Raw genomic sequence first — 144,179 nt, forward strand, 5'->3', positions numbered from 1 at the left:
AGATTACTGTGTGGTGAAGTATGGACTGGCTGTTATGCATACCTGTATATCTGTTTTCCCTTAAAAATTTTGATTTATTTGGGCGGTTGTAAATGATATGTTGCTTTGTGTCCTTGCTAACTAGGAGTACTTTATTAATTTAAAAATTACAACAAGGAACAATGTTTTTCAAGACTAGTGACAATGTTATCAACTCCAGATTTAATGACAATACAATTTTTCACTCATCAAAGTAATTGTTGGAGTAAAACAAAATTCCTGCACAAATTCTACATCAGCATGGAAATCCCAAAGACTTTGCATGTGCAGTTCTGTCTGCATCTAACAGGGCTTATTTTCAAGTATTAGTTGTAAGATGTTTGCACTCATGCATGCACACACCCATAGAGAGAAACCATCCTTTGTTATTGGTGAGGAACAGAAGTCTGTTGATATATCTAATCCTAGGAGTTCAGATACAAATCTGGGATCGACGAAAACTGTCCAGATTTAATGACTCTGCAAATATGAGGTGGGAAAGTCTCAATTACAGACTTTTTCAAACAGCTTCAGCATTTTGATGTGAGAAGTTTGAAGAATGGAGTGTATGTTCTTGTGTGTTCAGTGGTGGTTCTTTGGTTTCATAATAGGGTTTTTTTGACAGTTTAGCATATTCAGAGCTTCTAGTGCACCATGATTTTTTTTTTATTTTTTTTTTTTAATGGAACTAATCTCCTTTACACAAGTACCCATATTTGGGTATATTTTTGTACACACATAACTTATGTGTAGATATGTATTCTGATTTTTTTTTCCCAATAAATGCTATTACAGCTAGAGGTACTGAACACTGTATCAAAACTAAGCAGCCCCTGATAGCTGAGTAACTGAGTAGAAGGATTCCTGTCTACTTGTAATCACTGAAAGTAGGGAAAGGTCTATGTTGTGAAACATTTGGCACCCATAAAAGCCTTGATTATGAAGTCCTTGAACAGCACTTTCAAGCTAAAAGCATGAACACACACAAAACACAAAATTCACATTAAAAAAAAAAAAAAAGAAATCAATGCTTAGAGGTTTATTCCAGTGTACAGAAGTAAGATAAACCCATCTTGTGTTTCTTCTGTTTTTTGAAAAGTGTACATGATTAAAGGATGGGCAGGGCAAAGAGTAAGTATGCCTGCTGCCGTTAAAAGTGAAGGTCTGTCTTAAGCAATCTTTTCCTGCTCTTTTTTTTTTTTTTTTCTCTTTGCACTTCTAAGGGACACAACAGTGGATACCACCCAGTAGAATGAACAGTGGTACATCTGCCCTTGCGCTTTTCTCCCTATTGCATTTGGAAACAAAGTCTCATTTTTCTAAAGTTGTTTTGGATGGACAATGTTTCAGTATTGTTCATCTAGATAAATATATAAATAAAATGGAAATATTTAAAAAATATTCTTATTTTTATTGCCTACTGTAGAATAGTGATTGGGAAGACACTTCACCCATATGATGGATCTTATATTTTAACTTAAATTTCTTTGCCATCCAGAGATACAAAAAACTTAGAGGAAAGCCACTACCTCCTTGCTTCATATCAGATGACATTTAAATGCCTTCATGTTTAAAGCTCTTCCATGTTCTTATCACTTTGTGTCTGAGCACTTTGTATCGTACACAAGGTGCATGACGTTATTACAAGATCAAAAGTTACTTGGTGAAATGCCTTCGTTGAGAGACACTTTGCTGGGTGGACTAGCAAGAGGAGAAAGGAATAGCTTTGAAGAATGGTCATCACAAGGATTTTTGGCACTTCCCACGTGGAGCTGATAGCTTGCAGTCCGTCACTGCACTTTGAGCTTGTTATATTAAGTCTGAGTCTTCAGTTTACAGAGGGAATCTGTGAATGTTTGCAGCAGGACTTACTGCTACCTGGTGTTCTGCATTTTCTACATAAACAAGCTTTTTACTGTCATTTAGAAGACAAAACATTGATGGAGTAAAACAAATTTGCTAGCACCAGGGTTACTGAGGACTTCATGCCCTTTGACTGCAGCCAGAAAAGCTCCCCCCAGGAGAGGCAAGGCTGCTCTCCTAGGCTTGGCAGAGACATGCCTGCTCTGCTGGGCACTTCCCGCTTGTATTAGCATAGCCCAGCCTATATCGCACACACACCCACTAATACCTCATTTTGCCACTGGACTGAGGCCAAAACACAAGCATTACAGGGAATATAAAGCAGGAGGTTACTGGAAAGAATCACAAACTAATGTGAGACTAGACTAAATTTTTTGCAAAGAGCAGAAAATATGATCTTTGCTAGAAAAGATTCTTGAATTTCATGTAGTTGTTTATACAATTGAATTGTTTAATAAGTGTTTTTATTGAGTATAGTTAGAAAGCAGCTGCAGAAATCTTAAGTGCTTCTGTTATTTTTTTTTTTCTCTGTAGTTTTGGAACTGCAAAATCTCAGAAGAAAACTGTAGACTGACACAGATCAGGGTGATTCCTCAACTGTGCGCTCTTGTGGAAGAGGAACTGCTTTTGGGGGAGTGGGAATCATGACAGGAGCAAAAAGGAAAAGAAGTGCAGTCTGGAGGAAGATCCAGGCTGTTCGCTTTGAAGATATCAAAGTCTGGTGTATGAGAAGGCTGCCCATCTTGAAATGGGTGCCCGTCTACAATTGGAAGGAAAATTTGATTCCCGATACAGTTTCTGGGATGATGCTAGCCATCCAACAGGTGACTCAAGGTACAGTTAACTCATTTCAGATTCGTACTTTGAAATCTGGTCATGCTGAAATGGTCTGGTCTTTTTATTATTTTTTTTTTTCTTTCTTGTTTAATATTACCATAAATCTTTGGTTAAAACAAAGACATGCTTATATAGCTAATGTGGATTTAATCTAATAAAAATATAAGGAACAAATATATAGTCTTATGCATATATAGTGGATGTACAAATGTGGATAGAAATGCCTTGTGTTATTGTGCTAATTTCTATGAGCTGGAACTTTACTATATATCCCATGCCTTTGACATTTTTTCAAAGACTTAATATAGACGATAAGAAAGAAGTAACTCTATTCACACAGCTTATGGTTATATACAATGTTTTATCAGTTAAATGACCACCTTTTTCCCTATTTCATATGGAAAACAGAATATATCTATAATTGCATTGTAAGAGATGCTGTTCCAGAAGAAACATCGGCATTACAGTATTACCTATGGAAGCCCAGAGCACAGCAGGAGAAATTAACAACTTTCTGTGCATAAAGGGTGCTCCTGCCAGAGACATTACCCACGGGGAGGATCTGCCTGCATCTGCAGCTTGTGTACTTCAGCTTCTGTGTTGATTTAATGCTGTATTACATTACGTTTCTTTTCAAGCAGTGATACAAAGTAGGCGTGGAGCTAGACTCCGTTTAAAAAAAAAAAAAAGAAAAAGGAAAAAGTTCCAAAAACAAAAGCCTGCACAATGACCTGCAGAAACCTAAAGTCCCAGTAATCCGGGTTTGTAAAGTGATTGCTGCTGGGAAATAAATGTTTTTGTCGGGTTTTATGTGTCTTTGATAATGTCACCTTCTTTTGGCAATATTTTATATTTGTCTCTGGCAAGTCACAGCATCTTATCTGCCTCAGATGGACTTTAACACCTTCCCTTATATGAACTATATGTATTATTTCTTAACAATTTCCCATATTAGCTATGCTTAGCTATCATTCATGTTGTTAAATTATAAGCACTCCTTTAATCGGATTATGTTGGAGCTGGAAACAACCGATTTGTGTAAGTATTTATGCTTTTAAAGTAATTAGGAACATCTGCATTGGCATGATTTAACTTTTAAGAACCTTAATACCATAACACTGCAAAGTATCTAATTTCACTGGTATGTGCATATACAACAATTGTAATTAAAATACTGCTAATAACAGTATGTTGAAATTCATCAAAAGTATTAAGTTAAACAGCAGTTCTGCACTGCTGGTAGTTTTAGCCAGGATTTTCTTGTTTAAGTCTTGTACCAAGAAGTAATTTAAGTTAGTAATTTAAGAAGATCCAGTGAAGACAGAAAATACTTGTTTTGTTTTTCTATATTATTTTTAAGTACTCTAGAAATAATTTTATTCTTATTTTATGTTGTTTAAAAAAATACATTGGAACTCTTCCCTCCTGCTGACCTGTTTTTCCTTTCTCTCTCCTCACTGCTTCTCAAGATTTCATAATGATTTTAGAGGATGGAAAAGGAGGAGAGTTAAATACCAAAGAATTTTATAATGTTTGTGGTAAACAACTTGAACACAACATATTTATTTAGACCCTGCTTGCATTACCTCTTTTTCTAGTGTTGTAAGCCTTCCAGTTACCAGGACTATCCTTTAATGCTTTCACAGAGAGAGTTATGCAAGAAAATAAAGGTCCCATTTGCTATATAGCATGAAAGGAAAAGACCCCATATTTTGAGGTCTTATTGTGTCTGTTTCCTTCCACCCACAAAATAAACCAAGAAGTTTTATAATTAAATGAAAGACAGAAATTCTAACAGTGACAGGAAAAAATTAGTAACCAGTGATAACTGACATGCAGAGCACAGCGTCATTTGGTGTTGCAGCAACATGTTTAAGTAAATTCAATTATATGGAAATAAACTTGAGTTATGGAAGTATATGGAAAAATCTGAAGTTGTATTTATGTGCAACAGTTTTCTGAGTGATGAAACCTGCATACTCCAGGGTGGAGAGCAATCCAGTAGTTTGAGAATAATTAAGAAAGACCTTCCAACTAAGCTGTGTTTCTCACAGTTTCCTATTGTGGGATTTCTTATTGATCTGGCATTGGCTATGTTCAGATTATCCAGGTTGGCAGCTACTCTGATCTGGTGCAACGTGTCCATGTTCCAACTTCTAATCCAAATTTTAGATGATGTAGCTGACTTCCCTTTGTAAAGGAAGGAAGGAAAGAGGAAAGTCATTGTCCTTAGTGTGTTATAGTGAATGCAACAAAGATAATGCTCATAACTGCTCCTCACATAATTTTCAGAAATTGTTTCTGGAGAATTCCTATGCAATAACATAGGTTTTCATGTCTGCCTTATAAGTGAGAAAAACAAAAGAGCAAATTAATAGAAATAACAGCAATTAACATACGCAGATAAAGTTTGCTGCCAAAAAGTCTTTTATAAAGGTATAGGATAGTTCAGAATAGCTGTTCTTACGCCATCTTTTATTTTGGATAAAGTTCTAAAGGGTTACTACCATTCATCTTCTGATTTTCAGGATTAAAATTATTAGTTTCTAAATGTGACTTAAGCTTTCAAACTCCTGTAATATACCTTCAAGTCAGCTACTTGAACATTGAACCACTTGAGCTCATATATCAGTTTAGGTTTAAATGTCTTCCCTCATGACACACATAAACTAGAAACTATGTCCTGTGGTGACAGCGTCTAGGAATGGTGTACAAGAAAGGCATGTTACCTGAGTATTTAATTGTCTTTACTTCCATGTACAGTGTGGAAGAAATGGATCTTTAGAAGGTAAGGTGTTACCTTGCCTAACACTGAACTAGCATAAAACCATATGCCTCTGTGCCTAAGGTGTTATCCTTACTCTCTCACAATGTTATCCAATAAAGAATATAATAATTATGAAAGAATCCATAAGAAATTATGTAATTTCTGCAGAGAGTGAATCTTCTCATGCTACTTTTCAGATATTTGAAACCTGTTTAAAACATGCCCAAGTCATATTTGACCATTCAGAGGGAATCCATTGATCAATAGCATTCAGTTCAATTAATGGATCCAGTATTGAGATGGGGGAGAGGAGACCAAGGAGTGTAGGAAGATGGGAAGGAAAGGCATGGGGTTATCATGATGTGGCGCTTGGCATTTGTGATGAAAGAGTCATTGTTGAAACCAAGCACTCATTCTCCAGGTGTTCCTATAGTTGTTTCATTGTCTGTTAAAAATGCCAAATTAATCTTAATTCGTAAGTTCCAAAATTCACTGCTGAACTCTGCTGTCCTACATACCTATTGAGACAATACTTGTATGGTCTCTGCGTATGTCCTCTAATTTTAGAGTCCTTTAGCTAATTCCACAGAAGATAGAGAAAGAAGTGTTAAAGATAGTTAAGTTTCTACAAATTTTATGAAAATGGACGTTGGGAACAGATCCTACAAGATCTAAAAAGTGGTAAGAGAAACTCATATCTTGTTAGGCATTAGATAATCTGTGTAGAAAAAACCCAACCAAACAAAAAACCAAACACCAAGACCCCACCCCAAAAACTGCCAACCAACCAACCAACCAACAAAACCAACAAAACAAACCCCACACCAGTTGCTGGAGCTTACACTGTCTCAGACCGCAAAGTCACTCAGCCACGAGTCAAAAACAGTAAAAGAAATTAGGCTTCATTAGTTCCAGCTATCATTTCATATTAGTTCTAACTATCATTTAATAATACAGAGCTCAAGACCTTATTTTTCAGATATAGAATCCTTATTTTTACTCTGATACCTAAGGTTGAAAAATAAGCTTTGAATCTAAAATGAACTTTGTTATCCAATTTGCTATATACTTTCACAGACAGTTAAGAAATTTGAACTTTCATGTTTTGGTAATCACTACATAATTTGTCTGTGTTTCTCAAAAATCTGTTATTGATAGACTAGAGCAAGATGTCTTTAAATTAACAAATAAGTCCTTAATTTGCTTCTTGGACTACCACTTCATTGTTCTCTTCCCTTTCCCTTTAAAACTTATTAATACCCCATCAATGGTCATCATATAAAGATTTTTCTTTCAATTTCATTCTGTGTTCCTCACCCATACACACAAATTCAATTGCTAGATCCATGTTGATGTCTCATAAGTGCCTCATGAGGTTTTTTTTTCTCTCCAAATTGAAATTTTGCTAATGAAACAAAGGTTCTGCAGTGTAGGTATCTAATTCTCAGCAAGCCATTCTTGCGTTCCTTACTAGTCAATGGAGATCTAGTTGATAAGAGTTAGTGAAATTTATGATGTTCAATCTGCTTGTGGGAGGTCGTGAATGACTGCCTCTACATCACTTTTCTTCTCTCAATCACTTATTAGACTGTCTTTATCTTGACCCACAAGTTTTCTCACTTTTGCTTTTCTGATTCTTTCCCCCATCCTTTGAGGAGGAGTGAGTGAGTGGCTGGATGAGTGCTTAGCTGCTGGCCAGGATCACAACCCACCACAGGTGTGAGTCATCTGACTAAATCTAATCGTATACTTTACTAAGGTTGATTGATTACATTGCTAAGATTTCCACGGAGTGTAACAGGGGACTGGCTCAGGTGTAGACGCAGATGATATAGACATCAAAATTTAGGTGAGATGTGTCTCAGCCATTATATCGTGGCATTGTGGGTAATAAACTCTTCATGTTCAACATGGTTAAAGGGAGGTCTTACTGTTTTCTTTCCTGTAACTCATTCTTTGACCTGTCACAATAATACCAGAATTCTTTTTTGTGGCTTTTTCATGTGACCTGGACACCACCTACTTGTACAAGAAGTGTGCTTTGATTAAGCTGTGTCTGAATTTTTCTCAGTTTCCTTGCATGATATTAAGATGCATTATGATGCAGTCTTTCCATGTAGCTAAATCTCATAAAGCTGTCATCGTGCTTTTGCTGTAGCCTTCTGAATGTGTGCTATAGTCCCTTCATATCTCATCAGAATGCAGCTGCTTAGCTCATTTTCACAGTCTGTGGTAACTTTTTATTGCACTAAGCAAATTATTCATCTTTACTTTCAAGACCTTTCATAGGTGATCTTTCCTGGCATCATTTATTCATTACCAAACTGTTGATCCATCTCTCATTTTGCTAGCCTTCTTCATCCAATCTTGTCTTTTCAAACAAATAGCTTTGTGCCTTCTCTCAGGATTTAAATTATGTTGGTTGGTACATCACATCTCAGTATTTGCTTTTGGATTGTTACTTAGAATGTGTGTGTTTGTTTTGTTTGTTTGTTTTGGTGGGCTTTTTATGGGCACAACTATGTATACTATTCACAAAGAATGGCATCTAGAAACCATGTAGGTAATGCTGCAACCTATCAGTAAGCTCCTCTGACTGTCATGTACTGTAAAAAAGTAAGTCTGAGTTTGTCTAAAAAATTCTATACAAATATACCCTTTGTTGTGCAGCTGAGTTCATCACCAGAGAAATTATCCCCAATTCTGTGAATATGTGTATTAGTGTACATAATTTATTTACGTACATCAGTTCTCTGTGTAGTTAGGGGACACAAATGTATCTGAAGTATTTTGGTTAGGACAGGACACTATATAATGTGAAAATTAAGTGCTCTGCTTAACACCTGAAGTTGCCTTACTCTTTCTGGATGTAAATTCCTAATGAAGGTACCTAACTTCATACAATGTCAACCCTTCCCCCTAAGCTGCTTCTGAGAGCTCGCTTGAGGTTTTGATAATTATAACCCTCTTCTGCAAGCTGTTAATGACCAGAGAGACTCCTGCTTAGACAAATACATGACTTAATTTTGTCATTCACTGGGTGATGAGAATACTTGCACCATGCACTTTTTGTTATAGCATCTTGGAGCTCTTTACACTGTCCAGTAACAGAAAAATATATGGGGAGGGAAATTAGAAACACAAAAGTCCTTTTTGTTGAAACACAGAAATGACTCATCCAGTGCTGTATTGACAGTTTAAGGTGCAAAGTTTAAGTTTCAGTGGTTCAATATTAATAGAATAATATGAATGTCCAACATCACAACTGAGTTAGACCCTTCCAAAAAAAACCCAAAACCACAAATGTTTTTTCAGCCTTAGAAAACAAGAAAATGAAAGAATGACATGGTACTTTCTGCTTAAGTATTTGGTATAAACTGAAGCCTCAGTACAAAATTTGTACTTTGTCTTAGTTTTCCTGAAGGATGATAACTTTGCCCATGTGGGAAATGGTCAAGCACATGGATGTGTAACCAAGATTAAACATAGAAAACAAAACACACTCAAATCAAGGGCTGAGATGGGTAATCATCAGGATTTTGAAAGAATAGGTAAGTGATATTGCAGATCCGGTAACAAGTATCTTTGATGATTCTGTCAAATTTGGAATGATATTCTATGACTGGATCATAGCGAGTACAGTATTGTATCCAAGTTACAAGTCTGCATTGCTGATGAGGGACTGGACCAGATGCAAGCAATGGAGGTATATTTCCCTTTAATAATAATAAAATAATATTTGCATGTATAGTCATAAAGGATGACAGAGTGATTGATTCTGCAAGGCTCTAGGACAGCTAGTGGGTTTTGCTTCAGATTTATATACACATTCTAAAGACAACTCTGCTGATGCTCTCAGGTAGGGGTAGTTTTAATGCTCTGCTGGAAAATAATTAGCCTATTTGAAAAGAATTCATTGTTAGGTGGGTTAGGAGCTGCAAAGAAGCTGATGACTACAGGTAGTGCTGACTGTTGATCCATTGTCTGAAATATAGTGTGTAATTTTGTTTGCCTCTGTTCATGGAAGATGATTTCAAACTTCAATAGAAGAAAAGGCTAGGAGAAGGATCAGGAAAACAAAGATTATATTTGTGAGAAGACTTAAATGGATTGGACAGGTTAATTAAAACCTGATGTTTTTTCTTATCAGGAAAGGCATTTAAAGTAAAAGTTACAGCACATGAACAAATGAGTATAAAGTAGCATGAATATCTTTAGACTTAAAATTGGAAGTAGTTCTAAAAATACTCCATTGAAACACTGGGATAAGAAGATGTATCTCATCACATAATTCCATTCATAGATGTACTAAATCACATATTTGCCTGTCATAAGAGGGAACAGAACACAGGTCACAAGGGAGTTCCTTCACAAGTTTATGTTTCCTTTCAATATCTCCTGCTGCTCAAAAAACTGGGAAGTTTTGAACTGAGGTGTATCTATTAATAAGTTAAGACAAATGTGTGGGTTTTTTTCAAAGTAAAATACTGTCACTGTATTTCTGGATTCAATCTTTATCTTGCTAAGTTCCTGATATTTGGCTGGATTCATAAACATTATGCTATTTGTTTTGACATATACATGTGTCCATGTGCTATACTGCATATAGTCAAAAGTTGCCCATGTGGAAGCATGAGGATGTAAGATTTGGCCTTTGAAATTTGTCATATTTGGGACTATGACACTGTTTGTGATATTTTTTTAAAATACATTTTTTTATAGTCAGCTAGCACATGGATATACTTTATGTAGCATTTATATGTAGTATTATACATTTGCTGCCTTTCGTATGACCTATCATGAATTAGAAATGCTTTGGCTTGAGCGGGTTTTGGTGGGCTGTTTTTTTGGGGGGTGGAGGGCCCTTGAGATATATTTCCTCTACAAGTGAAATATGTAGATGGCATCTGATGAAATCAGTATTGTTATTCCTGCCAACTTATTTTTTCATTCTGCGAGCCCAGTAATAACTCCCTGAGGACTGATGTGTTTTGTATGTTTTAATTAAAGTTAATTTAATCTCAAACTGGATTTATTGCTGAACAACTAATTCCTTAACACTGGCTGGAGACCTTGCCATTAAAAAAATGAACTATACTGCCTTCATGCATTCCAGAACTGGTGCCCAGTGTTTTGGAAGGCATCATGCCAAAAACTTATATATGTATTTTTTTTTAGCTTTTCATGGAGGAACCCCAGCTGTGTCATCTCAAGGGCGATGGTTGCTGGGGCTTTTTTTCAGGCTCTGACCATAAATGTAGACATAAATATACTCTGAGCAGACTAACTGGAGCTAATAATTTTATTAAGGGGTAGAGCTGTCTTGTAAATATACATCTGGCATGCAAATAGCATGTGTAGATGAAATTGAATAAGCATATTTAGAAACAGAGCCAGAAAAATCTCCCAGAGAATGCATCGGAGAATCCATGTAGTTCATAAATGATTTTGGAAGAGATTGTCCAGCTGAACTCTGTTATAGTTCTCCCATATAAAGAATAACAATGTAAGCTGATCATGAAATGTAACATGTTAGTAAGTAAATGTAGGGCAATGTTTCATATTTGTACAGCTTTGCAGCAGAGGAGAAAGGCACTGATGCTGCTGTGCATGCAATATTTCATTTCTAATGTCTATTAAAATTCTTCCAAGTTACACATGTGCTAATACAGACCTGTCTGACAGACTGCTAGAAATGTGAATTCAGCTTCTGAACAACCTCAGAATCCTTTGGAGCTTAATGTCCAGGTATACTTGTCTTAGTATGACCAGATAAGCTGCGCAAATGTGCGATCCTGGGCCTGGGGGGTGCCTGAGCACCATGGACAGAGACTGACAAACCCAGGAAATGTTGATTCCCTGAAGGAAGAAGAAATGACTTCACCTAGAATATTCCAGATCAGAGAGATCAGGAAAAACCTTAGTGCTCAGATCCCTGGCCACCAATTTGTCAAAATGGATGCCCTTTTCATAGATTTCAAAAAGTCCAGTTCATCTTGATTCAGGCCTGTCATCAGTCATTTATGGTCTTTGTTTCTCCACAGTGTTGGTGCTTCTCAAAAGACTACCTCATAGTTACCTGCTTGCCATTTGCTGTTTATTCTTGCTGAGATGCAGAGGAATTTTCCTATAATCTACTTTCAAAATGCCTCTTTAATTTTATTTTGGAGATGGCTAGATGCTTCAGGTATTATGGCTGACCAGTGTATAATACTTTATAGAATTATAAAATTTCTGTGGTGTTCAGATATAGTGTCAAATCCATTCTAAAGAGCTCTAAATATTTAATCTCTGATTATCTGTCAAAAGTCATAGCTTTTTTCCATGATCTCCATTAAAAGAAAAGAAAATACGACATTTGTATTTTCGGTCTCATTTGGGTGTGTTCAAGCTTTTTTATGTACAGAATATCAAGCTATTGAATAGAGAATTCATAAACAGATTCACAGAATCATCTAGGTTGGAAAAGACCTTGAAGATCATCTAGTCCAACCATTAACCTAACATTAACAGTTCCCAACTACACCATATCCCTAAGCGCTATGTCAACGCAACTCTTGAATGCCTCCAGGGATGGGGACTCCACCACCTCCCTGGGAAGCCCATTCCAATGCCTAACAACCCGTTCTGTAAAGAAATGCTTCCTAATATCCAGTCTAAACCTTCCCTGGCACCACTTGAGGCCATTACCTCTTGTCCTATCGCTTGTTACTTGGTTAAAGAGACTCATCCCCAGCTCTCTGCAACCTCCTTTCAGGTAGCTGTAGAGGGTGATGAGGTCTCCCCTCAGCCTCCTCTTCTCCAGACTAAACAACCCCAGTTCCCTCAGCTGCTCCTCATATGACATGTGCTCCAGACCCTGCACCAGCTTCATTGCCCTTCTTTGGACACACTCAAGTAATTCAATGTCTTTTTTGTAGTGAGGGGCCCAAAACTGAACACAGTAATTGAGGTGCGGCCTCACCAGTGCTGAGTACAGGGGTAAGATCACTTCCCTGTCCCTGCTGGCCACGCTATTTCTGATACAAGCCAGGATGCCATTGGCCTTCATGGCCACCTGGGCACACTGCTGGCTCATGTTCAGCCAGCTGTCAATCAACACCCCCAGGTCCCTCTCTGACTGGCAGCTCTCCAGCCACTCCTCCCCAAGCCTGTAGCGCTGCTGGGGGTTGTTGTGGCTGAAGTGCAGCACCTGGCATTTGGCCTTATTGAAACTCCTACAGTTGGCCTTAGCCCATCACTCCAGCCTGTCCAGATCTCTCTGCAGAGCCTCCCTGCCCTCGAGCAGATCAACACTCCCACCCAACTTGGTGTCATCTGCAAACTTACTAAGGGTGCACTTGATTCCCTCGTCTAGGTCATGAATAAAGAGGTTAAAGAGGAGTGGCCCCAAAACCGAGCCCTGGGGGACACCACTCATGACCGGCTGCCAACTGGATTTAACTCTGTTCACCACAACTCTTTGGGCCCAGCCATCCAGCCAGTTTTTTACTCAGCAAAGCGTGTGCCCATCCAAGCCATGAGCAGCCAGTTTCACCAGGAAACGAGTCATGAAGTCAGCTTGTTTCTTTTACTGTAATACTTGCATATCCTTTCTATTGAACATCAAAATGCAGTCAGTATCTGGAGATCTGCAAAGTGGCAGTATAGAACAGTGTCTTCTTGAATATACATTTGATGTAGCTGTCAGATGGTACACTGGGAGAGTTGCATTTCAGATACTGTGAAATACTGTGGATTCAGGTACTCTGACTAATAGAGTTGAGATGCTTAATTCTCACCAGACTGAAGGAGACAGTTGCATGGGAAGGAACTGCACTGAAGCATCCTTCAAAAAAGAGAGAGTGGTTGCTAAGTCAACATTGTGTGGTTTCTGAAAGATTTATGATACTTTTTTCTGAATCTGTCCTCCCATCTTTCTTTTACATTCTTCATTTGCCTCAGGCTTTGAATGACAGAAGAACTAAGGAATGATTTTAAGCTCTTGGTACTTTGTCTTAACTGACAGAAGGTACAATCCAAATGTGTAGCCCCAGCAAATGGTGCCATTAGGAAACAGAGATCTTGCAAGCATGAGGTGTATGTGTGCACTATTGAGAGAACCAGTACTGAGCTTTCTAGTTTTTGGAGGTAAATGACATTATTTCTAAAGGATCATTTTGTGTTGATAGCTTTTAACAAGCCAGTGTCAAAGAATCTTCCAGAATTGTAGATTTGCATAGGAAAATTGTTCAGAAATATAATACTGGAAATGTTTTCTGTGGTTTTGTTTTTTTCTGGAGTTAGCTATCCTGGAGTTACAAATTAAAGCCTGCGATATGAATCATTGGGTGTCTGATTTGTTGGTTCTCCAAGAAGGATTGATAGGAGACTCATTAAATATGTGTTAATTCTACATTTTAGGGCATCTACAGGAAATACCTTTCTTACTACATAATTCAGCTTTGTGAACAAAGGGAGAAATATTTTTTTTCTGAAACGTCAGAGAGTGACCACAACTGCAGATAGCATTTTGAGTGGTATAAGATGTATTAGTGTCATTTTGGGTACCTTAAACTTGGGGCCTGACCATTTAATATAGTCACATATAAGAATAAAAGGTTACAATAACAAAAAGTTATTTGAATATATACACTACCAGAAAAGCTTTTACATTTATACCTTTTCACAGTGAATATTACATGATACAGATTTTGAAACTCCTCAAATTAATTATAGATTTACTACTTTTCCTGCTTCTTCATTTAATTTTCTGGTTTGCATATCATATTTCCAAACAACATGGTATAGCTTTCTGTGGAACGGCTGGAAAATAACGGACATATTATGAGCGATCCAAACCGAGGGGCCTCACTGTAACAGCAAGCTGCAGCTGTGTTCAAGGACAAAAACAGAGATGGCCTGAGAAACTACATTCATTCCCAAGAGATAAAGATGTTGTAATGTCGAAAACAGGGGGTCTACCTGGGGGGAGAGCAGCGCGTGGACACCACACCGGGACCAATCATAGGGGGCAAAAGGGTGCGTGAACAAGTAGCTTTAGCCTATTAGCAATAAGATAGCGGCACGTGAAGCTTGAGATAGAGTATAAATTACTGTGTAACCTTTAATAAAGTGGCATCAACTTGATCAAATTGGTCGTCTAAGTTGTGTCCGAGACTTCCGCATCGGCAGCTTTCCTCAGAACATATGTATGTATTATGAACATATTTCCAGATGCAGAAAATTGTTAACTAGTTGACTATACTCTGATGAGTCATAGCTATTTCTATGGAAAAATATTTTTTTCATTGCTGTAGTTTTGGCACTAGTCTAATTAGCAGAAACTATCAAATTAAACTGGGACCCTTCTGCTGTGGTAGGACATGGCCTTGTTTCTATTTGTACCAAGCTTGCTATTTTGTAGTTATCTTGCATTTGACATTTACCAACAGTAGTGCAACATCTCTTGCTTTTCAGCATGGTGTGCCGGAGGACTGTTATGCATCTGGTGCTAGTCAGAGAGCATGGTTTTCAATGTTATCTTATGATAAGGAGGTAGTTAAAGCAAAGAACCACAATATTAATGTACTGTATCTGAACTTACTGTTCATTCTTTGTTTGCATTTCTTTCCATGGAATTTATATTCTTATTTGAAAACCTTAATGTCACTGCCATGGAGGCTTCTCCATATTAGCAGTGAAGATTATGTGGGATCCTTATTTTATGATCTATTTCTTTTGAGTGTTATTACTGTTTGGAAGGAAAAAATTAAAATAATGTTTCCTACCATTTGACTAGTTCTACAGCATATGGAATGCATTGTTGTTTAATATGAAAATTAATGAAATGAGCTGAAATATACTACTGATTATATCTTTAAAAGTATTTAAACCTTTAGAACATTATGTGCCTAATCAGAAAACCTGAAGTCTTTACTAATTCTGTTTTGTAATGCCTATCTGCTCTTGCACACAATTGACATGCTTCAGTAATGGTAGCAAAAAGTTAACAAACAGAGCTAGAACTGTTTGTTAGACTGGTAATTTTATCTCTGTCCTGACTGCCATGACTTCACTGTGAAAAAAACGAGACAAGGCTTCTAGAAATTTAGTACAAAAAGATTGTGAATAGTCTACGCATGAAAGGAAGAAAACAAGGGCTGGATTTATCTGCCTGTAAACAAGAGATACTTCTCAGCAACAAGTCTGTAAGTAAAGCAAAATTCCTGTTGGATGCTGGGGGTTTGCTGGGCAGGGTAACCCTTTTTCCACAGTTTTACAGGACTCATGCCAGATTTCTGTTGGCCAGTTCTTATGACCATAAGGGTTCATTCAGGTTGTGCTTTGTTCCTCTCAGCCTGGCTCAAAGAGCTGAACTGAGATGTTGACACATTTTCTGTGTGTGTGATCTAGGGCTGGGTTGAGCTTCTTGTCCTCTACCCACAACATGTACAGTTTATGCTGGATCAAACACAGTCTGTCCATAATTGTCAAATGTTTCAGATTCAGAAGGTCTTAGGAAACATAAAAACAAACTAAACACATGTAGAGAAGCGAGAATAGGCTTTTATAGGCAGATGGTGACAGAATATTTTGTGGTAGCTGAACCCTTGTTTTCCTTGTAAATATTGAGAGGAAAGAACAATGTATACTGTTCTTAATCCTGGATTAATTGGAAATATTGAATAGTAAAAGAGCTAGTAGTCCCTCTTCTGGAAATATTTTAGCTTAGCCTGCGGTGTGTTACTGTACCCTTCAGTTTTGTTTTGTACAATTTCTAAGCTAACCTCCTCTTGAACTGAATGATAAAGTTACTTAGGGTGAAAATCTGTTAAAAGTGAACTGTGTAGATTTTATAATGAAAACTTCAAGGTCCAAAGTTAATGCAATTGAAGCACAAACCTAAAAATGATATGAACATAATCTGTTTTCTGCAAAATGAACTTGATATTTTAAAGCATATCTTTCAAAACTGTTAACCTTCCTAGCAAAGAGGGAATTTTTGTGCTTCCCTTGTAGTAACTGATGGAGTCCAAACATTTGAAAAAAAAAAAAAATACAAGGAGAAGAGCATGCAAAGGAACTCACTGAGGTGAGTTCACTATGCATTGTGTAGCTGTTCTGCAGTGTGTGAACAGGAATTTTTGGAAATAGGAATGTTTCCAGATGAAAATGTACTATATTTGTAATTCTCTGCTTCAGTGTTAGAGAATTCCTTTTATTTAGTGAGTATGTTAAACATAGAGAATTTTGCAGATCACCTTAACTAGAATTTATAGATCTCTTCCCAATAGTGCTTGTAAAGTACATACCTGGCTCAGCATTCAGTACCAAATCTTGTGTATTTCCCTTATGCTTGTCCACACAGAAAGATAATTTGATTTCAATTATGTTATAATTAAAGTGTGGCTGAAGTTATACAGATTTTGCTGGTTCCTTTACTTTTTGAAGAGTAAAATAAATTAGCCTTGCATAATGTTTTTTTGCAAGACTGGAATATCTGTCTGAGTAGTACCCTACTAGCGAATTTATGACACAATTATTGTTTGGTTTTGGTTTTGTTCATAAAAAGGTTATAATGAAAGAGCTGTTCAATGTTGAACAAGCCTTAAAAATTTCATTCTCCTTTTTCTCTATTTTTTTCCCCATGCTCACTTTTGTCTGGATAGGGTCATGCAGTTCTCTTCTGTGCTGCTTTTATTCTTCTTGAGCACACCCTTCTGTGTTGCTCTTTGGTCAGAATCTTCTTTTGCATCTATTGATCATGTGAACATGGATGTAGAACTATAATTTCAAAGATATTTCTGGTTCATGATAGTGGTGTGCTAAGAGAAAAGCAGAAATGATGATCAGTAGATATGCTAATTAAAAGGCAAAAGAGCAATGAAGTCCATTTCTGTTTAAAAGAAGGCATCAAAGTTTTAAGACAGACATGTTTTAAAGTATCTTCTCTACTCTCCAAGTCATAACTGATAGTGCTACTTTGCTGAGCTCAGTGTGGATGAAGGTGATCCATGTAAGGTCCATATCAGGAAAATCTTCACTGTGATATTTTTCTAAGAACAGGTGAACTGCTAGGCCTTGTCTGTTTCACAGGGAACTTGACACTTTTGGTCTTTTGGCATTTTATTGTCTCCCCCCACCAAGTGCTCTTTGGTACAGACTCAGATGCAAATTCAAGAAGCAAGCTCTTGAATCAAAATGCTCAGAATTGCTACTGAAAGCCTATAAGCAAAGATACTCTTTGGCACCCTCCATATTAAAAACCCCGTACACCAGTGTTTCAGGTAACAAATGCTTTCTGGAGCAGTCAGGAAAGTTTGGTGAGAACAATTAATCCTACACATTTAAGTTTCTTTGGAGATTTCAAATGTATACAGAGGGAACTCAGTTTCATAGATCTGAATCACCTCTGTCACAGACCATGAATGGTCATCCTCCCAGTACACACACATATACACTAGCTTAGACTAGACACTCAGATTGAAGGTGGACTTCAGAAAGGCACCTTGTATGTGACACAAGCCAATCCTGTCTTCCCTGCTGCATGACAAGAAATTCACCAAGATTTATGGAGCAACTCTGCCAGACAATTTCGCCTACTCTTAGTTTCTAGGAGTGAAAATGAGAAATGACAGTAGAGGCTGTTGGTCTGAAGCATAGTCTGGGCAGTCTCTCTGCTGACTTGCAAGAAGTCAATGCAGACTTGCTTGCCATCTTAGGTATCTGAAGTTGAACAGCAACTAAAGCTGCTGCTTTGCAGGAATGTCTCTGTTAAAAGATGATTTCTTGACATATTCTGAGACTTTCAAAGAAAAAGATGAATGCTGTCCTCTATAGCTAAGCAATGAAAGTAACTAGTAAGTCTGTAAAGTTAAATCCTAACCAATTCAGTTCATTCTCCATCTCAACATGAAAGTCAAATACTTTCTGTTTCTGACAGCTTTATGTAACCAAAAAAATGTTAATATCTAAAGGATAAAAAAACCCTAGGCACCTAAAGACAATGAACTCTGAAATATTTTTTTGTTTAAGAAATTAGAAGAAAACAGACTGAAGGGGCTCAATCCAAACCAAAATTATAGGTTTTGAACTGTTTGTAAGAAATAACCATCTGACCGCCTGGAGCCCTGGCAGTCTCAAACCCATGTTTGTGAGGGTGGGGGTGAAACAATGCTGCCTCCTCCTGTGAGGATGGTCTATTAAAAAAAAGTTTGGGACCACTAATGGAGACAACCTGGAAACATGGTAGCTGATGCCATAGGTTGTATCTGTGCCCTGTTTGTTTCTGCTGGTGACCAAGACTCAGAAGAAAGTGTGAGGACTTTGATAACAGACAATAGATGAAAAACCTTACACAATTCTTCCTGATCCTCATTTTACAGTAGTTGGCTTATGCTCTAAGTTTTTGTAAATGAAGGTGGGTTTTTTCTTGTTCTTAATAAAATTGTAGATATTTTCTCATTAAAAAAAATTTAATACAGAACAGGTTTATCTTCATATAGTGAAGTAATTCCATTTAACTTTCTATAGGGCTGGCCTTTGCGGTTCTGTCTTCAGTCCATCCAGTTTTTGGTTTATATGGCTCTTTCTTCCCTGTCATTATATATGCCATATTTGGAATGGGACATCATGTTGTGACAGGTAAGTGTCTATTTGCTAAAAAAATTTTCAGAAAAAAGGAATGGGAAACTGAACTTTTTGTTATAAGATCAATGGAAGGAAAATTATCTAAGACTAAACAGAAATAAGATGTTTTTGTGCTTCTTTTTACAACTATTTTTGCCAGTTTAAGTACTTTAAAGAGCCTCATTAAGAATATATTGGAGTTACTCCTGCCATTATAATTTAATATTGCATTGACACTTCCTTTGTAACTGTAGTTTACTAAGGGCTTTTGTATTTTAACTCTACTTTAGAAATCTGCTTCAGGCTATGATTTTAACAAAGAGCTCAGCCAACAAGATATATGCAAACAGGAATGAAAAAGGCTCAGCTGCTTCTTAAACTGTAGAAAACACACATTACTTCTCACCTCTCTAAAACACAAACCTTGCATGTCTCAGAAAAAAACTTCCTGTGCCTATTACCTGCTATTGTATTAAAGATAGAGATTCTCCAAATGAGTTCAATACAACTCCTGTCCACTTGCAGAGTAATTAGGTAGGCAGCAAAAGGTGCTCCCTGGCTACTATGCTAGTAGTTATGAATTACATGTTTACCCTCAGCAGAGCCAACAGCAGCTGCAAGAGTTGAATGACTTTGATCTCCTAATAGGTTGGTGATGCTCTGTTTCTGACCCCAAAGAACAAAAGTTATAGATGGTTGCCACCATATCCTAGGTTGCATCAAGAGAAGTGTGGCCAGCAGGTTGAGGGAAGTGATTCTCCCCCACTACTCCGCTCTTGTGAGACCCCACCTGCAGTACTGTGTCCAGCTCTGGGGTCCCCAACATAAGAAGGACATGGACCTGTTGGAGCAAGTCCAGAGGAGGCCACAAAGATGATCAGGGGCTGGAGCACCTCCCTTATGAGGACAGGCTGAGAGAGTTGGGGTTGTTCAGCCTGGAAAAGAGAAGGCTCTGGGGAGACCTTACAGTGGCCTTCTAGTACCTAAAGGGGGCTGCAGGAAAGATGGGGAGGGACTCTTTAAAAGGGAGTGTAGTGATAGGATGAAAGGTAACAGTTTTAAGCTAAAAGAAGGTAGATTTAGATTAGCTATAAGGAAGAAATTCTTTACTGTGAGGGTAGTGAGACACTGGAACAGGTTGCCCAGAGAAGCTGTGGCTGCCCCCTCCCTGGCAGTGTTCAAGGCCAGGTTGGACGGGGCTTTGAGCAACCTGGTCTAGTGGAAGGTGTCCCTGCCCATGGCATGGGGGTTGGAACTAGATGATCTTTAAGGTCCCTTCCAACCCAAACCATTCTATGATTCTATGATTCTATGATGGGAATTGGAAATAATACTCATGAGATTGAACCACAGATTCTTTGGTGTGCAGTAGTGGACACTTGGTGGCCTCTGAAGTTTGTGGGAAGGATGAGACAGACCCAGTAGTCAAGCACAGTAGGACTGGGTAAAGGGGAACAGCTTCTGTGGTTGTCAGAAGATTTCAGCAGGGAGGAGGTACATTTTCCTTGTGGAGTAGAAAAACTGAAAGGAGGAAAGATGGTTCTGGGTAATCACACATAGAATGAACGCTGCAGAATCCGATTGCTTGAGTGTATGCACTGACAAATGTTTTAGTAAGAAGTTAGCCACATATTTTAATCACCTTTTTTGTTCATAAATACTTAAATTATTAAAAATTGCTGAATGGCTATAACTTGTCTTACAGCAAAGGGAAAGCTGAAAGTTTTTTCTCCCTAAAGGCACGGAAAGTGTCTGGGCCGGTTGATGCCTGAAAGGGATCTGTGGATGCTGTTAGTAACTTGATGCTGTAATGAGTGATGACATGTACTCAGCTCATGTAAGAAAGAGAAGCATTCAAAAAAAAGTGAAAATTTAGAATTTTGAAAATAATTTTGACACTTAGGTAGAGATAGATTAGTATATTTTTGAACTTTTTTTCATTGACTATATTAAAACATGAAACGATATTAAAAATTAATAATTTAGCAGTGGTTTGTCATCAGCTTGTTAGTATAAGAATATTAGGAAGACAAGAATCTATCACATGATCCTATGTAGGAAAGTAAGTAAATAAGTATCTGTCTGACATAAAATCTAGTAATGAAAACAGATGATAAAACGGGTAAGTACAAGAAGCTAAGGCTGATGTTTTATCCTTGGGAGGGAATACTGTTCAGAGAATGATTTGCTGGGAGTCCCACCACTCTGTGGCTGCAGATTCCTGCACAGTCCCTGGTGTGGAAACCTGTTCCTTTCACAGGTGTCTGTTCCAGAATTTAATCTTAAGAAAAAAAGGAAGCAAAACAGTTCTCTTGCAGACATGAAGATTTTTGAAATAAATGTGTGTGACATATGCTGTTGATCCTTTCAGTAGAAATGTCTTATGCATTCATCCCACCAGCCTCGGTTAAGGCATTATGGTGTGCAGGCTGAACTGGAGCTATACCGCCTGCCTCAGATTGCCAAATGCTCCATAATTCCTCACGTACATTGCCAACAATCTCTTCTCCTACTAGCATTTTCTGTAAGATCAGTGTGGCTCTCCATATTTATACAGGCTATCGATGTGCCCTTTGTTAGTGAAGTCAGTTATGTTAATATGAAATGGAAAAGTATCAATGGTCCAGTTCTGTCAACTTTTACTCACTTGAAATGTCTCTTCTGTGACACAGCTGATCTACTTTAAAAGATTACTCACCTGAGAGACTAACACCTATATCTTTTACTTGACTGTTTTTGGTATGATTGATCTCGGAGCATCCTCTGAGACAGCTTCTTATGTCTTAATACCACATATAGATCTTTGATTTCAGACAGAATTTTATGTAAACTCTTTTTTTAGGAAAAAAGAGAAAACAGGTTTAAAAGAAAAAATAACAATCTGAAAAGCAAAATACCTAAAACTATCCTGAATGCTGCCTGAAAAAAATGTATTATAGGGCCAGATCAAATGTTTATCATGATTCAAGAAAGAAAATGTGATCCAAGAAAAGCCTTCATGGCTCAACAAGAAAACTAAGGGGACCGTCATAGGGAAGAGTTTGGCACTTGAAAAAAGGAAAGCTTGATTAAACGAGGTGAGCAGGAAAGCTATTAAATGTGGTAGGTCAAACATATGCAGGAAGTTTAGAAGGCTAAAAAAGGGGATTTGAAGAGTGCCATGGAGAGGATGACCAAACTGATAGTTAAAGTTTTTTAAATACATCAAAATCAAGAAGCCGGGAAAGAAACTGGTGGGACACCTTTCTGACAAAGGTGTAACAGGGATATTCTGTGACAAGGCCACAGGACTGTCAAGTTACCAGTGTAATTTCATCTGTCAGAAGGGCTCTGTAGGGAATCCTGGGAACTGCAGACCTGTCTTGCACTTCTATTATTATAGATTATAATAAAAAATAAGATCACTAAAAGATATGTATAATCAGAGTCTGTTGGAGAGGAGTTAATGTGATTACTGTAAAGGAAAATCCTACCTCAGTAACCTCCTAGAGTACTGTATGAGTGTCAGTAAGCACATGGAAAAAGGAAATACTTTGAATATAAGATATCGGAATGGTCGAACAGCTACTGATAAGGTTCCACACCAAAGGTTGCTAAAGAAACTAAGTTGCCCTTGTGATAGAAAAAAAAGTTCTTTTATTAATTATTAGCAGGTTAATGGATAAGAAACAAAAGATAGGACTTATTGGTCATTTTTCAGGGTGGAGGTGTCCCTAGTAGGTTCCCGAGGAATTCATGCTTGGAGGTTTACTCTATGAAGGCCAAGGTGAAAGTAGAACTGTATTTACCAGGTTCTGCAACAGTAGAAATTAAGGAGAGCTCAATGAAACTGGTGAGAGATCACTTTAAAAGACTTTTAAAATATAGATTAAAGAAAATACTACAGCAGATGGTGAACTTCTGGAACCTGGTCCCAGAAGACATTGTGGAGGCAGAAATACAAGCAGGTTCAAACAGGGATTCAACAAATTCATGAATGCTAGTCCATAAACAAGATCTAAATGGGCTAGATAAGGATGTACTTCCCTAAAATGACAACTATGGGTGCTGGGGGATTATGAGGGAAATGGCCTGCAGAAAATGGCCAGGCTTCTGTGCTTTCCCTGGGTAACACCTCCAATTGTCACAGCTGGAAAGAGAGTACTGGGCAAGATGCACTATTGGTCTGACATAGTAGGGCATTTCTTATGCTCTTAGAGCTCTGCATGACATGTTTGTGCTTTTCAATATTGAATTATCATCCTTATTTATCTATATGTCATTAAACTTGCTTTATCTCTCAGCAAATAAAAGTTTCTCTCATAATCTGCCTCCATTTATTAGAGTGCAGACTGCTGAGATTTTGAACTTATACATCTGCTGACTATAATGGGCTAGGTACTATGTGTACAGTGTGAATTAATTGCCCTAGAAATTTGAATGGTAAACATTTGAGATACTCAGAGAAAAAGCTGTTTCATCACACCCAGAGAGAGTTAAAAGGACTTCTGATAACTAATCATTGTGAACTGTTGTGTTTGAACCTCTTTTGTTAATATGTCTAAATGAATATGCTCACAAAAAAAATTATCTCTAATTCACATATGCAAATTGTATTTTACATAAAGAAATGTACGTTACACAAAAAGATTACCTTAAAAATTGTTCTTAACATGACAGGAATGCACAAAATGACACTTTCACTCATAATGGTCAAGTTTTGAAAAAGATACCATGAGTACAGACAGTTACAGAGTTATTGGTGACTAATGTCTGGCTTTTTTTATAGGAACTTTTGCTTTAACTTCCTTAATATCTGCCAACGCAGTTGAACGTCTTGTTCCTTCAGTCAGGACTAATTTCACTACAAACAATAATTCAGGAGTTTTGGGCCTATCGGAGTTTGAAATGCAGAGGATTGGAGTTGCAGCAGCAGTTTCATTTCTAGGAGGAATCATTCAAGTAAGTAGCAAATACATATTCTGTATGCTACTGATGCATTGCATTTGTGACAGCCATGACTCTTGTGATAATTTTTTTTTCACTTCTCTGAGAAAAACTGACCATGGGTCTGGTCCGATGTTCATGAATGATGAAATTAATGTGTTTTAAGAATTTGTTTCTCCTTTGTAGTGATGTAGTAATTGCCTGTATACATGCTCCTAGGGTGTTGCGATATGAAGTAAAACCACATTTAGTCAGCTCTAGTATAATATTCAGTTGCTGCTGGTGCTCCCTTTTCTTCTCCTTCAGAAACAAAACATGAATCAGCTCCTGGTAAGCACTGACCTATTCCTGAGCTTTTCTATTGCTCTTGGCTTGAAGAGAAATACTATACACTATTCAATAACTAAAAACAGTAGGAAAAAATCTTTAAATTCTCTTTAGAGTTCACACACCCATCATTAAAGCAAAATAAAGTAAATAAACCAGATGTCTTCAAATGGTTCTCCAAAGCTTATTCAAATGATCAGTGGTCTTTTAATTTTTTCTTTTTTCCTATTCTGACCACAAGTGCCGAGTTCCTTTATCTATTGCCAGTTGCTTAGCTCTTCAAAGAAGCCTCCCCTCTTTTCTTGTAAATATTAAATGGAAGAAATGTTCCAGCACTTGACTTTGCAACGCCTCCCAGGTACCTGGCCACCTGAAAGAAACATGAACCCCTGCACTTGGTGCTTTGGATCCCTCTACCATGCAGAGGATGAGCTAAGAATCCCAGAATGAGATCTTCAGTGCCCTGCAAGCTTGACAGAAACTGGAGCATATGCTTATGTTAGTCAGTAGGATATATCAAGAAGCATGGTAATTTCTGTTGCATTTTTTTCATTCTTTGATTGGTTACAGAATTATGACTTGGGATAGTAGCATGAGAGAAACCCTAGAGACAGCATACGGAGTAGAGCTGATGCTGATTGTACCTGGCTGCTACATGTACCTGTTGCACCAATGTGTGCAACATAACACTGCATCACGTGCAGGATGCTTGTTAACAGCGGAGTCCTCTTAGCATGCACAGAGCTCTTCACGTGGGAGCGCTGTGCGCACAGCCTATCTCTTACGTCGTCCCCAGAGAGGCTTGAGTGTTAAAGGCTAAAATGCCTCAAGCAGGAAGTTGATGCCTGCATTTGATCTAACTTCAAAATCCAATGCAGAAATTTCTTGCTTAGCTGCTGCAGAATCCCATTAGGTGTGTAAATCCTCTGGACCTCTTACTCTTTCATTCTGAGAAGTTCTGCTTTTTCATATGCCTTCAGCTGCACCAGCTGATTTATCTCAGCCTATGTCCTGTTTAAGCTTGATTGGAATGAGAAGAACTAGAAAATCCTCTGCCTGCATCTTCAAAGCAGGTCTGATAGGGAACTGTGCCATGTGCATGGCCTTTTCTCCCAGGTCAGTAATGTCACTTGCATTAGAGTCATATTAATACAGCAGGTACTTGTAGTGCTGCCACTAGTCCTTTATGCAAGTTTAATGGTTAGAGACCAGATTAAAATACTTATTTCCTAGAGGAGTGCCTTGAAGGTACTGATTCACCATATTCAAGTGAAAGTCTGGATCAAGGCTGTGTTGTTAAGTGTAGGAATCCATGTTTCTCATCATTATTCCAGTTTTCTGGCTAACAGTTGCTGCAATACCCAGATAAGGTGACAGGGCACATCTTGCTGGTAATGGAGAGCTAAATCGGTGACCTGGTTCTACTTATCAGACTAAACTAAAAATTAATGAATAGCCTGGAATAGATGAGGTACTCTGGGACAAGAAGTACAATATGATGTATTTTGGGGCCAGTTTTCTGTTGAAGACATCCTGAAATACAAAGTAGAATTGACAGTGTAGTTGTGACAGTACTTCTCTGGGAAAGGAGCAGACCTCTGTTATGGTGTCTGCCCATAAAACTGTTTCTTTCTGCTAAAAAAAAATAAAATGCAGCGCTCGAACTAGCCACTAATTACACAAAAACAACTGATGCTATGACTATTCCATATCTTGGGCAGCTTCCACAGGAGGGATGAAATGTCCCTCTCCAAAACAGCTGGTTCCTTCTTAGAAAGAGAAGGTAAAGACCTGAACCTCCTTGGCCAGAAAAACGATTTGTTAATATTTTTCCAGTAGCCTGGCTAAGTACTCTAATTAGCAAGTAATGTTAAAGAAAAAAAAAGGAAAAAACATGTTAAATAGTGAGTTACAGAGGGAAGGCAAAGGGAAGAGGTATGTTTCTGAGGCGAACTGCTGTTGGCTGCTTTGTGTTTTGTGAAGACCATAAGTGTGCATTTGTGTGTGAGGCAAGCTCTGAGCAGGCTCTGTGAATCTCAGTGCCATCAAGACATGAAATAAGTTGGAATTGGTTTCTGATCACCAGGAGCTTATGCCATTTGAAATTTTGGGCTTAGCTGCCTAAATTTTTCCAGTAATTTCAGTTTTCTGAGTGTTCATAAAAGAAGGAAGATATTTAGTTATCTTAAGAGGCATCCTGATGAAAATAACGTATTAAACCAAAAAATAAGTAAACATAAAAACTGTAATTACCAAAAGCATTTAATATAATGCATTCAAAGAGACTATTTCATTTTTTAAAGCAGAATAGAAAATATAATGCAGATTTTTTTGTTTATGTAAGTGCTACTCTATAAACAGGGCATGGAAAGCTAATCACGTTAATGGAATTATTCCCTGATATTAAATACCTCAGAGGTATTGACAGGGAGAGGAAATGACAGAATATAGCAGATGCCTATGGAATGATTTTGTAATTATAATTGGATGATGCCTTTACAGCATCAAAAAATTCTCAAAAAGTGCTTTTGGGTAAGATTTTTTTTCCTATTAGTCCATTATACATGCAAGAATGCTTGCATATATATATGTGTCTATAAAAATCCCCAACATACTAAACTGAAATTCAGCATTGAGTTTGCTGAATAAATAGAGGAAATCTGCTTGCAGTTCAGAGTGAGAAAAAAAAAATTTTTGTCCTGGAAAAAAAGTAGTGTTCTCTTAAGAACCACAGCACTACAGACTTCAGTTGTGCTACTCTTCTGTAAATCAGAAATGGCTGGTTATTGCACTCCAGTCTTCTACATTTTTATTGGTAAGTTTTTCAGCTGTTGTATTTTAAAAACTTACTTATAATTAGTTGCTGATATACAGTATTGGAAAGAAAAAATGTTTCTGGTTATCTGGAGAACAGATTTACATGGTCTATTATGAGTTTCCTTAATAATGAAGAAGCACATTTGAATATGAATTGTGGTTTTGTAAGGCTAATATTCTTGTCCAAAGCTTTGTTTCCCTGTGGGGAAAACTATGCCGCACTACTCTATGTTATACATAGTTATTTATGAAATACAAACACGAGTCTTTATTATACAGTGACAATCAGGAAAAGAGTTCATTTTTCTTTCACAGTGGAAATAACTTCTTGCAGGGTCATATTCTGTATCTTGAAAAGGGCAGCTAGGCTAGGTGGGAGTCCTGGTTCCCACGATTATGGTACAGCATGCTACATGTTAGTCCACAAAGACCACAGAAAGAAGTCTTTCTTGGGTCCTGAAGTGAGGAAAGCTCACTCCACACATCATCAGAAGCTACCAATCACTCTCAAGCAACCCACAGTGAACTTAAGAGCTGTAATTCCAAAGACCAAAAGATCCCAATTATAATGTCTATTGAAACAGGCCAAAAAGAGTTTTAAATAGGTGACTCAGTCAAGCTGAACTGTTTGTGACTGACTGTTGGTCTCCAGACACTCCATAGATGTCTTCACCTTTGCAACCTTCGATTCTGAGATAACCAATGCAACATACTAAATGAGAGGCTTGCAGTTTGTAGTTTCCTTCCAAGAGATACTCCCCGTGGCTGACTTCGTCTTCTTAGCCCATGCAGCAAGTGATCTGAAAGAGTACCACCACTTTTTGATTTAATGGTGAAAAAAAGCCATACCTTCCAGAATGTGGAGTTCTGAGGTATTTAAAATTCATTCTCCAAAACTGAATTAATGCAGCAGATAACATTATATCAGCCTTTCAATTACTGTGGACAGAAATTTTGAAATTTGTGATTTCCAAAGTGCCTGTTATGTGATAAAAATTTTTACTGGCTGTAAAGTTAGATTGACTACACAGTGAGAGTGGAATTTTAACAATAATAAACTGTGTGTGTTGTCATGGGAAGAAAGTACTGAAAGTGAACAAGAACCAAAAGGGCTTAAATTAATGAACATGGGGGCTTTGCTTTTCACAATTACTCATTTCTCTTCTCCTGGCTAAATCCTCATTCTCTTCTTCCACTTGTCAGGGTAAAATTATGGAGCAGCGAAGACAGCTGCAAGGAAAGCTTCCCTTTGCATTATCTTTCTTCCATTCTCAACTTTAATTTTCTTTTTTTTTCCTATTTTTTTTAGAGATCCCACCTTCCACCACTTCTGTCTAATCACTTGGTTTTATAATTTGTTTCCATAATTTTTTCTCCTTTACTGTGCATTAATTCAAGGCTGCTTTCCTTCACTTTCTCTTGTGGTTTTTTCCTTTCTATGACAATTCCTGATATCAGTCACATGAATTTAATCAAGACTGTATACCTGGTGAAAGCAAAATTAATCTCAAGATAGTTACTTCTTAATGAGCCTTTTAACATAGTGTAACGTACTGAAAATCTGCACAAAGAAACTGTAGCTATGCGCCCTTCAAACCATTTTTATTACTGTGATTGTTCTCTGTCTGAAATATTCCTTCATCCCCTATGAACTAAATTTTGAAAAATGAAAAATTCTGGAGGTAATCCTAAAATATAGGAAAATTTTGTTCCTTTTACAGTTTAAGAAAAACCAGTATTAGTATAAATAATGAAAGAGAAAACTATTTGCCTTTGGCATTTTCTTGTACACTTTTTTTGTTGTTCTGACACTTCACTGTCAGTTTTCCCTGTAGTTTTTCTGCATCAAGAAGGAAAAAAAAATCATACGATATATCAGAAAATAAGATGAGAAACCCACATCACAACTACAGCAAAGATAAAGTAGATTACTAGAAAGTTCTTTAAGAATATTGAACTTTCTACATTTTGGTTATTGCTTAGTGGGTGAAAGATTTTATGACATAATGCAATGTGATGCAATCATGTGCTGTCAGCTCAGCTTAGTTTCAAATGGTGTTTATGCAAAAAACAGTGGCAGCCAAGCTGTTGAGCTGTATGTCTGTTCCCAAGCATGGAGGGTTAACTGGAGAGTTGATCTGGGCCTGTATAAATGCTAAAAATATTAAGTACATTTGTCAAGAAATCTCCCATGCAACTAGATTTGGGAGGCTTGTTTCAAAACAAGGTTTTGCCACCTCTTCATCTAAGCAGTTTCTGTATATTGCTCATGTTGCAAGGACATCAGGAGTTTCCCATACCAGTTTATGCTGAAAATTACACCCTCCTCCCCAGATATTTTCTGTTCTGGTTGCTTCATTGTTAGTTCTTCACCATGGAAGGTATATGGATGCACATTATATTTATTTAACTATAATCTAAATAAAGAGTAGGATATACATGCTGATGAAGCATTGCCATTTTTTCTGGAAGTCCTGAGCTACCTTCTGCAGTGAGAGACGGGGGGACCAGCATAGGCTGCTGCTTGTTTAACTGAGTGGCTACAGAAACTGTCTACCAGAAATTATACTCTTGGATTGGATGTATTTTACATAACTCGTGATTATAAACAATCAATAAAATGTATGCTTGAAATGTGACCTTTTAGTTACTGCCTGCAAAGCAGGGTGACACACCCTAAAATGCTGGAGTTTTAAAGTAAAAAAAAAAAAAAAGTAAATGTGAGAGTGATGCTGAAGTTGTTAAGTTCTGCATTCATGACATCATTTCTCTGTAATTCACCATAATAGCTTTCTCTGAAATGCCAATATTAGCTAATATTTCTCAGTGATATTATGTGCTTCACAGAATTGTCTCTGTCGTTTTGAATCCACAGCTAAACATCCATCTCATTCTCTGGAAACTTAGCTGTTAAACAGAAATTTCACATCCATACAATACAAACTGATCTTAAAAAACAAAAATTCACTAGGGAAGGGAGAATTTGTGTCTTACTGAACTTTGCTACTGTGAACAATGTTTTAAATGTATAAATAGGCACACTTAGAACAAACAGCTAAACAAAATATCTGAAGTTAGTAATTAGCGGTTTTAGGCCTGACTTACTAAATTACTACTCATTGAGGGTATAACAGTAATTATCATTATTGGGGTCCAATCTTGAATGGCAATCAATGTTCTAATTGTTTGTAGTACAGAGCCATTCACATGCTATTAGTGGGAAATAGAAAAAAAAGTCTCACATTTAATCTCTCAGATGAAAGAGGAAATTGCTCACTAGAGGTTTTTGTGGTAAAATAAAAGCCACACAGTTTGGTATTTTTGTTTCTTTTGTGCTATTATACTCATTGCTCACTGCATACAGGTGAGATTTATGGTGAAAAAAATAAATGGTGTTCAGGCATAAAGAACGATAACATTTGACAATGATTCTTTTAGCTTCAGAACAAAACAAAATAAAGCAGAGAAGGCTAAGATATATTCCAAAAGGATGATATGGAAAGGTATGGAAGCACAAAATAATCCTCTTAGAAAATAAACAACTCTGTGCCAAGAGCATGTACCTTTTCAGGCAGAAGAATAACAAATGGAAAGATTATGGAAATAAGAAACTGCTTTTTTATCTAATGAATCTGCAGAACTCATTGTAAGGAGAGATAATTAAAATGTAACTTAATATTTTGATATGGATCAGAAAAGGATTGTTATGCTAACCACAGTAACATCTGTAGGTGTGCAAGAACTTTATTCAAAGAATTAAGAGCTGTCAAATCTCATTCTTCAGAGGAAAAGAGTGAGTGCGGTCTGGAATAAGGGGAGAAAACACAGTAGTACACAATAATACTTTGGGTATTTGTCCTAAATTCCTACAAAGTATCTACAATAGTTCTAGATTCAGCTGTAGTCCAGATTCCTGGATTAGAGAGGAATATTATTCTTTCATTATATGCCTGTACTCTGGAATAACTTCTGTAAAAGTTGCAATGAAGCTGAAATAATCTTCCAGATCAAATATAGTTGAGCAAAAGTCTATTTTTTTTTTTTTTCTAGCAGAGAAAGCCAGTTTCTATATAGGATAGTGTTTATGAAATTGGATGTTGAATTTTTCTTCCTGTTTTAAATTTTCTGATTGTATACAGATATTCTACTTTAAGTTATTTCAAGTATTTCTCAAATGCACAGGAAGTAGATTCTAAAGGTCTTTAAAATAGCTTACTTTTACTATAAGTTTATAAAGTTTGTTCATAGAGAACATATAACTATGTAAACATCTCTGTTTCTCTGTAAAGAAGGTAAGTATTTTTATATTCCCTGTCATCTGAAGCAACTTCTGTTGGTCCCTTACTTGAATACCTGCACAACCAGAAATCTCAACGTATGAAGCTGATGTAACTAGAGATAGTGGACTGGTGATATTTGACCTATTTGATATTATGATAATGTAGCATGAGAGCACCAAGTATCATGGCATATTGAACCATATGTGCAGGGTCAGTGGGATATCAGGAGGCTAAGGGTCTGTGGGAGGAGCAAAGCAGTTGTGTGGCTGCGTGGGAAGGGAAATCTGATGGTGCAGCAGCCTGGGGCGGGGCAGGGCTCCGCGGGATGATGGAGCTCTCACCATGAGACTCATCTCTCACTAGTTTTAGCACCTAATAAATTTGGTAGCTGTTGAAATTACTAACGTTGGGAATCCTGATATCGACATGTTGGCAGTTGGTAAGCTGGACCAAGATGCAGCCCTTTGCCTACTCAGGCGGAATAGCAGTGGAGCAGGAATGAGTCTTAATATCACCCTCACCTTTAGAGTTGCTTTACTTCATGTTGCTGTGTTGAGTTAATGTTTTTAGAGTGATAGTGTGCTCACATATTTGAGCAGGAGAGAATGCTAAACACTGCACGAAGACGGTTTCTCTGAGTCTGCTTTTGTTACTAAACTAACGTTAGAGTCTGGTAAACTAGCAATATGAGTAAGATAATTCAAGTAAACCCACAGAGCTTCAATGGGTTCCATTTTCAGCTATAGTTGTCCCTCAAAGGACTTTTGCTTTTTGTCTTTATCTCATTTATCTTGCAGTTTATTAAAAGGATGCTGCCTCATTGTCCTATCACCAGGAAGCTGCATTTATTATATTTGATGATACTCATGCCTTTGCCTTTTAGGTAGCGATGTTTATGCTGCAGTTGGGCAGTGCCACTTTCTTGTTAACAGAACCAGTGATAAGCGCAATGACGACAGGAGCAGCTACACATGTTGTGACTTCACAAGTGAAATACCTACTGGGAATGAAAATGCCATATATATCAGGACCACTGGGTTTTTTTCATGTGAGTTCAGTAAAAGAAATGGATTATTCCATTAGCTAACATTTTCTTAAATAACTATGCTATTTGGCTATATATAAGTGTAAGAAATTTGTTATGCATGTGTGTGAATGAACAGAAGGTGTAATACCAAAACCTTCATCTTGCTAGGTCTGTTTGTAAGAACAGATTAGGAAAACTTGATGAAGAATTAGCAGGAATTGGTCCTCTTTTGAAAGGATACAGTAATAAATTTAAAATATGTGTATTACAGCATCAATAATTCCATTTATTATCCTGAGCAATTACACACTTGTACAGGGAGGGTTAACTCTTTCTGGATCAACATGTAGGAGGGGTATATCCCATTATCATTCTAAACGTATTTTCTTCACATTTTGAAGAATGAAACCTGACCACCATTGTGGTAAAAGGAAAATTAACCATGATTTGTAGATCTGCTATGCAAAAATTACTCTAGATATGTTATTTATTGCTTTATGATATGCTATTACTTTGTGATAAACACAGCAAGTGTATGGCTTTAAGGTAATTTTTATAAAATGCATACAGCCTTTCATACAGTTTCATGGTTACTTCCTTTGGAAAGTAGATATTGTTGGCTGAAAACTTAAAGGACAAAGTTGTATAATCTTATTGCATAAAAGATATGAGAACATATTCTTTATGGTAACTTATTCCAGCAAACCCTGAATTTAAGTGCTATGGAGCATAATCTCTTGGCAGAAGCATTAGTAGTATTACAATAGTATCTATCAAAATAATATTTTGATCATAATAAAAATTTGTTTACTTCCTGAGGTGATATTTACATTGCACTGATAGCAATAAATGAATTGATCACTAGATGAAGTGAGGCTTCATCTAGTTAGTCACTAAATTAGGACACCTTATTTAAAAGCACTGACTATATTTTCTTGCACTGCTCTTCTCTTTATTTTTTCCTATTATTTTGGGAAATTTGTTAATGTGAACTCTGGGATAAGAAGATGTTGCTTTTTAGAATGTTATTTCATAGTATTTATAAATTTGATAACATTTTGTATGGATAATACATTGGTAAGTTTTTTACAGGACCAATTTATTAATGAGAATTAGGGGCATGTAATAAACACATGTGATTTATCCGTAGGGATGTAACTAAAAGTGTCAGCCATTTTTATGAGTAGTCAGTTGGCCTGTGAGACTATTACAAATGATTCATCATATATTAAAATATTTTTTAATTCTTTAAAAACCTTTTCATAAATACTTCTTGATATAAAATGTGACAAGCCTCTTTTTCATGGCGTTTCCGTGGAGACTATACTTACATATAGGAATATTGTCATCTTGTAGAGATGACTGGTGTTAATTACCACAGCCAAGACATAATCAAAATATACATTATGAGCAATAATAAAGAACTGCAGTGATATTTCCACGTTGGTGTGCTGATGATATCATAAATGAGGTCATTCAAATGCTTTGAAAGAAACCTATTCCCTTATCCCTTGTATTTTTTAATGTATCTGAAACAAGTCCTTTGCCCTTCACTTCACTATCGAAATCAAACACCTTTGAATATTTTCCAAAGAAAAATTTTCCTGATATTTTAAGGTTCTGAATTGTTCTGTAGAATTGTGTGAAAACAAATGAACAAACAAAAAACCCCTCTGTACAACTTAAAAGAATAATAAAAAAGTATCCATATTTAGAAGCGACAATTTTACCATACAGATATTTTAAAAGGTTTCTGGTATCTGTTTAGACTAATGGGTTGCTTTAAGAAGGTCCAGTATCTCAGTCAGATGCACCAGATTTAGATTTTAACAATCTTTTTTTTTTTTTCTGTGGCGGTAGTTTTATACGAAAATTATACTAATTAGATATCTGTTAATGTGCATATGTGCACATGCGAGTGAAAGGCAAATTTGGCATGTATTTCTGGACATGTTCTTTACTGCAAATTTTTGAAACCCAAAGACTGGTATTTTTGCTTACTTTTTTTTTTTTTTTTAATTTCTCCACTCCAAAACACCTCCCACTCACAAAGCCAATTGCTTTGCCTCAGGCAGCCTTTGCGTTGGCAAAGCAAGAATAAGAATGTTTAATAAAGTGTGATAGGAGAGTTGAAAGTAAAGCAAGCCAGTGAAATGGATTCTTTATAGAAAGTGAGATCATGATTAAATATGTAAAAATGAACTTTGCATATGGAGAACAAATCTACTACACTGGCATTGAGCCTCTGGGATTTTTGTGTTTACAAAGAGTTTATGTAATTTATTAAATTTGCAATTGAGCTGCACATTGCAGCATCAGTTTGTATTTTGTGAATGGGAAAGGCAAGGTGAAGGTGAAGACAAAAATGGTGAAGGAAGACTACATGTGAGATCTAATTTTTACGAGAGACAAGAGCATCATCAAGTTTTGCTTGGTATCTGAAAACAGAAAAACATGTCTATATTTGCCCTTTGTCCATGTGTAGATATATTTATCCTTCCACGAGTTTCTGAGAAAATGCAGCACTGCAAAATGAACTGCAACGTAACAAACCCGATTTGCAAAGGGGTTTTTTGTGGTTGTGTTGCAAGTTTGTTGCAAAATCCTTGTGGTTGTGCTGCAATTAGCTGAAAAAACCTTCATGTTCCCACTATCAGTCCTTTTTTTCCCTTTTTTTTTCCCAGTTTGTTCCCTATACAGTTCATAGTAGTTGCCTGTACTTTTTTCCCACAGTGTGTTGTATTTGTCCAACAAACATCAGAATGAAACATTTTTGAAAATGCAATGAGGTCATCTACTCTTAAACTGTATGAAGTGTTTTAACTAACATGTTCCTTTAATTCTTTTGTTTGCTTCAGCCTCATTTTAGAACCAATCTTTTGGGCTTTCATGTATATATTAAAACAGAAGAACTCAGAGAATTTCATTAATACATCAGAATACACATTCTTTCTAGAATATAAACCATTACAATGTTCATTATTACCCTATGAAAGTAAGTAAAAATATAATGGCACTCAAAGCCATTAATTTCCCATGAGAATAAGGACATTCATTGTATTCAGTGTGCAAAGTTAGAATATTCCTTTTTTCACTTATGTGCAAATTTGCATTGATTGCCAAAAAGTTCACTGATTCCTCATAATATTGCTGCATCATTTCCATTAAAAATCTTTACACAAAACTAGCAATAAAAATAAAAAACAAATGACAAACGGCTCAATATATTATTGCTGTATTTTTAAATTTTGTTAATTATATAATGACACGTTATTACTAATTATATAATTATTAATAATTATTATTCATTATATGACACAAAAAATTGCTTTGTACACTGCAATATCAAACTAAATTCTGCTACAGAATTTCTAAATTATTTCAGTAGGTGCATCATCAAAATATGTAAAATACTGAATTAGTAATAAAGTTTGTGATTTTGCATCGGGTGCCAGTGCTATTACAAACTTCACCTTTAGGTGCTTACCTTTAGGATTTACACTTTCAGCTCATATGAGTACAGTAACTGCCTGGACAGTATAACATGTGAACTGTATAGTATAGAGTGATGGCTAATGTATGTTAACCACATTCATGTGTAAGAGCCACATGCTCTTTCTTTCTGAAGAACCTGTGAGTGGCTTGTGAAATGGTCTTCTGGCCTTGCTGGTCATATCTTCAAATGGGTGTGTTTAGGTTTTCAGAGAATGATTACCTGGGAACAGACTGGTCGGTGGAAGCTCTTCAGTCTGATGTAGTAATTGATTGAATATTTATGTATTACTGTCGGAATAGTTTCAGTGTACTACAGACACTCTGAGGATAGGGCTGCTGGTGCTACTGAACTCATACGAGCTCTGAAGCATTAGTAGTCTCATTCTTTTTCATTTATTGGCTGATGTAGGCTACATACTGAAGGGCATGATTTGAAGAGAAAGACCAAAGAATACATTAGGCAGTTCATATAAAGTGTTTGTTGCAAATTCTGAAAAAGCTGTGACAAAGATCTACAAGATTTGGCTACGTATTTTAAAAATTAAATTGAAGCTTCTTTTTTAATCAATTTGCAAAGAAAGACAGAAATTCTAAAAGCTTAAGCATATTTCTTTGTAATCTTTCATTAAAATTATATTTATTCATCCAATCTTATGTTTCACTTTGTCTAGGAAAATCAATTTAAATATCATAAACACAGAAAACTAATGCTGACACTTCAATAGACACCGTTCATTTCAAAAGAAGCCCACATCTCTTTGACTTTGACAATTAGGAATCAAATAAATTTTTTCCCTTTTCTTACCACTTCACCTTAGATCTAGCTCAGCCTTTGGTGAGTTTGTTGGGCACAGTTTGCAGTATAGTTTTCCAGATTGCCTCATGTTGTCCTAATTAATCACAGCTTCTGCTTAGGCACTGGGCCAAGTCCTGTACTCTCTTGAAAATACGTTCTTGGAAAATTATGGGTACAGAGACTAGTCCCCAGCCACTCAAGACACAATCCACATATTGTCTGATTACAGTGGGGCAATACGTGGTTAAAAACTGTGGTTTGATTACCGTTCTTCAGATTTATGACATATATAGATCGTATTATTTAACAAGTTGATTTTAAAATGTTTTCTTGGGTTCTGAGAAACATTTGTGCTGGGTTATGCTGTGCATCCTTAATCAAAAGTCCAAGGGCTAAATTTCAGAGGACTGGACTAAATTTTCCTCTTTATGAGGAAAATTACATTTTGTCTCTTTTTATGTAAACATTTTTTTTAAAAAAATTTTTTTTCTCTTATAGATTATGAAAATATTCTTAGAAAGTATGAGAGAAGAAAAATCAGGAAGTTATTTTAATTTAATCATTCTTTAAAATGAGCATCTCTCTTCAAGGAGTGACAGAATCAGATCAGTAGAAAAAAATTTTGTCATCGTATTGACCACCTTTCTGCTAGAACAGGGTTCTTTTCTGAGATAATTTTTTCTAGTACTTTTTCCTGTCCAATATAAATATATGTATTTAAGCTCCAAACTGTCAAACCTTGTTAACATTATACATGTATTTGAGAATAGGTTCTCTGGGCCAGAAAATTATTAATCTTTATTTTGATAAAAATAAAAGTGTCACTTTTCATTTATTTTAGTGGTTGTCTTAGTCGTTGCCAGAGAAAACACCTTTTTAAAAATATTTTTATTATTTCAAGCCTCAGTTGCTTGATTTTATTATCCTTAATGTTGTGGTTTAAGAAGTTACTTGTGATGCAGTCTAGATCTACATCCTAGATTGAACTCCCATTCTCTCTATGGTTTAATTTCAGGCTACACAATAGTTCCTAGAATATAAATGCAGATTTCAAAGGACTGAGGGTACCTTGTTTTTTTTCTCCTGCAGCTTTAGTAAGCATGTGTATTATATCCTTTTTCATGCCTCTCTGTTCTTCCAGGGAATAGACTATTGCTTTTATTCATGAGACCTGAAAATAACTTGTGATAAGGATCTGATTATTTCTTTGTTTATCAGGACAGAAGTTCCCTCTAACTTTCTTCACCCCTTCTAACTATTCCAGTAAACTTGTAAATTTTTTCATTACTTTCAGTTAATCTGTTATCATACTGATTTATGCCTCATTTTCTGGACCCTCAAATTCAGAGTAGAACTGAAATTACAGTTCACTGTGTCATCTGTGGTGGTGTGAAGGGAAGTGCATTCTCCTGAGGTCTGTTACATCGATGAATACATCGTATTTATCTTCAAAGATTCCCATTCCTCGTCACCAGTGGTCATTCTATTTGTATTCCATATTTCTATTCCACATGTTCCTTATATTCAGCACCATATTTCCTTTCTTCATCATAGACCCAACTGTATTTTTCTACCCATGTTGTACCACATCTTAACCTTTGAAAAGCTGAAGGCCTCCCATTTGCAGCTCCATAGCTCTGCTCCAGTCTTCTCTTCCTTTTTTAGCACTGTCATCTGCCTCTCGCATGCAGCAATGTAGCCATTCCCCAACATCCCAGAGCCTGTAGCAGCAGGACTTGGAACCTTGTGGCCCAGCATGCCCCACCACTTGCACCCTTGCAACTCCTGCACCTTGCTGTGGAGAGTTTCCCCTGGAAAGCACTTGCCACTGATGTCTGATTCACTCCTTCTTTCCCTACTCTCTTTCTACCTCGTGCTTTGCCACTTTTAAGTTTATGCTAAGGAAAGAAACAGGGCTTAGTAGATAACATTAGTTATTTAAATAGCCAATAATCGACAGCTGATTAGTATGTGCAGCATTCAGACCTGATCACAGCATGCTCCATGGAGAACTGTTTGTGTAATGGGCAAAAGCAACCAAGAGGGGACCCAGTGTGCCCTGCTCAAGCTATGCAGTTACTCTGGAAAAGTATTTGGATGGATCTCCTTGTGCCCTGGAGAGGATGTCCTGAAGAGGATGCTCACCCAGGAAGATCCCTGTTGCTTCTCCAGTCACTACTGCATTTTTCTTTCTTTTGTTCTTCCTTTCTCTCCTCTTTCCCCTTCCTTTCTGTCTTTTAGAGTTTTTCCTCAGAAGTAACTTTTCCTATTAGAGTTAATGGATGTTATGAGCTATGGACATTGAAAATAAATCTTTGTGCATGGAAGCGTCTCTCAACGTTTTTGTGCAACACTCACTTATCTCACTGAATTTAATAAGACTGAATAAGGAAAGGATACATATCACATATACTGGAAATTTCTTGTTTGCTTCTACCAATAGAAAACTGTAATTCATATGTATGAATATTTGCTGTGGTTTTTGAGTTTTCAAAAGTCCATAGTAATAAATTGGTGATTTTCTTCCTTGCAAAATCTTAAGTGTAGGTCAGTTTGTCAGATGACTCAGGTCCTGTAGTATTGATTCAGCTCTCACAGATTATTTAAGATGTGTGAAGTTGTGTAGAATATGCCATGGCATGTAACCCAAAATGATGTACTTTTTGATCTGTGATTGTTATTTGCCATTCACTGTAGATTTATGCCTACATATTTGAGAATATCAGATCAGTTCAGTTGGAGGCTTTACTTCTCTCCCTGCTGAGCATTGTGGTGCTTGTACTTGTTAAAGAACTGAATGAGAAATTTCAGAGAAACATTAAAGTTGTTCTTCCCATCGATCTAGTTTTGGTAAGTAGAAAATCAAGTATCGGACTTTTTGCATACAAAGCTTTCAGTGGTTCAACTAATCTGCTGAAGTTTACTGTGTTGTCTATAGTTACCCACAGCCACACCTGCCACTTATTAAATGGATAGCTAATTTTCATGGCCGTATGTTAAATGTAAGAACAGGAAAGAGTTTGGCTAAATAATTAAGAAGTGACATACGTTCCCAATTTGTATAACATTTTTCATGTGTTTACTACTTTTTACATAATCACAAGAACATGAAGCCTAGAATGTTCAAGTGTAAGAAGTTTGAAATAGAAAATGAGAAGTACCTGGCACATTGTAACTCCAGGCAAGTCTTGTGCTGCGTAGCTGTGACTTAGATGTTGCTTGTTCTTTATCTGCAACGAAGTTAAATAGCTATGCTAGTTCTTTCTGTAATTTTACTTACTGTTTTCCTTTCACATGGCATAGGCTAAATTGAAATTAGCTTTTGCATTTTAAATCCCTGATTTAAGGATTAAGGTGTAGTCAAACAATAAGCAGCAGGACAGAAGGTTTCTGTTTTTCTCTAGACCTCTAAAAGAAAATTTAAAAAATGAAGGACCGGTGCTTTTCAGAGTGGATCATCACAATTACTCTTCTTTTGCTGGAAAAAGTTATTTACAAAAGTATGATTTTTCTTGGGCAAAATGCTGGAAAAGAAGGTAGTGTGGTTCTGGTCTCCACTCTAAGATCTGTTTCTGTGTTACCTTTTAAACAATACTGGATAAAATGTACCAGCCAGCTGAGGATCATGGACTAGAACCTGTGCTTGTTCTATTGGAATTTGTGTGTTCATCTCATAAAAAGTACGGGAAGTGAATTTGAACCTCCTCAGGGCCAAACTTTCCACTCTCTCAGCAAGATTTATACCTGCTGGAACATAAAAATGAGAGGCAACCACATCTTCTGCTGTGTTTTGTGTCAAAGTTGACAGAGAACATCAACTGAATCAGACCCCTCAGGAGCACCTGAATTATGAATTATTTTAAACTGCTCATGTGAATGGCAGTGGTCTGGGGTGCGTGCTGCATAAAGGCAGTTTGAACACTGGTTGGCAAGGTTCCTGAGGCTTTACAGAGACTTGTGCAGATCCCCTTCATTAACATAGAACATAGAAACTCCACCATAGTCCTTGTGCAGCCATCTTTTCTAAATTCATCTGTTTTACTGGATTTATCTAAGGATAAATGCATGAACACTGTCATGTGCTTAAGGTATGGCAATAAGAGGGACCATGTGAGAATCTAAAAGCAATAGAAACATAACATCTTTTTCTGTGTTGAATCAATAGATAATTGCTACATCCATTGCTTGCTACTATGCTGATATGGAATACGTGTACGGGCTAGAAGTTGTGGGACATATTCCTGAAGGGTAATGTGTTTTTTATTAGCTTGTGGCTTTTAAATATGTTTACTTCTGTGAACAGTCTCTGAAGAGCTCAAAGTAGTTTTCTGAAATAAGAAATGACAAAAATCTATTATGTTCATTTCCAACCTCCTCAAATTCTCTCTCACAATTCAACCTCATGTTAACAAGATATATCTGTATAGAGATCATCATTAAAATGCAGACTTTCTTGCATATTTTAATAGCTTTTTTGTTGCTTTATGGAATAAAAAATAGGTACTAAGTACCTGATGATGGTTGATGGATGTATAACAGGAGGACAGAGCACTCTATGAGATTATTGCAACCTGCTTTTTGAGGGTTGCCTTGAGTTGTTGTAGCAGAAAGGGCTTGTGATGAGATAAGGCTTGTAGATTATTACATTTTGTACTTCTCCACTCACTTATATAGTAATTTTTAAAAAATGTGGTTTCTGAGGAATTGTAAAGGATTTAGATATACTTAATCTAGAAAAGAGCATTCTGACTATTGATATTCTGATATTGATATTCTGACTATTCTGACTAGTGATATATTTTTCTCCATGACCTTGAAGAGAAGGAAAAAAAATCAGTACAATTATCTGGAAAGAGAAATGATATTAGATGTCAGAGAGAATGTTCAAACTCTGAGGGCTGGTAAGGAATAGCACAGCTGTTCTGTATTCTTCCCTTTGGAAACTTCAGGGTTTCCCTAAATTTCACAAAGGACAAGTCCAATACAGCATAAGTGCATGTGTGGGAGCTTGCACTGTTAGAAATAAAATAAAGGAAGTTGCTGAGAAAGAAAATAGTTTTTAAGTATTTATGTCATGCTATTACATGCTGTGTATCTGAGATTAAAACAGGGCTAAGTGTGCCCTTTCAGTATATGTTATGCACAGTTAAATTTGTATTCATGAAGCTTTAATTAGGAGCTTATTTTTTGTCTAACCTTGTATGAGAAGATTCTGTAGTGTTGAAAAACCGAAGCAGAGCCTGGATCATTCCTATGTATTTTTAGGTATTTACCTGAAATATCTAAGTGCCTTGTCAGTGGAGAGCGTTAGGAACAATTTGGCTCTTAGGCAGAGGGATTTGTGTGGTGGAGAGACTGAAGCCTTTATGTGGACTACAGAGAGAATCTGGGGTGGTTTGGTTCATAACTGAGGCATTTCATTGCAGTTCCCATTAGAAGGTCTCCATTAGATGGAATAAATGTCCATACTGTCCATAACCTACATGCATACTAAATCATTTAAAAGTTTTAAATTAAACATTGCAGGAAAGCCAACTATAAAAAAGAAAAAATATACAGCAGACCCTCTTTTATTGAGCATTACAAAATTAGGGAAATGTTGCTGATTTCATCTGTCAGTGAGGGAGCTAATTTATAATTTCTCAAATTGAAGTTTGCAAATAGAATACTACATCTGAAACTGTTTCAACTTCTACAAATTCTCTGCAACTCCCCACAGATCCTATTAATCTAAAATATTGAAAAATGTCACCTTAGAAGTATTACAAAAATTACCTGTGTATGCAAAGATTGTTTCTCTTGTATTTTCCTGAATTACAGGTATATTGAGGCTATGTATGAGGCTTTGCAAAAGGGACTGTCTTTATTTTTTATAGATTACCATCACCGAAAACACCACCCATGAATGTCCTGCCTGAAGTAGTCGCTGAAGCTTTTGGAGTAGCACTGGTTGGTTATGTAGCATCATTGGCTCTTGCCCAAGGCTCTGCTAAAAAGTTTAAATACACTGTGGATGACAACCAGGTAAAGCTCTTTGTCCTTACTGTCAGTAAGATTTGAAATTGCTTCACCATTTTGGAAATGTATTATAGATGAATGCCCAGTAGGAAAGGGTATGTTCCATATGACATCCTGAGGTCTTCCAGTGATTACAGTAAACCCAAATCTAGTCCAAATTATCTCTGCAGAATGCCCTAGGTGGTTGAGCTGCTCCTTTTGGGGAAGCACATCCTTCAGGATAGTCCCGTAGTGTGCATTTGGTGCAGCATTTGAGTGTTAATGAGTTTTCCAGTGCTCTAAGATTAGACAGCTTCTCCTCTGCCAGCTGAGCTCTTAAAGACAAGCTGAGATGTTAAATCAGACACTGATTAAAGAAACAAAGCAGTTCTAAAAACAAACCAGGTATTTACAGCCCCAGGGCATATCTGACATTATAAAATGAAGTTTATGCAAAGTAGAAGTCTCATCCAAAATAAAGGTTGATTTGTGTAAAAGCAGGATGGGTTCAGAGAGTGCTGCCAAATCGGCAGCCATAGGAGCTTTCTGTGTAGAGTTCCACTTTACAGTGGACATGCTTAAATAAAAGTGGGATGTTACTTTCTGCACTACCCCACTGATTGTCATGATAGGTGGGTAATCCAAGCCAACTGTAGATCCACGGAGACAATAAAAGCACTGTGGTAAGAAACACTCAATTTTAGATAACTGACAATAGTGCTGAGTGATGAAAATGCTGCCTCCACCTTTCTCTTAAGTGGTTTGGGATAAACAACATAAAGTTGAAAAAATAGCTGGTTTTGCAGCTGGAGGTCTATTTGAACACCTACCTAGACAGGTCAGTCTTGCTATATCAGCTCTTGTCCTTTACAGCTTTTATGTCACTGGAATATATGGTGGGAATGTTCTTTTCTACTCAGGTCTCTGAAATATTTTTCAGAATGAATATGTTGGGCCATGAATTTCTGTTGATGCTTCAGAGCCATGTTTTCTAGGGAGCAGAGGGAAAATGCTTTGAGCTTAATACAGGTCAGACTTCAGGGCAATATGCTGCTTTGTCTCAAGGGAGCTATACGAGCACAGCAACCTGTATGTCTTTCTGTGCCTTTGAAAATCTTGTCGCTTACACAGCTTAATTACTGAGGTGTTGGAAATTATGTGTATGTCTGCATCAAATAATGGAGCAAAAGAGCAAAACCTCTATGAGAACAGAGACTACAATGGCAGCAGAGTGGTGTAGCTCTATTGCATTCAGGGGCCAGGCATAGGGCTCTGCATGGTAGCATGTGGGCGTGCGAGGCCATGTGGGGAGCTTTAAGGTGGTTCTGTCCTGTGTTTTGAAGACAAATTTATGATTAGGTGTTGTCCTGGCTGCATACAATAGCATTTGTGTCCTAAGCACTTCTAGCAGTACTGAGGTCTTTTCTTACACATGGCCCTCAGCAGACAAATGAGCTCCTTACAGTCTGGGGAAGAAGACTTATGCTGGGTAGCCAAGTTGGGGCACTTTCTTAGAAAACACTACTCAGCTTAGGCTGCAGATACAGGGTGTTTTCTCCATTTTTTCTTCTATAAATCTTTGTTCAGACATGTCTGCATTTTGAGTGTAAATAAACACCAAATACATTTGTAATGAAAGACAGCATGCAGATAGTATTGCTACCATACTTCACTTTCACTAAAGCATGCTCTAAAAGAAGAAAAAATCAGTGGCTGTCTTTTTCCAATAGAATCATAAGCCAGAAAAAACCTGGACACTGTCCAGATCCCACTACTTGAGATGCTGGCCTGTTAAAAATTAGATGTGGATCAAGATGTAAATATTTTGGTTGAACTTCATCTTCAAAACTTAGCAATACCATTTTTATTCTGTGAACAAAATGTGCCTCCTGCTTTTGATGAATCTGGCGCTGCAGCTCTATCATTCAAATTGGATGTGCGTTGTGAAAATATATATTCTGTTGGGAGATCTTTTATCATGTACATATGTGATTTTTTTCCCCTCAAAAATATGGCCATCCTTTGTCATTGCTAATATTTACATAGGGGACCCCCTTGTTGGCAAGAAGCATTGAAATGACAGAATAATAGGAAAAAAACATATTCTATTTAACAACTTTGCAGGAATTTTTGGCTCATGGCCTCAGCAACGTGATTCCCTCATTTTTCTTTTGCATACCAAGTGCTGCAGCGATGGGACGGACGGCACTTTTATACAGTACGGGCGCCAAAACACAGGTAATGAGTTAGAGTGAAGTACGTAGGAGAATTAAGGCTATGGTACTGCTCACTGGAACTTGTACTGATTTATCCATTGTATTTCCCTATTCTCTCTTTTCCTCTCTCCTGGGAAATGACTCTGCCCTGTCATTTTTAACAATCTGCATGGAATTTCATCTGATCAGCAACTGTCTTACTAAAAAAGCTAATGGTTCCACTTATTAATTTTTACATTTTTATTTCAATATAAACTCTAAAGTCTGTGATAGTAAGGAGGTTAGGAGTTGTGTTTTCAGACTGCAGGAAACTACACACAAGCTCTTTCAGTTTTATGTGAATTTGTCAGCACTGTAACAAAAGTGCCCTCTAACGGTGTTTAATGGATTTAATTGTACAGGCTAAGCTGAAGTTTTAGAAAAAAACCAGTTTTAATTTAGTGCTTCTATCTGATTTTCAAAATACAGTGAAAGTAACCTTAAGAGCTGCTTGCTAAAAAAAACCCCAAGTAATCTCCCAGTTTCTGCCTTGTGACATGGTGTACTTGTCCTGTCCCTCAGTATACACTGAACCCACAGAGATGACATTCAGATTTCTAAGGATTTTTTTTGCTATTTCCTACTGTTGGAAACTGAACCCACAAGTTCTTATTGCGGTAGCTCAGAAAAGAGGGAACTGCAATTGATGAAAATGATGATAGTGACCCTGTGAGTCTGTTACCTGTCCGAATTGTGCTCATGAACAAGAGAGCAAACTGCTCATCTATGACCTTTGTGTGCGATGGCACCACGTGGGCCACCACAGCCGGGAGACCCTTGGGGCAGCCCCTAAACACTGCCTCTCCCTCCTTCCTCTGAAATTAAAGGGTCCGTCAGTGGCATCTTGCCATATAAATGTTATGTCCTTTGGAGTTTGTTGCTATGGTCTTTTTATAACTGTTGCTCTTGACTTGTAAAGGACATTACTTGCAGGCAAAAGGGTAATGAGGTACAGCAGACAAGGCTAAGTACAGTCTATAGGTACTGTTTCTTCTTGACCATGACCTGCAGTTATTTCTCATGCAGATACCACAATATTAAGAAATGGTACAGGGCTTTATTTCAAAACTCTACATGTCAATTACTTGCTAATTAGCCACACAGTACACTGAACTCAATTAATCATAATGAATAATTTATCCAATAATAATCTTGAAAAGCATTTACATGCAAATACTTTAGCTACAACTTTGCTGTTAGCTATTTCATATCTTTGAGTTGGATTCAGTGTCATACCATGTGCCCTTATCCTCACAGACATCCTCTTCTGTTACATGTTCACAACCGTACAGTTTGCAGTTGTACGGCATCATGGCTTTTCGAAGGAAACTTTAAGGTAACCTGAAGGCCTATACCCTGAAGACATATAAGGTATTTGAGCAATTTGGCTCTGATACATGTAGGCAAAGGCACCCACAGAAGGTTATTCAATATATGAAATGGAAAAAGAAACCATCATAGTTCGATTTCAAGGTAGGAAGTACATGGTAAAAATAACAAGTATCTGCTTGGTTTTATCCGTTGGTTTCAATGTATAGCAAAAGTTAGTGTGGCCATCCATTAGCACTGTGAGAGTACTTTAATAAACATAAAATTCTCTCTCCTGCCTTCTTTTTGGAAAGCAGCACATCCACTTAATCCTCTACTTTTGGGGCTGTCTCGGCAGAATGACAAGATGAGAAGAACATACTAATAAATGTTGGTCAGATCATAGGCATAAGGAAGAGTGAGGGGTTGCTTTGACTACATAGAGAGAAGTCAGTTTACTGTGGCATACATCATGAAAGAAATGCAAAGAGCCTTTCAGGGGCTCAGAGCAGCCCTTTTTTCTCCAACAGCTATACCTGGGATTCAGTGATGTCATTTGTTCTTCAGTGATATCTTTTCCTGGGAGAAAACAGCAGTGAGGGACTGCAACATGAGCTAGAAATGTTCTTCAAATAGAATCAACACTTTTTTTTTTTTTTTTTTTCTTTTTGGGAAGACAAAAAGAGGGAAAAGTTCCTTGTGACTTTACCAGCAGATTTTGTGTCCCTTTTTCTGTAAACACTCTGTCTATACTTCTTGATGGTATTTTTAAGTACACCATAGCTTTAATTTTCTAGTGTTTTAACAACTTGTCTGGTTTTGTTTTTAACAACTTGTCTCTTAAAATGAAACCTAATTATTTTAGTAAAGAAACATATTATCAATATAAAAATAAAGTGAGCATCTGTCTACTTATCATCAAAAACCTTCTGTGAATCTGGACTGTATCTTAATGAGACCAAAAGTACTCTACTTTGTGAGCAGTCAGAGTGGAGTAGGAGACTGCAATTTTACTGCAGTTTTCCATCAGATTAATACCATATAATACTGTGAAGAAACATACTCTTCTTAGACCATATATTTGTCTGGATTCATGTCACCTACATTAATTATAATTTTAAATATATATGAAAAAGTAGTTCCTTTCTAAAGCAAAGTCCAGTGATATTAACATGAAATCATTGTGGTTTCTGACTTAACACAATAGTTTCCTTTTAGTGTTGATCCCAGTAAAAGAAGTTAGAAATCTTCTCTTGGGAAAAAATGATGACACAGTTCTCCATATATAATTTTTGCTCAGTGCTATGACAGATCTGATATTTAGTGCAACATAGGGTGTATGGCTATAAATATGTTATGACAGTGGGTGCTGTGAAACTTCTGGGATGACACGTTGCACACACATGCTCCATTTTATAACCAAGTATGTAGGTGATGCTGTGGTCTGTGTCTGTGTGCTGTCAGCAGGGTCAAGCACAGATGTTGCGATCATTTACTATGTTTTCACTGTAGTTGGCTGAAGGTAAACACCAGAGATTAAAATTGAAATTATATGCATCTGCAATCCATGGATACATTGATAGCTAACATCTTCAACATCTCATTCTTGCCTTTATCTACAATATTTGATAATTAGTCCTTTTCACACATTTTAAGGTTTGGTTTTGGGTTTTTGTTAGACTAAATGATCTGCTTTTCTTGTTTTAGGTGGCTTGCCTTATCTCTTGTCTGTTAATTCTTGTGGTGATCTATGCAATTGGACCTATGCTGTACTGGCTGCCTATGGTACAGTACTTATCTTCCTTTTTAAAGATTATGTCAAATATTTTCTAATTACTTAATTTCTTTAAGGGAAAGATAGTACTACCTCTAGAACAGCTGTATTTAATTTCAATGGGAGAAAGAATGGTAAGGGCAGAGCAAGTCTCAAAATCAAAATACAGAGATGACAACAAAATACATATAGATTTTACACATATATAGTTGTATATAGAGGCTATCATGTAAGTATATAAGAAAGCATTTCTCTTCTACTTACTTTTGGCACATAGTTTATGAAAAATATATATCCAGATTGCTGTAGATTTTTAAATTGAGAAATTAATGAAGATCCACAATTTTTCTCCAGTTATAAATATGATGTATGACTTTGCTTTTCAAATAAATTTGACACAAATGCTTGTAGATAATGATCTAAGCTTAATTACAGAGAGATTATGAGGTATTCTTATATCTCTGTCATGGAATACATCTTCTACACTAAGAGTCTGTAAAGCAACACAGTGTGTTTTCACATAAGTTATATCTAGCTTTTGGTATTACAAATTAATAATTAATTTTAACTAGAGGCATGTCACAGATGCAAAATACAGCTCCAAAATTATCCATAATTCTGCCATGTTTGTACAGGAAATTTTAACACAACTGTGTTTTAAATTTACTTTGTGCTGTTGTTTACATAGTGTCACATGAAGGTTCTCACTTTTCAAACACAGATCCTTTTATTTTAAGGATTTTTAAGTAAGGACACTTGAAGAGGGGTGCACAATATGTCCCTTTTCTTTCTACACTGCTTTCCTCCCTACATTTTTTTATATGGATTATATGTAAATTTTGACTGGTTTCCTGTAGACTTTTTTCCCCATATTTTAAAAAAACTTTTCATATGTTGCATTCTCAATATTTTACTTTTCTACAATGCTTTTCAGCCCTCCCCACCTGTGCACTGCAAGTCTATCTCTTTGTACTCCAGCCTTTATGGCTTCAGATGATTTCTTCATCCATCTCCTTCCCCTTTCAATTTGGAGAATAATAAATTATTTCATTTGCCTCAAACTTAATGGATTTTTTGCTCGAGATGCCTTCTCTAGGTAGTGAAGAAGGGGAATTAAAATTCTTCACTGTGTAGAAGTTGAGTGCTGATTTGCTTCTGAATCCCCCAAACTATAGCAGAATGTGGTTGGTCTGGCGATGCATGGAGAGTCTTGGGAAGTCCTGAAGTTTCTGTCATTTTTTTCACAGTTAAGTGGCTTACAGATTGCCTTCAGGAAAAAAAAAAAATGGGTTTGATACTGTTAGGCTTGTGTCACAAGGAGACCTGTGCTTATCCCATTTTTTAAACACTAACTTCAGTTTTTTGATAATTTAATTATACTATTGACTGCTAAATTGAAGAAAGAGCATTCGTTTTCTCTACCAAGTCTGCAAATGGATTTTGTTTTTTATTTCTTTGCAGTGTGTGCTAGCAAGCATTATTGTTGTAGGCTTGAAGGGGATGCTAATGCAGTTCCGTGACTTAAAAAAATATTGGAATGTGGATAAAATAGACTGGGTAAGTGAAACTTAATCTAAGGAGGTTTTCCTGAGACCTGCTAAATAAACTTTCTGTGGCCCTAGAAGAGGTAAGTGCAAGCCATTATTATTAGGGTTTTTGTGTACTATCAGTTTATTTTCTATCTCAGAATAACAGCATCTGTAATGTCAATTGTAATAAAAAAATGGAATTTTAGTAAATGATAAAGAATCAAACCTAATTTAATGCTAAATCTGTGTATACAGATAGATCAGGTTAATCTCAGCAAGTGTGTTTCTAATTTTGTATGCCTTTTCTAACTGGTTAGCATGCTTTTGCTATTGTAGTATTATTGAAGAGATTATGGTATCTTTGTCCTCTGGGGATACAGAGTGACCGTACAGGACAAACAGAACTGGAAACACTAAAGGTGCAGAAAGATACATGTCCTAGGGTGCCTTAACTCTTTCAGATTTTGCAAACAGTATATCTATTTTTTGATCATAATGACAATTCTGTGGTACGTGAGGAAGAATACATCAGAAAAAGCAGATAGATGGAAAGAGACACAGTATGAAAATCTGGTTTAATGCAGTCTGAATAGTCTGACATACATTTGCATAGAGTTCCTAGCAAACATTAAAGATGAGTCCGTGTTTAGGAAGGCTCATGGATTTCTATTTGGAGGGAGTTTTTGAATGTATTGGCTAATTAGTGGAACCAAAACCTCTATCCACTTACATAAAGACATACTGACATCTCACAAAGCTTTTGGAACTTCTGTTTATGCATTTTCAGTTAACAAATGTTGAGAAAGGTATTTTGGCCATATCCTTGTTCTCTGTGGTGGGAAATATAGGTTACTGGAAGTAATATTGGGCTTTGTTGAATTCACCAGTGACTTAGTATTCTACAGCATTAATGGTAAGTCTAGACTGAATAAAACATTTTTTTTAATAGAGTAGTGGATTTCAGTATGGAAAGCAGAGCTGAGTAAACAACATTAAGTTTGGCTATGTGAGATTTTTCACCTCTCATCACAGAAGACTAGTTATTTTTTTGTATCATCCAGAAGAAAAGCTCTATATTTCATGAAATCTTATGTTCCTCAAGCAGCAAAATTCCGAAAATATTTTCTACCACTCGTACGGTATTTTTTCTTCAGCTTAACCCATATTTCCAGTGACACAAATGTCAAGTGATGTGGATCAAGAACTATTCTGGGGACAGTGGACTTAAGAAAATTGGTAGTTATGGGAGAGAGAAATAGCTTCTCTATCAGTGCATTGAGATAATAAGTAGTTAAGTTTTCCAGCAGGATATTTTGTAATCTCAATAGACTTGATGCATCTTCACAGATAGACTAGCCTATTGATTTTTGCTTTTGTGGTTTTGGCAGAAAAGAATGGGTGAGTAGTTAGTTATTACATCTATGACATCTGTCATTATTTCTAAGAAAGGTTATAGAGAGGGAGAGTTTGCTGGCTTTGTCTTTTTGACTGAACATTCTTGAACAATGATTTATCTTCAAGTAGTTGTACCATCAGTCCTTAATCTGACAGGGTAAATCATCTTGCTTTAAATAGCATAATCTAAAGTAAGGCTATAAATGTTGATCTTACATTGCTGCCGGGTCTGAGGAGCCCCACCAAGCCCAATGATTTGAGTAACTACACTGGTGTTGATTTTGGCCTGAAAAGATTCACTTCCTCAATTGACAGCACATTGGAAACAAATCAGTTCCATTACCCAGGTTATCCAAAGTATTTTGAAGATAGAAACTCTAACAAAACATGTGGAAATAATTAGCAGTTGTCCTTTCTGGAACTGATTCTTTGAAGGGTGTGTGTCATGTAACATAGAAGTCAGGTTTGTTATGCTTATAGGTCTGGCAAATGACAGTGCATGGAAACAGAATGTTATGGGCTTTGTTACCTTGTTCCTTCACACTTCTTTAAGCTTCCCATTGAACACGAACAGGATGAGTAATATTTATTGGTTGATTAGTTCTTCATAAACCATAATCCCTTTAAATGTAAAAGGTACAGCTTGAAAGGTACAGCTCAGGAGTTGTACTAGATGATCCTCCTGGGTTCCTTCCCTCTCCGGATATTCTGTTATTCTATGAAATCTCTCCTTTCAGCCATGGATTGCTTTTTCTTGCAGATATAATGTTTAGCAGCAGCTGAGTTCAAAGAGACAGCTAGACTGACAAACTGAAGTAGCTAATACCAAATATTATCAGCTGAATATTACTGTGTATATTTGTTTCAGTTTTCTTTCAATTTGTTTTCTATAGCCCTCTGAAATGTCCTGTTTTTACATCCCACCTCTCAAATCACATTTGATTTCTTTTCAGCTAGAACCCCACTGCCTTTACTCCAAAGAGCCCTTTCCTGTCATAAACAGTATTCAAAGGTCTCCTGCTTCAGTTAAGGTCTTCTGGCAGTCCCTACACCATCTTGGATGACTTCAACAATTTCAGATCAATAATTGCTCTATCCCGCTATATATGTTATATACATAACTGTATGCATAACAATACTTGTTCTCTCTCTGCTCTCTTCATCTTTTGGCTGTTTCCAGAGTGTTGATTCAATGTGGTACCTGTGTTTTGTACAAAAACAATTTGTCTTGAATTTTTGCCTCTTCTTTGGGAACTACCAAGAAGTTTGTCTGGAATTTGTCATTAAGTGTACCTCATTTTCCAGGTCCTCAGATCAAAAGTTGATTTCCATATCCTTCCTGCAAGCTTAATTTCTTATGCAGGCCTACTTTTTGACTGACTTCCCTTTTCTATTCTCCAGTTTGATAGTGCACTTTTCTAGTATCAATAAAAAGGCCAGTGAAGTTCTTGTTAACTCTTGTTTTTAAGGCTGAGCATCCCAGATAAACTGCAGCTGTTTAAGCTAGGCTAAGACTACTGCCTGGTAATTGACTGCTGAAGAAAAATTTTCTTTTTGCTGTTAACTTGAAAGTTACAAAGATAAGCAAAAATTATTCCAGAAGGTGATGCTCTAAGTGAAAAATGACAATAGAATAGGGATTATTTTCATTAGTTAATTATATAATAGGGATTTGGGGTATTCCACAGAAAAATATTATGGCATCTAAAGAGAAAAAAACTTTAAAAAATTGTACAAATGACTTGGCCAGGAAATGACCACAGCTGAGACAGACCTAAATAGTAAGCGTGATTTATAAAGCTGAAGGAATGGCAAAAATTTATGGTAAAAATTACACATTCTCTACGTGGTATTGTGATGTGAGAGGCAGTTATGGAAGTATGAATTGTAAGTGTATGTACATATATTAATATGTAAGGATGTAAGGAATAATACTAATTCAGCAATTAAAGTAGGTCCAACAAGGAGGGTCTCATTTTCGACAAGTATCCTCCAAGATCTTGCCAGTGTGAGTTTCTGAGTCATGGATCCACTACCTTGTCAATCTATTTTGTCAAAATGGTTTGGAGAAGGGGGCCTAGGGAGGGTCTTCCATGGAATTTTGGAGCTCACTGGTGCAATTTCATGTATTTTTTAACATATTATCCTCAGGAGGGAGACGGCCTTTTAGATTTGTTCAGGTATTCATCACACAGGAGCCCTGATTCATGAGAGGGCTCTGAGGGCTTTGCTATATGACAATTTTCCACAGAGTAGGAAGCCATCTCTTCTATGACAATAATTTTACACAAATACTTATGACATCCTAGGGAGATTTGCTGTCTTTCCTGCATTAGTGAATATGCTACCCTGAGTTATGTTGCTTTTGCTGTAGTTAGTCTCAGTGGGGTTGGAAGGAATTTACAAATGCTTAATCCATTGAAACTATGATTGCTGTATAAATTCTTTTTAAAGAATAATATTTATATAAGTCCATCTGTCTCCAGGGCAGTTTGCAAACAAATACCCTCTCAACCACTGTGTATGGAATGCTTGTGAAAAATTATATTAAAGAACTACCATAACTCTTTACCGCTAAGCAGTTCCTGCTCTATGGCTGTGGTGGTCTTCAGCACTTGAATTGTAAGTTTTGATGAAGGGTACCCTGAAGATGTATGCACGCATCAGTCATTTGTCTGCAGAAGCATGTGGGAGCATGGGAGTGTTGCTCAACCTCCTTGGAGCCAGAGCCTCCTCCAGGACTCCAGTGTCTTCCCTGCCAAGGCACTCTCTGAATGAACAGGACTTTAATGGGATTCTTCTTTTGGCTACGTTCTGGTGACTGCAGCACAGGCCTATATTTGAGCAAGTCATCACAACCTTGCATTATAGACAGTAGAGAGCTGGTCAGTTGAGTCCTGTTAGGGTATGATTCATCTCTTCCTCAAGTAGGCACTAGCATAATCAGGTAGAAGTTAGATAACCAAATCTCTATTGATTATGGTGGGAATCTAGAGAGCTCACCCAGCTGTAGAAATCTGTGCTGTAGATAGTTAATGCCAAGTGAAATGAACCCTACCCATTCAGGCAATATCTGATCATCTTCTCAGTCTGCAACAAAAAGGGAAGTTTATAATCTGTTTTCAAAGTGGTAGAGAAACATTTAGTATCACAGTACCTTAGTATTACATTGTTTAGCCGTTAGCTCAGAGAATGTGCTCCCACTTCTGTTTATATGCTTTTTTCCTGCGAAGTTCCCATTTCAGACTCCTCTCACTGGTGGACATGTAGACTCTATGTAATAAAAAGGTCTAGATGGAAACACACTGCCCACAGTTTTGGAGGCAGCTGCTATATATACACAGTCACTGTACCTCTCAGTGCTTCAACATAAATCCCTATCTTCTGATTGTTTCTTTTCTCCCTCTTTAGATTTTTTTTTTAAATTAATACAGTACAAGCATACTTTGAAGGTGGATTTTGTTTTGACTTTTGAGAATAACCTGCCTATAACACATTGTTGTTAAGATTTGAAGAATGTTTAGATTCTATCTGTCCTGGAGTATATAATAGCCATCTTGAAGTAAGTTGCTGAAGAAAACTTTGATATTTTATGACTTCTTTGTTGAACCTTGTGACAACCCATGAATTAAAAAAATGTCTATCAGATCAACATAACTTCTTTCTACAAGTTTGATGATACCCGACCTAAAAAAGTACTGACTCCAGGCCAATACAAAGCACTGTAAGGACGATTGACAAATGAGAATATGATTGTTTTGGCTCATCCTCTACAACAATGGCAGTCTCTGGTTAAGATGTGAGATATTAGGATGCTAAAGAGGCACTCAACTAGCTTTCTCAGTACTCAGCACTTATACATTTTTGGCTTTGGTTCTTCCTATGTAGACTTTGTATTGGGTTTTCATGCTTTCTGTTTTCTTCTGAGACAGGAATTTTGCAGGACTTGCAGCAGTGATTTAGTTAGATGTGATGAGGCTCAAGTCCTCAGCTGAAGTGTGGATTGCTTGATCTCAGGTGTTGTCAAGGGTTCAGCCTTATCAGGATGGGCTAATTCTTGATCCCACCTGAATTTCAGTTTTGTAGTACTTCTGTTAGCCCTTTTATATCCAGCCAGCTCCTTTATAAATATATATTGGGTTTGTAAATCTTAGGATTACTTTCCACTGATTAATCAGAACATAATGTTTGTTGCTCATAAAGGTATTCTTTTCAAATATATATGAACAATTTGTATAAGATGGCATTTTAAAATATAACTGGAGATTGAGCACTGTTTCAAAGGATGAACTACCTCTTCACCTAGCAGCTGTGTCGTTGAAGAGACTGTAAAATCTTGTGCAGTAGTTTAGAATTTTGAAGATGAGGGAGGAAAAGGTTTCTTGGTAGAGTCATGTAACACTCCATCCTCTGCAAAGCACAAATTAGTACAGTATGACTTACATTTTGTAATTCATAAAATAACAGCTCTGAAATCTCCTCAAGCAGAATTCCTGTGGTTAGGCTGAAAGTATTCTATTGTCTCTAGCTTTCCTGAGCCAAGTGAAAGCATCAGAAAGGATAATTTTAACACTGATTGTTCCATTGTAATGTGATCTGTTCCTCTGCAAACATTAACAAGAAGCACTGTAATTGTTGATATGGGCACCTGTGGAGATCAGTATATCCAGAGGAGTGAAAATACTTTCCATTCTTCTTTAACACTTTTTATATGAAGGTTAGGTGGCAGTCTGCTTAATGCTCCCTCAAGGAAAGAAACACGTGCTAACATTATGTTGGTATAAGAAATCAAGTAATTTGTACTTTTCTCCTTTTAATTGTAAAATCTGGATATGTCTCAGCCATACACATCATTGTAATATGAAAATATAAGTGATTGTTTCTGTTCATAAATTAATTAAGAAAAAAATTTGAAATGTTCAAATTTTTGGGGTTTTTAATATTTTAAATCCCTTTTCAAAGTGATTTTTGTTTCAGATATGTATCTTTTTATTTTTTTTAAATTGTATTTAAAATGAATCCAAAGTTTTATTAATCAAATATTGAAAGATGGGGAAGTAATCTGAAATCTCACCATTTCCATGTGAAGCAATTCATTCCCCAATAATTTTTGTTTGTTATGGTGTTGGTTTAATCAGCTGTACTCTGATAAATGCCACTTCTTAATTAAAAGGAGGTTAATTACCTCCTTACAAATTATAATTCCCACTTACACAATTAGTGGGAGAAGAGCTCTCTGTATGTGGCCTTTTTGGTACCTCATTGTGTAAAAGGAAAGTAGGATTTTAAATGTGTGCAGTGAAGAAGGTGACAAAAACTTACAGTGTAAAAAATAAAATACAGGTTTTACAAAACAACTGGGTTCATTCTGAATTATGCTGTTAGCACAACTATATATGCTATTTTACATAACTCTGAAAGGAACCTCTGTGAGCACTGGGTTGAATAGTGCCATGTCATATGTGTTCTCCCATGGGGAGGCATTATTTTAATCGCTAATTCAGTCTTCAGTATTTGTCAGTTCAAAGATCCAAATGTTCACCTCTGAGAAACCATCTTCATTTTAAAAGTCTTTATTTCTGATTCATAAAATGCACATTGTTACAAAATTTAAAACTAATCTCTTTCTGTTTCTCTCCTTAAAGAGCATATGGGTTAGTACCTACGTGTTTACAATATGCTTTGCTGCTAACGTGGGACTGTTGTATGGTGTTGTCTGCACAATAGTAATTGTGATTTTCCGCTTTCCCAGGTGAGAAACAATTTATTGAAATGTTCTAGTAGCACATCACTATGTCTTTCTGCCATATTGCTTCATAGTCAGGATAGACATACAGTATACTAAACTTAACAATGGAACTTGGGTTAAACAATAAAAAGGTTTTTAGGTGCAGAAAATTGGAAGATGAGACAATACAAAACGAAAAGCCGCACCTGTGCATTTACTGTAGGCTAAGGATCTCTAGAACATTTCATACTATGGCATTATTTTGTGATTTCTCTTATTTGTATTACACATCTGTATGATACATTAGGTGAAGACAGCATAAGATCAACAGAAGGATCAATAATACAAATTTTTTTCCATTAGATATTTATTTGTTCCTTGAGGAGAAATTATGTCTGGCAAGCCTTAGTACTAAGTGCCTTTATAAACTCCTAGATACTATGTTGCACAGGAGTTGATAGTTGACAGTTGCACTGCCAATATATATTAGTGAAGCATAACTGCAAAGTATTCTAATGTCTAATGAAAAGTATAAATTCTGTGTATGAATTAGAAAAGCCAGGACAAAGAAACTAGAGCCAACACAAATTCATATATTCTTTTGTATGTATTACAGTTGCTACTTTGGATCATGAGTAAAGGAAAATATCAGCTGAGGTTGATGATCATTTTGTGCTACAAAATTAATCCATAGCTCACCAGTCCTGGAAATTACTTGCTGCTTGCAGGCATTTGTTTGCTTGAACATTGAATCCCACTGCAATTAAGCACAATATAGCTCAATGTAATGCTTGTTAAGGGTAATGGTGTTAACTATTTGTGCATAGCTCTGTTCTCACGGAGTAAGTTGCAGAACCAGAGTGAAAATAGTTCAAAATTGCAAAGTAATTACAAATTATGGAAGATGGTTTCTGCTTGAATCAATCAGTGTGTTTTTCATAACCTTTTGCTACTCAGTGAACTCAAATTTTGGTAAATTCTGCTAATGAAGGAAAAGGCAAGTTTTCATGTTGTTTGCACCCTGTGCCTGAAAGTCTGAGGTTCTCCAACAGCAGAAAGGGAGGGATATCTGACACATGATCCTTTGTTGTCTGGTCTAACAGACTCCTCAGTCTAAACCTGCACTAATTAAAGTAAATGAGACTCTTCCCAGTGTTTTCTGTGGTCTTCAGTCAGGTTGCACATGATTGTCCATGATTGTAAAGGCAGTGAACAAGCTAACAGCCTTAAAATCTGTACCTGCGCGGATGAGGTTAGCAAGAGAACATGTAGGAAGCCATCCAGTTGTGGGCAAAAGTGTCAGCAAAAGTGAAGCAAGAAAAATACCATAGATAATTTATTGTGAAGTTCCTATTCAAATGCCAGAGTATTGGATGTGGTAAATGTTATGTATCAGAATGTATTAAAATCAGCAGCAGCTACAGCTCAATTTATGCAAACAGGAGAGAACAGCTGAATTTTGCAAGCCTCATTTAGCCAACCCCAGTACCTGCAAATACTCCTTGCACAGTGATGCATCTATTAAATGTTTGTATTCTGGGATTATTTCCACTGCCTAGCTTTGGGCACAGAGCTCAGATGATAGCTAGTTTCATAGTCATCTTATTCTGCAGTTAAAAGTCTTCCTGAAAATGATGTATTGAAGCAGAAGGTCCTACACTGAGCTGCCTTTTCAAGACAACCTTTTCTTTTTACTGACTGTGTAGAGATCATAGGGATACTGGCTTTTCCAAAGTCCCCCACTTTGATAGCTGGAATGCAATGTTCTGCTTCATACAAGGATGTGTCAATTTTAATGACAAACAAAACATCCTTAGTTATCATAACCAGTAGATATTTGATATCTTTATTTTTTCATTCCTTACAATATGATTTTGCAGGTAAAAAAATATTAATTAAACCTCTATACTTTTGAAGTTGTAGTTTATATATTAGCTGATTTGTCTTAAGAATAGCTCTCTGGCCAGCTACAAAAGAGTAATGAAAATTAAGATTTCATTTATGAGAAATTTCCATTATTCATAATTTCAAGGTGATATATTGTAATTTTAAAATGTGCTTTTTACTTTTTAACTGGATCATTATCACAAAAGATAAGCTTTATATGCATGAAAATACATATCGATTGCATTGTCGCAACTTTAAACTTCTATGTTGTAGTTTTGGGGTGTGTCTCTTCCTGTTTCTGTTCAAGACTACTACTGCTTTGCTTTACAGATTTTCTCTGTGTATTGATTACAGAGCAAAGACACTGAATTTGAAAAATGTGAAAGAAGTGGAATATAAATACAAAACAGAAGATAACTGTGTAAGTCAATTTTTGTGTGTGTGTGTGTTCCACTAATTCAGATTTCTTTATTTTCTCTAGTTGGTTACCGGATTGTAATCAGTGAGTCAAGGGAACATTTTCATGATATGACCACTTGAAATCTAAAGCCAGTATGACGTAGCAAATACAAAACTAGTCTGGGCACCAGAAATTGGAATATTTTCCTGTTTCTGCTGCTGGTCTGCAAAGTGAAGTTAGGCAAGTCCTCTTAGATCTGTCTTAGTTTATTTGTTACTTTTAAGTTAGGAATTGCTCTTTGTAGAAGTTTCCTAATTCCTAAGTCTAAGGAAATCTCTTGGCAGCGAGGGCAAGGGCCATCTGAGCAGACAATAGCTGTCTATATTTTTATCATATTTCCTCATTTCCTGAAAGTCCTTTGATATTCTCATCATCCACAATGTCTTTTCTGAGCCCTCTTCTGGCACCAGCCCCTTGTGATCAGACTGTCCAAGAGGACATTGTGTGTGGCTAGGGAAGGAGGGACAGCAACATGAAGTTGTCACAGACTACTTCACACACCTCACCACCCTATACTCAAACAAGGGTATCCTCACATGAAAAATGGATGGAAGAATCTCTCCCAAAGGCTGTGCTTTTAAAATTTGGCTTCTTAACAAAATTAAACCTACGAGTCAGAGATTTTAAATTCTTTTGGTTATGTTCATTGCCATTATCATCAAAGTTGCTTGTGGTGAGGCCTATGGTAAGAAGAGAAGAGTAATGACCCAGAGAGGTGAAGTCCCTCCTCCAAGATGAAATAGTGGGTCAGCAGCCAAGAGAGAAGTAGAACCATGTGTTCTTTTAGCATAGAGTCCCGTCACTAGGACATCCTGCCTTCTCCACTGTGGCAGTTCCTACTATGTCCTCTTTTCTTTCCTAATACTTAGGAAGGGTCTCATGTATTAGTGAGCAACATGCTGAGAAGTTATTACCTCACCATTAAGAAGCTCTCCTCTAAAGAATATTTTTTTCCCTGGAAAATGTTTTCCACGAGAGCAATCTTGGGCTCAAAATCCGAACTTGGCTCAGGGCCGTTTACTGTTTTGGCATGCTGAATGATGCTGGAATGTGAAAGGTACATGAGAATGGGGAGGATGCTGAAATGTGAATTGAAAACACTGTTGTTGAGGCTGGCCCAGCTGTCAATTATTATATCACCTTTTGTTCTTAAGAAAAATGTTGGATTAACTTTGTCAGAGATGGGTAACCAAAGTTTTCTTTGCCTTCTTTTTTTTCATATCAATTCATAAAATATTTTGTACAAATCCCTATGTGTCTTTTTTAAAAGCAGCTCCCCTGCTTTTTTTCCTTAACCATTAAGATTAATGCCAGTAACCAAGTAATAACAAACTAGTGTCTGCAGGCAGTGGGAAAAATAACATCTTGTTAAGAAAGTAAATTGCTCATGAGCTTATTACACAAAACAAAGAAGGAACATATTTTTAAGATTTAGAAAAATGCCTTTAATTGAATTTAGAGTCACTGGGTTGCAGCAAGCATTTAGGGTAATTTTTAATGTATGAATGTTAGACTGATCCAAGTTGTCCTGGTAAATAACAGCTTAGACATAAACAACAGGACTTTTAAACATGAAAATATGCAGGCTTAATGACCTACCCTGCCGTTAAGGTCTGTGGATTTATAGGGGTTATTTCATCAATAGGAGAAAAGACACTTTAATGTGGAAAAAGTCAAGAGGGTATTTAGAAGCTTATGTGAAACACATTGCATCACAGGCATTCACTGAGTTGAACTTTTATCCAAGCATAGACACTGCTGTGCAGAGTGCGTGGGGCAATTGCCAGTATCCTTCTAAGTAACAGTAGGGATAGGCCACCTGAGATAGTTTTCTTTCTTTCTTAGCAAGGACATGACAAAGAGGAAGTTCATTTTTCTCAGAACAGTTCTTACTAAGAAAGAAGATAGAAACAAACCAGAGCCAGGAATAACTGATCCAAATTTGGCACAGTTGTTCTTGCCCATCCTGGACAAAAGATTGTATATACCTAAGTCTGTCATCTACTTGATTTGCCTTATGATTTGAGCCTTTCAAGTTTCCAACTTCCAAGTTTTGTATTTTTGGAAGCTTGTTAGCTTCTTGACCATCACAGGCTTTGAACTTTGCACATCAGTCTTCTTTTCTCTTAGTTTTCATCTTCCACTTTGCCAGTTCTGGTATGGCCCTGAAGTGCCCAGTTGTCTCCACACCAACCTGTGTATAGCATCATTTTTAGGGGAATCTGTGGGATGTCAGAGTATTTCTTCATTCAAGCATATATTGCCCTCTGTTTTGCCCTTATTTAGAGTTTTTTTCCTATCATCTTGGCCATTTTAATTGCCAGTTAGGCTTTTCCTCTTGATTGACCAAGATATGTTGGTGATGTGATATTTACCACAGTCACATTCATAGGTGAATTGCGTAAAGTCCCTATACATAGTCTGGGGTCCGTTGCCTCAGTTTTGGATATTTGAAATGTTTCCTTAATCTGTATGATGGTTGCTGTGGTGGTGTCTGAGAGATTGTCTGGTTCCCAGAAGTCTGAACACCAGTCTACAATAAGGAGGTAGTTTGTGTGGCTTGTGGTGAAGATTTCAATTCCTGTTTTGCTTGAAGGTCTGTTGGGAAAACTCCGTATCTTCAATGCAATCCCACACTTTTCTGAACTACTTAAAAAATGGCCTGTGTCAGCTCCACTTACTTGTGTTTGAGTGTGACCTTGTTACATGTCTCTGACTCTTTTTAGGAGAAGAGAGGCTTTTTGAACCTATATTCTTGCAAATTCTTGGGTTACTTCCTGTTACACATTGTCACAGGTAGTTTATTTTTGAGAGCTGATGCTCAAATAAATCAGATATTTTATTTCAGTAGCAATTGAATACATTCTGTATCCAGACCCCTTTTTGCACTTAGTGATAGGATACTTTATTACATATAGCACTTTTGTGAACTGAAATTCTTTTGGAGAACTTCTCAGAATCAAATCTGTTGATCTGCCCTCACAGTCTGCTGCTGACCTGCTGAGGTGTTGCCAGCGGCAGTGTTTGCACATTAAAATCAGCAGAATGGTGTCTCTCATCCTGTTTTCATTCTTCCAGAGTGGGCAAAATTTTTTATGAGACTTGAAGCTGACACTCAGTGATACTGTTTTGCATGTCAAAATACCTAGTGGGAGTCATTGCTGTGCAATGTTCAGGCGGTGTGTTCAAGGATCCTCTTTTTTCTTCACCTGGAAGGAGAACACTCTGAACTTCCACATGTAACCTAGAGATCGCCAGCTTCCATAAAAGACATGTCTGAAAGGCAAATGAATCCTATTACTTTTTTGGCATCTGGCACTTATGAGCAGTGTTACTGTGGCTATTTAAGATTCTCTAGTTGCATGCATACTTGTCAGGTAGAAAAAGTAAAAAATGCTACTGAAAATATTGGTAACTTTTACAGGCCACACATGATTCTGCTTATTCCTGTTTACAGCACTAGATGCATAAACACTACAGTTGTTTATCGGAATATACATAAGGAAGTTTATAAGTAGATGTAATATCTTTTACTAGATCAAATAGTACAACTGGAAAATGTAGAAGACCCTAACAACTGACAGACTTTTCCTCAGGTCTGAAATAGAAGCAGCAGAAATCAAAGCAGCTGTGCTCCACGCTGAATTTGGCGTGTCTCAGATCTAATTCTCCTAAGGAAAAGAGAGACTTGGTTCACAATATGTGGAAAATGGAGGACTGGGTAGAGTTAGCTTAATTCTACCTACCTACAAAACCAGTATTTCAACTGAGCTTGTGCTGATATTCAATATTTTTATATATAAAAAAAATATTAATTTTCTTACTGGCTTTTGAAGGTCTTTTATAAGTCCACTTTGAGTTTGAGAGAAATAGTGCTTGTTTTGTGGGACATGTTCCCCACTGGTACCAGGGGGTTTCTGACCTTTATCTGATGCCCTTCAGAAATCGTTGTGGTGTGTAAGGTCTATGTTTTGAGCTGTTCACTGAAGGTACCTGGTGAACTGGTTGAAACTTATTCAAAGAAGTGCAGAGACAGGATCAGGGGCGGCTGATGGTTCTCGTGTAGATTATTTATTGTGTTGGTTGTAGATATGTGCTGGCAAAGTTTTAAATGTGTCACGAAATCCACTAAGTATTTCCATGAAGAAATATCCCTGCTGTTCTAAAGTCATCTTCAGATGACTGAGGTGAACATTTTCAGTGTTCCCCAAACCACCTGCAGTGTGTGCCCCAAAACCTTCCGTACTTTTTCCAGTACATATGTTTGTCAAATAAAAGATACTCCCTGTCTGCAAACCTTGTCTTGCCTATGTTTGGGGATCATACCAACTGAAACAGTGCTACTATTATATGCCATATAACAATTCTTAGTATTATGCATCATAATGGATATGGTTTTTCTTTCATGCTAACTTGAATTAAGGATAATTTTCCTTATAGGTTACTTATATTTCCTTTTTTACTTCAGTTGTGTGTGAAGACTGGTCAAGACAGTCATCTGTTAAATCATTCTCACAATCCAAAGTTCTTTCTAGGTTGATTTATAGGAATTTTTCTGGATTTTTAAAGAAAATAATTTGGTTTTTAGTCTCCAAACCCAAGATAATCTTTTCAGCATTATGTCTATTTCATTCCACAGGAATCATTAAAGCAGGTAAAGATAGTTTCAGTCAACAACCCGTTAGTCTTTCTGAATGCCAGGAAGTTTCATGCTGACCTGATAAAGATAATCCAGAAGGATAACATGAGCAGCCAAGCATGTGAAGATGTAAACAAGGTAGGATGTGCTATATGCTTCGGTAATCATAGTGGCAGTGTTGAAGGTCATGATTGCTTTCCTTGCATTTCCTAGAGAATGCAATCAGATACTGAAACAGATATAAAAAGGTAATATTGCAAATGATTAATTTAGAGTAGAATAAAGTTAATCTTTACCTTAATCAGATTCAATATGGATTATTTTTTTATTATTACTTGAAAAGAATATCTCTACTATTTCTGTATATGAGCCTATAAGAGACATTAAAGCATTGATCAAAAACTCTTCAAAATTTCTGGCAAAATTTACATAACCTCAGCTAATATATGGTTGTGATTTTAAAAAAACCAATGAGTAGCTACAAATCTACTCGAATAAAATATGATTTTTTTGCTGGAGATGAGTCCATGAGAGATAGACACTTCATTTCTGTTTCTAACTACAAATAATTCCAGGAGAATTAGGAAGACTATACAAACTGGCTAAAGTTTTTCTCAAAGGTAGTGTTTCTTTTTCATTTTCTGCACTGTTTGTATTGGAAAAATAAACAGTATACGAATTACATGTAATTTAGTTTTAGAGAAAATCTCCGTAAGTATAGTATTTTTCAAGTTTATCTGCACATAACTACTGCAGCTTCCTACAATGTTACTGCAGCTTCCTACAATGTTCCCTAAAAGGGGAAAAAAAAAAATCTTATTTTTCTGTCATTACAATGAAGACATTCCAAAACCATACAATGCAATTTCATCCAGTTTGGCAAATTGGGCTGAGAAAATCACAACCATTTCTTAGATGAGTTGTTAAGACAGTGTTCAGCAACCTCTGCTGTCTCTTGCCAAAATGCTGTGCTACTCATACCTACTTTGATGGGTGGCTTCTCCCCATCCTTCAGAAATTCAGCTCAGAAATTGTGCTGCTTTTCCTCCTTGGTTTTGTTAGGCTAACTAATTTGGATTAATATGATAAGAAACCCCCAAACAGAGAGAAATTACTTGAGTTTTGCATGGAATTAATTTATGAGTTAATTTAATAAGTGTAATAAGTTAATAAGTTAATTTAATAAGTTAATTTATAAGTTACTTAGGAGGGAGATTTTATCCTTTGTCTCTTCTTTAAGGTACTTGGTATTACAGCTGCTTGAAATACTGTGTATAATTTTTTTTGTGGAATAAAGGTCTTTCTGTATCACATAATGGGAGTGAAAAAAATTGCACTTTGAATTTTTTTTCTGTGCTGTATTTCTGGTTTTACCTCATATTTCTACTGAGAACTTAACATTTATATTGCAATAATTATAAAAAAAATTCTCCAGTTAAAGGTAATTCTGTAATAAATCTATGTGTCAAAACTACTCTCACTAAAATATTAGTGTAGCAGATGAAATTGAAGAAAGTAGAAAATGAATCAAAAGTTAATTTTATAAAATCACTGGCTAGAATTTATCTTTTCGAGAACATCTTTCCCATCTTTTGACCACTTCTTAACCAACCCCTGCTTCCCCAAAAGTGTCCTTTCCATAGCATGCTTTGTAGTGGATCCAAACAAGACAGAGGTTGAGTCGTCTAAAAAGAAAAGTGAAATATCAGTTTGGTATAACTTTAGAAGAAAACTGAGAGACATACTCTGCAAATATTATATATCCAATAGGTTGTTGCATAGAATATGACTTTGGAGAGAAGGAGATAACTCTGATATTGAAAAACAGAATTCTTATGTATTGCATTGATTTTCTCTGGTTACTTTGCATTGGACTAGTTTTGCTTGGTATGTTAATAGTTTGTTGCTTCCATTTCAGTGTGAGCAGAACACATTGCTCTGTTCATTTACCAATGGAAGTTGTCACGGTGAGTTTATTATCTATAAATGATGTCAAAACCAAGATGGATGTAAGTGTGCAAAATGGCTTCATGCTTTTCTATTTATTTCTAGGTGAACTCGTTGTCTGGAAAATAATATTTTCAGTTAGACCAAACATTCAGTGAAGCATGAGTCCTAAACAGTAACAGTTAAACTCTGTTAACCTTGGCCTAATGGGTGCTATTTTTATTGTGTTCTTGACTGACTTTTTAAGATTTCAAAAGCGGGGAACCCATGCAAACACCTTTTCTGCAAGAGTCTCTGCTTATTTCACAGGAACCACTGTGTGCATATTGAGACAGGTACGCAGTGGGGGGAACCACTTCCCATGTTACTGCCTAGATTGGTCTTCAGACAAAGGCCTAAGAGGCTGTTTTGTTAAGCTCTGGTCTTAGTTTTTTGCATTCACAGTGGAACTTGAGTATTAGTATGCAGAAGTAAAATTAGGGTAAGATTAGAGCCATGTTAAAACTCTGTGATCTTTAAAGCCACTTAGGAGAATATCTTAGAATATGTCAACTGAATTATCAGTGACATGATGGCCACCAGTATTGTACAGTATATCAATACAGTATAGAATAAAGAAAAAACCCCGAGGGTTTGCTTTTAATTAAGGATTAAGCTGGATAATTCCACTCTTCCCACATTTTATAATGCTTAAATCAAACCAGAGCTCATTCCTATGGAAGAGCTGCAACAATCTTTTGCAGAAGATACTTTATACAGATGACTTAATTGTGGATGGAATTAAAACACTGTGTTCATTTAAAACGCTTATTAAGACCACAGTAGAGAACCCGTTTTGGAGGCTGTGTCTGAATGTTTACAGTTATTAACTAGACTCATTACATTTTTATGATACTACAGTGTTTAGTTTACTTGGGAGTGACAGAGTACTTTGCTGTAACACATAGTAACATAATGATAATGGCTGCCAAAGACTATACAGAGCTATACTGTAAAATACTAAAACAGTGCACAGCACCCTACGTGTGAGAAGATCTTGCCAGTACATATTTCAGTCTTCTTTTACATGAACGGGTTTCTCATGTTACAGAAGCAACAGACAGCACAAGACCTCTTTTCTGATTGCTTAAGTCCTGCCTTGAGGACTTAAATGTTCCTTGTACCAAGAAGTTTATGGTGACTCTTCTTGGGGGCTTTAAAATAAAAACCAGAGAGAAGAAAGAAAAATCCCTATAAAAAATAAAAAAAAAATGTGGATCTTAAATTTTGAGGAAGGGGGAAGCAGGAGGACATAATCCTTAATCGTTATGGCAGTTGTCCTGGAAAGTGCGACAATTTACATCTTTGTCAAAATCTTTCCTTTCTCCTGCTGGGTAATACAATTTGACATTTGTCTGTATTGGCAACAAATTAAAGAGCTGCTGTTGCCCTTTGCCACTGGTTCAGAGAGGGAGCAGTTCTGTACCTACCTTCCTATTTAGAAGCCAGGCAGCCTATACTGCAATGCAGGATGCCAGCTGGGTTGGAAGGTAGCAGGAATAAGTAATAGGGAGAAAGAATAAGTTATTTTGTTTTGGAGGCAGAGGAGGTACATAGACATTATTACAGTGAGCAGCCTAGCAGACCTTATAAATCCTTTCTGGGTTTCCATCACAGTAATGTCAGGCAGGGGGTTTCCTTTAAAATTCTGTATTTTTGTTTGATATGTATCTATTACTGTATGTATGTACTGGACAGTACAAAGACAGTAAATCTCTGGAGATGCAAGTCCAGAAGGCTCTGGCTCTCAGACTACTGTCAGAAAGGAATTAGCACCATTATAAATCTCTACCATGGGGAAATTCTAAGTCCCCTCAAGAGTTTAAAATCTTTACCTCTGCTCTGTCAAAACCATTTAACTTAACCCATCTTTACATTCAGAATTCCTTTCCTTCATCTTTTTTTTTGAGTTTTGTGCATTATGATAACTAACATTTGTTCACAAAGCAATGTAAACAAGATGTGCATTATTTTCTAGTTTTCCCTTTATGAAAGTAAGGAATCATTTATCCATGTGCTAGTTCAGGACACATTTAGTACAGAGTGTGCCTAGTTTAAGCACAAGATGAAGGTTGGAGTATAAGACCTTCTCAACTCTTACCAACATCTTTTTTTCTCCAGCATCAATATGCAGTACTATATAAAAAATTAACCAAACAAAACCCAGCACAATAAAACCTTAGGAAAAGGAAACACTACACTTTACATATTTTAAATCCTTACAGGCAGATATTAGTTAAGCCACAGGCAGACATTTAGGTACTACAGAAATGCGTGTCGTATCAGAACTTAAAAGAGATATATCTTCTGTGTATCCCATGTAAACTCTTCCAAATAAGACAAGATATTATCCTGAATCATTTAGAAATTCAAATCTGAAGAAACAATTCTTTCATTCTTGAGAGACTGTTCCTGTCTAAAACATTTCACTAATAATATGTTCTGCCCATCATCACTTCATCCCATTGCTCTGAAGGTCCTTCATTTGTGCTTCTAAAATGTGTCATTTGCTTGACTGATACCCCAGTACATAATAGTAAAATTTTTATTGTGATAGTTCGGTCTTATTTTGTTGAACTATTATTATTCTTATACACATTCCTTGACTATTCCCCCTTTTAATTAAAGTTTTACATTTATCAAATTTGTAGGTGAGTCATTGCAGTCATGTCACAGTGAGCGACGTGTTTTGATATTAGACTGCAGTGGACTGAATTTCTTTGACTACACTGGCGTCTCAGTACTGCTTCAGGTATTCATGACATCAGACAAATTCTGTACATAGAAATATAATTACACATATGAGCTACTGGGGCCAGCTACTAGTTGCCTCACCTATATCAGTGGATAAACATGTCACTTATAGAAAAGATGAACACAGATCTGGTGTTAAACTACACTGTGTTTATATATAAAATTATATAAAAATAGTTCTAAAGATTTTGGGTGACATCCAGTGCAAATGTAACTATATGTATGTAGTGGAGATGAATTTCTGAACTTTTTTTTTTTTTTTTAAGTTTTAAAGCTGTTTTAGGTCATATTTGACCCTGTCAGGTCAGTTGCAGTGGAGCCCTTTAAAATTTCAGCTTTTAATTCCGTGATTTTATCTGTATGTCCTGCTTTCTGCTAAGCCAGAGGCCTTAATGATCTCCATGTTTTCTCCTATGGGTTACATACCTAACAGGCTGGGTTCCTCAGGCAATGCAGGAGCTCCAAGAAGCTCTCAGAAGACTAAAACCAACAACCACTGGTTACTGTGGTGAATGGAGTTAAATCCAGTTGATGACCGGTCACAAGTGGTGTTCCCCAGGGCTCAGTATTGGGGCCAGTTCTTTTTAGTATCTTTATCAATGATCTGGACAAGGGGCTCAAGTGCACCCTCAATAAATTTGCAGATGACACCAAGTTGGGTGGGAGTGTTGATCTGTTTGAGGGAAGGTTCTACAGAGGCATCGGAGCAGGCTGGATCAATGGGCTGAGGCCAGTTGCACGAGGTTCATTAAGGTTAAGTGCTGGGTCCTGCACTTGGGTCACAACAACCCAGTGCAATGATACAGGCTTGTGGGAGAGTGGCTGGAAAGCTGCCCAGCAGGAAAGGACCTGGGGGTGTTGGTCAACAGCCAGCTGAATGTGAGACTGCAGTGTACTTAGGTGGCCAAGGAGGCAAACAGCATCCTGGCTTGTATCAGAAATAGTGTGGCCAGCAGGACTAAGGAAGTGATTGTCCCCCTGTACTCAGCACTGATGAGGCCACACCTTGAATACTGTGTTCAGTTTTGGGCCCCTGGCTTCAAGAAAGACATTCAGGTGCTGGAGCACGTTCAAAGAAGGGCAACAAAGCTGGTGAAGGGTCTAGAGCACAGGTCTTATGAGGAGTGGCTGAGGGAACGGGCATTGTTTAGCCTGGAGAAGAGGAGGCTGAGGGGAGACCTTATCGCTCTCCACAACTGCCTGAAAGGAGGTTGTAGCGAGGTGGGTGTGGTCTCTTCTACCAAGTAACATGATAGGACAAGAGGAAATGGCCTCAAATTGTGCCAGGAGAGGTTTAGATTGGATATGAGGAAAAATTTCTTCACCTAAAGGGTTGTCAAGGGTTGGAACAGGCTGCCCAGGGAAGTGGTGGAGTCAGCATCCCTGGAGGTATTTAAAAGACATGTAGATGTGGCACTTAGGGACACGGTTTAGTGGTGGACTTCACAGTGTTAGGTTAACAGTTGGACTTGATGATCTTAAAGGTCTTTTCCAACCTGAATGATTCTATGGTTCCCCATAATAAGCAGTTCTATATGGTGAATGAAAAATTATGTTCAAAAGCTATTTCTTACATTTCCATTGGGTGTGGCATTTAATAGTTATGTAACGGGTACAGATTTCAGTGGGTATGCAAGGTTTCATTCATATAATTTTTCTGAGTAAGACAGAAGACTAGATTTGAACTTGTGTCTCAGCCCAGGCCTTTTCTTATCCTAACGATTTTCTCAAAATAAGCAGTGAAGTAAGTGCTGCCTTAAAAATGTTGAATTAAAACTACATATATATGTGGGAATAGAGTCAAAAAGAAAGCTGGAAAAATAAGGTTAGTGGGGGTTACTCTTTGTTACGTCTCCCCTCAAAATATAGGGCATTCAATAAAGCATTAATTAAAAAAAAAAATTGTGAAACTGATTTCCAAAAGATCTTAGAGACCTCAGAACTACAAATTATGTCAAAGAGGTGTTCGACAAACATGTGAGAGGTAAGTCCATCATGGGCTGTTAAGTGCACAGGTTGGGAGTGCAGTGTCTGAGTGAATGACTGGTCCAAAACCGAGTTACTCAGAGGAGGAACACACTCAGTGTGTCGTCATTATTACATTCCTTCCCAAAATATCATCACTGCTGACCTGGAGGGATTTTTAGACTGAGTCAGGCTTTTGATTTATTTTTTAAACTAGGGTATTCTGATGTGGTTCTCATTGAATCTCTTCTCTCAGAATTGTTCCGGTTTACATGGATTATTTAAACATTTCTGGAATGAGGGACTGCTTTGGATGTTCCTCATTTGCCAGAAAAAGGCCCTACTCTTGTTCTAGAGTTATTTTAACTTTTTGGTTTACTTTCTAGCTTATTAAATATTTAGTCTCTCTGAAGTTGAACATTTTCAAATAAAGAATAAAGAACAACTTACTGCAGAATGTAACATGATGGTTATGGGGCTTTTCTGACAGACTGCTGGAAGTCTCAAAGTTTCCTAAGTCTGATTCCTGTCTGTGTAGACTGGTAGGTAAGCATATGGAGAGGAGATGGGAAAACTTGCTGAAAACGGAGAACTGGAAAAAAACCCTTAAAAATATAGTAAAAATGCAAAATTGTTAATTAATTCAGATTTAATTCTCAGCAGAGCTGTAGAGTACTTTGAGGAGAGGGGAGGCAATTAGTGTGGGTTTGTGATGTTTGGATTATAGAAGGGCTCACTCTGGTGGATGCTGGCAGTATAGCTTCACCAGCAGCACTCCATGCTTTCTGCCTGCTTTGAATATGTTCTTGCATATATTATTCTTTGTTGGTATTTTAAACAGTTTTTTTGAATTTCATGTTTTCACACATATAGATTTACATGGACTGTAAAAACAGACACATCGATGTGTTGCTAGCACACTGCAAAGGCAAGTATCAGCTTACAGGAAAATTTTTAACATGACGGTTTATATATCCTCACTACCTTATCATTGCTCATGTTTGTTTTATTGCAGCTTCCTTGATAAAAGCAATGCAGTACGGTGGAAATCTTGAATCTGAAAATCCCATCTTCTTTGAATCTATTTCTTTGGCAATCGATGCCATTCAAATTCACAGGGTAAGACTTACAGCACGGGTAGGTGAAATCTGGAGGGGTTCTTGGATGCTCCCAGCAATTTGTTAAAGTCTGGGGAAATCTTATTTACTCAGTGAAGCTTTTGTGCAGAGATCTTTTATCTGTCTATTCTCTACAACTGACCCTCAGCCTCTGGAGTGCAGTTACCAGGTTTTTTGTGCTAGCAATCTCTTCCCATCACTGTCTCTCCTTTAACAACAACATTTCAGTCTTCTATGCTAGATCCCAAGGCTCTGTGTTGTGGTGCATTAATCTGGGTGCATTCTCCACTGGAAAGTGTAATGTCATCTAGAAACACCTAACATAGCCTCTCAGTGAGGCAAGTTAACTCGCACCCAGTTCTGCATTACTGAAACTACACTCCTCCATTCCTCAGCCTGGGTTGCTTAAAGCTACTTCACATAGCACTGCACTGTTCTGACTGAAATGATTCTGGATCCTTAGCAAGTTTGTTTTGAGCTAACAAGCTTGTCTCTACCCTGCACTGTAATGTGCTGTGTTGGCTCACTGGTGGAAAGAGGGGAGAGGAATTGCATGAGGTGGAAGAGAGAGCTAGAGGCAGAAGGATGGCTTGGCTCAGAAAATGAGGCTTGAGGCTTGAATATGCATTTACTTGAATATGTATTTATTTGCTCAATAATTGTTGCATTCCTTGTTAAAAAGATGTAAACCTGGACTTTCCTCATAAACCATGTGAGCCTTTTCCATCGTAATCCCAGTATAACTGAGCATGCATTACAAGTAGTGTACTTGCCCATGATTCCAAACATGGCTAGAGCTTGGCTCAGAGCCTTCTCCAAGAGACATTAAACTCATCATGGTCTGTGGTTTTGGGATTTTTTTAAGTTCACATTATATTTTACTAATTAAATGAGAGTTGCCTATGGACAAAATCACTTTCCATTGATTTTTCCAGATAAGGTGAGTTGTCACAATTGGTCTAGTGGATTGACCAGAAAAACATGTTCCCTTCAGAGCTTTTCAACATCTTTCATTTTGTTGCCCTGCAAAAAATAATTTACTGAAATGGTAACTGCAGAACAAAAATAATGGGTATGGATATTGTATATTTTGTCTGGGTCTGATTAGATGAATTAGGATGGTTGTTGTGTTATAAAATGTCTGCATTCTTTATAGACATTAATTAACGTTCCTAACATTCTTATACAATACCAATGTACTAGCATTCCCATTTTATGGAAATGGGACATGGACAGACCAGGACAAACGTTCTAAGTGAAAAGGAGGAGTTAGCACTCAGAAGCCCACTTTTCTAGGAACTGGTCCCATATTGCTACTAGAGCTGCTAGGCAAATCAAAACTGAATAATGGTTTAGTGGATTAGTCTGAAAGGCTTGCACGCAGACTCAAATTTTAAATGTAGTTATGAACAGTGTATATATGCTGCTGATGCTTCTTCAAAGTATTCAAAGTATGTGATTTGAGGTTTTTTTGTTCCTTGCACTTAACACCTGAAGATAAGATAAACAGGAGTAAAAAGTCAGGGTGACCACAGTAGCAGCTCCACACTGTAACTAACACAGTCTGTCTCTGTAGTCTGCCTGTGCCTTTTTAAGATGATAAATCAGTAGGGATTTTGGATGTTTACATAGCAGGATAGTATGGGATAGGATAGAAAACAATATGAGCAAGGAGTTGGAGATTTACAGAAAGTGACTAATTCCAATTTACATTTCAGCTTCCCTCACAGCAGTCTTTCAGTGGCAGAAAGGTAGAGAGGCAAGAGGGCTTTGTAGCTCCTTTTATCTCTGCTGCTGTTTGAAATGCAAAGGAGCTCTTACCTACATCCTCCAAGGATAACATCATGTAATTCTCATTTTTATATTGATAAGTTGATAAGAAACTCATCTGTTGCTTTATGCAGTTCATCCTCATCATAAATAACTTTTTGATTTATCAGTCTTTATAATGGTGGCATTTTCAAACTAGCACTGCTTCATCTGCTAATTTTGCGTTATATTCTAGGAAAACATTATAATACATTTTTTTCTGTTTATCCCAATTTAGAATTACAGCAAGTTCAGTGAACAGAGTGAAGTGTGATGTCAACCCATTGAATATGGCTAGTTTCAGCTGCTCATATTCAGAATGAGCTACACCACGGTTTCTCCTTAGCTTTATTCTCCAGGGGATCTCATAGATGATCTTTTGTATGCCATATATATTTACTACATTCAGTAATGACAGATCTGCTATTCAGAAAAAAAATCTTTCAGCTGCCATCACTCAGAGAATGTTCATGCAATTGTTCTATAGTGGTTTTGTATAATATTTTTATATACATTAGATACGAATTATTAGAAAGCAAACATGAGGTACTGACTGTGTTTACCAGTGAGGTATATTCTTTTAGATATCTTCTATTATAACATTAGTTGTAATACGCATCTGTAGTTTTGTCTATGCTATAATGAGACATTATGAATTCTTAAAACCAGTGTGTTATAATTGATACAGTATATGCAGGAAGCCATATACCAGTGCATACTGTTTCTAATGGCTTTAGTTACCTTTTCTTCTGTTCAAGACAGTCATTTGCAATAACAGCATCATATCACAGCTAACATACACTTCCATTTTTCATACTTGGTTTTGTATGCTTTTTTATGCCTACCAAGGTCAGTGGGAGCATTGTGTACTCAGAGAAGGCAGATGTATCTTGGTTACCTTCACTGCATTATCTTTCCCTCTAGTAGTTGTTATGAGTTATTATTATGGTTTGCTACATTTTCAAAGCCACAGGTATTCTTTAGCTCAGATCCAAGAGGAAAAACTGGTAATATTTTCCCCAAACTTGTTCTTGTTTCCAGTATAAAATAGTCTGCATTTCCAGTTTGAGCTGTGATTTGTTTGGTGCTGAAATCTTCAGCTATGGTAGCTGAGAGATGACAGTGGAGAGACAATCAGATGTGTGCCACATTTCAGCCCCAATCCTGATGTGCAGTACTGTGTGCGAGCACACAGATGGGGTGGAGGAATTAACGGGTTGAGTATTTGACTTGTAATTATGGATTGCCAGCAATCAGATTATGCTGTCGTATCAGTATCATGTTATGTGGCAACATGTATGACTTTTTTCCTCTTGCCTTTGTTGCCATACACGAACACTAGGAGTAAAATGGGAGTTGAGCAAAAACCAATCAAAAAATGAGAAAGGATGAGGGAGTAGGATTTTTGCTCAATGACTTAAGAAAACTGTGGAAGCTAAAAGGTAAATGAATATGGCACAGCCGTAATGACCATCTTAGAACTACAGAGAGGAGAGAAGTGAACGGTGCGTTGTGCAGCTGGAGTGTATAGGCAAAATCTAATACTAAGCAGCCTGTTTTCAGCAGCAGTTACATATGTATGCTTGTCTGGACTCTCCTTGCTCTGTCTGCCCAAAGCAACTGCCTGCAATAGATGAGGTGGCTCATGGAGTGATTTTCACACCTCTGCGTAGTAGTGTTAAGGTGTTGATAGGCTTTTCTTATGGTATGGATGATTCCACACTACTTCAAGACAATGGGAGAGAGCCATGGAGTTTTTTACCTTTTCAGTTATAGGTGACTCTTGAAGTTATTCCCCACTTTGTCCTACAGATGACCAGAAGTGTTCTGTACATATTCTTCTGAGACTGCTTTCAGAATTACTATGTGAGGGGTTGATTAGTAACTGTGAGAAGCTTGTTATACACAGGAGAAATAAGTTCTGTACATTGTCCCAAGCGCATTCATTTCAGATGCTGTAGTTGATTGCAAATGACTCATTACATCCTTGGACTCAATAACAACCTATAACATTTGATTAATAATTTTCTCAAACAGTTTTAGTAAATTATTAACACTTTAGAAACTATTTACAGTGTACTTTAATTATAGAAGCATCAACTTTATGTCACAGCTAAAGATCTCAACTGCAAACTGAATAAATAAATAAATGGTATCTTTTCTACTAAGTTCAGTATTTATTCTTTGATAGCTAAATGTTTTTTCTGAAAATTTACAGATAAGTTGATTAAAGAAATTGTTAAAAATAGAGTCTTTAACAAAGATAGCATCTACCAGGACACTTTCAGTTTTGTTCTGAATGCAAATGGAACAACACAGATACTTTTAAAATTCTTTGTGGTGTTAGCCCTTGATGAAACCCTCTGCATCAAATTAACAATTTTGTAGTGCTAATCAAAATGACTTCCAATTTCTACCGCTTTCAATATGAATAACTTTTCCACATCTAAATGGCTGTTTTCAGATGGATATTTATCTCCTGTTAGCTCAAAGACCTTCTTGTGACACAGTTGTTTTAAAGTGTTTCGTCAGTGTAAGACTTCAAATTCAAAATGTCTTAATGCTGCTTGATTGTCTCTCAGGGCAGAATCAGGGATTAAATACATTTCTTTCCTTAAAACATTTAATCATAATGAAATTTCCTAACATTCCAACACTGGGCTTTGGGATAATTGCAATATTCCTGTAATATATTTTTACTTTATATAATTAGCCTAAATTTCTTTCTATTTCTGAGAATACACATTGTTAGTTAGACTCCCTTTCTGACAAACGGCACCACTTGGGATAGTTTTTTCTCAGCAAAACAGAGTGTTCAAGGGACCCATGAAGATAGCTGCCTTGTAAATTGCTTCTAAAACACCTGTACTGACTTTAAGCTTTGTCAGACCAGAACTGTTTTACAAAACCATTGTTAATGTGTGAGGGAGGGTCATTTCTTTTTACCATTGACCTAGGAGGGCAAATTACTTCACTACTGATGCAGCTTCTGTTTCGCCACCACTACCCCTCTGAGCTATTGACTTTTACTAAAACTGGTGATTGCACGTTGCTTGTCTTCAAATGACCAGGATGACACACCATCAGATCTTATGCACCAGTCACCAACTGCCAGGAGATCACTGGTTGCTCTGCTGGTGGGCTGCGAGTTGCTTAGAGTCTTGCCTGAGTTGCTCTCTGCAAATCTCTGGTGATGGTGTGTTTGCTTCAGTTGCAGAGTCAACTGACAAACCACTGCTCGATTCTTTGGTGAAGATTTAAAGAAGCACCCTGAACCTTCAAGATTAAGTTTTGAAGTTTACTATCAATTTCAACCCTTTCCTCAATGCTTCTTTGTATAGACTGTCCACTGGCTTTCCTTCGGCTCTCAGGAAGAATTACTATGTACCAAATCATCCCAATTAGCTTCACTGAATAGACTAGACTAGACTAGACTAGACTAGACTAGACTAGACTAGACCATATTTATTCTTCTGATGGACAAGGGCAAATTGAGCCAAACTCACCCTGTGGCAAAGAGACTGCACAAGGTCTGTGTCTCCTTACAGCAGTGCAGGCCCTGGTCTCACTATCCACATGGAGGTGAATTACAGCCAGTAAGAATAAGGGTTTTAGTTATTGTGCTCTCTTGAGGCAGACATTCATCTTAGTACCTTCCAGCCTTATTGACTTGAACATCCCTAGGGAGTTTTCAGAATAATGCAAAGTTTTATTAACTGTGCTTGCATACATATAAGCTTGTGCAGTGTTAGCAATAAGGGCAGAGTCGTGCAAAGTGCGGAGCTCTCTCTGTTATTATTGATTTCTGAAGGTGTGAGAGAGAGACTGCACCGTCCAGCAGAGGCTCAAGGAAGCCTCTCATTTACTAACAGGTTTCAACTAATGAAACTGAGTTTACTACTCTGAGTAGTAAACAATTCTGAAAATCTAACCCTTCACTTTGATTCCTATATGTATACTTTGATGCTCAGATTTTACATTCCTAATTCAAAATGTATGAAACATCTATCTTTTAAAATCAATGCTTCAATTTTGCACATTTTGTTGTATTATTTCTGCACTTGATAAGAAAACATTAATACAAGATTGTTTTCAAGAGATGGCCCAGTATTTTCAGAGGTGTTATATTTGCTTGATGTGTTTAGGAATTTTTAGTTATTTTTAGGAATTAATTCTAATTGTTAGATAGTACGTGACTGAAGTTTTCTGCAAAATTTAAGATGTGCTAATCAGAGTATATTAAAATGGGAATCTGATCATATGCTTTTTACAGAATTTGTGTTTCACACGTTCCAAAACAAAGCAAGCAATGAGGAAAAAAAAAATGAGTGCAAACTGATGTTAAGAAATTAATATAGTGACAGTTATAAATTAGGCATAAAATATATAATAAGGAAAAGACTGTTAACATTATATTTATGGAAATTAAATGTTTCTAATTCTCATCATATGTCTTTTATTTTAAAGGTTATTTGCCCTGACTCTATGATTCAAGTGTCACAAGGTCTGGCTTTAGCTGCTTTGACATAATTTATTTGCCAGTTCTGTATATCATAAATATATAATGTAATGAGAAAGGTATCTTCACTGTTGAATGAAAACATTAATGCATCAATACTGTGTGTGAATACTGTTTGACATTTACTAGTTACAAAAATAAAATACACAGTATGCCTTGAAAATATGGCATTCCTATTTTTGGAAGATACTTTCTTTGTCTACAGAGAGTAGTGTCTCATAAATAAAATGAAGGAGTGCAGTTCCAGAGTGGATGCTAAATGGTGCTTTCATCATTAAGATGGATTTTTAGCAAAGATCACATAATCTGTATGTTTCCATATGTTTTACAATGCATTTAATTATTTTTTTTCTTGTTTCAGTTCTGTGTATTAGCATATGCAACAATAAATTTATACAGAAATAAATTGGAATATGAGACAATTTGCATGTAGAAGGAGGAAAATGGCCTCGTTATTTCAATACTTAGCAGCTTTTTTTTTTTTACATTCTGTATTAGCCAGTCTTTAATGAGATAAATTGCCTTCTCCAACCTCAAAATGTATTAAATCTTAATAATGACACAGGAGAAATTGCATTACATTCAGAAGTTTGACTTCCTCATAGTTCTTAGTGGAGTACGGCGTCTAGCAGATGTTTTTACCTCTGTAAGAGATGTAGAAATCTTGGGCCAATCTTTCCAGTATTGCCCCTATGCATGCACAGCCATTTGAATACATCGTTTTTAATTGTCATTGCATCTACAGATGGTGCACCTCATATCCAATTTATGCATACTGATGGTACTGCTTATATACAGTCTGTGACTTACTCCAGTAGAGAGGAAGTTATGGGTAACCCCTCCCATCCCCCCAGTAGCTGTGATGGCATTAATGGAAAATAGATTAACATATCTTTCAAAATTTGGCCTTGAAAGAGAAGCTTAATTTTTCAAGCCTGCTAATTTATGAAAACATTTGCCTTTGCCAAAATTTATGCAACTTCTACATTTTTAATTTTACAGTCGTTTGCAAAAGTATAAACAATTTGCAGTACCATAAACTCCTAGATGCTCTACAGCTAAATATTCTTAATGATATTCTTAATGATAAAGGCTATTTTCTAGAGCTATGCTTCTCAGTCACACTCATACAATAGCAAGGAAACCAGTTTGGAGTGAGATGGCTGAGCAACATCATTCTTTTCATTCCCAGAACGGGCACATAGAAGTCCAAGGTCAGCTCTCACTAGGGACTTGAATGTTAACTTGAGGAGCAACTCCTTCCCTAATGGGAATCCTCTGGCTCCACGGCATTTCTGTGCAAAAGCAGAGAAATGGCTGTTTGGTTATTTTTTTTTCTAATGTGTTTTTCAATAAAGAGGTCTTTTGTGTTGAATACATTCAGGTGGTTAAGAATTAGTTATTAGTCCACAGGCAGTGGTGGAGTATCACAGAGTGATACATATCCCTTAAATGGCTTCAGATTTGTACCACTTGCAGCTTCTAGGGTGATTGAACCAGTAGACGTATATGATTTTAGAAACAGAGGACTGGAAAGGACCTGTTCCATCACTGAGTTGCATTTTCCATGTGATCTGGTAACCAGGCTTTATAATCTCAGTGAATGATCTTTAAACTCATGATTGCCTGGGACATGACTTGCTATTTTAAACATTTGAAGCCTGAACAGGCTGTACAAATTATAGCAACAATTCATTTCTGGTAGTCTATGGATGGAGAGATTTTTCAGAAATGACAAGTACTATTACCCAAAGAGCAGTCATACATGTCCACCTTGAAGTACTTCATACGCCTCCACTTGTGATTACCTGCCCTATTCCTGAATGACTTTCATGCACATGTGTTCCTCATGCAACCTCTTCATTCTGTAAACTGCTGGGACAGACTGTAAATGGGCCTATGAGCTGGAGGGAACAAGATCCCTGTCTTCTGTTCTCCTGTGTAGAAGCAGGAAGGAGCAGATGATATTTGCTAACTCAGTCTTGAGAATGAAGTAATTGGCAAATCACATCCATCCTGCATGCTCTCTATGACAAAGGGAGAAGTGCAGTGTTTTGTTAGTCCTACAGTTTTGAGGAGGACTGTCTGTTTCTATACATCATGCATCAGACACTGAACATCATGTCTGCCTTAGGATCCAACTCATCTGTGGTATCAGTGGTCATTATTTTGCTGTAACATCTACAACTGATCTTCCATTCTGCCTCTATGGACCTGCTGTGTTTACATCTATATTACTAAAGTCCTTCTAAAACATATTTCAAAATAACATCATGACATTTCCTGTCCAAGAGAGTTTAGTTGTCACAGTACTGGAATTGTTAGTTGCTACTCTGCTGTGGTTAGTTTATACCCCAGTATAAACTAATAATTTCAAACACTCTCAGCATTTTGCTTCAAGTTCCTTTTTCTCCTTGCTCTCTCTGCAACTGTTTTTAAATCCCTGGAACTTCACTCCTTTCTGTTTTAGCTTGGTTCCTTCAGCCAAATTCTTAATTCAGAGTACCTCCATAAAGGAAGACATGTTTTGAAAGAATGAGAGCAATCCTAACTGAGAAGAAAAAAAAAGTGCATTTTTTTTGTCATGGAGTGCTTCCAGATTTGAAACAGGTTTTGGAATATTACATTTGCAATCTGTAATTTGTGATCATTTTCATTTTATTATCAGTAGTAAAATTGTGTTTAAATCTGCCAGTCATCACTCAGGTTCAGCACTGGCCTGGCTCCACTGTTGCCCCCATTTCTCATGTCTCCAGTATGCCTCTTCTCTTCAGTTCCCAATCCCATGAAACAGAGATGGTGACCTGCAGAGGACCCGTGATGCTCTGTAGACCAGGGGATTGCTTGCTTTGCTCCTTCCTCCTTCCTATCTCTCCTATCAGAACATAGTCTGCTATACAGACTGCATAGCACAAGTGTTGGTGGGTGCAGTACTGACTGAATTAGACGTGAGACGGTGCAGATGCGGAGTTGGAGATCAGGGCTAATATGCTGGTGGGCTGTGAGGCTGTGGTCCATGGGACTGGGAGGAGAAGGGCACTGGGGTGAGCAGCAGGATGTGGGAAGAGGGTATACTGGGGAAGAAATCTCAAGGGAATGAGATTGTGTAATATATTGTGTGGATGAAAAAGCTGAAGAGCACAGAGTGCAGCTGGGATGTCAGGCTGCATGGGGGTGCTGGATGAAGGAGAGACAGACCATAAAAATTTGAACCAATCGCTATGGCAGGCCCTTGATCAGCATGTGAGATCATTTCTTCAGAAGTTCTGTTTGCCTCGCACAAGGATAGTTTCCTCACACTGCCATTACTTTGTAGCAATAAAAGAAAGTGTTGGGGTTTTTTTGTTTTTTGTGGTTTTTTTTTTTTTTCCTGGTGTAAGACTCCTTTTTCAGACAAAATGCAGCATTTATAGGTGTTTCATCCATATAGGCATGAAGTACATGTATAAGCAAACTCACATCTGCCTCTTTCCAACCTCACAGACTACACCTTTTCAGAGAGACAGGTGGTCCATAAGGAGGAACAGGTGTATCTTGAGCATTACCACCTCCATGTTATGGACACTCATTTGCAAACACTGTGCAATCATTTCTCCAACAATGTCACCACTCAGATACTTCATCAGGAACCAGCAGGGGCAGTGGCAATTCCATTCATGGCATGCATCCAAGAAAATTTAGGATAGGACTAGAAGTGTGTTAAGCAAAAGGGGGAAAGGTAAATGGTAAATACTTTCAGTTGAAAGATTAATTCAAAGCAAGGATAATAGTTTTAGAATAACTGGTCAGTTAGGACTAGTCAACAGTTAGCTATGAAAAATATTGATAGAATTTCATGGGGACATGGCACCGTGTGCCTTGGTGTGTGCTGCCACTCTACCCGTGCAGGTGAGTGCCAAACCAAGTGATGCAGTAGACAGATATCTTTAGTACACCCTCAGAGCTACACTGGGGTACCCCCAGAGATGTGCAGGCATTACAGAGAGGACTATTGCCACCCACATAGCACAGGGCAACCAGTCATTAGTGTAGCCAGAAGCATTATTGCACCGTTTATCAGGAGAGAGACAGCCGTGTGGGTTTGGACAGCTGATGAATCTGTCTTCTACACATGGTCTTCAGCTTAGAAAGGCAACGTCCTGCCTGTCTGGACTGTGTACACCAAGGTGTGGCCTGAGAGCTTAAACTGAGTATTGCCAGATCACCAAAATCTACTGTGCTCAGGTCTGGGCTTCCCAGTAGCAGAGAGGGCCATACTGAAGTGAGTCCAGCAAAAGCCATGAAGCCTGACATAGGAGGAGAGGCTGATAGACATGGGGCTGTTCAGTCTGGAGAACACAAGGCTCAGGGGGATCTTATCCATGTGTATAAGTACCTGATGGGGGAGTAAAGATGACAGAGTCAGATCCTTCTCAGTGGTGGCTAGGAACAGGACAAGAGGCAATAGGAACAAACTGAAGTACAGGAAATCCCGTTCAAACATACTTTTACTGTGAAGGTGTTCAAACACTGGAGCAGGTTGCTCAGAGAGGCCGTGGAGTCTCCATCCTGGAAGATATTAGAAACCCAACTGAACATGGCCCTGAGCATCCTGCTGTAGCTGACACTGCTCTGAGCATGGAGGTTGGACAAGAGACCTCCAGAGTTACCTTCCAACCTCAGCAACAATCTGAGTCTCTGTGTCTGGGGGACCACGACGACTTTGGCCAATTAAAGTGTGCCCTTCTGCTACATGTACTGGCTGCCACCCTGTGCTGGCTGCCACCCTGTCTCTCACCAGCTCTGCGTGTCAACCCTCTTTCCTCTCCAGACAGGCAGCAAAGTCTGATGAAGTTGATACCATGGTCTTAAACACTGACTATCATCCAGTATGGAAACAAGCACACAGGCAGATGGGGTCTGGACAGTCTTATGTGAATATTGCTCAAATATAAAACACATCCTGGGTTGTGAAAACCATGATGCAATAGCCCCCATTTCCCAGCCCTGACTTCATGAAGGTAGGTACTGACGACTTTTCTGCTAACAGAATGAAAAAGGCTCACTCTTTCCTTTTCAAAACACAGCTGGAGAAGGGCTTAGGCTTTTTGTGCCCTCTTACATGTTGTCACGATTCAAACAATCTTCTGAGAGCCGAGATGTCCAGATTTAATCACTGTTTCTGTCTGGATATTTTCTGCCACACGTTTCCTGTTCCTCCCTTGGGAAGGGGCCTTAAGTCTTCTATGATTTCTCCTTTCTATGGATGTTATCCTGCTGCATAGAAAAGAAGTCAACAAGATTCACTGAGGCCAAAGGCAAAGGCAACAGAGGGCATGAGCTGGCAATCTAAGGTGAAGTTCCTGGGATCAGGTCTTTGTAATGGTATTTTAACATTATATATATAAACTGTCCTGGGAAGAGGAATTGGTGCCCAGGAGCTCCCTACTTGTATGACTTCTCCAAGTACTAAAACAGAGTCTGTCCTTTTCCCAGACTGCCCAATTCAGGCTTAAAATGTTCTTGGTATAGCTTTGGTGGAAGGTATCCTCACTCACCAGTGGGAAGGGTATTTCCCTGAAGGTAAATCAGCCTGAAAAGGAGGTTGTTTCTGGATTTCTCATTTTACATGGTAAAAACTGGGCTATTGTATTGAAGAAGCTGCCCTAGCTTATGTCTGAAATGAGGGCCACCACTGTGTTTTTGTGGATCTTTGCTGTAGAAATGGTGGAAAAACTGAAAGATTGATGGGGAGCATCTTTATATTTCTGCAAGGAATAAGGGAAATGCCTCTCTGCTTGGCCTGGTCAGTGGTGGGACAACGCTGGTGCCACCAGAGACACAAATCTCAGCACCAGGTAAAAGCAAATGAAGTATTCTAATACCGCAGCACCCCCCAAAGTCAGGAGCAACTGCCAAAACCTTTACCAGGCATTGGAGGTGCTGCCTCTGCCTGCACACTTTCAAAAAGGATCTTTCAACTGAAATACTATTTCCTTTAGCAAGTGCCAGCAAAAAAAAAAAGAAAGGATGTTTAATTCTGTGGTGTGTAAAGTGTGTCTGCATCAGTGGTTTCTTCCCCATGGAAAACAGCAGGTAAATTTTGGTGGCAGTCAGGCTTTTCTTTCCCCTCCAATTTCCTGGCATTTGTAAATTTAAGATAGGTCCTTATGTTATATTAACATAGATTTTTATGTGTCAATTAACAAATAAATTCATTATGAAAACTCATTTAGGAAAGGCTGACACCAGACAAAGCCTTGAGGCAGCTGTGGAGTGCCAGGATGCAACATCTGCTCCATCAAATTGCACTCAGATGCTCCCATTCCTCGGCTGTTCGCTGCTGCTCCATGGCATCTCAAGCAGCTACTTACCTCCCCAGGACATACAAGTTCAGACTCAGACCCTCAAAGGCCAAATGTCTGTGTTAATTCTCCCAGGCATAACCAGCTAAAGAAAGTTGTCAAGATACACAACCTTTTGACATCATGAAAGAAAAAAATCTGAACAAGCTACATGCCATGTTGATTTGTCATGTGAGATTTGCTTTCATTGATTTATTTACTCAATATTGAATTTGACATCCATCTGAAATATTGAATCTATCTTTGGAGCCCACCTATTTTTTATGTTATGAACCTAATTTGGTAATTTAGCTAATGTGAAAATGCCTCCCATTACTAGTGGTGGTGCTTCTCATGACATAACAGAAACTGACTCAGAAAGTAGCATATGCTGTTATCACCCATAATAGATCAGCCATATCTCAAAGATTGGAAGCCAAAATTACCATTTGGCACGTCTGTAAATTCAAATATACCGTCTGTCCCATGTTGAAAATTAATGGAATTTTATCTATTTTATATATATATCAAAGACTTTGCTGTCATTACTGCCATAAAAGATTTTTCATTTAGTGTTTGTATTATAGTAACTCTCCATGGGTGTTTAATGTTGCTGAAGAACTTACCAGGCTGCAATTTGTAAAACACATCCCCTTCTGCCTCTCTGCAGATTGTTTCCTCCACATCGAGGTACAGTGCTTCCAGAAACACAGGGCTGGAAGAAGAACCCTGAGAGGCTGTTTGTCCATCAACTTGTCCCAAGGCAGGACCCACTAAACCATTTCCAATAGGTATTTGTTAACAAAATAAAAGGCAATACTAAAATACTGTACATCTATACATATACACATCTCTCCATATATGTGTAGTCTATGTCAAAAATTCCTCCATATGGGCTGGCATTACTTCCCTTTAGTTTTAAAGGGCTGATAACTCAGAAAAGGACAGTTATTGAGGAGGAACCTTATCTGCACACTTTCAGAAGAGAAAAATCCCTGACAGCAGGCAGATTTCCATGCATACACATGGCAGGATCAGACCTTTCATGGGTAGCTCATTTCTATACCTATGGTTGTGGTGCATTTTCAGCCAGCACACAAGCTCCTTTTGAGGGTGTGTGGTGGGGTTTTTTGCCCAGTTGAATTCACAGACTTTTTTTTCAGGCAGCCTCTGCCACTCAAGTGTTTTTGATGAAGGCTTCTTTTCGACAGCTACAGTTTCTAAAAGGGACAAATTATGCGTCCAGTCCTGCAAGTCTGCCTGCAATGAACGCCTTTAGAAATCAGTGGAGCTTTCACATGGCAGATGGCTCCCTAGGATTGAGCTCTACATAATTTTGTGATATTTTAGCTGGGGATATTTTAGTGGCTTTTTCCCTATGCATGACAGCATGATTTGCTGGCTGCTAGAAAATGTCATCAGACCCTTTCTCATTCCACAGTGAAACCTTTGGATTTTTTTTGCACAATCAAAACTGTTTTCTTTCTCTGATGTACAGGACACTCCTATTGGATGAAAAATATCTCCAGATAAAAACAGTGACAGTGTAGAAGGGTGGAAAGGCAAAATAATGATGTTATGTTTCAAAATAGACCTAAAGCCAAAAGAATTGGGGAGAGGTTTTTCTAAAAACCTTTAAACAAATGTCCTACTATTGAAAATACTTCTGTTCCTTAAAATCTTTGTGGAGGACTCTCTCATGATTTCATTTGTGGTGTCACATGATTTCTCCTACAATACAATAAATACAAAAATGTGATAAATTCACCAGCTTGATCTTTTTTGCATTCTCGCAAAAGGGGTAATTGCTTAAGTGTAAATTCAATGGTTACTGCAGATCAGTCCACAGCCAGCCTGCCTTCTACAAAAACACAGCAAAAGAAAAAAAATCAGTGGAAACCTCTCCCTGCTTTGCCAGTATTTGTCTCAGTCCCAGACAGAATTAATTCATTATCCCCGGCCAGGCCTATGTCTGCATGAAGAGATTTCAGTGGGTTACTTTGCACTAGTTTTGTCGATAGACTTTGCAGTGTAGATACTTCTCCTTGAAGCTGGTCACACAACCAGTGGTAACAAGGCATATTCTGACCAGCTACTATAGCGCTTAAAATGGACTTGCATGCCCAACAGATGTTTAAGTTCAAGATACTAGTTAGTGAGTGAAGCAAAGGCTGTCTGGCTCCCTGGGCATAAGAGCCCTATTCAGACAGTTTACATTTCTCTGTGTGTCATTGAATGTATATGTAGCTATGACTTACTACCTCTGGCTAGTGAGATTGATTCTGCCATCAATTTTTTTGAAGGTAGGTGTAATTCTAAGCATCTATGTCTGTATTATAGACTAAAATATGTAGTCTGGATACATCCCACTCCTCCCTAGACTTAGTAGTCTGTAACATCATCTACATCACACAAAAATACACAATGTCCTTTGTAGTTTTTTCATTCTGATCTTTGTGAATAATTACTCCCTTCTAATGTTTCTTCTTGTTTTCATTAGGCACTCATTTTCCTTTGACCCTTCACCATGATGATTATTCAACAAAACTAAAATTAATATGGCTTCCTCATTTCCTTCTTTATACAACAGCATAATCAATGACATCAACTGATCTCTGGAGACAAGAACTGCTAGTTAACTTTCCTTTCCACTCTTGGCTGAACAGTTCCCTAGCTTTGCAGGGTGTAAGACATTGTAAATTACATAAAAATAGCGGCTATCCTTAAAAGTATAGTGATACAACAGTGATATTAACAGCAGGAAGTTTTGATTCATTGTTCACATTGATTGCTCACATAAACCCTTCAGGATTTGAGCCTGGGCTATTGAAGAGTTTTTTTCATTCAAAATTATTCTTAACCATTGGACCATTGGACCATTGGAGACAGACACTAGATCAGAAAGGTCTGGAGACTTGGAGGAATATTCAGAATCCCAGCTGAGTTCTCCATGCAGATTTCATGTGCTGCCCTGACTGAGCCTGGAAATAAAAATGTGCAAAAACCTTCCAGAAATACAGTACTAGTCATGATATGGGATCAGTCTTTCCTTTGCAAGATGATACTGTATCAAACGGACAAGAGAAAGTTATAAGAAAGGTGAATGGATAACAAAGAATTTGCTTTGGCTGTTGAGAGTCATGAATGCTTTTTGCATCTGGTAACTAGCACAGCCAGGGAGAAAGCATGTTCATTACTTCATCAGTGACAACGAGTCAGTACATGAAGAGTTGATAACCCCATGTTTAGAAAATTAGGGAAATGGGACCTCGAGGAAGCATTTTAAGGCATAACATGCAAAGCCATTTTTGCTAATCAAAGAGGCATTGCAATCTTGGCTGACATTTGCTTTAATGAAAGACTTTCATTGTTGTCCAGCTCCTCCACAGAGTTCAAAACTGTGTAGCTGAACTCCAAATTGTCTAATATTTTGTGTTGAAGGACTGGGCTTCTTTTGCCAACAATCAATAGATTATGAGTTCCCTTTTTCCAAACTCTGGCCAGCCAGCATAGGTGACCTCTTACTTCTATCCATAGACCTAACTTAGTTCATGAGGATGAAAAGGGAATTAATTTTGTTATAGGAAGCATACATCAGAGTTAACATTTTTTTGCACAAACTTACTGAACCAGAGCAGTTAAGGTTCTCTATAAATTTCACTTCAAAATGACTACCATTTCCTAAATACGCAAGCACTCTTCTCCATATTTTGGAGGAGCCTGTTTATTGATGTCTTAACATACTGTCATCGAAGTAGTAACTTTCAAACACACATGTGCTAAGAAAAGAGGCAGTCTCTTAGTCTCCTTTTATATTCCAAAACCTAAATTACGCGTTGGATTATAACATTGAAACTGATATATCCTTTAAAGATACTCTCTGACAGGGGTCCTTAAAAAGTTTATCTAGTGTAACTTACATCAAAATTCAATCATGAAGGAGAAAAAATAGGCAATATTTATTATCTGAGGTAACATTTTTGGAATTGTCATAATTTTTCTAATAATTCATTTTGTGGAGTCACATCTGGAATAAAGGCAATGGTGTTGTCTTCTCCAATCTGGGATTCGAGGGGAACTAGTCCTGGTAGTGGCAGAAAAGACAGAGCATCCCTGAGATACCAAGGATCAGTTTATTGGTGATCAAAAAATATCATCAAAGAAGTGCCGGATTCATGGATGAACCCCTGAAGAAGAGTTGACATGCTTGAGATATTCCCTGCCCTGTATAAAGGGTGAATTCTGACACTAAGCAGCAGCATCATAAACCAGAGATGGTTAAAGAGAGGATGTGTATGTCAGAACAAATTAATTCTTATATTTTATTCTGAAAGAAATCTTTATTTTCATTCTTTTAAGATGGATTGGGGAGAGGAAAGAAGCTGTTTTGATGAAAAAAACCCAACTTTGTTCCACCAGTTATATTGATTTGGTGGCTAAAACATGGAAGTAAAGTGGGTTTTGTCCACCAGTGACAGAAAATATATTTAGATTTCCTATTTTCCTATTAATTAAAAGGATGAACATTCTTGAAATATTTTAGTAAAACTTTCATGTTAATTGCAAAATCATTTCTTACAGGGGAAAAAGTTTTGATAGAAAATTGTCAATTTAGCCTGATGTAAATGAGAATTCAATCCTTCCATGTTGATATAAAATAACAGTGATATAAATGAAATTATAATCTACTGGGGAAAAGCAAGTTTAATTTATTGGAGGCAAGAACCCCAGTGGCTGTTCAGCTGAAAATCCTTAACATCATTCCAAAGACTCAGTCTGAATTGCATCTGATGTTTTAGCTGCTTACAAGATCCAGATTTTAATTCAGAAGATAGAGTTTTCTTGACCAAGTATTCTATGGTGTAGTGTTTCCAAGTTGTTACCCATTCCAGAAGATGCTGATAAAGGCAGACTTTGGAAGGCTGACACCTTCCAATACTTTGATGTTGTTCTACAAACATTAACAGAGCTGAGATGATTTTGGTTTTATTTTTTCATCTTCCAACCACGCTAAACAGGAAACCCAGTTAATTAATCTAAATATTTCATGGACTGTTGGTATTGAAGAAAGATGAGTTTTAGTCAATATTTTGCATCTAATTCATTTGAATCTATCATTTGAACAACAGGCCTGTACAGATGCTCTACTTCATTAATAGTGAGCTTGAAGTATGCACAGCTATGCTTAAACACTATTTCCAAGAATGAAATGAAAAATAAAAATACTCTTAATCTAAGAACAGAAACAATGTAATTTGATTGTTCTATTTACACCAGATGCTTATAACAATAATATTGATTATACAATTCAAGCATTATTATACAATCATAATTAATATTATTGATTCCATTAATTTGTTGGTATTTAAGTAGACTCCTGCTGAAAACTACACTTGATTTGTATTTGAAAATGTTTTAAAATAGATGAACTAAAACCAAATAACAAACTGTATAGGAATTTCACTGACTAGCCAGATGTGGGACTTGCTATCTAAGAGTAGCACTGCCTGAAAACACTTTTACAGGACAGCTTCCTGACAAAAGTGTAGTTTCGTTATTTTCAGAATACTTAATCTACTGATTTTGACAAAATGTACCATGAAAAAAGTAAACCCAAGATTTATTGTTTCTTTAATTGGTTTAATTTGCTATCCTATTTAAATGCATTGAATATTCTATTATATCTAATGAACATTTTAATATAACATAAAATCCAAACAAAATATCTAAAATGATAACTGGAAACTCAGAATTCTTGCAATTTAAAGTTGAGGGATTTTTATGTGGTTAGAATGATGTTATTGAAGTCAGAATAAAATAACACTAGATAGATTGCTGAAATGATTGCTTCTATGAGCATGTACTAAAATATTCTAGAACTTTTATTCCATGAGAAATTTTGGAATTTCAGCTCACTATTTCAGTTAACTCAGAACAGTGAAAAAAGAAAATATTACTCAAAATTGAATGGCACTGCACAATAAATAGTATTAAAAACTATGAAAAAAGAAGATGGAAATTCTTGGTCTGTGAGGTTGCACTTATATGTGTAAGGACTGACATTACTTATTATATTAACAAACCTGCATATACGTGAATGTTAAATGAAAACAAGGATTTTGACATGACAGATAAAATATTCAGGGGTTCATCAACTGTATTGTCTTAACTTGCAGAGTATATTTATCACTTTTATGAGGACACATAATTTATACCTACTCTTCACTTGACCCGAGCCACTAAAGCAAACAGATTACCATCAGTTCAAGTCAGTTTATGCAAAGGCTCTTTTCACTGACAATACACTGCTCCAGCACAATAACCTAACAAAGACCCCACATAAAAGACTTTGTAGTGTATTTTTAGGATACTTTGTATCATTTTGATCTACTTCAGTATACTTTGCATACCTTCTCTGTGCTGGTATCATTTGAGTTTTAACTACAACGGACTTTTTATAAAACTACAGAGGAACCAAACAGGGAATTAAAGAAAAAAAAGAAGAATCCCTTCTATGCTTTCATTTGTGGTCAGTCACCACTGTATGCCCTCTCATTTCTTTTGAGATTTGTAGTCAAGAGCAGATCCACAGCCATCTGTTTTTAATCTGCTATTCAGGATGATAGTCTGTGGATCAATGAACTCTAGCCATAGTCTATAGAGAAACTGCAAATCTTTTTGGGATAATTTCCAGAGGATAATAATATTCACAAGAGACTTCTTTTGCCTTCCTTATCTCCAACTACAGTTTTTTCATAAAAGAATGGTATCATAGCTGCCTGCTCCAACAATTGCCTCTGTCATGATGCATTATTTCCAGCAAGCTAAACAATTGAAGTTATAAATCTTTGAGCTTTTAACTATCCTACCACTGCCCAAAGGAGATTTTTTGAGACAGCAGTGAGCTAAAGAGAGTCAAGTGACTAAATGCAGGAGGGTAAAATGGGACAGACAAGATTTTCTTCTAAAATATTTGATTTTCTTGCAAGAAGATCATAGCATGAAACAAAGTTCCTTGGCAAGTCTGAAATTAAACAGGGTGTACTTGCTTCAGCTAATGCCCGATAGACACTAACCATACTGACATAAATGAGTAATTCTACTGGCTGAATATTACCCTGAGAAAAACATTTCAGCAGGAAATAAAAACTACTGCTTGCTGTCCTGGTGCCCATTGACTTGGCATCTGCTGAGAATAAAATGCACAAATGCATATGGTAAAAAGTGTTAATCTCCCTGGCTATCGTATGGTTCAACCAATTAATGTTCCCCTACATGCACACTTCTGTGCATGACCTGCAGCTATCTTGATAAAGCTAAAAAATAGGTAGCTTAGTCAACCCTTGAGAGTGGTCTGCATTGCTGCTGCTTCTCCCCTTCCCGTCCTGAAGAAAAAGTGGGGAGATTGTTTTAAACTGAAGGAGATACAGGTTCTCCACTCCTAAGCTGGATTCAATACATTAATGCTGGACAACACAGTACTGTCCCCAGAGTTGGCTGAAATCCCTTGACCCTAAAGGATGCTCATTACCACATATGCATGGCCATTCCTTGCAGAGGGCTGTGAAGGCATGACAGGTCAGCCTACCAAACTGCTTCAAATAAAAATAAATAGCAGCAGTCCTTAACCGTTACCACTCCCAACAAGTTTTGTTATTTCTTTCAGAAATCTGTCCAAAATGAAACTGGCATAAACTCAGGAACACTTTCTGATCTGAAATGCAGGCCTCCTATCTGAACCACGCCACTGCACTTAAAAATCCTTGTTGATCTGAATACCCATCTTTTCAAATTATTGTTACATACCCTATGTAAATAGCAGCATCCTCTTGTCTCTTGAGAAAAACCTAAGGTGACCATTCTTTCAGGTTCTTGCAACACTATTTAAGTGTGTTGAGACACTGCGTTTTAAATATGAAGAGCTGAATTCTCTCCTTAGATACATAAGTGCAATTCCCACTGAAATCAATTAAAGCTGTCTTGAAATCTCACAGAGTACCCTAAGCTTTATATCTATTTATATCTTAGAAGTAATTGGAGATATATCATATGAATTGTCTAATGGAATGATGAATCACCCCTATTTCACTATCTGGAAGGAGAGTTTGGATACTTGATCCACAGCTTTTCACTTGCTGTAAATTTTCAGAATCACAGCTTCTTTGTACACCTCCATTTGTATAAATTATTTCAATTTCATGGTGTTAATCCTCTTTTTTTGGTGAGCCTTAAATGGATTTCCTGCCAAGAAAGAATGAACTATGGGGAAAAAAACCTGTATTTTAAGCTTTAACCAAGGCTATTCTTATAGAAAATATTTCTACTCTATAATTTTAAAACAAAACAGATTTTATAAGAAAACAGAAAAGCTATGGTATTAACCTGGGAAGTATTAGCCAGGGAAATGACTTCAATGGTGGAAATTCAAAATGTTGGAGAGTAGTGCTTACCCCATCCAAGTCAACAGAGTTTTTTCCATGGATTTTTGTGCTGGACAGGATTTCACTCTGCTCAGGGGGTAGGACTTCTCTCTTGCCAGTGGAATATTTAGAGCATCTGACAAAACAATGGAATTGAAATTTCTTCCAAAATATTATTTCAAGAGTGCCTAGAAACACTGATAAGCATATTGTTGATTCTAAAATGACTTTTTACTTCCAAGCTGTCTCTATTTTCTATTAAAAATAGTAAAGATTCTAAGCTTATACAAAATATTCCAATTATGAAACATTTTGTCTGAAGCAATTTCTGAGGTACAACTTTCATTGTTTTAACAGAAATGTTTTATTGGTTTTAACAGTTTTAATTTAGATTGATGTTAAGCTGGGGTGGAAAATCCATTTTTAAAGACCTATCTGTCTGAGACATGTAAGAAATAAGTCAGAATCTATCAGTAGCCCTTCTAAGACAGCCAGTAAGAAACATTGTTGTTGAGAATGGAAATGTGAGGAGTCATATAACCAGGAGGTAACACCTGAAGCCAGGGACAGGGGAAAGCAGCTTTTCTGTCTTCTTTCATTTCTACTGGAGAGCTAGTTAGCTTCATCTTTACATAAGAAATTGACTTCCTGACCATAGTTTTAATAGAATAGCCATAAACTTTTAATTAAGAGATAATCTGAGTAAAACAATTTTTTCAGAGAGTAATAGTCTCCTGCTGTCAGGCATACAAGGTGTTTATTGAAATGAGATTTATCTTCAAAGTAGAAGATATTGATCATGTTCTATTACAATAACAGTATTATTTCTTTTACCAGGTGATTGATAGTGATGCAATGATTTTGACTGATGGATGTCAGTACACAGGAGGGACAGTAGTTGGATGCAATTACTCAGTAGCAGACCTCTGAATAGTTCAAATCATATTTGCCCCTTCTGGGGGTCAGAAAACTAAGAAAATTTTAGAAAACAGTGAATATTTCTTCCATAGAACAGATTTTCCATTTAAAATACCATATGATTAGGATACTTCTTAATCAATAAGCTTATAAGTACTTAATTACAATAATTTAAAATACATTCAACAAATGTTTCCGAGCAGTAAAACAATTTTACTAATAATGTATAATAAAGAAAGAAGAATATTTTTTTACATTCATCCTCAGCGTTTCATCCAAGATTCATGAAGTGTTTCTATGAACACAGAATGCACCTGCTACAGTCACTCAGTTGTGTATTTTTGGGTGTGACTTCTTTTTGGGTGTGAGAATCTGAATTAGTTCTTCAAACCAGTGAGGGACTGCGTGTGTGTGCATATGGGTGTGTGAGGTGGGGGAGACACTCTCCCATCCTGGTCACTCGTGGCACAACCCTGCCTAATCTTACCAGTGTGAGCCATTCCCCCTTAAAAACATCCACAATTCATTCATCCTTTCTGAACATATACAGAAAGTCTATGAAAATATATTCCTTTAAAGACAGGTGGGAGAACCCAGTTTTCTTTTATGTTGTCGATTTTTCCTGAAAACTGTAGGCAAGATACCCTTTCCAAGAAAAATAGTAAGAACTCTAGCTATGGTTTCCTCTCTTTTTTCAATTTATTTTATGTCTTGTTCCTGAGGACTTTGTTTATCTCATGAACCACTAAATCTGCCCTAAATATTGTGGTTTATTAGTTTTCCAAAGTTTCGGGCCTTTCTGACCTGAACAAAACAATACAGTGATATTGGGTAAAAGTGGTTAAGCATTTTTATCTTTATTTCTACTTCTTTAATTCATTTGCTGGGGTTTTAGCAGCTGTGGAAAAATGTTTCCTGTAGCTTGATAGATATTATGGTGGGTTGGGAGCCTTACAGAAAAAATGGCTAATGGTGCTCATCTCTATTTTCACAAGTTTATCTGGTTGACTCCAAATGCTCTGTGCTTTCAAAGAAAAATAGATATACATATAAATAGGAATAAAGCATTTTTAAAAGACTGAAACCAGTATTTTGCAAAAGATGGGGCATAACAGTTCTGGCACTGTCTGCCAAACGTAGATCTATACTGTGGGGACCTAATGAAACAGTCCTGCTAAACTCAGTGCTTGTCTTCCCTAAACAGATGACCAAGAGAGGTAAGGGGCTTTGAAGATCTTCCAGAGGCAGATTTTTTTCTGGCAAGTTGAGGCATCTAATGAGCAACAGCCTCCCTTCTGGTGACCTTAAAAGGAATCTAGAGTTTCCTATTGATTAAAAAGGATACTGCTTTAGCCAGACAGACTTTGCCAAAGTTTAGGTGCCTGGTTTTGGTGACCCTTTTGACCAAATATTGCATCCCTCCTGCTCCTGCTGTAAGGAGGTAAGGACAAGGACAGGATCAGGGTGCATGAACTGGAGTTTTGGCTTTTGCCAAGCGTTTCTTGGCACATATCTTGCTCTCTGTGTCTACTCTGGTATCAACCCCAGCAAGTGTGGGCTTGTGTTGTCACATAATAGCTATGCTATAGTGAGATACAGGGATGTACTGAAGTTTGGGTGTGAAATGAGGAGCTAGGATACAGGTGAGAACGAATACAAGACTTCCCTTTTATTCTTAAACCTATCTTTGTTGTCTTACCAGGTAGGACTGAGCAATATTGATGTTTCAGAGCTTCAGAGAGCTGCATGTTTTACCTCCCGCCTTGCCTGGCTCACCAGGCTCTCCCCCACAGCATCGGTAAGGATGCTGCTAGCCTGCAATGGGGCTTGGGAAGCTACCTGTCCCCTGAAATCCCACAGCCATCAACCCTGTCCTGCTCCTTTAATTCACAGGGGAAAGGCAAAGCAGACAACTCTGACACTCTCGGGGGGAGTGAAGGCAAGTCCCCTCCCTGCTCCTCGGCTCCTGCCCGGGCAGGGACCCTCGCAGCCCTCATCACCTCCCGCGCTGCCAGCCAGGAGCAACGAGGAGCATGTGGAGGCTCTCGACCCGCTGCCTGGCAGCTAGGCTGGCTCTGGGGGGCCACCAGGCTCTGTGTGGGGGCACAAATGCTTCCTGGCGCCCTGTCGTTCCCGTCTCAATCGGGGCCTCTGGAGAGGCCTCCTCTCCCTCCCCAGCCTCTCTGCCACTCGCACTGCAGGCGCAGCTTGTCCTTCATTTGAATAAAACCATCATCAAAACCATTCGGTTGAATCAGCTATTAAACCACTTAATTCCAAAATCCATACCATGGGTGATTTAGAAAGAACAATTAAAAAGCCAGAGAACGGTCTCTATGTTTTTTTTATTGTGAACTTCATCAGACCGGAATGCCGCCTGCCATCCACTTTGCTAATAAAAGTCTTGATACACAAATTGAAATAGTGTTTTATAGGTGCCTGCTTTGCTTCCCCTCCTCTACCCCAGTCTGTCAGAAAATGTTTTCTTGGATATAAATCACTCATTTTATTTTGTTTTGTTCTGACTGCAGATCTAGGGCTAGATTAGGAATGGCCGTGACATAACCAACAGAGAGATAAAGGCAATGAAACAATCACCCAGTGGGAGCTGGGTGGTTCTTCACAGCTGGGTGCAAGACCAGCCCTGGCTGTGTGGGGAGTTTAACACCTTTTTCCTTGTCAAAATAAAGGAACAGTGGGGCTTGGGAATAAGACAGCTCCATCACAGTACTGCTATGGTGACAGCAACCCCTGAACACAACCGCTCCTCAGGACTGGGACCAGGGGTTCAATCTCACCCTTGCCAGTCAAAGGCAAAGAAGACAGGACTTATATCTGCATTTAAACTGGACTAATTCTGCTTTAATTCCAGAGTAACAAAGCTGAGAGGAGAGAGTCTAAAACAAGAGAGGCAGGATTAATCTGAAGTTAATTTTTTGTTCTCATGTTGTCCTCCTGTCTGCTCAAAAGGAAGCTAATACCATGCTAATGTCCCTTTTCATAGACACTGCATGAAACTTGCCTGTTCACATCCTGCAGTGTCTGAACAAGAACCTGGCCCGGATTGTAAATTCTGCATCTTCATCTGTGCTGGTGGGTCAAACTGCTATGTGAAAAGAGCTCTCCCATAGCTCCTCATATTCAGCCAAACTGTCGAGAATCTGAAGTGCCAGTAATTTGGATAGAACTCATCTTTCTTTTTGATTAAAAAAATCCAGGCAAACACACAACTGAAAGCCTTTTCTTCTTTCCCCAGGTGAAAGGGAGGGAGAGTTGGAGCCGTAAGTGGGAAGGGCTTTGCCCTCGCTGCTGGAGTGGAGCATGGGGGACAGTGCTAGAGGAGCAGGAGTGGGAGCTGCCTCTCATGCCTGGAGTGAAACTTAGCAGATAGAAGTCCCCCAAAAGAGCTAATTTAGCCCACAACAGAGATGCCTGACCGTGCTGCATCCAGTGTGTAGGCCTTCGTGAAGACTTTCTCTTGTGCTCGTCTCTTTGACAATTTGCCATCCCAGCCAATTGCCAAGGCAGTGCTCCTTGCTGGATAGCATTAGTGGAGGTGTGTTTCCTTGCAGTTTCTACAACCGTCTGGTTTTCTACTTCTCTCCCCCTTTCCGTTTCCTGTTGGCACCACATCCTAAACTCCTAACCTCTTACACACATGCACATTTATTTTTCACTTGCTGGGAGGTGCTGCACAATGAGATCCATGTAGCGAGAGTTCAGTTGCTATATGTCGGAGCACCGCATATGCTAGCCAGTTTTCTCACCCACACCCCTCTCCGTGGGATTTCTCAGCACACTTGCTTCCCAGCTCCTGCGCTCAACATGTGGTGCAAAGTGTAGTGGAATATCCGGGTCTGAGGCCCTGCAGTGTACAGGAGGACTCTTCCTGACTTGTATTAATATTGCTGCCAGTGAAATCTGTGGCATTTTGATTGCTTTGGAGCTCCAGTGCTGAAACGCGTTTCTCTCTGCTTACCCATATGACTCTCCTTTCAGCTTTTTGTCTTTACATGAAAGAGAGGGCAAAAAAATTCTTTTGATGTTTTTGAGAATATTGCAAGATATTCTCAAGAAAACACCATTTCATTTGCTCAGGCTCTTGTTCATACAGGCTTTCATGACTTCCAGGATTGACTATTTTAATTTGTTCCTGGTGGTGTTCCAGATTGTTTGCTAAACTGGCTGCAGATGGTTTTGAATGTTGCTGCTGCCAGAATTGTTACTAGGACTTGATCTACAGATCATATTTCTCCAGTCTCACGTTCCCTCTACCCTGGTGCCTGTTAAAAAGCATATGGCTTTAAAATTCTTTTACTGACTTACAAAGCTTGCACTGGCCCCGATTCTCTTTACCTTCCTGACCTTTTAACTCTTTAGACTTTGGCTTAGGCTCACAGCTTATCTGATGTAATGTCCACTGACAGTTCAGACCAGGCATCCAGAAACCAGGGTCAAGTATGGCTTTAGGTTTTGCTCCTTGTCATGTTTTTCTGTAACTTCAGTGAAGTGAAGGAAGTGGGTTAGTTTTTTGCTTCTATTGCCTAATATTCAAATGATTATCCCAAGATTTACACTAAGCTTTTCGACATAGATTTACACAGAGACACAGGCACACACAAAGTTGACATATAAACAGTATGCTGCTCCTTTAAAATTAAAAAGTGCAAAGAAAAGCAGTTTGATTCCCAGATGATTTACAAGAGAACTGGTCTAATAAATTCTGGAGAGCCACTTCCTGACTACACTGGGTGAAGAGCGAAAGCTCCTTGTATGTGCACGGTGTGAAAAAATCAGGAACACCACTTTCTTTTATTTGCATGCCCTTCAAGTACATTGATTACTGAAAGTTCAGGAGTGTCACTCTTAGCTTTCTATCAACTTTGTGTAGCCTCAGCTGAACAGCAGGTCTGCAAAAACACTACCTTGCCTGGGTATATTTCATCACATGGTATTTGATTCTCCCCTAACTAGCTAGATCCTACCACTGGTTTTCATGCCTGCCAGATGCAGAACCAAGGACCACAGAAGGGAACTGGGTTCTTTTCACCTGTAACTGGATGTGCTTGTAGAGCTTTTGTTAACAGCGGTACAGCACACATGCATAGCAGGTGAAATTTTGTATTTACTGAAATGGATGGGAATTTTGTTGGTGGCTTTGTTGCAGCCAAGGCTTTAAGGAGTGAGGTTTAAAAGCAACTTGAATTGCTAAGGTTGGCAAGTGCATGGAAAGAGTTCTTGCTGTAACCTAAGTCAGGATTGCTCTGGGAGCCACTGAGATATAATCAGGGGGTGTCATAGTTTTAGAGCCTCCTTCCAGAGAAGAGCCACTCTGTAAGTCTAACCACTGGTATTTATTCTTCGAGGGTTAGTTCAGGGTGAATTCCTGTCCTCCTGCTAGCTTTGAGCCCCTCTGGAGCACTGAGATGTTTGTCTCCACCTGGAAGGAATTTAAAGTGCTCCCTTCTGCTCCCACCTCAGTCTGCAAGACCAGACCAGGACCCCAGTGCATTCCATTCCTCTGCCTTCACTGACTGCAGTGCAGTTATTTCTGAGAAGATATATAAGAGTTTCTTTTCTCTGAGTAGCTCTAACTTTACAGATCTCTTTTTCTTCTTAGTCTCACCAATTTGATTCTCTTGGTGATCTGCTATATCTTTTGTACTTATTCTTTTTTATTCTGTCTTTCTACAAAGCATAAAGTAGAACAAAAGTTCTACTTTCCCTATGGAAAACCATCCCAGCTTTTTTTTGCTTCTTTCACTTCTTCCAGAGTTGATCATATATGCATATTACATTATTCTGTAGAAATGAAACCAAAAAAAGAGGAAAAATTAGACTAGGAAAAAAAAGGGGACAAAAGAAAAAAAAAAAGGAAAAAGTAGAAGACTTTGAAAACTTATCTCCACTGCCCTTTAATCTGACCATATTCTGTCTGTTTTGGTTTTGTATTGTTCTGTTAAAAAAAAAAAAAAAAAAAGGCAGGAGATAGAAGAATGGACACATCAGCACCTCTTCATAAAAATCCTTCTCTCCAGAGAATTGTATATTTTATGGAAAAATAAGTCAAAGGTCAGATTACTTTTTGGAGCATAGAATATATTAAGTTTATTCCTGTATGGTAAATTCGTCAGGGGAAAATTCTAGTACTCTATAAAAAGTTAGAGTGCCCTAAAAGAGTTTATGAAGTATATGGAAAGGAACTATAGCTATAAGGCAGGGAACATAAGACATAGGACATGGAAACTCATTAAAGTTCATGACAATTTACTGCTGTGATATTGATGCCAAATGACTTATGAAGTCCCCAGGTATACTAGCAGGTCAGTGATAAGTAGAAATTAGGAGTTACTTTTCTCTTGTGTGTGCACTGTAAGACTAATATGAGCACACGGCACACTGGTCTATTGTCAGCTTTTTGAACAAGATGCTGAGCAATTGGAAAAAAAGGGTAAAGGAAAATGAAAAAGAGTAAACAAAATTATCTGAGAGCTAGGGAAGTTACTTTGCCTTTACAAACCTGAAGCTCAGTGTGTTTATTTGAGTGAAAAGATGGATGTTGAAGTAATCTTTAATCAAACAGATATGGCTACAACAAGTTATGACTGGAAGCTCTGGCCACATGAAGTCAGAAGAAAACATGAAATATTTTGAGAAGCGAGGGCAATTAACTGCTGCAACACAATACCACAAAAACAGTGATATTGCCTAAATAAGTCTGAATGCTTTTCTGCATACTCAACACAAGTTTTTCTTTAGTCACACATATTACTGAGCTCACTCAGTTTGTGAAGACTGGATAAAACATTGTACTCTGGGACGTGCAGGAGAATAGACTAAAAGAGATGTTGGTCCATCTTGATCTTAAACTTTAGCAACCTGGGAGATAACTTTCTGGGTCAGGCCAGGTTTCTCTCACCCCTTGCTTCACACATAAAGGTGGAACAACAACCCCAAGACATTATTTGTCTCTGCCTTTAAAAGGAAAAAAACATTGAATACCAATCTTTTTACAAAACTAGTTAAAATGCATTTCACTAGATCCTTTCAATTCCTTTGAACTTAAATGCCTTAATGTTTCTGATTAAAAATGTCTAATTTTGATTTGTTGACTTGAACATTTCAGTTCAGGAGTCAGCGGGACTCTGTTTCCTCGTGGGAACCGTAGTTTAAATGTAGCATTCCCATTTTTCCACTGTGGTTTGGGGTCTCCAGCTCAACTGGATCTTGTCTGATGTTTCAGCTTCAGGAATGTCTATGGTGTAGCTCAGACAAGGTTTTGCAAAAAGAACTGGGGCATGTATTATCTGAACTAAACACCTGTGGGGCATTGCTATGACTTATGTGACCATGAGGTAAAGTCTAACTGATCTGGTCTGAAGTGTTTTAACTAACTGAAATGTTTCCCTTGGAGTCAGTGTTTCCCAGTGAAGATTCAGAAACTTCAAGAATATTATTAATATTTCCTCGCAGTAAAGTTGAGTTTTGCAGAAAATGCATTTTCCATGAGAAAGCATTCATAGAAATTTCCTGACTAGTTTTATTTAAGGACTAGAGAACCAGCTCTTAATTGAAAGGGGGAGAGTGCCAAATATTAACACCCCCAGGGACAGCAAAACTGATTAAATACGTGTCTAATGTTCTGTTTTTAATCCAAGGGAAACTGCATCGACGGCATACATGTTGTTTTAAGTTTTTTTCATTTTCCTGAAAAAGAGTCTAAGTAAAACAGCATGTTCTTTATGCTGGGGTCCCATTCCCTCGGGTTACTCTCATCGTGCTCATGGCACATAAGCACTGCTCTTTTCTCTGAGTGAGCAGACGCACCAGTGCCATGAAGGCTACAAGCAACAATGAAGAAAACACTGAAGTGGTCCTTGTGTGCGCCTGACTAACTGCTAGGTCATGAGCCACGGTTATCTAGAGACCTGAGCTTTCTTAAAAAGGCATGGTTATAGTTTCCATTGACTTCCCATGCAGTGCTCACTTTTACCCTTCACAGTGCAGGCTGTGACAATGAAACAATCAGGACATGGTGAAGCCACCAAAAGACAGTCATCCTCAGTTGACTTGTCCCTTCCTGAAGCCACAGCTCTTATGAACAGCCCCACTTGATGACTAAAATGAATGGTGTGGGATATTAAAAATGGCAAAGTTTTGCTGCTGAAAAATCCAGCTTTTTTCAGAATCACAGAATCATGGTTTAGCTGGATTTGGCAGGGACCTCTGGAGGTCATCTGGTCCAATCCCCCCTACTCAAGCAGGGCCACCTAGAGCCAGTTGCCCAGGACCATATCTAGATGGCTTTTGAATATCTCCAAAGATGGAGAGTCCACAGCCTCTCCAGGCAACATGTGCCAGTGCTTGGTCACCCTCACAGTAAAAAAATGTTTCCTGATGTTCAAAGGAAATGTCCTGTGTTTGGGTTTGTGTCCATTGCCTCTGATCCTGTCACTGGGCACCACTGAAAAGAGCCTGACTCCTTCCTCTTTGCACTCTCCTTTCAGGTATTTGTACACACCGATGAGGTCCCCCCTAAGCCTCCTCTTCTCCAGGCTAAACAGTCCCAGTTGTCTCAGCCTTTCCTCATATGTGAGGTGTACCAGTACCTTCATCATCTTCATGGCACTTTGTTGGACTCTCTCCAGCGTGTCCATGTCTCTCTTATACTGTGGAGACCTGGAGACAGTCCTTATACACAGGACTCCAGGTGTGGCCCCACCAGTGCTGAGTAGAGCATGGAGCATGGAGTTATTCCTCCCTAGGTGCAGGACTTTGCACTTGCCCTTACTGAACTTCATGAGGACTTCCTTATAAAACTAGGTGTTACCAGATAATAATCTTTGCTGGACAGGCACAAATTACATTAAAATATAGTAGATAATTTAAATAAAGTCATTCTTGTCTTCTATCAACACTTACTGCTTATATATCCACTAACAACACTATCAGAGTCATTAAAATATCTTACCTCCTGCTATACGAGATCCACTTTTTCCAGAAAATGTGCGTGTCGTTGATCAATATACTCTAACAATGATGAAAATCTAAAGATGTGGAGCTATTGAGACTACCCTTAACACTGAAATAACATTACTAAAGCTTCCAAATCTCTGCTGCCAAGAGGAGAAAGCAAACATCTTGGGTTTTATCCCTTGACTTACTATACATGCTGAGAGGCACAATGTACCGTCTCTGAAAGCAAATCCACATCTCTGTAGTACAGACCTTTAACTTACTGACAGTGATCAGATGGTCTATTGCAATAGAGCCAGGTGACTTAAGGAGATATGACTCAGAGTCAAGACTGCCTTGGTAGCTCTAGCTTCTCAATGGTTTTAAGTTTGTAGAATGAGTTATAGCAATGTTATTGTAATAACTGTAATATCAGCTATTTTAGTGCTCAGTAAGCCACATCAAGATGCATGATTTTTCTTGAAATATATTGCATATTTATATGCATGTGTGTGCATATACAGTTTTTTTAAATTAAATTTGTAAGCTGGTCAGCTGACATAAATCTAGGTACAGTGCCACACTCTTCACTAGTACTTATTTCCTGGAAATGCTGGTGGATAACTGTAACTCTGGTAAATATATTTGCTTAGGTGACTCTAAGGCTGAAAGCCATCTTTATAATCTGTAGCATTAAATGCCTTTTAAGAAAAAAAGTCTCATCCAAAAGTCACATGTAAATGTAGGCAAAGGTTAAATCAAATCTGAACCTCTTTTACAGTGCAGAAATGCAGGGCTGAGGTTACATTATAAACACAACCAGTTCTGTAGACAACACCCTGAGAAAAAACAGAAATTCTGAGAAAAACTCATCCACCCATAACAAGCAGGTTCTTCTCATCAGTGAGCACAAAACCAGGGAAGCAGAAAAGACCAGCAAAGCATTATTTTACTTTTACCACTGATTTGTGGATGACTAATTGGAGAGCACTGTGTGACAGCAAGCAACAAATACTCAATGTTTATATCAAGTAATCCAGTGAAATGGTCAAAGACAAGCCAAATTATTTACAGGAGGCTTTCAGTGTGGCAACGGGCTTCAGAGTGGCTTTGCCAATACACAGTTAAACACTGTTGGAGACATTGCATATAACTGATTCTCATCAGCTGATCCTGGTCTCCACATACAAGAGCAGTGACCATGTCTGTCCGCATAAAAGCATTTAGGTTTCTGGCTGCTGCTACCTCTCAAATGGTTAGGAACATGGATTTGGAAACCCCCTGTGGGAAAGCCAAATACAATCTCTAGCAAATAAATTCATTAAGTATTTTCTTTCATAAAGACACCTTTAAAATATGTTACAAAGCTAATAAATCTTGAAGTCACTAAAATTTGAAATGGAAAAAGAAGAGAAACCTCTTGAATAGCAACATTAGAAGAAAGATAAACATAACAGTTCAGTGTGGTGTGGACAGGTAGTAGGACATCTCTGATCTGCAATGCCAAAGACATGCCTAAGGGAGGAAACGGAAGAGCTGCAGTGATTGGCACTTGCTTCCAGATCTGCTCCTGGATTAGATTAGGACTGCCGTATTTGTGACAAGGGTTTCCTGGCCAGAAATATGTGTGCCTGCACCACGCAGATGGCCTGCACATGGACTGGAAGTTCATCCCAGCCTCAGCATGTCTGATGTGCTGTGCATGTGCTATGCAGCTGTGCACACATAGTCAGTCAGATGGATCCAGTACACACTGCATTTACACTGTCATCTGTACAGTCTATAAAATACTGGGGGAATCAGGCATATGGCACATGTACACAATGTAGGATTTCTTTTGGACTTTGTACATCCTAAGTTTCATCATGGGGGTAAAAAGAGGACATGCCTGGGGCAACCCAGACAAATGGGTAACATTCTTTCTTACATATGATTTACCCAAAAGGTGATTTTGTGGTTGTAAGATACCTGTTGTGCATTTACGGACCGAGACAGACAGTATGAGCAAAACCAATGCTTTGTTCATCCAGTCAAAGAAAGTAAGTGTTTAATACATGACTTCTGGACCAAGCTGAGAATGAAATAATATCAAAGCAAAAATGCACCGTTCAAGCAATACAACATAGCTCCCAGATGCATAAACCTTTGGAGTAAAATAAAACCACATGATCCCCATTCATAAAAGCAGTCTTTGGTGGCATTTGCTCTGCCTTTGACTTGCAAACATTCAAGCGTGAAAGCTTTTGTTCATGAGGATATGTGCAGGGCTGTGAATACTCCTACACGTACACTGCTGGTATTAAAAAGTATATACGTATGCAAACCTCTGTGTAAATAGGCATCTACTATGGTGATTATCTTGAATGCTTCCCTTCATTTTGGGAGCCAGGAAGCAGGCAGTATATGGTTTTGATGAACAAATGCAAAGTTGGAAGAACAGAGCAGATAGGCATTTCATATAAACTGCTATTATATAGAATTATTTGAAGAAATGTGTGAAAATCAATTCTGTACTTCAGTAAAGCACTGTCCAGGATGAGAATATAATGGAGATGATACATTGCTCATAGTGATAGGTGTGCACAGTTTTCAGCTGTGTGTAAGTTAAAATTTTATTGTGCACAAGGAGAGAGTCTTGAAAGATTTACAGAAAGGAAATTCACAATAAAAATGCAGTGAGCATTTTTGCCAATAACAGAACCTCTTGCAGAATGCTTCTTTCCCTTGTCATTTCAATTCAAGACCTAAATGTTATTCACTGACACGCAAACTAACAATGACATTTTAAAGCTTGCACAGTGCACATGCATCCAACTCCCCTAGGAAAAGTCAGGCAAACACCTGACGCCTGCTGGGAATTTCGCTGTGGGTGCCAGACAGCTGCTGCCCATCAGTGTTTCCAGGTGTGTTTATTCGGTTGGGAGGTCGCTCCAGCTGCAGACACAATCATAGCAGGGACCCAAGCAGGCTGGAGAGACAGAGGACATGCTCAGATTTTGCTGCTTGGGCTGCCTTGGTTTTGCCCTGATTTAGAGCACCTGGCTTGTTGGAGGATGCAGATGTTTGCTCTGTTGCCCAAGAACCAGCACTTCATTCCCTTTATAATGAGCACTGTGACCTGGGGGAGTTATTAAATCTGGTTCAGAAGAGTTTAGTTTTCCTCTCTTTTTGTTTCTCAGTTGACAGTCTAAAGTTCACAAACAGATTTGTGGAGGGAGTATATAGAAATTAAAAACTTAATTTTCAAACTCCTCTGAGTCAAATCTAATTGACAATTTGAATTATAGCCTGCGCTGTTCTTTGTTTCATTTTTCTTTTGGGAAATCCCTGGTTATAGTTTTGTTTTGTCCTTTACTATAATTTTACATGCCTATATTTAAAAATTATTCTGAAGCAACTTCTAGAGTCTAAAGCAATTTTAGGACTACTGCAGTGCTAGTGTGAGACCAGGCAATATTCAAAATTGAAGAGATTATAGCTTACTCAGGAGACTAGGCACCTTTTTTAAGACCATAAATTTAATTAAAAAACACAGGCACTATATTAGCAGCAAGCTTATGGATCACCATATGCCAGTCAAACATAATGAAATACATGCAAATGTTAGAAGGCATATTCTTTTGTCTCTGAAATTAGCAATCTCAGTGAACACTCTCCACACCGTGCATGGGGATTTACTTATTTATTTGGCTTTATATTAAAAAAAAAAGTGCCTATCCTAGTGTGTTCCTTTTGAATGATAAGAAAGTTTATAAATAATCCATTGACAACAATGCTTTCTTTATAGCTTATGGTTTGGCATTCTCACCTTCCATCAGGGATGTCAGCATCCTGCACAGCATTGACATCAAGTTGATGTGCCTCCTTTTCTATAAGCACATTTTTGCCTTTGGAGGTTATTTGAAAGGGAAAAAAAATAATGAAATTGAAGCCCTGGAGAAAATCACTTATGCTCAAGAAACACATTTCAACCTTTCTCTCTGAACAGGTTTGTTCTCTTTTCCAATTTCATTCTTCATCATTGTCACCCATCCACTCGGCCATTTGTATTTGGGAAGTCAGGGGACAGAAGAACATTTGTTCTTTGTATTGCTGCCACCGTCAAGAGCTGTAGCAGAAACTGGGACACCATGATGTAACAGTTCTGGTGACTATGTGTCTCTGGGAATCTTAATAAAAAACCCTAAATTTAAGTAAGGGACAACCTCACAATTGAGAGATATGCAAATAGCACAAAATATATTGGGGAAAAAATCCAGACTGTGAATCTGATACGAAGAAAACTGCAGAAATAATCTTTCTGATTTATACATCTGAAAAGAAAATAGAGTCTTAAGACAAGTTTTTAAGGATATGATCAGTACATGACATTAAATTTATGTCAAGGGGAAGAAATTCTGCAATTCTTTTCTCCTACAGAGCTATGATTTTGATACTATTGCAAGGTCTTTGTGGAATTCTGTTGTCATCATTTTTGGTGCATTATCTTAAATTGTTACAGTTCTGACTAAAGATACTATTTCTATCAGTACAGGATCATCAGAAGTTCCATAATGACCATAAAGTAATATAGTTTAAAAGGGTCTCATGTGAGGAAATTTCCTTTTAAATTAATATATCAGAATAATTTCCTTATTTTTTTTCTTCATGAATATGACAATTCTTCACTCAATTACTACGTTTGCTGGTGCTCTCAGCTTACCCTGGAGATATGCTATCATATTCTGATTAAGGTCTATTCCTTCAAATACATTCTGGTAACAGTGATAATCAAAGTATCTCCAAAGACGGAAAGTCCTAAAGGTGTTTATGAAAGAAAGGGCTAGAGTCTAGGCTTGATGTGATTTTGTTTTTCAGAAGCCACTTTTCAAATCTATTTTAAAATTATTAGTATCTAAATAATTTTCTATTATCATTATATATTTTAAAATAGCCCTCATCTATTTTGATTAGCATGAAACTAAAAGTAAAATGTCACATTTATTAAATGACTTCAGTTTCCTGACACCTTTAATCCTACATATACAGACAGCTTATTACACGTGTAAAGTACTGTTTGGGACTATCTAATCAATAATCTTTTTCATAGCCAAAATTTAGATTGTTCTTGTCAAGTTATATAGAAAAAGAGAAATTACATCCAAGGGTAAAGATAAAATATACACTTTTCCTACGGTTGAACCACAGGATGTCACTGTTTCTCTTTCACAAGAAATAAACTTCAGATGTGAAAGCAGACCAGATTCTTCTTAAAATGACAGAAATGACATAAAAAGCACAGAAATTAAGTCAGACGTTTCCTTTTGTATGTGTGAGTCAACCTAGGCAATGTGTTGCCTATGTAGAATAACAATTTAATATTCAATTCAGTCTCATAATGTACCAAGATTGATATATTTTTGGTACATCCCTCCAGACAGAACTGACACATATCAATATGTCCCATATTGCATAAAGAGTCAGGCAGAGCTGAATAGAGTTCAAGAGAAAGTTAATGTAAGACATTAAAACTTCTTGTAGCCTTCCCTATTTAGCACTGAATTTCTAAAATTTAGCACCCTTCTCTACCACAAAGATGGATCTTGACAAACACATTCTGTTTCTTGAGATTTAATATGATCCTTCTACAAGATCCTAGGTTGCTTTCGTATGTAGGGTTGCCCATCCTAGGTGCCTCAGTGAGATGCTGGAAACTAAAAGATGCTTCAAGAAGTTGGTGTGCTTCAGGCAGCATTTTTCAGGAGTCTCCGAGGGCATTGCAGAATAAAGTCCTTTTCACATGGTCATCTAACTGCTTCCTTTTACACATGGAAGTCTTTCCTCATTGCAGTACATGGAGGAACTCCATCTTTATTTCCAAATCTTCCAAAGTACCTTGTTCTAAACTCCAGTAATATCAATCTGCCAGTTCACACAAGCCAAAATGCTGTTCATTCGACTTTTAGCTGTTGATTCAACTTCTAGCTTTTTTGGGATTTCTTGGGGAGCAGTCTTGTTCTTTCTGAATTTTTTTTCCTATACTGAACACACTGCTTGCACACAATAAATAATGAAGGCTTTGTATTGGTGTCATAGATTTTTCTCATACTCTAAGGTCTAATGGCATAGGCTTTAAGAAATATTGTGTGGGAGATGACTGCTCCCTGTTTTTTCTGGAATGGCTTGTGTAAAATGGAGGCATTCTGGCACACTTTATTCACCTCTCTGATTTCTATCCTCTTCTCACAGCTTCAGTAAAAGGGACTCTTCTATTTTCATTCCTTTTGTGGGATGACATGTGAAATATATGGAAAATGTGTAGGAAGATTTTTCACAATCGCCAATTTCATCCCTGCAACCCACTGAGATCTCGAACTGAATCACACCCCATCTTCTACATGTCTGAAATAATTCCCATGTTATTCTTTAAAATGGCAGCCAGGAGTCAGTGAGAGGCGGGTTCAGTGACATGAAACAGAAGAGAGTGCAGTACCTGTGGAAATCTTTTTTCTGAAGTCAAGGACTAGATCATCTGGCATCTCTCTCTGAAGTCTAAAATTTCCTATCACTGAGGAGCTCCTAAAAATAATTATGCTGTTAATCTTCATTATAAACAATGAGGGTACTTTGCATGAATCAGTCTCACTAGTTCTCCTTCCAAAAGAGAGAGGAACTAGCAGTTTGGGGTGAGGGATTGTGTGGTGGTTAGCAAGACATATGGTGTGCAGCATAAGGACCATACTGGATGCAACTGAAGGCAGTAGCAAAATTCCCACCCACATCAGCAGATCCGAACCTGGTCCTTAAACGCTTTCTTTATTTGACAAACCATAGTATAAATGATTTTCTATTTTATAAATGGATTTTAAAGAGGAATTATGGATGTCGTTGAGCTCTCCCATGCCAATGGCATTCTCATTGCCATAGGAAATAATGTACTTGAAAGGTGGGGCAAATATATGGAGATTAAGAAGGGCTTGTAGGACAGGTACCTAAACCAAATATGTGGTGACAAGCATTTCCTGGGAAAATTTCCACTGTTAGGGGGAATATTTAGCTGAATTAGGGAGAGGTATCCACAGGCTGGAGGATAGGGATGTGGTATTTTATCTGTTGATATGAGTTGGCTCAATGACACATTTATCCCTTGAGTTTCCTATTTCTGCAAACTGCAATGAAAACTGCCTCCAAACACTAAATCTGTGCTCCTACTGGGTCAGCATTTGCTACTCTTGCAGAGTAACTGGGAGTCTGACAGCAGTGTGGACAGACATCTTCAGTAACCATAGCAAGGCTAAAACCTAAAGCAGTAGAAAGGAAGATGCAACAGCATGGATATATGCATAGACTATCAGCTAAACCCTCTTGTATGACAAAATGTAACCCATGGTCTTCATTGCAGTATTACTGGGGCTGGTTAAAACATGGCATCTTTGCTGCAGTCATACCTTTGGGCACAGTAGTAAATTGCTCTGTGATGGCACTTTCATTGGAGCCTCTCTCCATATACAGTGTTGGCAGAATATGCAAACAAACACACCAAAGCCCTAATTCACACCAGACAGTGGAGTTATGGCAGTAATATTTTTTGCCTTTTCTGGACCATGCATCAAATTTTACTTTGTTCTGAACGAAAGAAGAATTTTCTCCAGAAGAAAAGATAGAGGAGATCTTATTATATAGAAGACAGAACACCATAGAGAGAGTGAGGAAGTTACAAAGCTCTCCAGTGTCTTCTTTTTAGCTGTATTGAATTTTTTTTCTAATTTCTTCTTCATTTTAAATGAATAAAAATAATTTGTAGGCCTTAGGACCCTCAGGGATACTGAAGCCTGCAGCAAATTTAAGCATACTTACCACTTCAAAGTGAACTGGGCTTTCTCTTACAGCAGACTAGTTAGCATTTCAGGGGAAAAAATTCCAGGACATTTCTCACCGGAGATGACTGTGGAGGAAATGTACTTGGCTTCCAGCAGAAATAAGGTAATTTTGAAATGTTACCTTTTTTTGAATAGGACTGTTCCCTTTAATATCTTCTCAATCCTTTGTTGTCCAAACAGTCGCACCTTCAGTCAATACTGAGCTGCAACATTCAATATCTCTCCAAATTTGGGCAGATGGACTCTCTGAGGGCTTTCACATCCAATGAGTTCTGGTTTTGGTAATCTTAGGGATTTGTGGAAAGCTGTTCTGATTTGAAGGGACAATTGTTATAGCGTTTTTTGATATGTTATGGCTGCACTAACTGGTCCCAGCAGAAATCTGTGCCCAGCTGTGCCATGTATCCTCTGTGGGGTCAGCTGATAGTAGATGTAAGGTCTTCAACAGTAAGGGAGTATCTGAAGCCATGTACTTAGTGCTTTCTGCATTGTTTACATATTGTTCTGGTGGTGGAGCAAATGAAGAGCTTGGATGGAAAATCCTAAATTTAACTCATAGTCTAGCTGAGATTGATGACTGGAAAAAAGCTTTCATGGGGTTTTATGTGGCAGAAATTGGAGGGTCAAACCCCCTTTTGTGCAGCTGGAGCAGTGGTACTGACCCATGAAGGCCACAGGTATTTGACGGCTGCCTCCTTGGGGAGATCTGCCAGAACTTCAGAGACAGAAAATTTGTTTGGCACCAACATCAAGTTAGCAATTCCTGGTGTCAGACACTTAGTAGCCTCAGTACCTCAGGCACCTCCAGAATAAAGCAACAAATGAGGGGAGTAAGTCTAAAGGAATAGAGATAGATGCCAAGTCCCTTCATGACTCTACCTATAGCTACAAATTTCATGAATAATTTTTCCCAGCTCCTTTTTCTCCAATACTAAGACTATATTGGATCAGTAAGTGATGTCTTAAAAAAAACTGATTACTGTTTAAATCTGTCTGAACAGCTGAAAAATGCCATTTCTATTATGCTGAATGAGATCAGTTCTAAAGTGGGGACAATTAGCAACAAGAACACAGTGAACACCTTGGTTCATTTCAAAACCCATGGTGAAGTCACATCAACAGTTTCTCATCTTTCTCTCCACTCAGAAGTACAAAGGCTACATTTTTGAAGATCAGAACTTCACAGGCTTCCTGAAATAAACAGACTGCTGAAGAGAAAGGGAGAAAACGGGTGGCTGGAGACTAATGTCCTTCTTGCTTAATCTAGCAGGTCTCATTATGATTTTGCATAACTTTCAGCTAACTCTGAACAAAGTCCAGCACTCAGTGATATTGTGCTCATTTATTTTATGGGCTAGATCTCTATGGGCTCATAAAACAAGGACTGGATAATGCTTATTCTTAGATTTATTATATTTCATTTTCTAGTACAAATGTACAAGAAAATACATTGACTACTCCGGGCTTCTTTGTCGTAAATCTAAAATAAAATCAACATAAACCCCAACAAATTTCAACCATTAGCAAAAAATATTTTTCATTCTTTCTTTCAAGGCCTTCCTTGCAACAACCCCTGAGTCTTTAAAAGCAAGCACTGCACTGGGAAGTTCATTAAAACCTTTTTTTTTTTTTTGACCAAGTGGAGGAAGCAGGTTCAAAGGAGAAGGCTTCCCACAGAGACCAAATTATTCTGTGAACATCTGAACTACCAGAGACAGAGTTCCTACCAAGCTGTGTCTTGAGATTGACTTTGGTGTCTGAGAAGGTGTTATTTTGATTGACATTTGGAGGAAAATTGTTTCTTGTATGTTGGGGGTTTTCCCCCTTTTTTCCCCTGTAGCTAGAGAATCGTGAAGTCTCTCTCCAGAGTAGATTCTTCAGTTGCTTTCAAGTGAATGTCTTGTAGGGTTTCTTGCTCCTTAACTGCTCATATTCTTTAAAGATGTTAATTACCTTTGGAACCTCTGCATCTGTGTCAAATTTGATTGAATCAATCCAGAAGGGTCAAAACCCTTTGTGTCTGTGTGGGAAGATGAACTTGCAAAACACCTGCAGACTCTAACGCAGGAACCCTGATTCTTTAATAATCCCCCTTTCTAAGTGATAAGGGCTGACCAGTGTCTGCTGACTGTAGCTATGACAGTATCCCACAGGTGTGGGATCCCCTCCGTACAGAAAGCGTGATATGACTGTGTCATTACTTGATGAGCTATCCAGATACAAAATGAGAGTTAGCTTGCAGGTAGGATCATTTTACACAGGAAGCCAAGTTTTCCGTCACTCACATTCACTCCTTTTGTCTGCTTGTGGTACCAACACTGACTTCAAAGGTAGCTCTGTCAGGGATCCCATCACCAGTGCTTCCCTGGACTAATTGGTGTTTTTCCCCATGGGGAAAACTGATGACTTGCAGACTGTCCAAGATCCTTCCTTTTCACCTACAGATGTTGCCTTCCCTCCACGCTTGTTTCAAACCATCTTTTTGAAAAAAAACCTGACTTCCCAAACAGCTCAGCAGTCTTCTTTCCATTTTCCAACCTCCACTGCCCAAATGTCTGTTTTAGAAATCTAACAGCAAAGTTGGCCCAGAGACAGGTACCACCACCTTGCTTCCCTCATGGTGTTGCACTAGCTTATCACTGGTGGCTAGAATTTGGCAACACCTTGTGAGATCTAGCCATTTATTTTTGTGTGGGAAACAGAAAAAAATGGAAAAGTGGAAAATGGGCAAATAGAAGGAGGAAGTGAGCTCCAGGGAGGATCACCTCAGGGCTGAGCATAACAATTCCCTGCTCTTAAAACTGCATTCAGTCCAGAGTTACTTGTTTTGAAGCTTAAAAATGCAACTGAGTGGAAACTGCTGAACAGAACATATTATAATGATTGTGGGTGTTTCACTGAAGTGATAGACACGTTACACTCTGTTTTTTCTACTGACTAATGCTACAGTTTAAGGGACAGGCATCACATCAAACAAACAAGAACAAGAAAACTCAGTGGCAACCCTCACTCACCCCAGCTGTGCTCTCTTGGCTCCATACTCAACATGGTGATCATAGGCTGGCAGAGCTGTTGTAGAAAATGAGGTCTGGAACATTTAAAAGCATTTTTGAGTGAATTCTGTTTATTAAACACCACTGAGACCTTTTATATTAATTTTCAATCCTTTCAATAACTTGTTTTCCAACAGCACTAAATCACCCACCTCTTCTTCAGATCTTAATTAGGCTGTCAATTAGGTAAATCACATCTGCTTGTCCTTTTCAACACAGTTCCCCATGTACAGTAGCTCTGGATATTTTAGAGTATACATCCACATTGGCAAGGCAAGATTGGCATTGCTCCCACTGCTAGTGCCACCCACCCTCTGTTTTCGCAAGGGTGCACACAGATGCAGCAGGGTTGAGGATCACTTCTGCTGCAAATGAGTTGGGTTTGAACAAGGGAGTTACTCTTGGCTGAAAACCCCTTAGTATACGCAAGTATAAACAAAATCAGCAATAAACGTGATCAGTTTGCATGACTGTGTACTTAGACTAACGATGAAATAGTTGCCTGGGCTTAAACAGCTGCCAACTGCTGTCACTCTGCATATTCCATGTTGTGTACAACTTCCATAGCATGGAGAAGCAGGCACTGTTTCAAAGAGGATGCAGGTGTGGACTCACACCTGGCATGTTAGAGGGATTTACCTCCTTTGCCCTGGAGGCCCACCACGATGCTGGCAGATGGAGTGTCATGAACAACTCCCTCCGGCTTCTTCAGTCACACATACTGTGGATAGGGTGCTGGAGACATCCCTGCAGAGCAGGCACTCTGTCCTGTTGCAACTTGCTCTTGCTATTGTTGCAGGCACCCAACCATTTACCTCCCTTGTTGGCAATGGGGCTGAGCCCACCCAGGGTCCTTCATGAGCTTATTAGTCTGGACCAGCCTTACGTTGTGTGTCTTAAACTCTTGTTGGTGTAGATGATATCAAGAGATCCTAAACCTGCCTCAGCTGAATCTCACTCATCAGATCACTTTCACTTCAGTACCTCACAAATTCAGGTTTCTTATGTTAGTGGCCACAACTGAGGAAAGAACATTTAAGTGGATGGAGGTTGAAAAATCTGGCTTTGAGATTATAGGTCCTGACTCTTCTCTTCTGAGCTCTTTAGTCATTGCCACTAAGAAAATGTAAGTATGAAGTGAAAACCACTACTACTCAAAAGTCCCCCCTCAGAAAGAAATGTACTTATTACTTCCCACACCTGGAAATTACTCACCTAACATGAAAGGCAGTGTATAATTGGTCCTTCATAGTTAATTTGCTTGTGGAACATAATAATAATGTGCATATTGCTGAAGAAGGCAGATTTTACAAGTATTCCTTTAACAACTTAAAACAGTGGATAAGATATTTTAAAATTATACTACACATTTCAAAATGAAAAAGATAGGTTTCAAATTTTAGCCTTCAAAAGTCAAAAAATTCCTTTATTAAGATTGCATCTAAGACTATTTGCTGCTATGTGTGTGCACTTTGAAGCAGATTACTTATATAAATTTACAAATTCTCTGCTGGATCCATCTCATTTGATGAACAAGATCAGATGCTCTGGTGTACAGTTATGATGCTGTAGTGAAGGAGGATGCTGTTAACTGGAGGATCCTTGTTAAAGAATTTGGGAATCTGATTCAGTGAGTTGCAGACAAATAAATAATTTCATCATTAGTTTAATGAAATGAAAGTTGAGAAAGCTGCATCCTAAATCTATCGCCCAGGATTCCTGTGTGATGCACAGTCACGTCAAAACTTATTTTCCCCTGAGGCTCACTAACCTGCCTGCTCTTTTGTTTCTGGACTGCCAGTGCAAGTTTCTAAAGGTCAGGTTAACAGACATGTCAAGTGTTCATGAAGGTAGGACTGGTGGACTGGAGCCATGAGAGAACATGCTATGGGCTAAAAACTGCTGAGTCATCTGAGATATCAGGACCTCATAATCTCCAGCGTTCATCCAAAGGAAGGAACTTGGACTTGTCTGTGACTCAGTTTCTCAGGGGATAAATAGTTGGTGCGGCAGGAATCCTGTATAACTGAGATTGGTAATGTGTGTGGAAGAAGCAGAAAGAAGAGCTTCGTGAGAATTAAAACTGTATTCAATACCTAATCTGAATGATGTCTGCTAAAATAGTCTTAGGAGTGCCTGGCTATGTGTTGAATGGGTAACGCTGAAGGTACTGAATGGGATCCTCCAGAGTGAAAAAAACCATGCGGCTGCTTCGTTAGAGTGCTAAATCTGTGCAGTGGGTGTGCAGAGAGGAACGTCACATCTTCACAGGTAAAATGGACATCCTTGGTGTTCCCCTGGGCAAGATCCACCCCCCAAATTCATCTGGCCCTGAGTAAGTTAGGAAATATCTAATGTACTACCCAATTTCTCTTTCTGAAGTAAAAGAATGATACCCATATGACATATGCCAATCACATCACTCCATCATCTTCTGTAAAGCAGCAGGAGATACTGAGATGAGGGAAAGCGATCCACTGGGAGCTGCAGTACGCTAATGGTCCCAAGGCTCGCAGCAGCATAGTTTTGGCAATTAATTAATCTCTCATTTTATTCCATGTTTTCTGCCCTGTTGATTACCACCCTCCAGTCTTCCCACTCTTTTGAGATGCAATGGATCACAGGAGCAAAAATCACACATAATGGGAAAGTTATCACCAGGTGATATGGCATCAAAAGTGCTTTTCCTTCCTCTCCTTTTAGCAAATGAAATGCATTCCCAGCAATCCTTACCTGTCTTGTGAGGGGACTGTGAGGACTTTGGGAGCATCCCCCTCTGGTGGGCCTGGCTGTCAGCTCAGGGCTGGCTCAGAGAGAGGGCAGCCTGGTATGGTCGATACCTTTGGTGACACGGGGAGATGCTCCTGGACAGCATGACCTCCTGTCTCAGCCTTGGCCTGTCCCTGTCCCCAGAAAGGTGCCTGATGCCTGGGGCTGGGGCTGCCCCGGCTGCCCCCTGTCCTGACCGGCTCCTGACTGGGGTGGTGGGACAGGACAGGCTGTGAGAGACCCCCAGCCCATGCAGTGTCCTGACAGGAGGAGAGAAATTTTTCATCAAAAATATCTTGCTCATCTCTTCTTTTGATTTTTTAAAATTAGATTTCCATTTTAAAATACCAGCAAGAAAATGTTCTGAGAGGGTGCTACTGATATATGTAACATACAATTTGGAGTTAAATGTGAGAAAATAATTTGCAATAGCTTTGCCTCAGCCTCATTTTCTGCACCCATATATAAAAGTAATGCACAAACATTGACCTTTTTTGATAAAATTAAGTCTTTCTTCCACTCTTAATCAATTCATCATGCTCTCCTGAGCATAGCTGTGTCTGGCTGAGGTCCTGTTTGCAAAGCTGGACACCCTGAGACCATTTATTCTTCTGGTGAGGACAGCGTTCTCCAACTCAGTGGATTGCCACAAAAGTTCATGATTATGCAACAAGGATCATTCAAGCCACAACCTCTCCAAGTTAAGCCTAGACTGCTGCACTGTTCCCAGAGGGTGATGCAGTGTCTCCCATCTTCAGAGCAGGTCTCCCTGGTGCCATTTAACAAGCATTTTTAAGGAAGCACAATTAGTTTTAAAGGTTTCCACCCTCTTCCCACCAGCCTCTCATCCTCATCTGTCTGCCCCCTTGCCCTCATTTGTGCAATGGGATGTGGGAGAGTGATGTCAAACAAATCAGGAGAAGGATTCAGGACAAAACACACAAACACACACACACACAAAACTTCCCTAAAAGATTTTTTCCTTTTTTTAAACTCAAATTCTTCCTGTTGGCCCCAAGTTGGGGCACTCGCTTCAGCATAATCAGTGTCACAACCACAGAGATGTTGCCTTATGTATTTCCATAAAGTAAATTCTGCTATGCTCAACCATTAATTGCCTTCCTGTGGTCATGTATGTGACAAGCTCCTCCAAGAATTATCACTTCCATCTAGTATTTAAAAAAACTCTACAGTAATAATGGGAAAAATTAGGGCTATACATAATATTCACAGAAGTGCTACAGCCTGTTGTAACACCTTTCCTTCACTAACTAGTTATATGCCCAGGTCTTTTTCGTCCCTTGCCTCAGTATTTACTGTACTTTTCAAATGCTAGAAGTTATGAGTTGCACAAAACCAAAATGTTTCTCCAGCCCAGCTGCTTGAATTTTTCAGAGGTTTTTTTCCTGGTCTTTCTCGGCTGCAGAAGGAAAGACTGCCTCTTCTTTAAATTCCCAGATGAGTCATGATAAAAACAGTGTGGCACTTGTGTTTGTACTAATGCACCTGCAGTATCATCTGTCTCCCAGCCATGAGGCTGCAAATTTCCACACTTATCTGTGCATAAGATAAAATGGTTATAACTCTCTGTCAGCATAAAGCATGCCTGAAACTCTGCAAACTCTGCAGAAACTGAGCAGAGAGACAGGAGAAAGTGTATGTCCTGAACAGTCCTGAGTGATGGGAAATACATACAACATTATACAAGTTATTTAGATTTACAATATTAGATTTAGATTTAAAATCATGTAATTTAAAACTTTTTAGGCCAGTCTCCAAAATATTTTTATGCTCATACAATGTTAGTTCCACAGTAATGAATTAGTTTCAGTCATTCTTTTTTTGTTTGCAAATACTTTGTTCTAGATCTCATTTGTCAGTGCTAGTTCTAGTTTCATCTCCAATAAAAACACTTAATTATAATTTCATAACACTTTAGATGAATTTTCAGTCCTCTGTGTCACAGAAAGACATCAACCATTAATATGTTTTTTAAATTTATAAATAAAAATTAAAATTTAATTTATAGATAAAAGTTAATTTATAATTACAAATAAAAATTGCTGAGGTTTGTATTTGGTTTGATTCTGTCTAGTCAGTAATGCCACTCAATGTCATTCTTGTTCTCCTCCCATTCCCACAGGGCTCAGGCTGCTGCTTGCAGTTCTGTTCCTGTTCTGACAGCTCTGTGCAGCTCTCTCCCTGGGCCTGTTAGCAAACTGCATAGCTTTTGTTTCTAGTACACAGCTTTTGCTTCTGGTGCTACTTCTTGCTAACTTAAATGACCTGCTGGTTCTGGGACATATTCTGAGGACATCTTCAAAACCACTGTAAGTTATTTTGGAGCCTAAACCTAATAGAAAATGAAAAAGAGTTCGACAATTTTGAAAAGTCATTTTCTTCTTTATCTTCTAGGTAATCTTACTGTTTTCTTCGATGTCTTATGTTCAATTATTGAATCTTGATGCATGCAGCAGAAGTGGATGTGGAGACACTCAACCGGTGGATTCAGTAAGTGCAGATCCTACTCACATAAACAAAGACTTGGGGGGAAAAAAACAACCAAAAGCAGCTTGGGGTCCACTTTAAATGTATGTCACGATCCCACAATCTCCTCCAAGTTAACAAATTGCATTTTAGAACTGTGTTTGGTAATTATTGCATTCATACCTCAGAAGTAAGACCATTATGGTTGGTTGGAATTCATCTGAATAAATAGCAGTTTGCCACATTCTTAACAAAAACATTATTCATTAGAACTATTACGTATTAGCAGCACTGAATAACATTTGGCAATTGCTTTGGGTATACATTACTAAAAGGTCCATAGACGCATACAAATTTCTCGGTGCGCTAATATAAAACAGGGGCAGTAATGAAACAGTAGAGTGAGTATTAAGCTCCAGGACTGCAGTTTTATTCTGTAAAATGTTCCTATTGCAATTTGTAAACATCTTAGAAACTTGAATGTTTTTAAGCTATGTAATGATTGTTAGTCATAAGACTTTATTTGTATTTGCTGCAGAACCCACCTGCACATTTTCTTCTGCAAAAGGCATTAGTCACAGGCTGAATTGGTCAAATGGCATGACAACAAAAACCGCTAAGGTCTTTAGAGTTTTTTGAACAGAGAGTCCTGCAGGCAGTTAGTTATCATAAAAAGATGCTTTGAAGGAGGTAGACAAAAGGGTGCTATGGTTAGTGGTGTTGACTGGTAGGGTAGTAGGAAGTACATAGATATGATAGGAGACATTTTTGGCAGCTCCTTAAAAAGAAATGACATCTCTTTAAATTATTTGTCATCTACTTCTGTCCCTGTGCATGGCTCTGGATTGTAGGAAAAGGATAAAATGCTTCTAATGAGCTAGTAAATGACAACTCTTGTAAGAAGCTTATGTTTTATCCCACTCAGAAGAGGTGTAGTCAGGAAGAAAGCAGTTTTTATGTACATGCAAAATTTCCTTTATCATGAGGGAAAGGCTGTGGATGTTGTCTACCTTGACTTCAGTAAGGCCTTTGACACCGTTTGCCACAACATTCTCCTGGTAAAACTGGCTGCTCGTGGCTTGGATGGGCACACGCTTCGCTGGGTAAAATACTGGCTGGATGGCCGGGCCCAAAGGGTTGTGGTGAATGGAGTTAAATCTAGTTGGCAGCCAGTCACGAGTGGTGTCCCCCAGGGCTCGGTTTTGGGGCCACTCCTCTTTAACATCTTTATTCATGACCTAGACGAGGGGATGGAGTGCACCCTCAGTATGTTTGCAGATGACACCAAGTTGGGTGGGAGTGTTGATCTGCTCGAGGGTAGGGAGGCTCTGCAGAGAGACCTGGACAGGCTGGAGCAATGGACTAAGGCCAACTGTAGGAGTTTCAATAAGGCCAAATGCTGGGTGCTGCACTTCAGCCACAACAACCCCCAGCAGCGCTACAGGCTTGGGGAGGAGTGGCTGGAGACTTGTCAGTCAGAGAGGGACCTGGGGCTGTTGATTGACAGTCGGCTGAACATGAGCCAGCAGTGTGCCCAGGTGGCCAAGAAGGCCAATGGTATCCTGGCTTGTATCAGAAATAGTGTGGCCAGCAGGGACAGGGAAGTGATCTTACCCCTGTACTCGGCACTGGTGAGGCCGCACCTCGATTACTGTGTTCAGTTTTGGGCCCCTCACTACAAAAAGGACATTGAATTACTCGAGTGTGTCCAGAGAAGGGCAACAAAGCTGATGAAGGGTCTGGAGAACATGTCATACGAGGAGTGGCTGAGGAAAGTGGGGTTGTTTAGTCTGGAGAAGAGGAGGCTGAGGGGAGACCTCATTGCCCTCTACAACTACCTGAAAGGAGGTTGCAGAGAGCTGGGGATGAGTCTCTTTAACCAAGTAACAAGTGATAGGACAAGAGGTAATGGCCTCAAGTTGCACCAGGGAAGGTTTAGACTGGATATTAGGAAGCATTTCTTTACAGAACAGGTTGTTAGGCGTTGTTAGGGCAGTGGTGGAGTCCCTGTGCCTGGAGGTGTTTAAGAGTCGGGTTGACATAGCGCTTAGGGATATTGTGTAGTTGGGAACAGTCAGTGTTAGGTTAATGGTTGGACTGGATGATCTTCAAGGTCTTTTCCAACCTAGATGATTCTGTGATTCTGTGATAATTTCACAAAAAAAGAAAAGAGGCTCTAACAAAAGAAATTCTGGAATCTCAGTATATTATCTGGACACTTCTGGACCTCTAAAGAATCTAATTATAAATGGTGCTGTGAAATGGTTCTACTGTCCCAAAGAACAGAAAAAGCTGGACACACTTTCTCAAAGGTATTGGAAATGCTTAACTTCTGTATCAGTCTAAATTATTTGCTCAAGATCTTGCATAAAGTCTCTGAACAAGCAAGAAGCTTAATTTTATTACCCCAAGTTCTAGTTTTATGGCTTATGATTCCAGTCCAAGCACTGAAATCTGCACATAATTTATCAAACAAATAAAGGCTCCTTCCTTTATTGAAATCCAAATGATTTCCAAAGCATCTGCTTCCAGTTCTGTTGGCAATCTGGAGGATACAGTGCAGCTACTTTAAGGCAGAAATAAGGTTCAGGAGTCATAGATTTGTATCCATGTTACCCATCACTGTGACAATGTATAGGAAATGAATCTGTAATGAAGCCAACTTTAAAAGTTGGAAGGAACAATACATTTTCTATAAAGGAAGAGGACTAGAGTGCTGCTTCTTGTGGTATTCATTTAAAAATATTTTGTAGAAAGTTAAGACAACAGCAATCCTTAATTGATTTCTGATTCATTGGTATGATATGATACTTTGAGTGGAGGGAAGGACTAAAGGAGGGAATGTGGAAAGAAAGCATAACAACAGCTGGCTGTTTCTTGTGTTCTGGATGATAATGGTGTATGGGCATAGACTTGTGGAAATGCATTTGTGAGAACAAAAATGCTAAGAAAGAAATCTGAACAGAGAGTGCTTTTCCTCTGGTATTTGTAACAGTCTTTCTAATACCTGTTAGGATGCTTTCAGGACATCCAGGATTTCCTTGTTCTTAAAAACAATGTATCACTGGGGCTTCAGTGTCTCCAGACCAGTTCAGAAGCAGTCAGGCATCAAAAAGATGGCATTTATCACAAAGACTTTCTTCTTTATATTGAAAGTTATCATTTATTCTTACCATCAGTAGCATACATGGCAAATAAAATGTGTCTGTGTGCATTGTTGTAATTCCTTGATGCAACTGCCTTGTTTGCTTGCCATCAGCATTTTAGGAGAATGTTTAGCAGAATCCAGAAATTCATGTTTCATAACTAACACTTGATTTCTGTTAAGCTTAAGAAAGATTTTTATAAGGTTGTGGCAACAGAAGACACTTACTTAGCCTTGAGAGAAAACACATTAGTTCCACAGCAGAACAGTAATCATAAAAGGGATGGGAGTGTGATAGAGAGTTGTAATTTATTGTCTTTGAGCATCTACTGTGAACTGAAATTAGCACATTCTTATTATGGTTTCCAGTGATGAAGTATTTAATTACTAGGAATAGCATCACCTAACTATATTTTAGAAATGGACATAAACTTGCCTTCTCTGTTTAAATTATTTGAAAGGCTTTTTGTTTTCTAGCAGCCAATTTAAATAGGAAGAAGAATCTACAGTTAAAGTTAGCCTGTTCAGTTCTTCACAGGAAGCCAGTGACTTCACCTGAACATTTGCACTAGCATATTTCAGCTCTAATTCACATGTACAATATTATTCACTCTTTTACAGTTAGACCACAGACTCAACAAAACAAATTTTAAATGCAGCCATGAACAAAATAAACTCACTGTCTCTTGAAAAGGGGAGAGAAAAAGGGAAACTGATCATATGAGCCTGCCTTTCACTTCGAGGTGCTCTTTGGAAAATGGGTACACAAGGCAAATGTGTGACACACAGAGCTCAACTCTCATTCCCTATAGTCTTGGGTGAGCAGGCTGGGAGAAGCACAGGTTAGAGCTGCTTCCAACAACAGCTGGCAAAGTCATTGCTTATCTTTTCTTAGCAGGGGCTGACAGGCTCTGAGAATAATCTTGTCCCTCCAAGCCTCTGCTCCTTCAGCAGCACAACACATGGGAAAATGGGAGCCCTCCCTTCCTCTCCTAGGTCGCTGAAAAGTATGATTGGAAAGGGCAGATCTTGGATTACATGGGCAGTAAAACTGGCAAAAGGAGCATGTAGTTTTTTTGTCTGGTGAAGATTTATAATTATTTCTCTGGGTTCCCTTTCTATTTAAGGAATTAAAAAATACCAAGGGGAAATGCTATTTATGATATTAAATATACTTTCTTTATAAAATTGTTAAAATGTTGGCATTGGAATTCATTTAACTGAAGTGTGATCATTTAGAAAATGCTGAGAAACCTGAGGTTCTGCTTAAAGAGTGCTAGTTAAATGTATTCATATACAGTAAAATTGCTGGTAGGCATATTCATAGCATATATAGCACATCACCACTGAAAGACTGGCAAACATGTAGAAACTATGAACAAGCCCATCAGTGTATTTTCCCACACTGTACTGTGAAGCTAAACAAAGAGCATTGCGCTGCATTGACTAATGCTTGAAAAGACTCTGGGTTATATATTAAAAACTATATTTACTGAGTTTCAGGTTAACATGGGGCACCTGAAGAAAAGGATGATCACACGTTTGTCTGTCTTTTAACTGTAGGTAAGAGGACAGTAAAGAGAAGGATCTATTCATGCTTTTAGCTTGAGTATCATTGAATTTAATGAGAGATGAGTGGCTAAAATCTCTCACAACACTTCAAAGATAGAGGGATCACTCTGTCTTCTAGTCTGTTGGAATGACTAATAAACCACCCAGAAACTACATATAGATTTTGAAACAAGTAAGTAAGTTAGCATTACAGTAACACTGGTATGTGTGGCCAAATAAAGACATCTCCTTCTTGAAGACATCTCCATCAATTTACGAGATGATAATAAATAAAATGGCATAATCTAACAAGAGAGTAGAGCTGGCTTTTCATTAATTTTATTTAATGTTGTTTAGATGTAAATATGATATCAGAAAGCACCTATCTGAAGCGCCCTTTGAAATTCATTCTGGACATGAGCTGACAATGTGCACTCACAGACTAGAAAGCCAACTATATCCAGGTTGAGGGAGGTGATTCTCCCCATTTACTCTGCTCTGGTGTAACCCAACCTGGAGTACTGTGTTCAGATCTGGAGCCCTCAACACAGGAAAGACATGGACCTGTTAGAGTGAGTCCAGAGGAGAGCCACAAAAATGATCAGAAGGATGGAACATCTCTCCTATGAAGAAAGGCTGAGAGAGTTGGGATTGTTCAGGCTGGAGAAGAGAAGGCTTCAGGGAGACCTTATTGCAGCCTTTCAGTAATTAAAGGTGTCTTGTTAGAAAGATGGGGACAGACTTTTTAGCAGGGCCTGTTGTGAAAGGACAAGGGGTAATGATTTTAAACTGAAAGAGGGTAGATTTAGACTAGATATAAGGAAAAAAAAATTTACGATGAGGGTGATGGAACACTGGAACCGGTTGCCCAGAGAGGTGGTAGATGCCCCATCACTGGAAACATTCAAGGTCAGGTTGGACAGGGCTCTGAGCAACCTGATCTGGTTGAAGATGTCCCTGTTCATTGCAGGGGGGTTAAATTAGACGAACTTTAAATGTTCCTTCCAACACAAACTATTCTATGATTCAACTCATAGCACACAAATAATTACAAAGCTACAGCAGGGATGAACTCACACCTCGACAACAACATAATGGTGCTGACCAACAAATAATTACAGAACAAAATGTTCTGCTCATAGATTAGAGCTACTCAGTTATCAGAGTCTGCCCTTACTTTCTCACCTCCCATCTCCAACATTCTTCAGATGGCTATTTAACCAGCTTGGCTTTGCCTGAAAGCATTCCCAGAGGCCGAAAGACTCAAGATACTCAGTACTTGCCTTTGCAAACAAGGACAGTGTGACTGCTGTATTTAGACTGGTTTTGCCTGGAGGAGGAACGTGAGGCAGGAAAGGTGATTGAACTGACTTTAAATACATATTTCTTATGAAAATGTTCTTCAGAACACACTGGTAAATCGAATGAGGAGTTGGGAAGGTTGTTGGGCAGTCTTATCCGGCAGAAATACTTTGTTTTGTCATTTTCTTCTGGGAACATTGCTGTACATATTATTGTCACCTAGAACAGCTACCCAGTCCTGAACTCCAGGTTAGTTGGCACAGTTCACTGTCCTTCACCCCAAATCAGGGAGATTTGGAAAGATGAGACACTTTTGGCGCACAAAAGCTATTCTGTTCTGAAGAAAATGTATTTGGCCATTTGTGATGTTGAGTTTGACATTTTTTACTCAATGCTTCTTTGAGTCTTGTTGTTAACTAACCTGGCTATGCAGAAATAGCCATCAGCATCTTAGTCCTGCATTACTGTCGATATGAGCAGGTTCTTGACTATAAAAAGGGTGGTGAGGGATTCATGTTTATTGTGCCTGAGTGACTTGAATGACATTTTCTCAGTTTAGAAGCATCCCCACTTGCAGACTCAGCTTGGGATCTGAAAGTCAAGCTGTGCATTTTCTGGCTCATACAGCTTTGCCATTAAAACTTCATTACATCAAATTCTGCTCACAATTAAACCTTTGCAAATAAATTGTCCTCTGAGTTTTCAAAGGAATAGTTGAGGAGGCATCATTTGGTCCTGGAATTCAAAAGCATTTAGCAAATCTTTTGGTGATACATGAACCAGAACAGAAATCAGGTTTTTCTCTCATACCTTTGTCAACACTAAGAAGTGAAAGAAAAAAATATTGTAAAAGTGTATTTTAGTACTAAATACATTGGATAAAACAGACAGGGAATAGATAAATTGAGTGCAAGGATGCAATTTTTTGGCAGTCACTTTTCAGAATAAAGACACATTTTAAGAAAGACACAGGTGTGTGTTGGAATAAAGAAATTTCTTTTATATATGAAGGTGAGTCAGACTGTCTTGGGACTTCATTTGCTTAACTGACAGGCAGAAAATAGGATTCTGGCTAGTACTGCAGCTCCTCTAGCGTCATATGGGAGTTGAAATTGAAAGTAATAATAAACTGTAATGTTAATCACTCCTTTATTAGAGAAGGGACTGAGGATTAAGGGGCCTAAGTTCTTTGACTCTTTCATTGAATCCTTAGCTGATCTGAAAAATATTAACTGAAATATCAGTTTGATGTTCATGGATTGGTAGTACTTGGTCCTGACCCACAGTCTCAAGGCCAGGCAGTTTCAGCTCCCAGGATAGCAGCCCAACATAGCCAGCAAAACTGGCATGTATGCCCTTACAAAACAGGTTGTATGTGTTGTTTCTCACATTAGCACAGTGCCAAGGCATGAGACTACTGTATAGAAAGTACAAAACACTGTTTCAAAGCACCTCCTGGTGTCTGAGAAAAACAATAGTCTCAGCCAGTCCCAACATTTTTTCCTATGTCAGTGTCTCTGTTTCTTCAAGAAATGTTTTCCCAATCAAATATCATAGCCAGGACAAATTACTGTACTGTGCAGGGCACTTTTCCCACATTGCAAAAGAGCTCTAACCTTGTTAGAAATGGAAGGACTTTGTTGTCCTGGGATCCTAAGGACTGCAAGGCTACCCACATCACCGGAGACAGTGGTTACCACCAACAGACTGAGAAAAAGTTTCTTTTTCCATCACTGTTGTTTCCTGAGGCTGCAGCAGCAGATGCTTTCAGAACAAATCTTTCATCCAGGCACGAGTCCTAGCGTTATTCATCCCTCTCAAAACTCTTTCTTAGCACTGATAGCTAAGTCGGATATCCTGTGCCTGCGCCTCTGAACAAGAAGCAGTTGGTCTATCTGGTACGGCTGTGTTGCAGCTCCTAGAAAGCTGAGTGTGGTAGTATTACCCACTGCAAAATATGTTGGCTCATACATTTTTTCAAACTTGTGCAATTGTTAGGCTGACCCACATGATAATAAGATTTATAATGAAAGGAAAGAAAACAAAAACATTTCAGAGAAACACAACATAATTCTTTGTGCACTCAGCACTTATAAGCAAACTTTTTACTTATTCAAGCCTGCAGACTGGACCCTAAAATGCTCTCCAGGCATGATGTGAACTGAGACTTCAGAGGATGCTCATGTTTTGATCCCATTTCAACTCACTTGCAATCACATGTCAGCCACCTGCCTTCCCTGAGTCTCTATTAACCCAGCTGGGCTTTTTTTTTTTTTTGTAAAATTGAGGATTTAAATGAAAACCAGATGTTCCATCTGATCCAAACTTTCCTGGGTAAATAAACGCTCACTCTGTTCCGTCCACTTAGTTATAATATACCAAACCATCTCTAATGGAAATACTTTCACAGGCCATTTAGTAAAAATAAGATCCCAGTTCTCCTAGAGAGACATTGATCCTGTGTGCTAATGCAGGAAATAGTGGCAAGAGTCACTCTGCCCCAGTCGGTGCATGTCCTTCCTGTGCACTGTGGTAAGGTCTTAGACAAGAAAAGAGCTTAACATAGATCATGAAAGCCATGGAAAAGCCTCAGGTGGACTCTGCAGCCCACAAATTAGTGTAAATGTGAGGAACATGGGAGGATATTGTGCATGGAGGTGTTTGGAAGGGAACATGAAGCAGTGGGGATCAACCATGTAAAAGAGCAGGGCCACAGCAGCAAGCAATGACAATAAGAATATTTGGAGACAAAACATGCTGAAGAACAGCATTTTCCTACCTTGTTGGCAGTCCACCCTTTCCCCTACCTCAGGCAGGGAAGCCAGATGTCCCAGAAAAACAATTCATTAAATTGATGTAACAGAAGACAGTTAATTCTCAGTGGCAACATTTGATACTGCCGTTGGTTGTGTTCACATCACAGACACCCTGCCCCATATTAGAGGGAATTGCTGAGATCTCATAGGCAACTGGTCAGGTGAAGCAGTCAATGGAGGGTCCCCAGTACACACTTCACAAAATGATATGTTCATGTGAATACACCCTTGCCTTTTGTTTCTCCAGCTCTCAGTCGCCACCAGCAAGGGGTGATGATGTGCTCTTTCTGGCTAGGAATCAGGAATCAAGAATCTAACAAAACAGTACTGGGGTGAGTAGAGGCTGTCTCTCTGGTCTTTGATTAGTAGACAATGTTTGGGATGGCTTCATCAACACCTAGCCAAAATTATTTGGGGATGGACAAACATGCTCATTATTTTAGGAAGAATGTGACAGTCCTTTGAGGAAAAAAAAATCATTCCAATTCCTCCCTGTTAAGGAGACACTTTGGCTTTTATAGCCATCCCTGACCTCAGTGCTCTTTAGCTTGAGATAGAGCTGACCATGGCATTTTTTTGTAGACCTGTGGAAACATTTTTCATTCCCTTAGACTTCCAACTTAAACAGATTCTGCTTAACCATGTTTAATCACTTTGTACTACACATAACAGAATCTTAGAAGAGGACAGCAGGCTATTCTAGGCATCAGATAAAAATCATATTATAAAAATAAATATAAAAATAAAATCATAAAAAAAGAAAGGAGGAGGACATATACCTTTCACTGTATTTCAAGTGTAGATGACTATAGTCCACTTGCTCTTGCTGGCAGTTTTTTTATTTTCAATATTTAAAAAGGATTATAAAGAGGTTTTGCAGACAAATGCAGACCATGTCCAGGAGTCCCCAGAAGAGCTCCACTGAGAAGCAGGGCACTGGCTGAGCTCTGCAAGTGGTGGGCAGCAAGTCTGCCTGTGAAGGCAGGACATTGCTGGCCCTCTGTGCCCTGTGTCTTGCTCCTGAGGGAGGGAGAGGCTCCCTGGCTACAGTTTGGCTGTGCTCTGAGCTCATGGGAGCTAGTGAGGCACCTGCCTCTGGAGAGGCAGCAGCTCTTATTCCAGAGCTCCCATTGACTTATGGCAATAGCAGGAGTCGGAGAGGTAGTTGAGCTGGGTGTCCATGAACCTACACTCCAGGGAGGCCAAACACTCCCAGTCAGCTTCAGTGGGAAGGGGGTGGGTGAACCTAAACAGATCTGAACAATGTTACTTTTTTTTTTCAGCTCTTCACATTGCTCCCTCCCCATAGTTATATTTCAGAGTCCTGCACAGACCTGATATGTACCAGACCCTGCACTGTCAGTATGTATTTGATCCAAGGAGTGGAGAGTGGGATGACAGTTAGCTGGTCATGCATAATTCTGAGTGATAGCCAAAACCCAAACTGCCTGCGGTGGGTTGCAGGAAAATTTTACAGTAGAGCATCTTGGCAAGAACAAGGTGAAGGAAAAAGGGAAAAATCAGCCAGACTGTATGTAGGCTCTCAAAGAAGAAGTCTTGGAGGCACACAGGTGGTTGGGACCTCTTGGAACAGTTAGGAGTGGAGAAGAAAGCAGAGAACAGCTTTATACAATTATATCCATCTTTGGAGCTCTTCCCCTCTAACCCCTAACTTCATCTTTGTCCCCTGCCTCCAGTGTGACACAGTAAAGCTCAGGAACCAGCAGTCAGAGAGGGCACTGCTCTGCACACTGCTCTGGAGGTCCTGAGCTCTGACAGCTTCAGGTTGTCCTCAGGGGCAGTCTGAGCATCCACTCTCCTGCCCTGTCCCAACTCCCAGAACTGCTCCATTAAAATAGGCATTTGCAAAATGCTGTCTGCTGAAAGCATGTGAATTGATCTCCCTGCACGATATGCCTTAAGGACAGTAAAAATGAGTTTTCCCATTCTGCAGAGAAGGAAATGACATTAAAATTAAGTGACTTGCTCAAGATCGAAGAGGGAGCCCATACTGGAGCTTTTGGAAAAGTTGGTGAAAATCACGCAGTACGTTTCCCAGGATGAATCCTTTCCGAAGGATCCACATGTCTCATGAGGCTCTTCTCCTCAGAGAGGGACAATCACAGCTTCAGACAAAGAGGCAGAAGTATTCAGTGACATTTCTCTTAGTACTGAGGTCTCAAGCCTCTTCAGGTTGTCTGAAAAATATCTGGACTTGACCTAAAAACAAAGGGAGCTCTGCTTCTCACAGAACACAAAATCCAACCCAGACACCCCCAGAGAGGCAATGAACTAAATGTGGTCTTGAGGAGAAACAATGACAGGTTTTTAATCTAAGGCTTTTCTTTTACCAGATCCCAAAATGCTGGTTTAAGGTTGATAAATTGGAGATTAGAATATACACAGAGTTTTCAACAAATTATTCAGTCACGGTGTATTGAAGGATTTTTTAAATAGAGAATTAAATGCACTTTTAGAAAATATGTCTTAGAGCCACTCTGGAGTTGGAACAAAACATGTTTTCTTTATTTAAAATGTAATTTTTATGGATGCATTAGACTTGGAGCCAGAGAAAACATTTTTAACTGCTGAGGTTTTACAGCCACTCTAGGGTTAGGAAAGAAAGCTGAAAAAATATTCTGCCTAGCAGATTTTTTAATGCTTCATTTAAAAGTAAAATAAAAAATAAAAAATATTGTAAACCTTCCACCTGTACCATAGTTCATCCAAGTGGAAGAGATATCTTTTGTTTCATCACTCTCTGCTGCAATAAGCTCAAATTTGGGACAACTTGTCTTGTGTGAAAAGAAGGGGTCACCACTGTCTGGGCTGAGGACTACAGCAAAAGCATTGGGGCCAGTCCTTGGTCCACAACAGTAGTGAACCTCTTTGTTTAACTGTAAACCTCAGTTTCTTGTGTGTAATATGGAGAGAAAATGTCCTTCCTTCTACCTAATTCATTTAGGAGTTTTGAGAATCAATTTGGGCTGTCGCTGTATCTTGTTTGTATAATGCCTTTTGCAGGGAAACCTTCAGAGATACCTGCTTTTTGACATAATTCAAGGAAATTGATGGCAGGCTGAAAATCTGCTTCTGAAAGTTAAAGTGCGATTGTTCATTTGCTTAATCAAGTAAATAAAAAGGCATAATATCTTGATTTGTTAAAAATAAACAGTTCCCCTCTCCAAGTAAAGTATTATCCCCAAGAAAGGACCTAAATAAGGTCCTGTGCAAACAGGCTCTCCCAAACATCAGCATGTTGGGAAAGCATAGGGCCTGACATGGTGCTTCATGCATTGCTAAGAGAGAAACACATGCCAGACTCGTGTGTAACTTAGTGTCTGGTGAGTCAGAGTTAAAAGAAACTTTCTATCCACATTTCTATCCACATTTTTTTCATGCTGAAATTCTTGCATGTGGAACCTGTAGATCCATGGGTGAGAGCAGATCCTACTGATGAACATACTCTATATGAAAAGTCAGAGGAACAGCCATGTTTTATGTGCACAAAGAGACTAATCTACTCAGATGAATAATGGTGTGCTGTTCTCCCTTGCTCATATGAGGACTTGCCCTGAAGTACTTGACTTTCACATGAGATAAATCAGAAGTCTGGCATCTGTTCCTCCACTGTGTTCAACATAGGGTGGCTAAGGTTTGATTTCTGCTTAGAGCTCTTAGAGGCACTTTCTTTGAAATATGGGTGTTCCTGAACTGGGTGGCTTTGTCTGTAGCACAGGGCAAAAGGCCATTCTTACAGTATGATTGTATAGCTCACAGAAGCACAGAAAATAGGACTGAAAAAGAGCAGGAAAGGCTATCTAATCCACTCCCTTTCTACATGGGAAGATCAGTGTTATCAAATTAACACCTCACCTGACTCTACCTGAAAATAAAACATAGTGATGTATAAGGATGATCAAAATTTTTCTCTTTCAACTGTAGAATTGACTTCTGAGAGATGGTTCAGCTCACCAGTCCTCAGGGTTTGAGGTCTACAGCAAAACATGAGGTAGTCTTTTCATCTTTTCATGTTTCCCTCTTTCACTTTCTACACTTTGGACAGTGCTGATCTCCTAGTCTTATCCTAGGTCATATGTAGATCGCTCATAAAATCAGTAATGAAGATTGGGTTTGTTTTATTTTCAGTCCTTAATTTGGAACAATAGACCATGTGCTGAATTAATAGCACAGACTTTTGTAAAGTACCCGGAGAAGTCTTGGCTTGATGAGGTGCCAGACAACTTTGGTGTGATGTCGCTGGATGTGTAGAAGTTGTCAGTCTGCACAGATTTGTAAAGAGGACACTTATTTTCAGATGTTAGTTCATTAAGTGAAAGTTTGTCATTTTGAAAAAAAAAAAGGAGAGGAAGTAATGGGCTATCATATACATTTTCATTCACATGCAACACATTCCTTTGTTAATCCTAAGCATGCCAGTGGAGTCAACTATATGCAGTTTCTCTTGCATGGTCAAAATGTCTCATTGCTACTAGAGGACTTAGACTCCAAATTTAGAGGAAAATTAAAAACACTAACAGCAAACACTTGGTTGTGGTGAGAAGGAAAGAAAGTGATGAAAACAAAATCCTCTGATGATGTCAGCATCAAGTACCTGAATCCAGGATTACATGTCAAAGATCAGGTCTTATCAGCTCCCAGTTGTTGTTCTGCAGGGATGCTTTAGGAGGCAATCATAACTGCCAAACAAATGCTCATAGGGATCCCCAAGAGCCCACATGATTAGGGGTCAAGATAGACCAGGGAAAGAAATGAAGCAGCTACATATATAGTCTGGGAGAGATAAATAATTTAAGGAAAGAGAGGAAGGTGAGGGTGAGTAGATGTCCAGATGGGTAACAGTCTTTAAAATCATGGAAAAGGATGGAATACAGAAAGGCAAGCCACTGGAAAGATTTGCTGAGAGACTGAAGACAACCAGAGCAACCAAAGGTGTATGCTTTTCCCAGCAGAATTTTTAGAGAATGGTGAAAAGAGTATGAAGTTCATTGTGGGAGTACTAGGGATAATGGGAGACTCCTGGGTTTCACTTACAGTGTGACTGCTGCCCTGACTGGAGACCTGCTGCAAAAGCTGAACCCAGGACCCAGAGGAAATGGCAGCCTGGATCATGGAGATGCTGTAAGTAGGTCTTAGGAAAAAAAAAAAAATGAAAATTTATAGGCAATAATATGGGAGAAAAGAAGGGAAACAGGGATTTGAAAGCAGCAGCAGTGAAGGGACAAGGGCGGTGTACTTTTGGGTCTACATATGAATGTTGTCTCCTTTGCAGTTTAAGTGCCAGAACTGCTCAGCTTTGCTTCATGGTTCTCACACCTATTCCGCTCATGAGACAACGCTTTAATATCACCAGATGTAACCCAGATGGTACATATTAATTTATATATGGATGCTGGAAAATACATATATACTTTCCATTTGAAGTATTTTAAGTATGATTTTTATATTCATTTGAAAATTGTTCATTTTTATTTGAGCCATAAGGCAGCCAAAATACAGCTCCCAGGTGAATGAACATTTATCTATTCCACCCTGAGTGATTCCAGGTTTCTGTGAGACTACTTTTGAAGGTGTGTGCTCATTTCATTTCAGAAATGATTCTCACTGGCTCAACAACAACGTGTTACTGTCAAACGTCCGTTATTATGCTGAATGGAAATGCTGGGGAGATAAATTTAGAACATCTTTCATCTCATTTTCAATATTAACAACTGTTCCATAGACTTGCCAGCAGACCCAAGCATGTGACAAAGTAGAGTGCCTTGATTTAAACATTTAATTATTTTTCTGTGTCAAACTTGATTTAATAAGTAATGATAATTGGAGTAGGACATGATCTTTAGATAATCAAGCAATCGGGCTCGCTCATCCGACAGAGCAGGAAGAAGTGGTGGTGGTGTTTGTCATAATAATCTATGCAACATAAACACCAGTATTTCCCCAGTGTTTGGAATCACTGAGAAAAGGTGATGAAAAAAAGAAAATATACAACAACTACAGGTAGAATATCAAAACAGTACTAAAGAACAAGCTATGCCCCTCGATGGTAGCTCCCAGTTCCTTCCACCTCTCCACCTCATTTCTTGTCCTATGATTCTACCCCAAAGTGGAAAGCATTTCTACAATTGCATTTTCTAGGCTCAAAACTGGAATCCTAAGTGCTGTGTTTCTGCCAGAGGTGGACCCTTTGCCCCAGAGAGCAACAATAAGTAAGTAAGCATTTAAAAATGTCAGTAAGTAAATAAATACATTTATTTTTTAAGCACTAACCCACAGAGTAGTCTACTATTATTTCTGCTGTATAAAAGTGGGTATACAGAAATGAAGATAAACCCAAAACATGAGCTTTGTACCCTTAAGAACAACTGGAAAAGGTGTTTTCAGGCCAGTCTGGTCAATCTTTGCCATAATATGCTTTATGCCATGAAACTAGAGAAAACCTTTTCATGGGAGGACCACATTTCCATCAACAGACCAGACAGTGAGGGTGGTGCAAGGGTGGAAGGTAGTCTTCAGTAAGTGTCCCCAAAATGCTCAGTGGGGGATGCTCATCCCACCTGCTCCCAACTGCTTCTCTCCCAAAGTCCCTCAAACCTCAGACCTATCCCCTTCCTTCCCACCAGCTCATTCAAAGTTGTTTCACTCCTACCAGCTCCTCTCCCATAACCAGTCCATGCTTACCAAAATTGATTGGTTCTCTTTTCATATCTAGTAGATGCAAATTTCCACTCTTACTTGAGTCAATGCCAGACAAATGAAATGAAAAACAATTCAAAAACCAGTAAGCTCTGCATGTTGTTAACATGCTTGCATTAGAATAAACAATGAAATGACAAATCATTCTTCCTATTTCAGGATGGAAAACACCACCATTTCTAGATCTTAGAAAATTCTACAGACATATTGTTCTATTTTTATCTGGTGTAAAGATATTATGCACTTTGAAAAATTTGAGATTGGGTGTTGTCAGAGAACAGTCACTGGATTAGACAGAATGTTGGTCTGATGAGATAGGGCAGTGCATTTACTCCATCCCACCCATCCCCTAAGTAATCTCCCACTGAAATTATATTTAACTTCTTTCTGTAAATCCACTGCTAATTCCAGCTTTTATTCTCTGAGTTCTTTCTGATTTGTGGCATTCAGTATTTACAGCATCCTTTTGGTAATGCCAAACTCCAGCACAATATTTCAGGTATATTCACAAGGTACAGTCACATCTGGAGAAAGTACCAAGGGATTTCCCGGCCGTAGACCATTAATGACTATGATGAGGACTGTAAGGCATCCCGCAGTAGCAATGGCACATATTTTCCAGCAATCGCTGCCCAGTGCTTTGGAAATAAACACTCTCATGTTATGCTACTGCCTGTTAAATATCTTGGCATTTATCTCACAGCAGAGACCATTCGCCTGTGCCAGGGTTCTGTTCCATTGACAATGTCTCTTAATTGCCTTGTTGTTTAAATAAACAAGACAAGATAATTAAGAGATAATGACAAAGAAATAGGTTGTTAGTGATAATGGGTGGTAGATCCCTCTTCCACTCTTGCTTCACTATCTAGAGCAGCCCAGACTCTCTGACTGCATTAAATCTCACAGCAATCTTTTGAGTTTTGAAAGGGGCTTTTTATCCTTGCTGCTTGTCTGAATTAATCACTAAAAGTGAAAAAGTCTGAAGGAAGAACTCAAGACTGGGAATCTGAGAGGATGGGGTGATGCAAAGGTTTTGGAAATGCAGAAGGATGGATCTGTGGCACAAAGTAGAGCGGTTCTGTGCAGAAATGACCTGGTAGAAGGAGCTGCTTATTTGCTGCTTCAGTGGTCCTGGTAGTCCAGTATTGGCTGACCTGAGTAGTGGTTCTGCTTCTGCTCCTGACTGAAGATGTTCAGCCATGAAGCCTCTTTAAGAGCTGGCCAGCAGAAACGCCTCCCTGCTGATGCCAGCTACCTGGGCTGCTGTTGCACACATGCCTTTTTGATGCCTCTGTTCACACTTTACCTTGTTATTTCCCTATACTGAGGGCTAATCAAAAAGGCTGCAGTCATCCTTTGAGCAATCTGTTAGGCAAAAATTAACTGAAGTGGGATAGTCAGCTATTCACAGCTAGGAACAAAGCAATTTTAAAGTGTATTCATACATGTGGGGCACTAATAAAATAGATCAGTGGTCCTTTCCATTCCTTGCCTGGTTTCCTCAACTGGGGCTAACAGACAAAGATACAAATCCCAAAAGATATGATAGGTAGAAGTCTGGGAGTATTTTTTTTGACTCAGCCTACTAAGAAGCCATGAAGAGTGCAGACTGATGGATCTCATTGCTCTCTGAGATTTTTGATTTATTTTGGTACTTAATTGTGTATATAGTTGACAGTGACCAGTTCTGCATACAATGATGCCATTGCACATTTCATGGTATCAGAAGAGATTATTCTGGCAGAAACACATAGCTAAAAGCCAAGTGTATGAAGTTCTGCTTAGCAAAGAGTGGTAGTAAAAGGAAAGAGAAGTTCCTTTGAAGTTTCTGTTCTCTCTCCTGGCCTCCAGCTCAGCTGTACACTTTGCTTCAAAAACTGAAGCAGTATCATAACAGATTTGCTTCCAATCGTCTCAGTCCAAGCATCTTTCCTGATGGTTATTGATATTGATCTGACAAGCTCCATGAGAGGTTTTCAGGGCATTCTTAAAGCACTTGTGTTGGCCTCAGACTGTTCAAGCTAGCTGAATGTAAAAAACCGCTATGTAGCCTTTGAGACTGTTTTTGTGTCTGTCCTAGAACAGATTACACCTTACCAAGAAAGGTTTAATCCTGGGAATAAAAAGTGAATTTCTGAGACAGAGGTGCAATGTTTGCTGCAAAGTCATGTCTGCTTATATCCTGAGTCAGGAGCCACGATGACTTGAAGGACTGGCTATGAAGTCTTGTTAGATATTCAGACATTGAAGATGGGAACAGAAATGTACAGCAATCTTGCTGAGTGCTGGTTTCTTCAGTTATTGCATATTGCTTTACAGTCAATTAAAGTAGGGGCTAATTTTAGAAATGAAGGAACTATGAGAGAGATTGCTTCTCATGCAGTGGGAGATCTACCAAGACACAAACACTCATCAACAATTTCAAGCCTGTTTCTGGAAACTGTGGCAGTGACTTGTGTCAGGCTGGCCTAGAGAAGGTTGAAGAATGACCTCTGGCTTCAAAATATTTTTAGTAAGACTGAAGTACTTACATGACGCTACAGAGACATTAGGAAATTCTGTAGGTCTTTCAAGCTTTGACTCTGATTTTTTTTATTAGCAGTTATCTTCAGGGTTACAGTGTCAAGATAGATAGGTTGATGAAGAGGTAGCTTTTATAAGAGCTGGGCTTGTGTTAGAGAGGTAAATTATACTGCAGCTCAGGAAAGACTGGATTGTGTAATATTTCCATATAGCAGACTAGGAAACTGGTTTATTGACACTGAGGAATTTGATCAAATCAGTACAACAGTTTGATGGCAGAACCAAACCTGAAACCTGCACCCTTAAGATCCTAGGGAGTTATGCTAGCATAGTGTGTTTAGACTGTTCTTTAAAAGATAATGATTAGGGTGCTTATTTCAGGCACTCCAGTCAGAGGAAATGAGGATATGTGATACATGGATCACCTGTACATATATGATACATATATGTTTGTGTGAACTGGAAATAACATGCAAAGAGTTTTTACAAAAATACAGTACTACAGTGTGCTACAATGCTGCCCGCACTGACACCACTTTCGTGAAGAAGGCGCTGATAGACAAATGGCTGCTTCTGTGATTCTTTTGTAATAAAAATAGTATTTTGTCATTTCATATTCATATATTTGATTCTGACTTGCATTTTGAAGTCATTCACAGGCAAAGACATGGGTTCATTTTATTCATGGGAATGGGAACTTGCTATGTCCCTATCCCCCAGGAAATCTCCTGGAATAATAGAGGCATTGAGTTTTAAAATAAGTGTTGAGTGTCTGATCAACTAACTATGCCACTATTAGAAAGAAACAAAGAAAAGACAAATAAAATGGAAGCTTATTTGCATCTGATTTACATTATCCTTGTGAGCACTGATCCCATTTTTATTTCATTCCTCTTAATACTATTCAGATTGCAGACTGTAACCTTGCTGCAAATTTACAGCTGAGTTTCATTGTTCATTTAATCATCTCAGGTGTTACTGAAATAGGGAACACTGCTGCTTGAAAGATTTCCCCTGGGGTTCATGGGAGCTGCTTGTATCCTGAGGCTGGAGGAGGGGGCCTGCAGATACATTCTGTCAGTACAGCTCTGAATTTTGATGATCATCTGTTGAAAAATCACATGGGCCATCCTGTGTCAAGACCATCATTGCTGTCTCCTCCTTTTATTCAGCAATTTGTCTTCAAGCTTGCTACTTAGGTTATGTCTTTTTCTTCTCCCTCCCTAAACCCTTGCTTCAGCTTACATATTTGCAATAGCATACATTTACCTTTACCTCCTTCCTTTTATAGGCAGGAACAAACACACAGTGTCAACACTGTGTAGATATGCTTTAACCCAGCAGATTATTTCAATGAGTTTGATGGTGAGGTATGAAATCTATGTGGTAAACTCACAACAAAAGAGAACTCTTTGATAAACATTTACCACACAGGTATCTTCATCAGGGACTGCTTTTCTTTCTGCTTCCTAGAGAATTGCTTGTTCTGGTTCAGAGATCCAAAAAGTTAACAGTGTTGGGCAATAGACAGTAGTATCCATGATCTGAAATTCTGTTTTAAGTAATATTTTATAATGTTTGCTTAAAATCTACAGTGTCTGCAAGCAGCCTTGCCTGTAAAATTATTTACCATTGAATATTTGCTGAAAGCAAACACAAAAAGCATTAGCATGTTCTAAGCTAATTTGTTTAAAAATTTAAACAAATAGCATGAAAAATGTTTTGAAATCTTTGTTTAGCTGCTTTCTATGGATATATACCTATAAGAATCTCATGGCTGGAAGCTCTGATCTGGTGTTTCAATCTGAATTCTTCAAATCAAGTTTTTTCCCCATTTTTGACAGGCAAAATTGTGCTTGGATGATTATGTGATGGCATCATAATGAACAAATGAATGAATAAATAAAAATGTAAAACTTTTCCCTCAGGCAACAAATTTGCTGATTTTAATGCTGGAAGTGAAGGTTAAGTGCTGTGTGACAGAAACTGTACTAGCTGTTGCAAAAGGAGCTGCTTATTTTGATCAACAGCAAAACATTTGCCTTCAAATCTTGAGACTCCAGTCCCAGTTGGAGTGGCAACCTTTCCCCTATAATTAATTTTTGTGTGCTGTAGTCCATTAGAGAAGAGAGTGACAGCCTCTGGACACAGATTACTGTCTTATGTATGGCCCAAAGGAACATTATGGTCTTAATTAAAGGTGGCTCAGTATGTCAGCCATTGCAATAGTTTGAGCATTTTTAATATTGTGTCAGTATCTAACCACCTTAAAAGAATTCTGATAGCAAGCAAACTAAGTAATTTAAAGGCAGCTCGTGTTCTCTGTAAGTTTTGCAGGATTGCTATTGGGAATACTTGATAATTTATGAAGGCTTACACCACCAAATTAATTACATTTTCCTGATGCCACATGTCTTTTCCATACAAGCTAGCTCTGAATTATAAGTAACAATATTGTCCTTGTTCATTCCTTCAGTACAGGAGACAGCTTACTAATAACACTGGTAGAATTCAGTTGCTGTATTTTAGAAGTGTCATTTAGCAAAGCAGCACTACTGTTAAGGTGGTGTATGCTTCTCTAATATTAATCATGATTTCTGCCGTATGTATTACTGAATCTCACTTCTCTTGGCATGGTTTTGATTTGGGAGCATTTTTTACGTGGTTTGTAAAAAACAAGTTTGCAGGAAGTGGTCAGTGCAGAGACTTGCTGTGATATGCAGGAGGTACAAAGCCACACACTCTACTGTTTTCTGTGGGAAAGAGGTTATATTACATGCCTCTGTTCTGACAAACAAAAACTCCTAGGGGTCCTTAGCATAGATAACTCATTGTTTTTTGTTGTCAGTGGGCTTCCTCTGAGGCCCTGTAATCTTGAATCATGCTTGGGTTTTGCATAGCAGATACTTGGAAAGTCTGACAAATGATCCTAATGAGGTTGGCTTAGAACGAGTGAACATTTTTCCTTTTTTTTTTAATTAAGATAAAATCGATTTGAATAGATGATATATAAATATGTCTAAACCTTGAACTTTCAATTAGTAAGGAGATAAATAAATGGAAGATCTGTTTTCTTGAAAAAGATTTTAGAATATTGAAACTTTCTTTTGTGCCTCTTCCAATTTTTTTCTGATTTGTTTGAAGATGATAGAAGAGAATCTAGGGCTGCTTTTGAAATAATTTTCAAGAGAGTGATTTGTGCAATGAAACCTATGATACACTATTACTTGAAATAAAAATTGAATTGGAGATAAAATTCCAGGAGGAGAATTTCTCACAGGAAATCTCACTTTCCTGTAGTTCCTTTAAATACTGAAGTTTGGTCTGTGAAAGAAACTTGCTGTTGTGAAGTTTCAGCAGACTCAGGGGAATTAAGTGCCTGGTACACTTTAAGCTCAATCTTGAAAGAAAAAGCTACTTCCATCCAGCAAAGAGCAGAAGTAAGAAAAGAAGAAAATCGCTCTGTCTGTCCTCATTCCTTTAAACAAATCATAAATTTCAAAGCTAATTAAATTGTGTAAATAACATCATTCTAAGACAATTTGCTTTATTCTCCAAACAAATATGCCACAACCCCAGTCAGAATAGAAAATTAAATAAGAAAAAATAAATGTAAATAAGCCCCCTTAATGTAAAATTAAGGGCTAGATCTTGGCAAATCACTGGCACTCAGAATGTATTTCAATGTTCGGTCTTTTCAGAGTAGGCCCCAAAGCAACAGAACCCAAAGCTAGTTGCAATCTGGTTATTTTCTGTTTTCGGTTGTCAGTGTTGAGTGGCCCCATTGCTGCAAAAACTTGAAGAAACCTCAGTGTTTGAGAATTTGCATTAAAATTCATAATGTTAATAGCAGATTTCATGTAGATCACATGAATAAATGTTTTCTGAACCTGGACAGTAACACTACTAGCCATTTGAACTATTACAGTTATTTATACTTCAATTTTTCATCAAACAAACAACCTACCCTCTCCCAAACCAGCTTTATTTCAGTGCGTATTGAAGTCAACTTTGAAAGACAAGGCAGGGTGTAGGAGATTCATGTCCTCTTTTGGCTTTTTTTCTTGGAGGAATTTGGCAAGTTCTTATGGGGACAGGGAGAAGTGGGAGTCAGAAAAATCAATGGTTTGAGGAATGAATCAGGAACGCTGAAAAGCTTGCCAGGATAGGAGGCCTGGAATTTGGTTATCTTGGAGGTAGGGCATGGTTTAGGTTGGAAGATGAGCCAAGAGGAGAGAACAAATTAACACTGGAAAAAGTTGGTGGGATCACAAGAGTTCTGCCAGAAATATTTTGTCAAAACCATGCAGGACTGGAGGAACCAAATATAAGGATAAATCAGGTCTGACATTAGCATTGCTGACCATTAGTGGAAATGGGGTAAATAAGGGAGAGGAAACAATGGAGAAAACCAAAACCATATGATGGCAGGAAAGGCAGGGAACAGAGAAAATGAGTTTCGCTTACTGATGCTGACAAGCTAAAGTTCACCAAAAGGCCAAGATATAGGATATTGATGGCTGTCTGTAAAATAGACCAGATCATGGTTGGATGCGTGATTGAACTTTGTACTAAGGACAAATAGTGGAGAGAGGGATATGGAGGGGTTAGCTGGCAAGTCAGTGGCAGTAATACAAAGGAGAGGTCAAATATTCCATGGTTCTGGAGGTGAGGGAAGTGATGGAAATATATATATAAAAGCTGAGTGAAAGACATTCTTGCACCACAGCCATGACTGGAATCAACTTCCCTGTGGATGGTGAAAAAGAAGGCTGCACTTGTTATCTGCTGCCACTTTAACCTGAAGTGTTTGATCCACTGCAACAAGGTCTCATACCCATTTGATCTCCTGCTAAAGCCTTTCTCGGTAATGGAAAAGTTAGGTTCAGGCAAAGACATCCAGACCTCTGTGAGAATCAGTAACTTGGGGGAATGAAGTTAGGAGAGAAAAGGAGGTGAGAGAAAGTGGTTAGGCTAGGAATGAGGGTGTGAAAGTTAGGGAAGAAAGGGTGGAAAGAACGGAGATGTTAGGATCAAGTCCAGGAGGGGAAGAAGAGCAGATGTTGCTGTGGATTCTGTATTTGTCTTGATATGAAGAGCAGGAGTGCTGGGAACAAAGAGGAAGGAAAAATCTTCTGGAGCTAACAGGAACATTGCAAAAGTGTGATGAATGAGGGAATGGGGCTGTAGGATGCAGAGGACAGAAAAGAGCAGGACAAAATTCTGCAAAACAGGACTGGGCTGAAAAGAGTTTATTTCAACAAAATTATTGGGAAACACAACTGAGAAAAACCTAAAAGGTACCATGGAAGCAACATGTATAGTTATATCCTACTTGGAACATGCTGGAGGATCTTGCATCTTCTTCCTAGAGGGGAGTGAAAGTGTTATTGAACAATAACACTACACAATCAGTGCAGGAGAAATAAACTTGGAGCTAGCAGCTCTCCAGCACTTAGATTTAGCACTTCTCCCAGTGAGGTCTTCTGTTCCAGTATTTTCCTTTTTGCTGCATTATGGAGTCATACTCCACTTTTCAGCTACATCAGTGACAGCTGTATTAAAGGTTAGTCTTCAAATATTAGTGATTCTGCAGAGAAGACCATGTTGAACTAATGGTGAATTACATTTTCTGCTGCATTTACTCTTCAGCTCTGAATAATGTTTGGTCATCTTCACATTATGTTAAGATGCTGAAGGCCTTCCAGGTGGTGACATCTGGTTGTGCTACTTTACAGTACAAAAAATGCCTCAAGGAACTAAGCCTCAAGTAGTTCAGCATCTGTTTCAGGTTGTTTCAAGAGATGGTATACTCTTGTAAGCTTGCCCATGAAGAATTCTTACATGAGCTTTGACAGCAGCAACATTTTTCTGCTTTTTCTGCAGCATGCAGTTAGAAGTTCATTTTTTTTAAGGATTTGTTTGTGCTCTGAAATTTAAATCTACCTGAAAGTGGCTGGTAAAAACTATGTTAATTGAACATCAATAATACTGTAAATTCTTGCAAGGGAAAGGTATATCCAACAGCCCTTCACACAGTCAAGACTTTTTAGCTGGAATGGTACTGAACATGTTTTGTCCCCATCTCTTCTTAAAATTGAAGGAAATCCAGGTCTTTGTCAGCCCATTCAGGAGTTTGCCATCCGTTCTCACCCTTTGTCTTCTGATAGCAACAATGTCCTTTAATTTCTCTTTGTCACTAATAGTAAAAAGTTGTACAGCAGGCAATAAATCAAATCAAAATCCTTCCTAGAAGACAAAGGACATTTGATTTCTGACCAAAAATTAAGTTCTCCATCTTTTTCTCTGACTTGAGCCAATGACTCCTGAGTTTACACAGTTTACACAATCCAGATTGTTTTATTTTGAAGTAACCCTGGAGCCTAACAAATTGGAAAGAACATCAGTGAAGTAGTATTGTAACTTTTTAGTGATACAAATATAAATTGACAACAAATGACTCACCTGGGCCAGGGTACATAAACTGGGAACCACAAGGTGGTGCTGATATAATTACCCTGGTTTTAGTCTAGCTCAGCTCAATAACAAATACTTTGCCTTGTCTCCTAAGGAGGCAACAAGAAATGACTCAACATGAATCAGTTACTCTGTTGTTCCCCAACACATTTACAGCAATGTGGAATTTGTTTTCAAAGTGTCAGGATAACAGACAGAGCTACATCGTCTTGTTGTCACTCCTTCAGCACCTCCAATGGTTGGGCAACTATACCTTGTAGGAGCTTCTTTATAAAATATAGTTATATTGCAAGTAATTGTCCACTGTAGAATGTATTAAGGAAGAAATAATGTGAGATCCCTGATGACAGCATATCCAGACATAACACTGCAGCCAGATCTGTGCATATCCCAGGAGCTGTTGCCATAACTTTAATAAGTGAAACATCCTACACTTGTAATCATTTGAAAGGGAAGGCCAGAATGGTTGGGTATTTGCCAGCCACATCAGGGTATGGATAATTTTCTCAGCTCTACACATATTCATTGCAGTCCTCCTTAGAGTCACATAGTATTTGGGATCCAAAGCTGATCCCTAAGAAAATAAACAGTCACAGACTTTGTAGCAAATTTCTCCAAGGATTATGGTAAAGAACTTCTGATGCATCTTGCTGGGAAGCTTAGAAGGTAATTACCTTTACCTGCCCCCCCTGCTGAACTTATATTCCTCCAGTCGCTGCCCCTGTCCCCTGGGTACGCCGATGGATATGTGGAGGTCCACACAAGCAGGAGGCTGCTGTGCTGATTTTAAAATTGCCCCTGTTCCCTCATGCCAGTTTTTCTCTGTCAGAGTGGCTGAGCAACAGTGGGAGGGAGCATGTGCTCGTGCCTCAGAACCACCAGTCCCTGCAGTGGCACACTGAAATGCCCAGCAAAGGTGACTTTGCGCTGTGGCTGAGGACGGTGCTTGGGGGTGTTCATTGGCACACGTTCCCTTC

General features: G+C 38.2%; 1 protein-coding gene across 1 annotated transcript; it reads left to right on the top strand.

The window, feature by feature from the left end:
* Window positions 1–2,525: 2,525 nt before the first annotated feature.
* Window positions 2,526–73,642, top strand: SLC26A7 (solute carrier family 26 member 7). Its single transcript, XM_074894158.1, has 18 exons — window positions 2,526–2,715; window positions 19,001–19,111; window positions 23,865–24,037; window positions 32,330–32,494; window positions 39,462–39,614; window positions 40,930–41,012; window positions 42,641–42,788; window positions 44,886–44,999; window positions 48,032–48,109; window positions 49,560–49,655; window positions 56,668–56,774; window positions 58,968–59,058; window positions 63,737–63,874; window positions 65,655–65,703; window positions 68,374–68,474; window positions 71,315–71,369; window positions 71,457–71,560; window positions 73,607–73,642. The coding sequence occupies exons 1-18, from the start codon at window positions 2,526–2,528 to the stop codon at window positions 73,640–73,642; spliced, it is 1,992 nt and encodes a 663-aa protein (XP_074750259.1).
* The last annotated feature ends 70,537 nt before the right edge of the window (window positions 73,643–144,179 follow it).

The sequence above is a fragment of the Strix uralensis genome, chromosome 1 (assembly GCF_047716275.1).
Source record: "Strix uralensis isolate ZFMK-TIS-50842 chromosome 1, bStrUra1, whole genome shotgun sequence".
Taxonomy (NCBI): Eukaryota; Metazoa; Chordata; class Aves; order Strigiformes; family Strigidae; genus Strix; species Strix uralensis.

What these genes read in the sequence shown, in the direction of transcription:
- SLC26A7 (XM_074894158.1), top strand. Translation starts at nt 2,526, where the DNA reads ATGACAGGAGCAAAAAGGAAAAGAAGTGCAGTCTGGAGGAAGATCCAG. An exon ending in GACCACTGGGTTTTTTTCAT is followed by an intron (nt 32,495 to 39,461) that starts GTGAGTTCAGTA and finishes CATTCACTGTAG; the next exon opens with ATTTATGCCTACATATTTGA. An exon ending in ACAAAACAGAAGATAACTGT is followed by an intron (nt 59,059 to 63,736) that starts GTAAGTCAATTT and finishes TTCATTCCACAG; the next exon opens with GAATCATTAAAGCAGGTAAA.